The sequence below is a fragment of the Lagenorhynchus albirostris genome, chromosome 12 (assembly GCF_949774975.1).
Source record: "Lagenorhynchus albirostris chromosome 12, mLagAlb1.1, whole genome shotgun sequence".
Classification (NCBI taxonomy): Eukaryota; Metazoa; Chordata; class Mammalia; order Artiodactyla; family Delphinidae; genus Lagenorhynchus; species Lagenorhynchus albirostris.
In genome coordinates, this window is record NC_083106.1 from 76,706,390 (window position 1) to 76,835,183 (window position 128,794).

At 35.9% G+C, this 128,794-nt stretch overlaps 1 protein-coding gene, 1 non-coding gene and 1 pseudogene across 8 annotated transcripts; 1 reads left to right on the forward strand and 2 right to left on the reverse strand.

The window, feature by feature from the left end:
• Positions 1–17,203: 17,203 nt before the first annotated feature.
• Positions 17,204–120,017, reverse strand: SENP6 (SUMO specific peptidase 6). Of its 7 annotated transcripts, none has more exons than XM_060167419.1 (24): positions 119,948–120,017; positions 102,298–102,391; positions 99,882–99,942; positions 90,765–90,907; positions 89,675–89,770; positions 84,886–84,906; positions 75,119–75,189; positions 59,893–60,041; positions 55,502–55,886; positions 51,013–51,245; positions 47,513–47,683; positions 46,520–46,553; positions 45,916–46,110; positions 44,388–44,614; positions 42,937–43,043; positions 42,703–42,819; positions 36,654–36,776; positions 35,563–35,655; positions 31,771–32,201; positions 26,460–26,563; positions 24,567–24,655; positions 22,802–22,870; positions 22,549–22,699; positions 17,204–18,663 (listed from the first exon to the last, which is right to left on the reverse strand). In XM_060167419.1, the coding sequence occupies exons 1-24, from the start codon at positions 119,961–119,963 to the stop codon at positions 18,457–18,459; spliced, it is 3,387 nt and encodes a 1,128-aa protein (XP_060023402.1). In that variant the 5' UTR covers positions 119,964–120,017; the 3' UTR covers positions 17,204–18,456. The 7 variants fall into 7 exon arrangements, with proteins under 7 accessions (XP_060023402.1, XP_060023400.1, XP_060023399.1 ...); XM_060167417.1 differs by lacking the exon at positions 119,948–120,017 and adding an exon at positions 119,331–119,830 and having other exon boundaries at positions 84,886–84,903; XM_060167416.1 differs by lacking the exon at positions 119,948–120,017 and adding an exon at positions 119,331–119,829.
• On the reverse strand, positions 78,901–79,004 carry LOC132530961 (U6 spliceosomal RNA). Its single transcript, XR_009543967.1, has one exon. It is a non-coding gene; the product is annotated as a U6 spliceosomal RNA (small nuclear RNA).
• LOC132530899 (protein LSM14 homolog A-like) lies at positions 112,327–113,056 on the forward strand (annotated as a pseudogene).
• Positions 120,018–128,794: the final 8,777 nt, after the last annotated feature.

Genomic DNA, 128,794 nt, shown 5'->3' on the forward strand with positions numbered 1-128,794 from the left:
CGGGCAGAATTGGTTTTTCTTTTCCCTGTTTTCCAGAGCACCCACTCCATAGGTACCTATACAGTAGCACTTATTAACTGGTATTATAATTATGTTTTTATATTTGTTTCTCACTGAAACAGCTCTCCAGAATGTTGAGCTTTTTGATGAGAAATTGTGCCCTATTCCTTTTGTATCCCTGGAGATTAGCACATTGCCTGCCTCATTGGATTAATAATAATAATAATAATAATAATGCCGAAACTGATCGAGTGCCTCCTGCGTGGCAGCACTGTGCCACAGGTCATCCCGCTAAACCTTCACAGCCCTGTGAGGTCATTACGATGAACACCAGCTTTTTGCCTGCCTAATTTCTGACCTCCCATCCTATTTGTGGAGAATCCTTAATTTTGAGTCTTGGTGGGAACAGGGCCCACTTCACAGTTTGGCCAAAGTCCTCCTCCCCACTCTCTGGCAACTAGGGTGTAGTCATGGCATGGGACCCAGGTTAAGTCAATTGGATGTCCTCACCTGAAACTTGGAATCTGCATAAAGCGATGCAAGGATGCAGAGATAATCCCCAGTGGTGTGGATCATTGTGGCGACCAGGTTCTGGCTGTGACAGTGCCAACAGTGATAGTCCTGCCCATTTTACACACTGAGTTCACCATCCCTGGGGATTCTGTGAGCTACGTGATTTTCTTCCAGTACATTCTTTTTCTGGATAAGTTAGCCAGAGTTTATTTCTATTGCCTTCAACAAAGAACCCTAATTGATACAGAAAATTCTGTCATTATCCCCATCTTACAAAAGAGGAATGAGTAGGTGTTCAAGTGTTTATTTAATGAATAAATGAGATATCTACATTATAGCTTCTAAAAGAAGTTTTGATCATTTCTTTAGTTATTAGCAAGTTTGCACTAATGGTAATCATCTGGAATTTATAGGGAAATAAAGTACAGAGAATAAGCAGGTCTCTGATAAGATAGTCTTTTGATTTTTTTCCTTAGGGTATATTTTAGCCCATCCTAAGACACTGCCAACATCCGTATCTCCCATACTTTATCAGGAAAAACTAATGCTTAATGTAATCACTATCAAAGCATAGACCATTTGTTTAAAAAAATTAAATGATGTTTTAAACATCATTCCTGAACTTACTCTCTAGAAAGAAAGTAGGCTAATATATTTTAGAAATATTTTCTATATAAAGGGCAAAAAGTAAAGCTGAAATGTCATCTATTAATAGATGCTTTAAAAAAAAGTTCCTTAACCAGATCAACACACATTTCATCGTTCTAGCTCCCAGAAATTTCTGTAACTATAGTTTTTCTCTCATTGAAACTTCCAGCTAGTTTTTCCTGAATTGTCATAGTGGCATTATAATTAAAACTGAAACCATAGCGCAAGTCTAACCAAAGATCATCACCTCAAACACTTTAATGAACTGTCAAACGTCTTAAAAATAATATGTCATCTAATTTCCCATATCCTGTGATCTCCAGCTCGAGTCGGGTAATTTGAAGAAAGGCAGAGGAGAGTCGATTATTTTTTTTTTCCAGACTTCATTGGGTCAAATGTAACCTAACCAACTTGTAGAAATTTTTTTTTTTAATGAGTGAAGGCCATTCTGGAGGTGCAGTTTTATATTAAAACTTACTTAACACGAGGTGAATAACGTGAAGAGGAGCCAGGGTCCAGGCCTGTGACCTGTAAAGACAGTTAATCTTACTGAGACTCAATTTACTCATCAATAAAATAGCAATGATAATGATACCTCCTCCTCAGGGAAAGGACTAAATAAGATAATACAAAAATGAAAGCATTTTGCAAACTAAAAGGTTTGCAAACAGCATAATACCAATCCAAAGTATAGATCATGTAAACAATAATAAATGTAAGAATACATTCCCATATAATCTTGAACTTGTTACATGCTAGAAAAGTTTGAAATATATTTGAGCAAGAAAAACGTAAATCTTTAAAAATAAAACAAATGCTAAAATTTATTTGAAATTAGCTTTGTATTAAATTTAGAAATTAGTATAAGTCAGTTATGGAATTTCTTTTAGGTACAGTTTTGCTGAAATCTGAATGTTAAAAAAATCCATAAAAATGTATATAAAACAGATAACTTCTAAAAATTTTCCCATTCTAGGGAAGTCTCCCTGCTATAGCTATACAACTTCCAGGAATATAATGAGAAAAGTAGTTGATTTATCTATTTTTGTTGCATATTATGAATAAATGATTACAGTTGGATTTATGGATATTATTTAATTATAAAAACAAAATGTACAGATTAAAGAAGGTGTGAGAAAATATAAAAACAAGCTTGAATTAAATTTTCCAAAAGGAAACCGTAAATATACATTTGTTAAAGTATTCAGTGACACAATTCAGAAAGGTCAATTCTCCACAGCCTACATAAATAGTCCAAAAAAATACACCAAAAAATTAATGTAGTTTAAAATCTTCAAGATTGTATTTTTACATATTAATCCCAATTTGATTACAAGTTAATCATTTTCAGTGCCTTATTGATCCTTATTTAGATGTTAATATCATAAATATGTTTCAGCCCTCAGGTTGAATTTAATGTCCACTGGAATATCCTGTGCGGGTCTCCACATTAGCACACTTCCTAATAATATAGGATGTTTTATTTACAAGTCTGTGAGATCACAGAGCTCCTACCTGTCTTTGGACATCTAGAGCTGGCTGGGACATAAGAGGCATGCACTGAGGAAATGTTTGTGGAATGGAACTGAGCTGAATGCCCTTGAACTTTTGTCCATAGTCTTGACAGTAGAAATCCTTCAGAAATTAATATTTTAAAAACATTTTAGAACTGTGTTATAGAAGAGAAACGTTACAGTACTTGAAACTTAAAGCACTATTCCACACATAATTCAATATTTATTGAGTTGTAACAATACTTATTTTTATTTTTACCAACTCTCCTTCAAATTCAGATGGTTAAACATCGTGTTGCTGCTATCTTACAAAAAAAATATAAAAATGAAAATAAATTGTATCTTCTTTCAAGGTTACAAATAAAATATTCAAAGTTGATACTATGTAATACAAAAATTGCTATGTATATAATATTTTTTAAAAAGACTGGGTGTGGGAGTGCTATTTAGACAAATCAGTGATACACGGTATTATTTGGAAAACAATGTTTGTTTTAAATGAAAGCTTCTTTATTTATTTATTTTTGGCTGTGTTGCGTCTTCGTTTCTGTGCGAGGGCTTTTTCTAGTTGCGGCGAGCGGGGACCACTCTTCATCGCTGTGCGCGGGCCTCTCACTATCACGGCCTCTCTTGTTGCGGAGCACAAGCTCCAGACGCGCAGGCTCAGTAGTTGTGGCTCACGGGCCTAGTTACTCCGCGGCATGTGGGATCCTCCCAGACCAGGGCTCGAACCCGTGTCCCCTGCATTGGCTGGCCGATTCTCTTCACTGAGCCACTAGGGAAGCCCACAATGTTTGTTAAACAAATGAAAAGATTGGTAGTGGCTGGTTTTCTTGCCTTAAAAATAGTAGTATCTTGAAACAGATCAAAGAAGTATCAAGTAATCTCTGACCAGGAAGTATCTAATTAAATATCTGTCAGAGTTAAATATTATCCTACAGTTAATAATAAACGTACGTTTGAAGTGAACACAGCCTTAAATGGATTCACAGAGTAATAACCTGTGTTCATTCACTTATGCTTTTTTGAGTTTAACAAATGATTATTATATCAGTCAGCCTTTGCTGTGTAACCAATAAAATCCTAATGGCATATAACAAAAAGCATTCATTTTTCTCTCTGGCAAGTATGTAGGTCCCCTGGGACAATTCTAATTCAGGCTGCTAGTATATTCAGGTCTGTTCTATGTGTCTCACTCTGGGGGGTCAAGATGAAAGGACAGTGGCTACCTGGAGGGACGTTCTCCTTGTGTCAGAAGTCAGAAACCTGCTATATTTCCTAAAGCCTAGGTTCAGAATTGGCACACTGCTACTTCTGCCCCCGTTCCATTAGATGAAGAAGATCAGATGACCAAGTTTAGCATCAGTGGGGTAGGATGAATGGTCTTAACATGGATGTGTAGGTAGTGAATGTTTGCTGAACAATAATCTAATAATCTAAATAACCTAATCTATTGTACTTATTAGTTATTCAAAATGATACATTAAAAAGGGTTGGTAGTTTAAGAAGAGGCGTGTGGAATGCTTCTGCAATGCTGGTAATGTTCTGTTTTTTACCTGGGTGGGTGGTGGTTGCACAGGTGGGTTCACTGGGTGATAATTCTTTGAGTTATACATTCATTCATTCATTCATTCATTCATGATCTGTGTACTTTTTCTGTCAGTTTGTAATATTTAAAATAGAGCTTATATCTTTTAAAAAAGAAAAAAATACTCTGAGACATTTTCAGTATTATTTTAGTTTTCTGAATTTTTACTTTCTCTTAGAAGAGTCAGATTGAAACAAATGGCATGATTCTTGAATAGGAGTCTTTTTTAAAAAATTGCTGTGAGAAAACTTATGTCTTTCCAAAGAAATAATATGTATTCCTGAGATGAAATATATATTATATTTGCGTATTTATTAATAATGTGAAGATAACCAGGCTAAGTTAATTAATTCAAGCAAATTCATGAAAAATGTCTAAGGTCGTTTCTGGGTACAATCAAAATTTTAAATTTTGCTTTCAGATATTTTAAAATAAACATCTGTACCTTGTGTATCCCTCTGCAATCACAACTTCCACTTTTCCCCCAAGAGGCTTCTACTAACCTGGATTTCTAGTTTAGTGTTTTCTGACTTCTGTGATTTTTTATGTTTTCATATGGATGCATCCCTACACAATATAATTTTTAGCTTGAATGTTCTTGAACATGAACTCAATAGTATCTTACACTATAAATTCTTCTGATACTTGTTTTCAGCTCACAATATTGTTTTCAAGATTCACCCATGTTACATGTGGATGGAATTCATTTTCATGTGGATGGAAATGATTGGAATGGAATGATGGAATTCATTTTCACTGTTGTGTAAAATAACTTTGTATGAATGAACCATAATTTATTTATCCATTCCACTCTCAATGGACATTTGGGCTTTTCCCTGTCTATGCTATTATGAATATTGCTGTTACAAATATTGTTTACATGTTTCCAAGTCCATTTTTATATAAAATTTTTTCTAGAGTGTAAATCTGGGAGCAGAATTGCTGCTTCCTAGATTACATAAATATTCAGGTTTCCTAGAAAATGCAAAATTGTTTACCCAAGTGGTTGTTTTAATATATACTCATACAAGAAAGACATAAGGATTCCTTTTTTCTGTATTACTGCCAGAAATATGTCAGACTGATCTGCCAATACCATTGTGGTTTAAATTTGTATTCTCTGATTACTAATAAGGTTGAAAATCTTTTCATGTTTGTCATTCACATTTTTTTTTAAAGATTCATTTATTTATTTGTTTGTTTATTTATTTTGGCTGCGTTGGGTTTTCCTTGCTGCACGCGGGCTTTCTCTAGTTGTGGTGAGCGGGGGCTACTCTTCATTGCAGTGTGAGGACTTCTCACTGCAGTGGCTTCTCTTGTTGTGGAGCACGGGCTCTAGGCACATGGGCTTCAGTAGTTGCAGCACACGGGCTCAGTAGTTGTGGCGCACAGGCTTAGTTGCTCTGCGGCATGTGGGATCAAACCCGTGTCCCCTGCATTGACAGGCGGACTCCTAACCACTGCACCACCAGAGAAGTCCCTGTCATTTACATTTTATTAAATTCCTTGCATATTTTGCCCATTCAAAAAATAAAAAGTCTGTAGAGAAATGTATTGGTCATACGAAAATAATATGATCATGCCAATAACAATTATAATAAAAAGAATTAGAAAACAGTCTGCCTCAATATATACCCCCCAAATTCCAAAGTTCAATTTCATCTTCAAATAAGTGATACATTTTTTAAACCAAAATTTGAGAATTTAAAATTAGTTTTCATAATTTATGCAATGAGGATATATCTAGTTGTCACTAGACAAAATGTTACTCTTGTGTATTTAAATCTTTTGAAGCACATAAGGTTAAAACCTTGGTGTTATTCAAACTGTTGATGATACTATCAATGTAGTGGCTTTTAAGGAGCATTTTTTAAAAGAATAAAACAGAAAATATCAGAATGCATCTCTTTACAAAGTATAAGAATTGTTTCTAGGACTTTCCTGGTGGCGCAGTGGTTAAGAATCTGCCTGCCAATGCAGGGCACACGGGTTTGATCCCTGGTCCGGGAAGATCCCACATGCCGCGGAGCAACTAAGCCCGTGCACCACAACTGCTGAGCCTTCTCTCTAGAGCCTGCGAGCCACAGCTACTGAGCCCACGTGCCTGGAGCCTGTGCTCCATAATAAGGGAAGCCACCGCAATGAGAAGCCCGTGCACCACAACTAGAGAAAGCCCGCGCATAGCAACGAAGACCCAACGCAGCCAAAAATAAATAAATAAATAAAAAGAAAGAATGATTTCCTCCTGAAACTTTTCAGTTGTGTATGTGTGAGAAAGGCAGGCGGCAGGCAAAGGGGAGAGCAGAGGGAGTGTATACGGAACTGGGCAAAATCTAGAATACATTTATCAGTGACGTCACTGCACTGTCAAAAAGCCTGGCAAAGAAAGGAAAAGTCTGACAGCCGTTGCCTGTCCCATAAGGGGTGGAGTCTCTAGTTCATGAATCTAGTCTTACCCTGGGCTTTGTAGGTTACTTGGCAACTGGAAGAAATCATGAGTAGTGCTGTGTCTAGAGAACAATTTCTCCCAGGAGTCCTGTGGTTATCCTATTTATAGACAAGCCTCTATTGATTTAAGGGTAAAAACAACTAAAGGACTGTTATTATAATATGCTAATTAGCACTTCAAACACTGCTGATGACAGCAGCAGGCCACAACCTAAATGAACAGCAGGTGGAGGGGTGACAACAATGAACAATTGGATGACTGGCTCACTTCAGTATTTGCAACGTTCTTTTCACCCTTCGTGTATTGTTGGTGTTTCTCTCTTCTTTTTTTTTTTTTAACATTGTGTAAGTTTAAAGTGTACAAGGTGATGATTTGAAACACATATATGTATTTTTAAAATTTTTATTGGAGTATAGTTGATTTACAATGTTGTGTTACTTTCAGGTGGGTACAGCAAAGTGAATCAGTTATATTACATATACATAGGTCCACCTTCTCTTTAGATTCTTTTCCCATATAGACCATTACAGAGTATGGAGTAGAGTTCCCTGTGCTGTACAGTAGGCCCTTATTACTTACTTATTTTATATATTGCAGTGTGTATATGTCAATCCCAATCTCCCAATTTGTCCCTTCCCTCTTTCGCCACTGGTAACCATAAGTTTGTTTCCTATATCTGTGAGCCTATTTCTGTTTTACAGGTAAGTTCATTTGTACCGTTTTTTTAGATTCTACATATAAGCAATATCATAAGATATTTGTCTTTCTCTGTCTGACTTACTTCACTCAGTATGACAATCTGTTTTGCAGGTAGTCTCTTCTGTCTTCCTCTGCTTCAGTCTGTTTCTCTGAACACAACTCATTTTATTCTATCTTCCTCCCCAGATTCCATGTTAAATTTTTTTATAGTGATATTGTCATACATTCTGAAACCTCTTTTCCTGGCTTCTCTCAGGCATTTTTCTTTTTATATAAGCTTTGAGATTTTAAGTCTAAAACAACACTACTGGTATTATATAAAATTGAATTATAGTTATACACTATTAGGAGAGAACTGATTTTTACGGTATTATGCCTTCCCGTCTGAGAACATGATTATCTGTGTTTTCCATTCCTGCAGCTCTTATTCGATGGCCATTGATGGAATTGTGTAGTTTTCTCATTCAGGTCATATTCTTTTCTTCTTAAATTTATTCCTAAGTATTTTATAGTTCTTGGTCATAACTGTGAATAATTTTCCCCCAAATTTCTTTTCTAGGTTCTCATTGTGTATTTATCCAGGCAATGTACCAGATTTTCTTTTTTTAAATAGGTTTCCTAAATTTCCCAGTTATATAATCACCTACTCAACAAAAAATATTCGTCTCTTATTTCCAAGATTTATACCGTTTATTTCATTTTCTTGTCTTCGTATATCTGTTTTAAGTGCAAAAATAACGTTGAAAAGTATAAGAGCCTATCTAGGTCTCAATATCAATTTAATTGGTTTTAAGTGTTTCACCATTTAATATATCATTTGTTACTAGGAATTTATAGCCTATATTTTAACAGATTTCTCCATTCTCATGTAAAGATTGTGTTACGAATGACTGAATTTTTAATATAATCATATAAATTTCCCCCTTTAATCTTTGACATAACAATTAAGTTGGGGCTTCCCTGGTGGCGCAGTGGTTGGGAGTCCGCCTGCCGATGCAGGGGACACGGGTTCTTGCCTCGGTCCGGGAGGATCCCACGTGTCACGGAGCAGCTGGGCCCATGAGCCATGGCCGCTGAGCCTGCGCGTCCGGAGCCTGTGCTCCGCAATGGGAGAGGCCACAGCAGTGAGAGGCCCGCGTACCGCAAAAAAAAAAAAAAAAAAAAGATGTATTTTCTAATATTGAACATCCTTGAACTTGGTCACAGGGCATCGTTTGTTATTAATGGATTCTGATGACCAATATTTTATTCAGATTTTGTCAGCCTTGAACTACAAATTACATACTTCCTTAGTTTTCCTTTCTAACACTATCCTCACTAGAATTTTTTATTAAAGGTATGCTGGCTTCATAAATGAGTTGGGAGATTTTCACCCATTGTAATGGCCTGGAATAGTTTAAATAACCCAGGTTTACCTGTTTAAATGTTCAAATCCAAGAATTGATAAGGTATTTGTGCATTATAATGGTAGCTCTGTAATGCCTTGCCGATGTCTTCTATGTGTACATAATATAATCAAGTTGTCTATTTCTTTCTTTTTTTTTTTTATGGTACGCGGGCCTCTCACTGTTGTGGCCTCTCCCGTTGCGGAGCACAGGCTCCGGACGCGCAGGCTCAGCGGCCATGGCTCACGGGCCCAGCCGCTCTGCGGTACGTGAGATCCTCCCGGACCGGGGCACGAACCCGTGTCCCCTGCATCGGCAGGCGGACTCTCAACCACTGCGCCACGAGGGAAGCCCCAAGTTGTCTATTTCTTGAACCCGTTCTGATATCTTCTAACTCTTTAAGATTTCACCCGTTTCCTTCAAGCTTTCAAATTGTGGTCATAGAATTACACGTTAAAGTCTCTTTCTGTATCTGCGACATAGCTCCTTTTTCCTTTTTATTTTTCCTTTTTTCATTTTCTCCTTTTACCTTGATCAGGCTCAGAGTTTACCTAATTTATTATCTTTTCAAAAAACCCAGATCCGTGTGCCAGGGTACAGTAGTGTGATGGAGGAAGTTCTAGTTCATTAATTTTCATTTTCCTTAATTTCCTCTTCCTTAGTTTTTTGAAAAAATGTTATTTTATTGTTCGGTTCCTAATTTCTAACATGTTTTAATATCCTTATTTTTCATTGTTTGTTTCATAATGAAAGTGTTTAAGTCTATAAACTTTCTTTGGGTACAGCTTTCACTGTGTCTTATAGTTATTAGGTATTAATGAAGTAATGAGACCACTTAAAGAAAAGAATTGAAATTTCAGAAATAAATATTAGTGTTATAGCAATTTAATATATGACAAAGATGGAAATTCATTTTAATGCCAAAAAAGATTAATAAATGATGTTGGCACAAATGGCTATTTTGAAGAATATGAATTTAAGAATATAACATTCATATCTTTTGCCATACACAGAAATAAGTTTCACAGTTTCATTACTTAAATTTTCAAAAAATCTTGCGAGAAACATGTGACTGTATGTACTATCATGAGTCGAGAAGGAGCTTCTTAACCAAGATTGAAAACTCAGAAAATACATACAAATGTTGATATGAAAAATATGTAAGCAAGGTCTACAAATAATAGATTATGAAAAGATACACTTATAACACAGATGACAATGTAATATGCAGAAGGTTTAAACATTAATAGAAAAAAAGACAACTACTAATCCAATGGAAAAATGGACAAATGATAAGCACAGCTTTCATGAAAATAAATGCTCACATTTAAACTAGAGCTCAGGGAAATGCAAATCAAAGTAATAATGAAAGCAGATTTATATGCACAAGACTTGCAAAATTAAAAAGAGCGATAATACCTATTGCTGCTGGGGATGCAGGAAAAAAATTGTATTTTAATAAATTGCTGGAGGAAATATAAGTTCTTACATTCTTTTAGGAAATAAGTAGATAATATTTATAAAAATACCTGAGCTCTTTGATCCAGCAATCCCTGGGAATCTATTCCAAAGAGCTAAAACTACCAGTGTATTAAAAAGAAAAACAGGGAAATATATTACATGCTCATGGTTGCATGCTCATGGAAACAAAGGGAATGCCCATTAGTAGTGTGGTAGTCACATAAGCTGCTAAAAATATTCCTTTCTAGAAATATGGTTAAGAGTGAACTTTGTTCCTATTGAAACTAGAAGTGTCACCTAGCTAGTCTGAGCCAGGGCACTGTGAGTGGAAGTGATGTGCCCCTTCTTGGTGGAAGCTTTGGGTCCACGTGCTGCTCACCAGGCTTCCTTCCTACCCTGTAGCGCCTGTGGAAGTTTGTATCAACCTAGAGCTTTATCAGTCTGGCTAGCTGAGTAACTGGGGAACAGAACTCACTTGCCCTCCTCTTTTGGACATGTAGCATAACCAAAGAAAGAAAACTTTTGGAGAGGGTAAGCCACTGAGATTTTGTAACTGTTACTACAGCATAACCAAGCCTGTCAGGACTCCTAGAGTAAGGCGATGGCTAAATTATGGTCCATCATATAATTAACCTTGATTCTACCAGGTGACTTGGGTTGATTTTCACAAGATATTGCTGAAAGACAAAAGAAAGATGCTTAGAAACATTTATATTATCCCAGTTTTTATAAGAAAAACGATTAATACATCTTTATACATATATTACTATATAGAGAGATTATATGAATACGGAGAATAATATGAAGAAATACAAAGTTGTTCAACGAGGCTATAAAGGAAAGATAAATCTAGACTGTAACAGTTTAAAAAAAGCGCTAAGATGTGTGGTGTGATCACATGCCTCAGAGTTATTCATATTTAATTGTAAGTACAAATAAAGTATTATTGAGCTGGTATCATCAAATAATTTCATACAGTATTTCATTGAATCTAGGATGCTTTATGCTTGGTGCTCTCTTGGTCTTACCTGCATCAGGTTTTCACGTACCTGGCTGGAAATGCTACTAAGAAATACATCAGGGCTTCTCAAGGTGTGCTGTTGCCTGCGTTGTTAGAAATGAAAATTTGCAGGCCCCACTGAAGACAATCCAGCATCAGGAATTGGGAGTGGGGCCCAGTAATATGTGTCTTATCAACCCTTGCACGTGATTCCAATGCAAACTCGTTCTTAATAAGATGTAGCCTTAATTTAGAGGTCAAAATGTGATTTAAAAAAAGTCCGCCTTAGAAATAAGGTAACTTTTTAGACTGTCATTTTAACACACTGTTCTCTGTGCTATTTCGATTTGCAAATTTTTTCTTACTTACAATATAAATTCCCAATGACTGGATTTGATTGGCTTTATTTTGTTTGTTTTTTATCTTCTAGGTCACATCACTACAAATAAACATCCTTGAGATCAGGTGTTGACCCTAAATCCAATTAGCTGTGACCGAAGTGAGACTGGGATAAGAGAGCAAGTGGTACAAAACGTAACTAGCTGTTACAGGTGCTTTGGGCAGTTTTCCAACGAAGTGTGTTTGGAAATGTCAGGCAATTGACCTACTATAATTGTTTTAATTTTATGTTGATAAAGTATTTCTCCTGTGAAGACAATGGAATGTTGATATTTTATGCTAATTTTATACTTTGTTTTTATTATGTTTATATTTTTAAAAGACAACACTTTGAAAAATTTTTAATGCTTTTCCTTTGGTAGTTTCACATGCTTTATAAATAATTCTTTTTAAAATCAATTTTCTGTCAACAATATCTTCAGTTAATCATCTTCTGTTCGTTTTTCAGCTGTATGTTTCATTTATATTTAAGTATCTTTTTTTTTGCGGTACGCGGGCCTCTCACTGCTGTGGCCTCTCCCGTTGCGGAGCACAGGCTCCGGACGCGCAGGCTCAGCGGCCATGGCTCACGGGCCCAGCCGCTCCGCGGCATGTAGGGATCTTCCCGGACCGGGGCACGAACCCGCGTCTCCTGCATCGGCAGGCGGACTCTCAACCACTGCGCCACCAGGGAAGTCCTATATTTAAGTATCTTTGATAACCATTTGTTCGTAGAGAAAAAAGCAATGCTCTGACTGGGACAAAGGAACTCTCTTTCCTCCTGTTTTTGTTGCCTGTTTCTAAGAAGGACACTTCAAATGAAATATGCAAATTATGTCTTATTATTTTGGCATTCCTGTGATCACAGGTATAACTGTTATGCTTTACCCTAGCTATGGTAATTCATCATTAGTTACTTATAGCACAGGCTTGCACTCATTCTTGCCCCCCTCTAATGCTTTCATTACTGCCATCGTGATCTTTTCAACATTCATAGTGCATCATGTTCTTCCTCTGTTTGAAATGCTTCAGTAACGTTTTAGGATAATGACCAAAATCTTGAACATGGCTTCAAGGCCCTGCATGATCAGGTCCCAGCCTACCTTTCCATCTTACTCTGAGCTCCAGTTACACAGGCCTACTATAATTTTGTATTTTAAATTATGAAAATGTTTAAACATACTAAAAGATAACATAGTTCAAAAAAACCCCTATACAACCAGTTTCCATGATAACCAAGACTTAGCCACATTGCATCTCTAAAAAAATATGGACATTGATTAATTTTCGTCCTCTTTTTTCTAGCCAGGTTGACCTAGCTTATAGGGTAAGACGGTGCCCAGCTTTGCTGGGGAAACTATTTCTTTGGACCTCAGTTCTATAAATTGGGAGTACATATCTCATAAAGTCATTATAAATAAATGAATTCATACATTTTAGAATTTTAGAACATGTTTGGCATATAGTACACAGTTAATAAATGAGGCCATTACCATTTAGGACAGGTTACACATCCCCCTACCACAGGGCCTTTGCACAGTCTACAAGCACTATTCTTCTTTTGCCCTCTCAGACTTTGTCTACCAATAGTTCAAATGTCACATCTTTAGGGAAGATGTCCCCAACCTCCCTAGATTAGCCTATATTTTCTTCATACATTTTATGCTTTCCTGCATGGCACTTATTTAAAATTATTAATCTGTGAGGCTGTAACAGTTGTCTTTCCATTATAAGGAAGCTCCATGAGCGGAGAAGATGGTATGTTTGGCTCCCTGTTTTAAATCCCTAATACCTAGCACAAAGTAGGTACTCAGAACATCTATTCAATATTTAAGGATCAATTTCTTTTCAACTAATTTGTTTTGGATCAAATCCTCTGCTGTCAACATGTATAAAGCTAATTATAATAAATGTAGTAAGTCTTATAACAGGCTTAAACAACTAATTTTCAGTTATTTGAGGGATTAAACATATTGAAAGCATATTAAGTTAATAAAGAGTACTTCTTTGCACAGGAGGAAAAAAATGCTTCTAGGTATAAAGTTTGTGTGTGTCAACTGAACTCTAAAGTAAAAGGCTGATGGAGTGGAAGTCAGGGGAGGTTTAAGCTAGCAGTTAAGTGGTTCAGATATAAACAGAAGGAAGAGCCTCTAGATAATCTTTCAGCTGACTTTCATATTTATACACAATTTCTACCTGTGTATGAGTTTAGGGCATTTGATTACCTTACAAATATTAGTATCATCAAATCTGTTTTCCTCCTAGAAGAATCCACTTGTATATAAGAATTAGGTTTGTAATTTTTTCATTACAATAATTATAAAAGAATGATTCTCATGAAACTTCATTTCCCCAAGACACTAGTCATTTATTTTCAAGTTTCCAAATCATATACCCAACTATTAATAAAAAAAAATGTAAAAAAATAACTGACCTCAGGTAAGTTTCAAAAGCACCTTCTCATAAAGTTCAGTTCACAAACACCCCAAATAGTTGACTCTGTCCTCTGATAGCTAGTATTTATAAGGTAGTTTAGAGAATCAGTGCAGGAGAGGAGAAGGATATGGCCAAATTCTGTATTTAGGATACTGTGTTCTGTATTTTCCTCTTGTTTAATCATTCTGCATATTAGTTCCAAGCAACCTGCTTAATTTGTTCTAAATTTTCCCCAACTTATTTGACACAGAACTTATAACTATCTCTCAAAACTAGAGTTAGCAAACATACTTTGAGAACTGCTAGTCTGGCTGCACTCTACAGATTGACAGGTTCAGAATCCTAGTGAAAATATAAAACCACCTTGGTTATAGTGATCCCATAACTCCTGGTGACCATTAAGAGTTCACAAATCATCCATTTATTAATCCATTTTAGAATCTCATCAAGAGTTGATGTTCTATCTTACAATTTGCAGAATCTACTTTTTGCCTTTTGATTAACAAGGTATCTGCCAGTCTCTAACCTTTGAGTACCTTAATAATTTCTTTATAATTCTGCAAGGCTTAGTAACAGCAATTTATTAAGTTTACCCATCAAGTTCTTAATGAGAATTTGGGAGTTGGGGGTAAAGGGCTATCTTACAGCATTTGAGAGAAGAAAATGCAGACAAGCCTCATTACCTTTGGGACCAGCAACTTGAAAGTTGTCAGGGACAAATATTGATCCTTTTACATCAGTGGGAGGTGCATAATAGAATTACTTGAGGAATTATTTGAAAATTCATGGCATCACTGGGGTTAAGACCCTAGGTATGCATGCATATTCTGAAAAGGTCCCCAGGTGATTCTGATAAACATTTCTAGAAAATCCTTGTTTTGGATAATATGTTCCTCACTGTAATCTTTTACAATAAGCACAACGTAACTGTTATTTGTGATAAAGACAGTGAAGACCTCCAAGCTTTTTAGCTGTTTTCATTCTGTTTCAGGCCATAGGTCTGTGGTATTTTCCTCTGAGTACACTGCACTCTGATTTCCTGAATAGCACTTTAGGGCTCTCTACCATTATTCCTCGATCTGGCTTATCAGAATTAAGATGGGAGGTCTATTTCCCCCCAAGGTACACATTTCTTCCACTTGATCAACCAATACTTCCTCTGTGGTTAAATTTAAGTTTCAAAGAGAAGTTCTCTTAACTTTTTTTCTTCTTCTCGGGACTAGGGAAACAACAAATGCACCAGAAAGTCTTGCTGGAGTATTTTAGGACATTCTTCAGTAGATTACATTTCCTAATAGGGTCTGGTGTTGGCCTCTGTGAGTTCGGTTGCCTTATTGGTTGCCTTAAACTATCCATTGATAGTCCCCTGGCTAGACAGGCTGTAGTATCCTCCCCCAAATATCTCTCCCTTCTCCTTCTGTCCTCAGAGCAATCTACTACAGAGCCACCTCGTTGTCTGTACCTCTTCTAGATATGCAGCACTACACTACCTCATCTCTTACAGATTTTGTTTCTTCTAACTATATTATCCTTTCTGTCACTATATCCCAGTAGCTTTTTTCCCACCAACCCTTGATCATATATATTAAAATACATTCTTTATTATTCCTCTTCAGTGAATTTTCTGAGACTTTAAGTATAATTTTTAATCTCTGGGAAATTAAAAGCGTTATTTTGTTTTTGTTTCTTGCGGTACGCGGGCCTCTCACTGTTGTGGCCTCTCCCGTTGCGGAGCACAGGCTCTGGACGCGCAGGCTCAGCGGCCATGGCTCACGGGCCCAGCCGCTCCGCGGCACGCGGGATCTTCCCGGACCGGGGCACGAACCCGCGTCTCCTGCATCGGCAGGCGGACTCTCAACCACTGCGCCACCAGGGAAGCCCTGTTATTCTTTTTATATCTTACAGTTTTCGGAGATCATAGTTTTTTAAAGAAAAAAATACAGAATTCATTTTGGTGACTTAAAGCAAGATATAATTTAGATTAATTATTTTATCCTTTCAAATAAGACCTCCTACATTTAATTGACTAATAGTTTAAGCACAGGTTACTATGCTTAACTTATTTAGGTTTATGTGAATCTGAAATAATACCATTAAGTTTTCAGCTGTCTTAGCAACATCAAAGGAAAAGGACTAGTTAAATGCCACCTTTGCTCCTAAACTACCAAGAGCTAAGACACATACAAATTTTATGGCAAGTAATCTAAAACTCTTCTAAAAATGATTAACTGTTATTCTATCCAACAAGAAAACAAATACAACAAATCTATCTAATTAGTTAAGACACCAGATACTCGTCATGCAGTTTCAGCATCTAGTAACAAACCTCTAAGCTTTAAAACTGTTTCACAACTTCTAAGCACTAATAATACATTTTAAAAGGTTGATACCCACTTTAAACCACATATAGAAGTACCAGAGTACACAATTAACAAGTAAATGCGCATAAACAACGAAGAAAGAGTCTCAAGTCTAATTCTGGAGCTCAACCTGGCAGTCTCCAAAGATTTATCTCCAAAGCAAAGCCATTAGCATAACTTTTAAAAAATAGAATTTTTCATGTGTCAAAACGTGATTGACTGAATTGGCCCAAGGAACAGGTTATCTTTTTATCTTTTCAAAAATAAGAGCGCAAAATGTAACCATTAGAAATTGAAACAAAAACAAGCATTTCAGAATAGTTCTTTCAGTACCTTCAAATTCTGACAAAATACAGGACAGTAAAAAAATTAAATATGGCAATTTTGCTTACTGCTATCAGGTTTTAAAAAATTTCCATTTTTTGGTCCATATTCAGTAAATAATAAAATTAAACTTTTCATATCTGAGTTAAGAGCTCTAGGGTATTCCTTAAAAAGAAATAATGTAATAATAAATAAAAATGTTAAGACAGTTCAAAGTAACAAATCCATAATCAATACCACTAATGGTGATGTTCCTTAAACTTACATTTTAATGTTTCCCTTAATGAGTGTGTCTAAATATAAATATATACATATTTTTTGGTTGTTGTTAACAATACTCACAATCCGCCCCAAACACATCCATGGACTTTATTAAATCCAAGTAAGTAGCCTAAAATGTTGGTTTCAATGCCAGAAATGGCCAGATTAAAAATAAAGTGATTGCTGATGAAAAACGGTCTTCCTTTTATTCTCAACTATGTTTGTTATATGTGCTTTTTAAATTATTTAACAAGAAAATGACCTTTAAAATATATAATTTCACATCTCAAAGTTAATTCAAAAGAACTGTGTAACATTTCATTTGAAAATAACAGTTTCAGCAGATATATGCAAGATTCCTACATGAGTTGTAAATCTGTCATCAAAACCATCACATTTTAGTATTTTTAAAGGGGAATTCAATATAGGAGATTTTTTCTGCATTATGCAACTGATTAAAGACAGCACTTTTACATGTAAAAATAATTTACACTAAAAAACTCAGGTGCAAAAAGTCTGATACTCTGTTTATCAAAATAACAAGAACAAAATGAGCAATGATAAAATAGCAAAAGTCATTACAAAAAATAGTAAATTCCTATTTAAATTCCTGTGTTCACAGGTTAAAAATGTTTATCAATTAACTATATCACAGATCGTAGATACTTTAAGCTATAATATAGAAAGGTAACATGAGATATTTGAAATTCAAGTTGTACTTACCAAAATAGTTTTAACCTGAGTCTCTGACATCTTCAGAAATGTACTTGACAATAATGTATGATAAAGTATAGTTAATATTTAGTAGTATAATTCAAAGTTATTTTTCTTTGACGTGCTCTAAATACTGCTGCTTCTTAAATGTTTGAGTAAAACTATAAATATTTATTACACTTTTGGGGCCTAGTTCTCTAAACACAAGGGAGTGTCTGAATTAAAAGCTGTTACTTTTTCCTGCTATACAAACATATGAGGATGTCTTTCATGTTCAAAATGCCTTTGATTTAATCTTATTTTCACATTTCAAGTTATTTTAAAACAAATGCAAAGGTCAAAAGATTATCACAGATACACACCCACTGAAGAATTTAATACAATCTCACTAAAGGATATCAACTTAATCATCTCCTCCTATAAATATTTTCTTTTTATTTATTTTGTGTTTAGAAGTTGCAGTTTTAAGTACTATTAACAGAAAATACATAACAACAGCTTCCTAACAAGTGAAAAAAAATAATTATAAATGCTGGAAAAATTGGCCTCATTGACATATTTACAGACTTTTATTTCATACAGACTCCATTGGAAATTATATGACATTTATTATACAAGCATTAACATTTCCAAATCACTGCATAGTGAGCACTTCAGTTCTTTATTGTCTATACCCTTGAAAGTCACTCAGTTGCTGAAGGCAATACTGACAAGCATCAAAAATGGTCAAACTGAGATGCTACTGATATATCGTTCTGCTCCTTTGCCTAAAGATGTTTCTGTCGTGTCCTTATGCTTTTTTTCCTCCTTGCTCCTCTGATCCTCCTGCAACTTCAGAATGATGTTTCGGATTTCTTCTCTTTTTGTTCTCATTCTTGGGGGAGGAAACCAGTTTTCCAAATTCATAGGCAGTTCAAAATTGAGAATTGGATTCTGAAAATAAAAACATTAAATGCACCTTAGAAAACTATAATAAAAAGTATCTTGGTTTCAATCACAAAAGCATTCCAGAGAAGAAATGAAAAAAATCAGTACTTACTCATTATCTATTCCATGCAGGCACTGTGCTGGGCACTGGAGATGTAAGACAAGACAGTTTCTGCCTACAGATCTTATAGTCTAGATCAAGGGTCAGCAAACTACAGCTAGTGGGCCACATTCTGCCTATTGCCTGTTCTTGTAAATAAAGCCTTATTGGAACACACCCACAGTAACTCATCTACATGCTCCCTGTGGATGCTTTCTTTCATGCCGCAATAGCAGAACCGAGTGTAGAGACCGTATGGCCGCAGAGCCTGAAATATTTCCTACCTGACTACCTGGTGCCCTATGAAAGTGATTGCTAACTCCAGTCGAGATAGATAACTCAACAATTAAAACAATGAATATGACAAGTATTAAGGCAGGAGAAGCAGAAAGTCCTATGCGAATACATATCTAAGGGCTTAGCACAATTTCAAGAAGTGATGTTTATGCTAAGACCTGAAGAATGAGTAGGAGTTAGCCAAATAAGGAATGACGGAAGCAACAGGGAAGAGTATTCCAGGTAATGAAATATGTACCAACGCCTGGAGGCAAGAGACAATATGACACAACACGAGAGGCTGAATGACATCCAGGGGGATGGTGTGTAGAATGCTGGAGTGAGAATGGTAGAAATGAGGCTAGAAGCTTGAACAGGAGTTGGATGATGCAGGCCACTGAAGGATTCTGGTCTTTAACTCAAGAATAACAGGAAGCCATTATAAGATTTAAAGCAGAAAAGCAACACAATTAGATTTGGGTTTTGGGAAAACAACTGTGAAAAATACAAGGCAAGAGGCCACGTCAGAGGTTGGTGCAGCAGTTTGGAATAGTGAGGCTAATGAAATGGACTTAGTGGTAGCAGGGGTAAATAACTGAACATAAGTGACACTAAGTGACAGAATTCACAGGGCTTATTCTGTGGTGGTGGTGGATGAAGAAGAGGAAGAAGTCAAGATAACTGTAAAGAATATCCAAGAGAGCCCAGAGATAAACCCACACACATATGGTTACCTTATTTTGATAAAGGAGGCAAGAATATATAATGGAGAAAAGACAGCCTCTTCAATAAGTGGTGCTGGGAAAACTGGACAGCTACATGTAAAAGTATGAGATTAGAACACTCTCTAACACCATACACAAAAATAAACTCAAAATGGATTAAAGACCTAAATGTGGGCTTCCCTGGTGGCGCAGTGGTTGAGAGTCCACCTGCTGATGCAGGGGACATGGGTTCGTGCCCCGATCCAGGAAGATCCCACATGCCGCGGAGCGGCTGGGTCCGTAAGCCATGGCCGCTGAGCCTGCACGTCCAGAGCCTGTGCTCTGCAACGGGAGAGGCCACAACAGTGAGAGGCCCGCGTACCGCAACAAAAAAAAAAAAAAAAAAAAAAAAAAAAAAAGACCTAAATGTAAGGCCAGGCACTATCAAACTCTTAGAGGAAAACATAGTAAGAACACTCTTTGACATAAATCACAGCAAGATCTTTTTTGACCCACCTCCTAGAGTAATGGAAATAAAAACAAAAATAAACAAATGGGCTTAAAAGCTTTTGCACAGCAAAGGAAACCATAAACAAGACGAAAAGACAACCCTCAGAAGGGGAGAAAATATTTGCAAATGAAGCAACTGACAAAGGATTAATCTCCAAAATTTACAAGCAGCTCAATATCAAAAAAACAAACCCAATCCAAAAATGGGCAGGAGACCTAAATAGACATTTCTCCAAAGAAGATATACAGATTGCCAACAAACACATGAAAGGACACGCTCAACATCACTAATCATCAGAGAAATGCAAATCAAAACTACAATGAGGTATCACCTCACACCAGTTAGGATGGGCATCATCAGAAAATCTACAAACAATAAATGCTGGAGGGCTTCCCTGGTGGCGCAGTGGTTAAGAATCCGCCTGCCAATGCAGGGGACACGGGTTCGAACCCTGGTCTGGGAAGATCCCACATGCCGCGGAGCAACTAAGCCTGTGCGCCACAACTACTGAGCCTGCGCTCTAGAGCCTGCAAGCCACAGCTACTGAGCCTGCGTGCTACAAACTACTGAAGCCCGCGTGCCTAGAGCCTGTGCTCCACACAAGAGAAGTCACTGCAATGAGAAGCCCGCACACCGCAATGAAGAATAGCCCCTGCTCGCTGCAACCAGGGAAAGTCCGTACGCAGCAACGAAGACCCAATGCAGCCAAAAATAAATAAATTAAATAAATAAATTAAAAAAAAATGCTGGAGAGGGTGTGGAGAATAGGGAACCCTCTTGCACTGTTGGTGGTAATGTAAATTGATACAGCCACTATGGAGAAGAGTACGGAGGTTCCTTAAAAAACTAAAAGTAGAACTGCCATATGACCCAGCAATCCCACTGCTGGGCATATACCCTGAGAAAACTATAATTCAAAAAGTCATGTACCACAATGTTCACTGTAGCTCTATTTACAATAGCCAGGACATGGAAGCAATCTAAGTGTCCATCGACAGATGAATGGATAAAGAAGATGTGGCACATATATACAATGGAATATTACTCAGCCATAAAAAGAAATGAAATTGAGTTATTTGTAGTGAGGTGGATGGACCTAGCGTCTGTCATACAGAGTGAAGTAAGTTAGAAAGAGAAAAAAAAAATACTGTATGTTAACACATATATATGGAATCTAAAAAAAAAAAGGTTCTGCAGAACCTAGGGGCAAGGACAGGAATAAAGACGCAGACGCAGGGGCTTCCCTGGTGGCGCAGTGGTTGAGAGTCCGCCTGCCGATGCAGGGGACACGGGTTCGTGCCCCGGTCCGGGAGGACCCCACATGCCGCGGAGCGGCTGGGCCCGTGAGCCATGGCCGCTGAGCCTGCGCATCCGGAGCTCCGCAACGGGAGAGGCCACAACGGTGAGAGGCCCGCGTACCGCAAAATAAATAAATAAATAAATAAATTAAAAAAAAAAAAAAGACGCAGACGCAGAGAATGTACTTGAGGACACAAGGAGGGGGAAGGGTAAGCTGGGACGAAGTGAGAGAGTGGCATGGACATATATACACTACCAAACGTAAAATAGCTAGTGGGAAGCAGCCGCATAGCACAGGGAGATCAGCTCAGTGCTTTGTGACCACTTAGAGGGGTGGGAGGGAAATGCAAGAGGGAGGAGATATGGGGATATATGTATATGTATAGCTGATTCACCTTGTTATTAAGCAGAAACTAACACAACAATGTAAAGCAATTATACTCCAATAAAGATGTTAAAAAAAAAAAGAATATCCAAGGGAGGTGTGCATGGTATTGTACCTCTGAAGTCAAAGGAAGAACGTGTTATGTGGAAGGAATATAACAGTGTCAAATGGTGCTGCGAGGTCAGGAACAATTTCAATATAAGGGTGAGGGTCAAGCCGGATTATAGAGATTTGAGAAGCAAATAGGATTCGTGGAAATGAAGACAATGAATATACACACTTGTCCAGAAATATATCTGTGAAGGGGAGAAAAGAAGGTAAAAGATATAGCCCGAATCATGGGAGAGATTTCTTAAGGCAGAAAGAGCCAGTGGAGAAGAACTGATTAGTGATGAGTAATGAGGTCAACAAGCCTTGGATTTGATGGAGTACGGTCATTTTTATTTTATGCCTTAAAAATTCTCCAATTTAAGAGTCTTTGCTCCTTGGAATAATTTTTGAAACAACAGTTTTCAATCTCTTCAAAATATTTGCTTACTGTGTTTTTTACACTAACATGAGATCAAACACACCATTTTATTATTTATTAAATCAGATCCAACAAACTGAAACCCACCTCAAAAAAGCTCTCTACATACTGCAATACGTATACACCACAATCACTGAAGTTGTTTTGCTGGGGTACTTTTGGATTAGAGCCTTTCATAACATCTTTGGAAAAACTTCTTTTGCATCCTTTTTTAACTTCCCACTCCACTTCTAAATACCTGCAATGATGTGTATATAGTAAGAATATATACATACATATAAATATACATAATTCCTCATTCCCACCAGAATACAAAGTACAGGTAGAGTTTTGAACTTACTCTCTTAGAATTTTTACAACATTTGACCGAGAAGGCCCTCTGAGTGAGTCCATCAGTAGGATACAAGGTCTATACGGTAGAAATGACCAAATATTAATACTTTATAATGTTTAAAAGGCATAAAAAGATGTACATTAACAATAAAATTTCAAACCTTAAAAATTCACTTTGTATGACTCAGTAAAACTTGCTGGGGGGGGCGGATAACACCCTAATAATACTTAACTATCCATGGTTATATTAAATACTGAATTAAAGAGTAATAATTTAATCATATCTAAGTTATGAATATAGTTCACCAAAGTTCCTAAAAACACTTAAAAATTTAGTAGAAAGTCAAAACAATTCTGAAAATTTGAACATCTGCATATTACAAATTACCAAAAGTGAGACCATGCAAAAGTAGAAGAAAAATAATCCCATTTTTAACTAAAATCTATTTTAGATAAAAAAAGCAGGTAATCTTCACATAAAAGAATTAGTTTAGAATCCAGTGTTTTGGGCGAGGTTCCACTTCAGAACACTCAGTATAAATAATACTCAACTTTTAAAATTTTGTTGTTAAACCCAAGTAAGTGAGGAAGTCTAATGTAGTGCAAAAAGTCCTGAAATGATTAAAGATCTAGGTTCTTCCTGGCTAACACTTTATGGGATTTGGAAAAAATCTCTCAACTGCTCTAGGTCTCTCTGTTTTCCTTTATAAATGAAGTTTGCTTTTCAAATGCTATTAATGGAGTTTCAGACAAGATTTCCTACAAAAAGTCAAAAGAGATGAAGTCTAGAAATAGGTACTACTTCATCGCCTAAGAAGTCTGCAGACCCTGGCAAGATCTCAGAACATGTACTTCCGAGAACCAAAATAGACTCACTCTCAATTTGGGGTTTCCATCTGTTTCTTTTTTTGTTGTTTTTTTTTTGCTGCACCACGGCTTGCGGGATCTTAGTTCCCCAACCAGGGATTGAACCCACGCCCTCAGCAGTGAGAGCACAGAATCCTAACCACTGGACTGCCAGGGAATTCCCTGGGTTTCCCACCTGGAACATGTCCCTTAGGACTGCCTTAAGTCACTCCACAGCCTTCACACAGTAGCTATGGAACCAGTGTAAACTCCAATTCCCATGTTACTGATGTGAATTTGAATGACATTCTTTGTCCTTTCCTGCTCCAAATCACTATATATCCAAAAGGAGTAGTGGTTTTCTATGCACATGCACAGACATGGAAAATGGGCAAATGGAGAACTGAAATAATTTCCATTCTCCTCAACTCAAACCTTGGACATTGGGCAGGACCTAATTTTCCTCACTGACTCTGAAAGCTTCTGTGATTTTTGCTTAAATACCTGTTTTAATTAAAACAGTATGGTTAATGTTTTATTCTAACAGGGTACGTGAATAAAAATGATCATTTAGGGTCTTCCCTGGTGGCGCGGTGGTTTAAGAATCTGCCTGCCAATGCAGGGGACATGGGTTTAAGCCCTGGTCTGGGAAGATCCCACATGCCACGGAGCAACTAAGCCCGTGCGCCACAACTACTGAGCCCACACGTCTAGAGCCCATGCTCCGCAACAAGAGAAGCCACTGCAATGAGAAGCCTGCGAACCGCAACGAAGAGCAGCCCCTGCTCTCCGCAACTAAAGAAAGCACACACACAGCAATGAAGACCCAATGCAGCCAAAAATAAGTAAAATTAAAAAAAAAAAAAGAGTAACAGTTAAAAAAAAAAACTATCATGTAGTTTGCAAGATGTACGGTTAATGCTTACTGTTTACAGATAGTAGGCTTTAAATGCCACTGTCCTATTTCAGAATTGCAGTTGTCATCGGCAAGGAATCCATCATCACTGCTGTCATCCTGTAAAAGAGAGCCTACTGTTAGTATTGAAAATATACAATCTAAATGACTAATAATGTAACAAAATAGCACTATTGAGGATAAAAATCCTTGTAGCAAATATGTAAAAAAATATTTTTCTGTTTAGGTGATCAGACATTAGAAAATGTGTTACGTCACTCGATTCCAATGATGTAACACTACAACACAGGCATCTTAATGAAAGAAACCATCAATCAGAGGTCTAAGAAAACTTGTTACATCTATTTACTCAATCTAAATTTTTAAAGACGAAGTATACCATGACTGATTCTTCTCTAGTCAAACATTATGGCTCTGATTTTAGGTATTTTTACAAAAATTTAATTTGTTGGCTAAAACAACTGTTTTCACAATAGGACATGAATGACTGATATTTATCATCTTTTCACACAAAAATTTTTTTCATATCAGAAACATTTAAAGGGTTTTTGGAAACACTGTTTTACTTGACAAAACCCTTTACCCACTTCACGTGAGAGAAGACAGCTTTATGATAGTGTGTCTTATTCTACTTATTACCTTGAATGTAAAACAAACAAAGCTTTTTTTGTCCTGTGGGAAAGCTTCTGGCAACCTTTTGAATGAAACAGTCAACAGTAGGAATGATAACAGTAGTAATATACAGTTAGATTAACTAGTTCACGTAACTGCTATGACCAAAAAGGAGCATATGAAGTGCTCATTATAAACCTTGAATGTAATCCAGATATGTGTCTGTGTATATTAGAAAGAAAAACTGTATCTCATAGCCACGCACTGTAGACCAAGGGACATCACAAAAATGTTTTTTGTTCACAAGAGGATTGAGCAAAAAGGAAAAATGGTGCAGTACAAAGTTATCTTTACTACTAGATAAACTCAAAGTTTGTCTTAACAACTAAGGAAGAGGCAGAAAAAGGAAATGGAATAAGCTTTTCTCTCAGTAGAAAATGCCTGTTTAACTGAAGTTATAAAATATTTTCAAAAATATACTTTATTCTTGGTGTTAATAAAGCTTATTAGGGCAAACAAGACTCTAAGGAAATATGTTAATTTTAACTAAATATGATCTGCTCCTGCCATGATGCATATACAGCAGATTAGATGAAAGAAAAAATCATTAGACAGGTGGTAAAAATACTGTAATTCTGCTGTGTTCGTGCACCACACACCACATAATCGAAAATGTGAACACTTGCCTCCTGAGTGTTAAGTAAGACCGAAGGTTAAGCACGGCGCACAAATGCTTTAAAAGAGCAACGGAAAGGGGTGCGGTAGGGGTGGTGGGCGGTCGCTGGGTCGCGGCGGGAGGATCCATTTCACATGGAAACTTTCCACGGTGGGTGATATTAGTTTAGTCCTCAATGGCAAACTAAACAAACAAACAAAAACCCCAAAACAAAAAATGAAACAACGTTCATACATCTATCCCGGCAACTTCTGAACTGAAAACCAAATTTGTGTTGTGAGATGAGATCCAAGTACAGAAGGCATGAGTTAACCGTTTGAAGTAATCGCCTATAAAAATCTAAAGAAAAACTTTTTTTTTTTTTTTCCTGTACGCGGGCCTCTCACTTTTGTGGCCTCTCCCGTTGTGGAGCACAGGCTCCGGACGCGCAGGCTCAGCAGCCATGGCTCACGGGCCCAGCCGCTCCGCGGCATGTGGGATCTTCCCAGACCAGGGCACGAACCTGCGTCCCCTGCATCGGTAGGCAGACTCTCAACCACTGCGCCACCAGGGAAGCCCAGAGAAACTTTTAATTATATAAAATACTAGAACTTTTTGCCAAGCATTAGGTTTCACCTGGTTATCCTGATCTTCTGAGAAGTCGATGAGTTCATCTTCGAGCATTTTACTACCTTCAGCTGATTCATCGCTGTAGTTTAGTCTGATTTTGCTTAAGCCATCTGTATCAATAAGAAACATAACATAATTTTTAAAAAGAACACACACATAACTTATAGTACATGATGTTAAAATTAATGCTAGTAATTAATTGCATAGTAATTACGAATACAAAATCTGTCTTAGCATGTAAATATCACAAGTATAAAATAAGTTACTTTTAAGTAAAAAACCTGGATTATGTCATCTACAGAGTTGTTTCTACTACTCAGACCCTAAAATTTATTAAACTTTAAACACTAGGTATCAATTATGTTATTAAATATTTATGTATATTTAAATACATGTATATATATATATAAAGATTTTGTGCTAGGTATGCTAGGTATCTTTAATAACAGAAGCTACAATAGTTTGAAAACAACTCAATTGTTCAATAACAGGAATGGTTAGCAAACGTAGAACATAAAATGAAATACTGTGTACACTAGAGAAATTAAAATTATGAAAATATGGAAAATTATACAAGTTAAAAAAACATGATTAAAACAAAGTAAAACAGGCTTGCTTTTGCACAAATAATTTAAAAAAATACAAAAATGAAAATAATTATGCTAGGATAGTAGTTATGGATGAGTTCCTCAACTCTGTATATTTTTCCTTCATGTTTGGTTATATTCATAGACTTTTCAACAAAATAAAATGACACAAGCCAACGTAGGTGCTGGGCAGTATGAAAATAAATGACTCGTAGAAATATTTGAAATGAATTCTTTTAAAGGTCTGTTTCAAGAATCTAAATCCTTAAAAATCAATGATTTTCTTAAAGAAACAGAAGATTTACCAGAAAATAATGAAAACTGAGCAGGAACTTTGATGCCAAATATACAAATATTGTTTATTATAGAGCATACCATTTCCAAGTTTTTAAAAGCATGACTTCAAGGTATTTTAAACAGGATTTAACTTATTTTGGTACAAGTTATTAAAAGGGCAAAAGAATACTAATATAAGCAAGATAGGATGGGAAAACAGCAAGATAAAAGTGCTCCTGGAAAAATACACTTAACATATATAAAAGTCCAAACGTTGTGATCGAAAACATACTATTTGAAATAATGAGGCATGCAAAGAATAACCTTTTCAATTTATCTTTCAAAAGTCTGTATTTTTATGCTTTCTTGAAGCAAAAACACCTATATTTAAATAAAACTTGTCCAAATCCTCAGGCAGTTAAGAGCTAGTCACTACAATCAAGTTATTTTTGCAGCGAAGTATTCCTGTCTATACCTATCTATTACACAGAAATTGTGTCATATAAACATGAACCTTATACAAATGAAATACGTGTGCACTGCAAAAAAGGAGAAAAGTGATTTAAATAGTGTAGTCAATTTCTTCAACTATTTCGTTCAGTAAACAAATGCCCTAGTATAAATTGAGAGGCAATGACTCAATCAGCTGTTCTCCCAATCAGTCCCATTTCCTGAGCTTTTCTCACATAGTGAGATCACCTGAAGATGCCAAACCAAGCGTGATTCTAGAGTTTAAAAATACGCATTTTTCATGTACCATACAGAGCAAGACAACTACTTCAAATGGTGCCCAACTGAAAAAACACCAAATCAAAGTAGTGATAACAGACATTATTCTCCTACAGTTGACCTTAAAAACCTAATCCCCGTGGCAAGATACAACTCCACTTATTTACTGCAGCATGTCAACCGACATCAGTCAACACTCTGTACATGTTCAACGGTTAAAATTATGTTAAATGTTTTATTTAAGTCCTGTCAACGATACTCCCAGACCAAATAGAAACAGATCACTAAGATACTAATCATAATCACAAAAATTTTTACAAGCTCTCCTTATCCTCATTTCTGATACGTCATCATTTTATCTAGGATAGATGGCTTAGCCATCCTCTCCAAGGCAGTAAAGGCTCCTCTAGAGAGCACTCTAATTCAATGTACTTTTGGGTGAGTGATGCCTTGGAAGCATCTGATGAAAGATATGAGAGCTCGTTCCTGAAAAATACAGACCCATTCTAGAGAACCATTTTTCAAACTGTGGGACACTGTGGTCATTGGATTAAGATAAGCATTGAAAAAGAATAGAAAAATGCCAGTGTATCACACACAATAAAGGTAAATTAATTTCCTTTAAGGAAGATATAGTCGATAAAGTTACACACATACTAAAAACAAAACAAAACAAATGCACAAACTATAATTTTTAATAGAAGAATAAACAGATATTATAAAAGGGCAAACTACATACAACAGATATTCTTTACTTTGGTCTCCATTAGGATTTATGGGTATATTTACTCAAATTTAACAGGTTATTTCTCAACTAGAACATTAACTTGTAGAGAGAGCCACCAGGAATTTCTGGGGTTTGTGTATATGAAGGAAGTCCTAAGGCTTTGTTTGTCCCATTGCTCTAAGACATGCACTTTAATTCATTTTTTAAACTTGAATTCACATTAAACTGTATGAAATTATTGATCAAAAAGGAACTTAAAAAATGTTCTGTGGAGATATAATTCACATACAATTCACCCATTTAAAGTGTACATGTAAGTAGTTTTTGGTATATTTACAAATACTACGTGCAACCATCCCTGGAGTCAACTTTAAAACATTTTCAAAATGTTTTAAATCTCAAAAAACCCCACAAAAAACAAACAAACAAACAAAAACTCTGTACACTTCAGCTATCACTCCCTTCTCCCCATACTCCTGTCCCATACCCGCAACCAGCCCTAAGCAGCCATTAACCCACTCTACAGATTTTCCTGGGAGATTTCATACAAATGGAATCACATAATACGAGGTCTTCTATGACTACTTAGCATGCTTTCAAGTTTCATCTTCATGTAGCATGTATCACTCCTTCATTTCTTTTTATGGTCTAATAATATTCCATTGGATGTATCATGTTTTGATTATCTATTTGTCAGCTGATGAATATCTGGATTGTGTCTACCATTTGGCTATTATGAATAATGCTGCTATAAATGTTCATGCCCAAGTTTTTGTGCGGACATGTTTTTATTTCTCTTGGGTAATTATCTAGGCGTGGAACTGCTGGATCACATGATAACTCTATGTTTAACGTTTTGAGGAACAGTCAAAACTGTCTCCCAAAGCAAGCTGTACCATTTTACATTCCCACTAATGATATATGAAGGCCTCAATTTCCGCACATCCTCACCAACACCTGTTAGTATCTGACTTTCTGATTCTAGCCATGCTGTCATGGCTATGAAGAGGCATCTCTTTGTGGTTTTGACTTACATTTCCTTCATGACTAATGATGTCCAGCATCTTCTCATGTACTAACTGGCAGGATTTTGTTGTTTTCTTTTTTTATTTTTAATGGGGTATAATTGATTTACAATGTTGTGTTAGTTTCAGGTTTACAGCAAAGTGAATCTGTTATATAAATACATATATCCACTCTTTATTAGATTCTTTTCCCACATAGGCCATAACAGAGTATTGTGTAGAGTTCCCTGTGCTGTACAGTAGGTCCTTATTAGTTACCTATTTTATATATAGTAGTGTGTATGTGTCCCAAGTAAATCCCAATTTATCCCACCTCCAGGACTTTGTTTTAAAGGCAATGAGAAACAGTGCACACTGCCTTGAAGGCTTAATCTTCAGAGTGCCCATCTACACAATGCTTTCTGTTTAGCAAAATGGTAATTAATCTCTAACGTGGCTATTCACTGCCTTTTTTTTTCTATTCAAGTATTAAAATACTAAAACTGAAAAAATTAGTCAGAACTTCGTGATTACGTACTTCGCTTAATCTTCATTCCATTTCCTGCCTGCTGAAACAGACTTGAAAGTCAGCTAGAAAAGGAAGTGCAGTTGACCCTTGAACAACACAGGTTTGAACTGCACTGGCCCACCCACACGTGGATTTCTTTTCAATAAATACGTAGTACAGTACTACACAATCTGAGGTTGGTTGAATCCAGGGATGCGAATCTGTGGATGTGAAACTGTGGTATGACACAAATGGCTGACTATAAAGTTAGAGGTGGATTTTTGATTGTCAGAGGGTCAGCAACCCTAAACCCCATGTTGTTCAAGGGTCAACTGTATTTATCTGCTTGGCTTTTGATATACTTTTTTGCTTTATCTGCTAAATTTCCCCCTTCTGCCTTTTACCTTATACCCCCTAAAGGGCACAAAGACCAACACATATGGCTAATGTCAGCTTTATGCAGCTGAGTATGTCAGACAAAAAATATTTTTGTAAGAGCGCAGCCAACACCTTTCTGACTTCCTAAAATAATACAGGCTGGTAGAAGTACAGAGTATGTTGAGCATTCACAACTTTTTCTTGAACTTTTGAGTTCAACTTTTGAAAGTTGGGACTCAACTTTCTTACTGAGTTCACATAATTTCTTCTATGCCTCATACTGAGTTTTTTCCTCCCAAGAAAATGTGTTAGATATACTCATAGTTTAGTAAGTTTGCTATCCTATATATACAGCATATTATGGGTTTATGAAGTAGACTTTGGGGTTGAAGTGGAAATTATGCAGTTGACTTGATATATAATTTAAGTATTTGAAGAGAAACCTTAGATTTCTATAACAAGTGCTAGAAATATGGACCTGATTCAAGGAATAAAACAATTTATTAGAAGTGAAGGGAAATAAAAAAGCAGAGGTTGGACCAGTGCCCTTTCTCCCACTGAAAATCATAAAGGAGAGAGAGTGAGGAACAGAAACTAGCTTTTAATTTGAATGTCAACAGCTATTTGGAGGAGAAAGCTTTAATTTCTGCCTCTTGCCCCTTGATCTCAATTGCCCATCTGTAAACTGAGAAGATCGAACTAATTTGCCTTAACAGATCTAAAACTGTGCAACTACTGTTTATGCTGAATAATTTCCTACAAAATAAATATAAGTCCAAGTTCCTATAAATGGAAAATGCAGACCTTGTACTATAATTTTAAAACTTCATTCTCTGTAAGGGTGAGGGGAGGAGACTCACTATAAAGGGGGCACAAGGGAATTTTTTTGAGTAACGGAAAGGTTCTAAATCTTGATTGTTGTAGTGACTACATGACTATACATTTATCAAAGCTCACTGAGCTATACTTATGAGTGAACGTTACTGTAAGTAAATTATACCTCAATAAACCTGACTTAAAAAAAAGTGTGCCCTGAAATCTTAATCCTATTTCTAAAAATTCCAACTTATTCTAATTCTTTGATTTTTTAAAACATTTAGAAACATACCTGTATGGTGCATAGAACTTAAATATTCATTCTGTAGGTCACTCTCACTTTTAGTCCTATCAACAACTTTCTGGCATGCAGATTCTCCTTTATTCGATTCTTCATTTTCACTTGCAGTATGATTTATTTTTTTCAGACTACACTTCACACTGCTAAGGTTTCTCCGATAACGAGGGTCACTTTCTTCCTGTTCATTATTTGAATCAATTACAGCTACGCAATGCTTTCTGTTTAGCATCTTCTTAATTACAGGCTTGGCAGCAGAGTTTTGAGAATAACTGTCCATTTCACTGGCTGAAGGTGAAGAAATACAACTGTCCTCTACAGTTGAACATTTTTGCGTGACTGTATTTTCATGGTAATGAGGATTAGGTTCATACTTTGGTTTTTCCAAACCAGGGAAACAAACAACAGCCAAAAACCAGTGTGCACTGTAAAAAACAAATGAAACTACTGAATATATTATTAGAAAAATTTATTATATTTGGCAATAAATATTAAATCTTTTTTCTAAAGGTTTTATAAACAAATTTATTAAGAATGCCCAATTTTTTCAATTCTCAAATTAATCCACTTGTTTATAGGATCATTGATTCATTAACAGAATACAATGTCTATTCAAAAATAACATAATTTTTGTAATAACATAATTTTTGTCAGAATTACATAGCCTGCGTTCACTTTTGCAAACAATCCTTTGAACATTTTCTTGCTTTTGGAATGAAAACTTCATTGTTTTCCAGGCAATTTAACAAAATGTAAATTACATCACTGCAATTCATCATTCCCATTTACCTTTCCTTTGCCCTATTTATGCCAAGGACAAATACTATCTAGCCTCAAGATTAAAATGTCTTCAGAAGTCTAATTAGACTTTACAATTTTGAACATTTTCTAAATATTGTAAGTAATAGCTTTTAAAAAATTTTATGTCTGTGTCTTTCTTATTAATGAGGTAGGAACTTCTTAATATTGAAAACATTAAATAATTCTTGTCTCATGCTATACTAAAATAAAATACACTGAATTGAGATAATACATCTAATCTAATCATCATCACAGAATTCCAAGTATTAGTAGAATTCCAGCTATCAAGTGGGTACTCATGATAGAGCTGAATTCAGGTAATACAGGTCCCAGCAGTAGGATATAAGCCATGAGTAAGATGCTGTACAGCTAAAAGTGGGTAATATTCATTAATCTAATTAATTTTATTAAGGGCTTACAATTAGCTAGGCACAGTGTTATATGCTGAGATACAATGAACAGGCTATAGATGTCAGATAATTTATTAGCTGAGCTCAATATATGTCACAGAGTAGGGTGTTCAGTAGATATTTGCTGAATGAAAAATGAATGTTGACATAGATAAAAGTTATTCTATATTCTGTTTCTGTAAAATATTAAATTCCCCCAAGGTACTACTAAGCAACAGCACTGTCTGTCTCTTCATCAGACAGTATGAGTAGAAAAGGTCACAGATGCTGGATTCATTCTCAGTATTGAAAAGGCCAGATAGAGGAATGCCTCTCTCCTCTTCTTAATTATTAATCTTCAGGATCCCAAGGACTTAGGTCAGGTGAGGCTAGGAGAAGAGCAGCACACCATCTTTCTCACTTCATCAATTCTAAGACACAGCTGATTGTAAGTCACATCTCAACTTCATAAAGGTTATAATGTGAAAATATGTGTTTTGAAAATTGATTAAATATGGTGTAATACAGTGACTCTCAACCTATAGCTGAAACCTACATCTATCACAGTTTTAAACATTTTTCAGCTATGACAATATGGATAAGCCATAGTTTTTCTGTTGCCTCGCCTAAAAACTTGGAAAAAAATCTTCCTTCACCTAGCTGAAAAGAGAAAGCTGAATCAGATACATCTGAGGTCACTTTCAACCTCTAAGAGCCAGGGTTTTGCTTTTATGATCCCTTTTAATATCAGCTACCTTGACCTTAAGCCATCAGTGGGAGAAGAGGCTAAAACAGGTAATTTCGCTTATCTTAAGATGAATTAGATCCAAACATCTAATTTCTGCTCCTTGTCAATTGCTACAATTTTTAACAAACAGCTTATAAACTTTTAGCTTAAAGAAATTACCGCCACAAGGAAAATTAAAAATAAAATAGATGACAAATACATAGCAGCCTAACTAATCTAATTAGCTTTATCTCTTAAAAAAAAACCCCCATGATCTGGAAGCTATTCTTTCACCTACAAACAGCACAGTTCTCTTGGTGAACACTTTACTAATTCTGTACCTTTGTTCATCCTCTACCTTTCACCAAGACGACTAAAAGCACTGAACGTAGCTTCTATCCACATCAGATGCTGTGACTAAGAGGGATATGCCTCTATTGCTAAATTGTGTGTACCTAAAATTATACTTTTATTTTAAATTTTTATAATTAATTTCTGACAAATGGCTTCCTATGTATATCTTCCCTTTGGCCTAGTGGGCAGCTCACTTGCTACTTTATATGACAAATTAATGTCAAGAAACTTTACTTTGAGGAAAATGAAGAAATTAAAGATTAGTTTTAAACTTAGTTTTAAATTTTTTTATGATACTATGTTTGACTCAAATATATATCTTTGAAGAAGGTGGGCTTTACAGCTATAACCAATGTTTTAACCTAGCCTACCTATCTTTGGCCGGGCTAATTAGAGGGCACAGGTTTTATGATTAAAGCATGATTATAAATAAATAGGATTTGATTATACTATAGAGTGAATTTGTTTTTTATAGTGGGGAAAAAAGAGCACATTCAGAAAATAGCTTGGCACAAACAGGCTTATTAGAAATAATCTTACAGAATACCAACCTCAGATAAGGTTACTCTGCAACCATGATAAAATGAGACAAAGTAAGGCCATTTCATAATTTGTCTCAGCAGAGACAAATATAAGATCACAATGCAACCCCTCAAAATACCAAATATACTTTTTTTTGCTAAATGAGCGAATGCAACTTCTTTATCCAAACAAACCACTGCTTCCTTAGACCTTCCACCAAACCAAAGCCCAAATTCTTTTACGGCCTCTTTCAAACACACTTTTACTGAGAGGATCCATAGTCGCCCATGTTGTGTGTTCTCCCTTGAGGCAAGTACTAAACCCAAGTTGTCCAACTACAGGGGTATTCCTGGAGGTCTTTGGCTGGAGGACACAGGAAAATTAAAAAATGAAATACAAAAACTCTCAAGTTTAAGTTGTATAATAAGACTATCCTATACATCTATGCCTCTCTAGTCACTGGGGGAGAATAGACTATCCTATACATCTATGCCTCTCTAGTCACTGGGGGAGAAAAACACAAAATGTTTACCACCCCCATTTACTTAGAAAATAGCTTTAAGTGGTAAACATGGTTTTCAGTGAGCAAATGACATAAATCCAGCCACCTTTTCTTCTTTTCGATTAAGAGCCAAAGTGTATCTTAAACTAAAGATTCAAATTATTCTATGTGACCTAATCACCATTCTGTACATAGCAGTCTTTTCTATATAGGATGTCTGCTAGACCACAAGCACCATTTTTAAAAGATGACATTATTCTACACTGATGAATAAAATGAAATTAGAAAGATCTCTTATCTAGTGTCTGTAAAATTCAGTATCTTATATGATTCACTGGAAAAGTATATTAATTTCCATAAAGTAAAGAGTATAAGTGTCAATATATACAACAAATTTCAGAAAGAAGTTAAAAAATGGATGAATTATTCACCTCAAAAACACATCTGCTAAAAACTGCCATCATATTAACATAAAGGAAATTGTTACTCACGCTTCATTAAGGGGTACAAAAATAAAATCCTTTTCAAAAATATCTACATGCCGGGTCCATGTTTTTACTCTTCCATGTCGCTTCTGCTGTATTCTGTAAGACAAGAGAGAAACTATCAAGCTTTTGAAGTGTTTCTAGTGTTTCTGCCTCTATGCAGCAATTTATACATTACAAAGATTGAGATGTTAATAGATCAGTTGTATGATTTAACAAGTTGTGAGAAGAAAGCAGAACATCTGAGATGGAGCTGGGAAGATGGGAAACTGTCCGTCCCTGAATCTGGAAGAAAGAGATTATTTAATTCATGCTACTACTTACTAGGGTGGATCAGAGCTACTATTTTTATTGTTGCAGAACTGGTTTTAGCAATGATATCGAGAAGCATATCAGACCATGACGTATAAGAACTGAGGAGAAGAGAGCAGGAAAAGTGAGCACTATCTTACAGCTGGTGAAACAGGACAGAACCAGCACTGGTCAAAACCAACCACTACCATCAACTCTAAGAAGCAAAATCAGGGATCACTGGAATAGTAGAAAATATTATTAATATTATGCACAGCAGCCATCAATTCAAGACATTTAACAGCACTTGTGACAAAAAATGTTCCAACTCTTTGTGTGTATCTTGTGACCAATTGCCAGCAAGTATTAGAGCTGGATGCAGTCACTATATGGAGAGGCATTATAAATAACTCAGGCCTCATATGTAGAATGTTGTTTCCTTAACTTGTCTGAGAAGAATTATCCAAAGAACTTATTAAAATTACAGATTCACAGGTTCCTCTGTTAGCTATTATGGATGGAACATCTAGGGTAAAACAGAGCAATCGGTATTTAATAAGTATTCAAGTAATTTTTCTTTTTTAAACTATCAGATATATTTGGGAAATACTGATCTAGATATCAGACCTAAAACCTTTATGAATTCCAGGTATTCTTGGAGTTTTAGAACATTATAAATTATATTAATTTTGCTAATTGAGAATGGAAGTAAAAAATGTTGCTTTAATACAAATAAGCGATTTTTTCTAAGTTAAACTTAAGTGACTTACTACATCTGTTAAATATTTTCAAAAAGCTTGACTTACGACAGATTAGTTGTTTCATGAAGATTTCTCCTCTCTCTCTGATTAAGGCGTTTATAGAAGAAAGAACTGAATACATGAATTCGGTCAGCTTCTTCTTTCTTCAATTTTTCAAGCACCAAATACCTGTTTTATAAAAAGTAATTCCAAATAGAATGAATTTAACAGTGTATACTAAAAACAGTGATCAAATATCTATTTAGCCACCATCAATCTCTATTCCTTTAAACTGAAAAACTCATAAACAAAATTTATTTCATATTCTAGACAATGATTACTATCAGATTATATGTAGGTAATAAGTGGTGTTTGAGAGTAAAACTAGGATTTGAAAGATCTAATCTTCTATAACAAGGGCACATTTATGAACATTCATAGAAACATTATTTATCATACCCTAAAACTAGAAATGACAGAAATGCTCATCACCGATGAATGGAAAATGTGATATATCCATACAATGGAATATTATTTGGCAATAAAAAGAAATGAAGGACTTCCCTGGTGGCGCAGTGGTTAAGAATCCGCCTGCCAATGCAGGGGACACGGGTTTGAGCCCTGGTCTGGGAAGATCCCACACGTCACGGAGCAACTAAGCCCACGTGCCACAACTACTGAGCCTTTGCTTTAGAGCCTGCAAGCCACAGCTACTGAGCCTGCGTGCCACAACTACTGAGCCCACATGCCGCAACTACTGAAGCCCGTGCACCTAGAGCTTGTGCTCTGCAACAAGAGAAGCCACTGCAATGAGAAGCCCGTGCACCGCAACGAGGAGTGGCCCCCGTTCGCCGCAACTAGAGAAAGCCCACGTGCAGCAACGAAGACCCAATGCAGCAAAAAATATATTAAAAAAAATGAAGTTCTGATACATGCTGTAACGTAGAAGAACCGTGAAAACGTTATGCTAAGTGAAAGAAGCTAGTCACAAAAGTCCCCATATTGTATGATTCCATGTATATGAAATGTTCAGAGTATGCAAATCCAGAGATAGCAAGGAGACTGGTGGTTGCTTAGAGCTGGGGTGGGCTGGGGAAATGGGGAGCCACTGCTAATGGGTATTGAGGGTCTGTAGGGGGTGAAAATGTTCTAATATCGATGATGGTTGCACAACTGTCTGAACACACTAAAAACCACTGAATTATACACTTTAAATGGGTGAATTGTATGGTATGTGCTCTGTACGTCAATAAAGCTGCTATTTTTATGTTTTATGTTTATTTTGTTTTCAACAGTTAATAAACCATGACTAGCCATAAACTGCTTTTTATAAAAACAGAAAGAATCTGTACAGTGGTGAGGTTATAACAATGACTCTTTAAAGTAATCTTACATCAGTTCTAATTTTTCCTTGCCTTAGTTGTTTTTTTCTATAGGTCTATATCAAGACAAATAGAAATGGTTTATATTACACAGAGAAATTATGATATATTAAATTTAATTATTTATGCTCCAAACTCCCTCAAAGGAGCTATGCAAATTCAAGCTTATGAGCATATTCATCTTATTAAAATGAGGAGAGTATGAAAGCCTTGTGAAACCTTACACAGAAAGAGCCAAGTACCCAGAAGGCACATCTTTGAGACCTGTCACTTCTGTCATAATATTTGATAACTCTAAAGCTCAAGTTCTGATGAAAAGGACCTAACTCACAGATTGCTTGCTTTAGGGCAACTCAGTGTGCCCCGACAAAAGATATAAGACAGTGAATCACCTCATGACACAGTTTAAATGAATCGCTGAATTCTACATCTATATTCAAAACAGAGAATGTAGTGAACTGGACTTGAATTTAGGGACTACACCATAATGGGTGAACCATGCTGCTTTTACCATTACAAACTACAATAGCTATTTTGTAAACTGAATTGAATAAAAAAAGGGATAGTTCAACTTAAAAAAGAAAGTTATTGGTGATTTAAGAAAATGGGCTCTACTTCATATATAAATAAATCCACGCTTTATTTTTGTAAATGAAAGAAATAAATTTATTTGAAGATAAAAGGATTTTCATACAGAAAACTTAAAAAGATCTACAGACATACTAGAAATAAAAGAGTTTTAGCAAGATGTCTGGCTATACGGGCAAAATATATTTCTTGTTGAAATCCTCAAAAATGTTACGTATCAGTTGTCTCCAAATTGCATAAATTTCGCGGAGGGTTCCTCAAGCTAGCGCCGCTGACATTTTAAGCCAGATAATGCTTTGCTGTGGGGGGGGTGTCCTGTGCAGCACAGAGTGCTTGGCCTTACCTCTGGCCTCTACCCACAGATGGTATCGGCACGCATCCCTTCCTTTTGTGAGGACCAAAATGCCCAAAGTGCCCCCAGTGCAGAATCACTGATCCTGTGCAATTACAATCAAAATCTCAAAAGGACTTTAAAAATGGAATCTGGGACTTCCCTGGTGGCGCAGTGGTTGAGAGTCCGCCTGCCGATGCAGGGGACACGGGTTCGTGCCCTGGTCCGGGAAGATCCCACAATGACGCAGAGTGGCTGGGCCCATGGGCCATGGCCGCTGAGTCTGCGCGTCCGGAGCCTGTGCTCCGCAACGGGAGAGGCCACAGCAGTGAGAGGCCTGCGTACCACAAAAAAAAAAAAAAAAAAAAAAAAGGAATCTGATGGGCTTATTCCAAAGTTTATCTGAAAGAATCAAAAGGTCAAGCATATCCAAAACATTTGTGAAGAAGAATATGGCGGAGAGCTTGCCTTTCTATTACAGATAACAAGAATAAAGTAACACTAATCATGGCAGTGTGGTACTGATGCAGGAATAGGTGCACGGCCAACGGAACAAATTATACAGCCCCGAAAACAGACCTGTGCAACTATGTTATCTTAGCGTAACAAATCCTAGAGGAATTAAGGACTTAAAAGTGAAAAAACAAAACTTCAAAAAGCCTTTTAATTTAAAAAAACTAGTTTTGTCTTTCTAATATAGATCCATAAGCATTTCTGTGACTATATATAGTTCTGGGTCTTTTTATGTACATTAGAATTATTAATTTTAATTAAAACAACTAAGTCTCTTATTTTAGAATTAAAGGGAAAATCCAAGTTTATTACAAAAAAACTTTTGGGAATTTCTTTCATTTTGGGATTTCTTTCCATTTCTTTCATTTGTTTTTTTTCTTTCTGTATAAATCATTTAAATATTGGATGTCATGGTGAAGCTGTTCACCTGCTATTTTATAAAGCAGACAATCTAACAATTCAATCATGACATTTAGTTACAGGATGAAGTTAAAAGATGATTTTAAGGTTTTGAAAATAATTTTTATTAAAATTATTCTTTTTCCCTGCATTTTATTAACATTCTCTAGATGCAATGCCTTTCTACTTTTTATAATTCTGGCAAACTGTTTAAAGGTTTGTTTCTAACTTGTAGAGTTAGAAATGGAAAAGAATGAGCAGCTCTGGTAGCAACTGAATTACTTATTTTTAATAGTGAAGTTTTAAAAAGTTTCCTCTTTTCGGGACTTCCCTGGTGGCCCAGTGGTAAAGAATCTGCCTTACAATGCAGGGGACACGGGTTCGATCCCTGGTCAGGGAACTAAGATCCCACATGCCGCAGGGCAACTAAGACTGTGTGCCACAACTACTGAGCTTGTGCACCTCAACTAGAGAGCCCGTGTGCCGCAAACTACAGAGCCCACGTGCTCTGGAGCCTGCACGTCACAACTAGAAAGAGAAAACCCACAAGCCACAACTAGAGAGAAACCCGTGAGCCGCAATGAAAAGCCTGCATGCTGTAACGAAAGATCCTGCATGCCTTGATGAAGATCCCATGTGCCGCAACTAAGACCTGACACAACCAAAAATAAATAATAAATCTTTAAAAAGAAGTTTCCTCTTTTTAATTCACTTCTAAGGAATGTCATGAGATGAATATAAACAAAGATTTTTTAAAAATCATGGATTTTGGGCTTCCCTGGTGGCGCAGTGGTTGAGAGTCCGCCTGCCGATGCAGGGGACATGGGTTCGTGCCCCGGTCCGGGAAGATCCCACATACCGCGGAGCGGCTGGGCCCGTGAGCCACGGCCGCTGAGCCTGCGCGTCCGGAGCCTGTGCTCCGCAACGGGAGACACCACAGCAGTGAGAGGCCAGCGAGCCGCAAAAAAAAAAAAAAAAAAAAAAATCATGGATTTTGTTAGATTTTCTATCTTATTTGGAATAGATCTGCATCAGAAAGGCAGAACCTGTAGATAATGTAAGTTTACTGTATAAAATTTGCTCTAAAGTTTAACTATATGATGTCAAGGGGCCTCCTGAAAATTTATAAAGAATTTCAAAAGAATAAAAAAAGACTATAAAATCTCTATTGTAATGTAAAAAATACAGATTTAAGTATGAAATAGAATAAACTAAAATATAAACAAAACACAGGAGTTCAATTTATTTTTTAGATCCAACTATGTGCTTTCAAAAACAAAAAGACATTTTAAACATAAAGACTTAAACAGGTTAAAAGTAAAAGGGTGAAGAAACATACATCATGCATCAGCAAACACAAACCAAAAGAAAGCTGGAGTAGCTATATTAATTTTGAACAAAGGATTAAAAACAAGGAGATTATCAAGAATAAACAGGAACATTATGTAATGATAAAGGGGTTGATTCTCCAAGAAGACATAAACATGTATGTACCTAACAAGAGAGCTTCAAAATACATAAGGAGAAATAGACAAATCAATAACTGTAGTTGGAGATCAACGACTTTCTCAATAATTACAGAACAAAGTAGGTGGAACATCAGTAAGGACAAAGACCATTTGAATAGCACTAGCACAACATGACCTAGCTGACATTCACAGAACACCACTTTATCCAATAACAGCAGCACTGTTCTACACAATCACTTAAGATTTTTCAGTAGCTTGGTTTGTTAAGGTAGTATACATTAGGATTAAGAGAACACATCTTTTTTTAATTAATTTTTGGCTGCATTGGGTCTTCGTTGCTGCACGTGGGCTTTCTCTAGTTACGGTGCGAGGGCTTCTCGTTGCGGTGGCTTCTCTTGCTGTGGAGCACAGGCTCTAGGCACCCGGGCTTCAGTAGTTGTGGCACACAGGCTCAGTAGCTGTGGTTCGTGGGCTCTAGACCACAGGCCCAGTAGTTGTGGTGCATGCGCTTAGTTGCTCCATGCCATGTGGGATCTTCCCGGACCAGGGCTTGAACCCGTGTCCCCTGCACTGGCAGGTGGATTCTTAACCACTGCGCCACCAGGGGAGTCCCTCCAGCAGCTTTTAACAAACAGTTTTTTAAAAAAAATATTGTCTTCTGATATACATTTGAATAAACTAGAAAATACGGGAGAGCACTAAACACACTGATAGTTAAGTTCTGTTTTGTTTCATACACACATCCATCTTATATCACAAAGCAGTAAACACATACAAATTTATACATGTATAAACACATTACACATACATGTATTCATGTATATGTATATGTTATGTGTATTCTGGGTCATGACATAAGCCCTTCTAGGAGAGCTTCTTGATTCCTCATATTTCCCAACCCCCAGAGAGAATGAAGCTTTCTTTTTCTGCTATGTTTGTACCATGTTAATGCTTCTGCCAATACTTTAATCCCACATTCGTGTTCCCTATAAAATCATAAACTTTTAACACAGTACCTGCCACAAAGTTGGCACTTGGTGAACATTTATTGAAGGAAACGAGTGAAATCATACTTTTGTCCTTGCTCAACAAATTATTACCTAACCTAGGGTAGTAACAATTTTAGACGCTTTAAATACTACAACACTGATAATATAATAAGCTATCATTTATGATCACTTTGCATGTACCAGGTATTTTTCCTAGCACTTGAAATGTATATCTTATTTAATTCTCATGATCCTTTTAGATATTATTTTTCCCATTTTTAAAATGAAGAAACATTCACAGAGACATTAAATAACTTTTCAGATGTCATACAGTAAGTGGCAGTGATGGAATTCAAAATCCAAACAATTCTGACTCTAGAAAATACATGTATACATTATAAAATGTTAAAAATTTGCTAAAGGTCTAGGAGAAAATTAACTTACTTCAAATAAAAGTCTATAATAACATCATTTAAAAATTCTCCTTCACTTAGACAATGCAGGTCCTCATTAGTAACGGAGATGCCTCCCTTAGCTGGAGGTGGTGGATATACTATCAATCTGTAACAAAATTTTAAAAAATAAGCCAACAAATAAAAATAGGTATGCATATAACCAAAATGTAATAAAACAGAGAAGAAACTTAAGAGTGTTGCAAATGTAAAGGAATCCTCTCACTTTTCTACAGGGCCCATGAAGATGGTGTGGCTCTCTCCAGTTTCCTCATCATCAAAAAACTGGAATTCATGTTTGTTTTTAAGTTGTATTTTAGATTCAAGGGACACCTGGTAAAGAAAATTAAATTATCAATTCACAAAATCAATCTGAAACATTTTCAATAAAAAAAGTACAAGGCAAGAATGCTTTTCAATTTAAAAAGATTAAAAATAAGAAACAGGCAAAACTAGGGTCAACTTTCTTTTTATCTGTAGCTTCCAGAACAGTGATACTCTTCCAATTTTTGTAACTGGTTTTCCAGTATCCTAAGATCTCAACCATCCATATTAAATTAGATTATGTTAGTAAAATCCAAAGAACAGATAGTGTTTTTTTCTTCTAGGAGTGTAGGCCTACCTAAGCTCAGGCAATCCATGGAATATGGGAGCAGAGGCTCAGGGAACAGAGTCTACTGAGCTTCAGTTCTCCAGAATCAAGGAATCCTTAAAGAAAGAGCCTTCCATTGAAATATGAGTCCATCACAGCTGCCTTAGGGCTCCAGCTGCTCTTTTCTTCCTCTGGCATTATCTCCTGTAGCCAATTCTGCAAAGGAAGGGGAATGGTTCCCCTTCCTCCCTCTATTCTTTTCTTCAACCCACTAACTGTGTGAATAGCTCTTTTCTGGTGAAGCCTTGCTCAACTTTACCAATAATATGCCTTGGATAGCCAGCCCTATTTCCAAATTTGTAGGCAGATGAAAGATTTAATATGTCTAATAAATTGTCAGCATTTCTAATAAATTGTCAGCAAACTTCAGTTGCTGTGATAGGTAAGTCATATTGATTAACATTATGTGTTATAGTAGTACTTCAGCCTTCGATTCAGGTAGCTTCAGAGTCACCTACTACATAATCCGTTATTCTAGAATTAGTTGAGAGTCAGAATCAAACGGTATACATTCTTCCTTTCCAAGTTTTCAACCATGTAGGCACACGTTACACATAAATGGACAATACATCAGGGACCAAAATTCCTTTATTTGTACTGAAGCCAATGTCACCACTGGGAACCAACAGCAAATTTAAGAAACAGAGTAACAATCGATTTGAATGTAGCACTGTACGTATATGTATGTTGAGAGTGAGGGAAAAAGAAAACAGGATGAGAGAAAAAAAGGAGACAAAAAGTAAAGATAAGAACAGAATGTGGAAAGGAACTAAAATAAAAATGCTCCTGAGACTTGTACCGATAAAATGCTCCTGAGACTTGTACCAATTACAATTTGTGTCACAAATAATCCACCACCATTAATATTTCGACACAAGGTAGTTTACAAATCACATATAAAAGCAAATAATTCTGAAATGGAATTAAAAGGATCTAACTCCAAATGAGCAATATGATAATGAACCACATTTCCCTTTAAAGGTACCATTTAAAATTACATTAAAAACATTAAAAAATATAATTACATTTTTAATTTTGTTTTCTTTCTGCACACAACTTCCTTTGCTGCTCTCTTCACACGTTCTTGTACAGGCAACAAGTCTGCTATTGGCTTCATCAAAGGGAATTTTCGCAAAAAAATTTGACACATTATTCTTTATACCAATGTCAGTAATGATATTTTCAAATACCATATTTGTCTGAGGATCAAGGCCATTTTGAAAAATTAGAATTATGTATTGTTCTTCCAAATCTGAAAAGAAATCAATATAACTGTAAGTATAAAGGAAAAAAAATAAGTAAACAGATACCAGAAAAAAAGTAACAACTAGTTATTTCCAAGAGTATCACCAGAAATCCTGGTATAAATGTTCAAAACACTGTTTGGCATACAGTGGATATACAATACTAGAATAAAGACCAATGACAGTGTCACCTAACAATGTCACCTAAGTTATTAGAAGAAAGGAACCAGAACACATTACTCTAGCAGCAGCTCAAGAACAAATCTATCCATAGACGTAACTAACTTATTTCATCTAATAGAATCCAAATATATTAGTTTTAAATATATAATCAGTTAACATTTTTGTGAAACACAAATAAGAAATTGCCAAGTGAATTGGTATCTCTAGATTTAACTGTAAAAACTGCTATTCAGGGCTTCCCTGGTGGCGCAGTGGTTGAGAATCTGCCTGCCAATGCAGGGGACACAGGTTTGAGCCCTGGTCTGGGAAGATCCCACATGCCGCGGAGCAACTAGTCCCGTGAGCCACAATTACTGAGCCTGCGAGTCTGGAGCCTGTGCTCCGCAACAAGAGAGGCCGCGATAGTGAGAGGTCAGTGCACCGCGATGAAGAGTGGCCCCCGCTTGCCGCAACTAGAGAAAGCCCTCGCACAGAAACGAAGAACCAACACGGCCATAAATAAATAAATAAAATTTAAAAAAAAAACAAAAAAAAACTGCTATTCACTAATGTGCCAACTCTTGCAACTTTAATAGTAGCTATCACTTACTCATCATTAAGCTGAAGCAGCAATTACTGAGGAAAAATATTTTACAACTAATCATGCTATAACCACAAACGTTAGAGGGGAAGGGAAACAAAATGGAGAACCACACTGATTTATTGTAGAGGATTGAAGACCTGTTCGATGAACGTTCAAACTTCCTAATCAGGCTAAGTTTCAAGGTTTCCAGATTGATCGCTGATTTACTGTTAGAACTCCTATCAGTACATTTAAACAAAACAAAACAAACAAACAAAAAACTCATTTTATTCAGATCATACAGTGTTAAAATAAAGAGTATACATCTTTTGAATTTTAACCCATTTTGAAAACTTTCTACATGGGTAAACCCGGGTTTTATCTTCAGAACTTCCACTTTCTGTGGACTTTTCCTCACCTATAAAATGAGAGAAGTAATATCTATCTTACAAGGTCACTGTAAGGATTGTAATTAAGATACATCTAAGGTATCTATCAAAGTCGACTCACGTTCTGCTAAACAATGTATTGTATGTATTACTATATTTGCTCTACATAACTTACTTGTTAACTTATTTATTCCTTTACAGTCATTCCGAACTTTATCCTCCATGTTCATCTGCAGTTGCATGCTCAGTTTCTGATAAACTGCTGCAGTCGTCTGAAGAAATACTACTGGTAATTTTCGGACATTACACCACTCACATTTTGTTAGATCAGAGGTATTTAAAGTAATCCCTACAGGTTCCTTTTCTGGTTCTGGAGAAAAACAAATGGAAATGGAAAATAAATCAATTCTTAAGAGGGCAAAATCATGAATGGAGGAAACTGTAAAGAAGTACAATTTTAAAGTTAAGTACATATTTATTATACTCTGTAAACAGTAACTCTAGTGGGAAATGAAGGAAAATCTTTGATCTTAAAGAAGATCTACATTTTTTCCCAGATGGAAAGAGGATTCTAATGAAGCATACTTGAAAAATTAAACATAGCTTTTGTGATGTTACAGCATGAAATTACACCATTAAGGTATAATGCCTTTTGTTAAGATGTATGTAATAACTAACCATCTTAATGAATTCTAAGAATATCATTTAATTTTTTATTCCATTGAAGTGTTTTAGTGTAAACAAAGCTTTAGTGAGCAGTAGGATATAAAATAGCTTACCTTCTAGCTGTATCTTGATAAAATCTAAACAAAACTAAAAAATAAGATACGTTAGTAACAATCATAGATTTCTGAAGATTTTGCTACAAACACCCTAAATGACATGTTATTTGGGACTTAGCCCACATAAGGCAGAAAAACTGATCCATGTACTGCATTCCTCTATCTGGCCTTTACAATACTGAGAATGAAGTCAGCCTTTGTTGAAAACATAGTTGGAAATAGACAGTTAGGGACACCAAGTTAAGACATTTAAAATAAAGGCTTTTACAAAATAAGTACAGTGCTGTAGGAAGATTAACCTACCAACAATGTATAGGATACATTAGAAAGAAGAAAAATTATGACTTAGAAGGCAGGTTAAGGAGATTATGTTAAAATTTTAATAGAAAATATACATTTGAATTGGATTGGTGGTAGTAGAGTAATAAGGAGACAGGTATGACAGGTAAGATAAAGGGACTATAGAAAGTCCTTTGGGCTTTATGGACACTGAACTAGTTCAAAACCACAATGCCTCTTGAGTGGCCACTGTAGTCCACTAATCTATTTCTAGGAGTTGCTATGTTACAAGACATTTTTCTGCAGACCACAAAGCTTTTGGATTCTTCTTTCTCTCATACAGTTCTTTAAAATACTCTTTTCATGCATCGAGCTAGCATGAGAATAAAATGATAACACACTGGAGGGTAATTCTAACTCAGTGAGAACAAGCATCTTCCTATGATGAATACGTACTACCTTGAATATTACATCATGATTAAAAAAAATTTTTTATTGGAGTATATATAATAAATTTTTTACCCAGTAATTTTTATGGTGAGTAGCAATTTACAATTGTTTATATATTCCTAAGCAATTTGAAATCTTGAAATAATTTTAATATTCTATTAAATATTTTAACTTATAAATTTTAAAATATTACATATTAGCCTCAGCCATGAAATTTTGAATCTTATAATTGGTACAGTAAAGAGCTTAGAAGGTACTTACAATTACAGGCTCTATTAATAGTCGGCAGAGTGTTCCTACTCGTATACTTCGACAGTTTAAAATTACGCTATCAAAGGAACTTTGGCAGCTTAAAGATACAGGATCAACTAAAGTTTCTTGAGAAATCACTTTGCGACGTTTTAGAGGTATGTTGATAATAGAATTACCAAACTGAAAAAGGAAAAAAAATTTTCACTTAATAAGTTACTAAAACAAAGCTGCAAACTAAGTAGACATATGCAAAGAAGACCCAACATAAGAAATATAATTATTGGGACTTCCCTGGTGGCACAGTGGTTAAGAATCCTCCTGCCAATGCAGGGGACATGGGTTCAAACCCTGGTCCGGGAATATCCCACATGCTGCAGAGCAACTAAGCCAATGCGTCACAAGTACTGAGCCTGCGCTCTAGAGCCCACGAGGCACAACTACTGAGCCTGTGTGCTGCAACTACTGAAGCCTGTGCGCCTAGAGCCCATGCTCCACAACAAGAGAAGCCAGTGCAATGAGACGCCCACACACTCTAACAAAGGGTAGCCCACACTCGCTGCAACTAGAGAAAGCCCACGCACAGCAACAAAGACCCAACACAGACAAAAATAAACAAATATTTTTTTAAAAAGAAATATAATTATCAAGACAGAAGACTGATTTTATTTCAACAGTGTTAGATGAAGTAAATATTTATTGATTCTATAACAATAACAGTAAACCCTTCTATTTTATCTTGCTATATTTTATCTGGCTATTAATTGAAATGCCAGTAATAGCACAGCAGTGAGAAATGGTACTCTGGGAATCAGACAGCCTGGGTTCAAAGCACAACTATGCTACCTTTTAATGATCTGATCTTGTAAAACGTAATAACTCCTACTAAAGTTTTGGTTTCCTAAGCTAAAATGTAAGAGTATTTACTCGAATTAATGCATATAAGCAGCTTAGCACTGTGCTTCATGCACAGTAAAATGCTGGATAAAAGTTAGCTAGTAATAGTGGTAGTGGTTGTAGTATTTGGATTAAATTAGCAGCTCTTTAGAAAACATATAATTTAGGAAAATGGTTATTTATTATAAAATGATGCTTCTTTATATATTAAAAAGTGTTAAATGACTTGATCTGTTAAGATTTCACAGTCACTCTCAAATGCAAATTAATCATAATATAAAAATGTATTTTATATAAATATACTTTAAATTAAATGTAATTAAAAGTAATTATGTTAAAAACCTTATTATCATCACAAGAATAAAACATGATCTTGATTAAAAACCAAGAGGAAAAAAAAATGTCCACTGCACAAAATAGTCACTACTCCCATTATCCCTCTAGAGACATTTCTGTCATCTATGTCACAGGAAAAAATATGTATTAAAACAAAATGTGATACACACACACATATTTATTTCGGTAAATTGCTTTCTCAGGCTTATTAACAGATTTATCATGAATATTTTCCCAGGTTATTAACAGAAACCTATTAGAGCAGTTTAAAAACTTTTTTTAGCTTTAGAATTATTTCTTCAAATGAGACGTTATTTAGCTCAATAATAAGTTAGATAATTTAAGAGCTGCTCCAGCTGAATCCATAGTGGAGAGACTGAGTCTAGAACCTGGGCGGTCCACATCCTCCCAAGGGGCCTGTAAACTGGCACAGAGGAACCCGTACTATTCAGTGTGTCAGTGTAAAAACTGCTCACAAATTCATGGATATCCACGTTTATTTAACTGAGCCCTCCTATGCTGGACATCTGAGTTCTTTCTGACCTTTCCCCATGACACAATATTCTCTGGCAAGCATTTTTGCAGCTAAATCCTCGAATATACAATTATCACCAAATTGCACACCAGCATAATTATACCAATTTACACAGCCAATATTCCATTCCTCCAAACACTAGCCAAGAAGAACTACTACTATAGTTTAAATTTTTTAGCCATCTAACACTTAAAATATTTTACTTTAATTTCTTTTTTAGTACTTTACTTAAAAAAAAAAACCTCTATTCATACCCTTTACTCATTTTTCTATGGTTTGCTTCTATTTCTTGATTTTTAAGAAATTAAAAATATATAAAGGACCAACTCATACTTTGTCACATACTTCACTATTTTTTCTCATTTGCATTACCTATCAAATTCTGTGGATGGTGTTTTGGTTCACTGTTCTGTATCTTCCATTTAATCAAATATATTCATTTCTTCATTTATTATTCTTGCTTGTACTGAAATGTTTGGAAAGGTATTCCCCAAGATTATATTAAAAATATCAATCTATATTTTTTCTATAATTTTAACTATATTTTATTATAGCTATTTTGTTTTTCATTTCTTACAGTTCCTATCTTCATCAAACATGTATGGTTCCATATTTTTATCTATAACTTCTAGAATTCCTGACATATGTACATACACATATAACTTTTTAACATACAAGTTTTTTAAAGTTCTTTTTACAAAAATAAGAAAATATGCGTATTTCTGCATCTTGGTATTCTCACTAAGCAGGGCCATGTAGAAATCCTAAAAGTCATTGATATAGCTCTGATTTTTATTGTCAGTGGCTGCATAACAGTCCATGGTATAGATATAGTTTCTTCAGCCATTTCTATATTAATGGGCAATGATTATGTTTGCTAATAATCATATTTATACATACAGTCTAAGCACTGGAGATAGAGGATTCCTTTGAGATTGAGTCTAGGGAATGAATTACTTGGTCATTCAGTATACCTTTTAAATATTTTAGTAGATGTTTTACATTGCTTTCCCAAAAGGCCATAACAACTTAATTTTTTTTTCATCAGCATATAAGGAAAGTACCCTTTGCCTTGGATTGTTGCCAGTAGTACATATTAATCGATTTTGCATTAATTTTGAAAGTCTGTTAAGTACATGGTTATATTTCATTTTCTTTAATATGTACTTTTTCTATAAAAGTTTATTACCTGAATTTTCTCTTCTTATCTATTCCTATCTTCTTTTATTTTTTTTCCTCTAATTTTTAAAAGAGGACTAAATTCTGTCCCTTGGTCTATTATAGATATTAGTGTATGTTATCTGCATTATTACAAATATCCCTTTCTAGATCTATTGTCTATAGACATAATTTCTGTTATCCTTTGCCATCTGAGTATTTTAAAAATTTTATACAGTAAAATATAAAATATAGTAAAACCACAATATTATGGTAAAATACACCCAAGTTAAAATGACCTTTTCCTGCCCACTAGATTATACAAGTATATTTACACTTACATTTCACTTACTATAAGGTTATTGTTGTTTCTTGCTGAACTTTTTACACTTTAAGCCTTTAATTTAAATTTATTTTTGTATGTGTTTTAATGTTCTTTCAAATAATCTTCCAAGTGTTATTTTAAGTCCTACTTCATGACTAATTCATTCTTCTCCTAAGATACTGCCAAATTGTCCTCCCCCCCAAATATTTACATACCAAAGGAGACTTAATCTGAATAAATGTCAATAAATATGAAAAGTACCTGGTCTTTCATTCTTGCTTTTCTTGGCAAGGTAACTGTATTTAATTCTGAATCTGCTGGAATGCTTCTTAGTTCATGCTCTACTCTACAGGTGTTTTCATTTAGTGCTGCTTCTACTTTTCCCGTGGATGGTGCTGGGGATGAACATGCTGAATCAGCAGGTTGAGGAGAGATGCTTTCTCTTCTGTTAGTCCTATCACTGTCATCATCATCATCATCACTGGACAAAATGACTACAAAGAAAATGTTAAATACTTCAGATATTTCATTCCTGTCAGTTAAAAATGTAAACACATGAACAAAGTGGGAAATATATTTGCTTTCAATCTCCTCCAGATCTGAGATTAATAAAAATTAAGATATAATTCATTCTATCTGATGAAAAGTTAAATTTGGAGAACAATTAGAACTGACATTTTTTTAAACAACATACAAATGTAAAATTGATTCTACAGTCCACCACAATCACCCACACAGAAACATACACAAGTTACAGCAAAAATTAAATGTTTATCAGTAGGTTTATTTCAGAGTTCCAGAAAGTCTTAGGTATGAAGATAATCTGCATATCAATTATTCACAAAATAGCACGCATTTTAAATGTGTGTAAAATTGCATGTGACCAAATAATTTTATCTCACACAAGGAATCACTAACATCACAACTGGTCTTTGGGAGAACTTGGACCAGTGCTTAATGCTTAATAAATCTTGTTTAGTAAATGAACGTGGGCAAGACATTATATTAAGGTAATTTGCTCTTCTACCACGTACTCATTATTGAATCTTATCAAACTCATCTCTATATTGTAATTGCACAGAGCCAGCATACTGCACTTGAGTCAAATACTAACTCCTTACCCTGGTTCATAAATTTACGTAATCTGGCCCCACTCTACTTTCTCATACTACTCCATTTTTCCCTCTTTATGTTCCAGGTATACCAGCTTTTTTCTGTTCCTGTAACACCACCACCAGGTATACCGGCATTTTTTCCAGGTATACTGGCATTTTTTTCTGTTCCTGTCTGACTGTAATTCCCCTAACACTTTTTTGCATTTTGGTCATCAAATATTAGCTTAAATACCACTTTTTGATTGACCACCCAATCTAAAGTAGCACACAGGTACTTATTCACATCAACTAATTTAAATTTCTGTTGTCTTTTGTTGTGGATGTTTACTTGCTCATTTGTCTCTCCCCACTAATATAAACTGTAAAAGAGCAAAAATACTGCCTTGCTTACTGCTATATTCCCAGCATCTAAAACTGCTTGGCAAAGAAAGTCATGTATTGAACAATGTATAAACTTGTACGAGCAATTTTCTTTTTCCGTATCATACACATAAATGCTTAGTTAATATTTTTTGAGTCATATACAAGTCCCAGAGAGGCATCACCCCTAGCATCACACCATTCATCTTTTTTATTTTGCTATCCAGTCTCAGGAGCAAATGCTAAAGTTGATCTTTTACAGAACTGGTATTTTATTAACAAAATCTAACAGGCCAGAGTAGAAGGTCCAAGCTGATTTACACACACTTGAAAATTAGGGTCTTGCCACTTACTAGCTATTTGCCTCAGTTCTCCTCTGGATACTGGGGACAATAAAGTCCTATTTCAAAGGACTGTCTTAAGAACAAATGAGTTAATATGTAAAAGGTTTATAGCATAGTGTCTGTCATACATAAGCTTTAAAAAAGTCCATGAACTGCTTATGTTGTTTATGAAAAGCTAAGCAGAAATACATATTAAATGGTAAGCCTAGTGTTCAACCTACCGTAATTTTTATTGTGCTTCAGAAACATTAAAACTTCTATAGCTACTCTATCAAAAACTTATTTTAACTAGAGCATGGACTTGAGGATATGGGGAGGGGGAGGGGTAAACTGTGACAAAGTGAGAGAGTGGCATGGACATATATACACTACCAAACGTAAAACAGAGAGCTAGTGGGAAGCAGCCGCATAGCACAGGGAGATGAGCTCAGTGCTTTGTGACCACCGAGAGGGGTGGGATAGGGAGGGTGGGAGGGAGGGAGACGCAGAGGGAGGAGATGTGGGGATATATGTATACGAATAGCTGATTCACTTTGTTATAAAGCAGAAACTAACACACCATTGTAAAGCAATTATACGCCAATAAAGATGTTAAATAAAAAAAAACACTTATTTTAAAGCCCCAATACTGCAACAGATAGAATTGTACTACACAGCTCTTGTTTTATTAACTTAAAATAGAGGTTGTGCTCAATGGCACCATAACTGTAAAGTAAATGGGGAGAGAGTATGCAAAGATGACGACAGTTAAAGAGCTGTTTTCATAGCTGCTTTGATTCTATATAAAACATGGAATATATTCTATATGAATATACGTAAGATTCTGTATCAGGGTCTGCTATGGACTAAATTCTGTCCCTTCAAAATTCATATGTTGAAGCCCTAATCCCCAATGCAACTACATTTGGAGACAGGGCCTATAAAGAGGTAATAAAGGTTAAATGAGCTCATAAAGGTGAGGCCTTAATTTGAAAGGACTGGTGAAATAGGAAAAAGAGATGACAGAAATCTCCCTCTCCCTCTCTGCGCAAGCACAAAAGAAAGGCCATGTAAATACACAGAAAGAAGGTGGCTATCTGCAAGCCTGGAAGAGAGGCCTCACCTGATGGCACCTTAATCTTGGAGTTGCAGCATCCAGAACTGTGAGACAATAAATCTCTGTTGTTTAAGCCCACTCAGTCTATAGTATTCTGTTATGGCAACCCAAGCTGACTAATATATGGTCTTTGCATTTACATTACAAACTTGTTCCATAGAAATCAGCCTATCTTCCTCCTCACTTCATTCTAGGCAATGTTCAAAAGTTACTCTATCAAGTAACTTTTTCACCTACCTATCTCAAATTCCACCACTTATCTAAAATTGCAAGCTTCTTCACTGTGACACTTGTCACTCTCTATTTCCTGGACCTGCTTCACTTTTCCACATAGAGTTTATCACTACTTGAGACATTGTACATTTTATTATTTGACCACCAAGGACAGAATAAAAGCTTCATAATAATAAAATATTTTAATAGGAATACAAATTTAAGAATGATAAAGTATATAGAGACTTTGCAACTAGAAAAATCTGTTTTTTTAAAATCTACACTTTGGGGCTTCCCTGGTGGCCCAGTGGTTGAGAGTCCGCCTGCCGATGCAGGGGACACGGGTTCGTGCCCTGGTCCAGGAAGATCCCACATGCCGCGGAGCGGCTGGGCCCGTGAGCCATGGCCGCTGGGCCTGTGCGTCCGGAGCCTGTGCTCCACAATGGGAGAGACCACAGCAGTGAGAGGCCCGCGTACCGCAAAAAAAAAAAAAAAAAAAAAAAAGCAATAGTAATATTATTAATAATAATGTTACTGAATACAGTCAGGATTTCTTTGGAGTTCTGTTTGAACATCAGGGATGTATAGCCACAATATTAATTTAATGTAAATTAATTTGAAATAATTCTGTGTGTTCAAGACACCAACTAGATACATAATTAAGTTCATTGGTTTCATTTTGTTTTTGATTTTATTGTTGTTTTAAATCTCCGACTTAATTTTGTTTTATAATCATGTAAAACATTTACATGGTTCCAAAGTCAAATCTATAAAACAAGGTATATTTGGAGAAATCTAGCATCTATCCCTAACTCCTACACTGTTTCCTACACTTCCAACTAACTTCTTTTTAAAATTAGCTTTTGATATATCTTTTCATTAAAAAAAAAAACCTATATCCTCCCACCCTTCATAAATAAAGAGTAGCATACTATAAGCTCTGATCTGCACCTTGCTTTATTTACTTGATTACAGATCTTGGAAATCACTCTACACAATATTAAATAAGATCTTTCTTCCCCCCTGTACAGCTACGTACACTATAGTTGATTCAACCAGTTCATGACTGTTTCCAATCTTGTGCCATTTGTTACAAAAAGGACTGCATTTCATATACATGCATATATGTACATGTGACTAAAGATAGGAAAAAAGATTTAGGAGATGAACAAAAGTAGTACGGGAACGAATTTTCAGCTCTACTGAGCTATGCTAGGCACTTCATGTTATTTTTAAATTTACTCCCTCAAGAACCCTATCAGGAAGGAAATATATCCACTTATAGATCAGAGAGATTAAATTAACCGGGTCAAAGTTACAAAATGGAGCATAACTGGCACTTGACCTAAGACTAGGGCCAAGGTCTGTGCCTTTCTTTTTTTTTTTAACTATTTAAGATGGATGGAATAAGAACAAAGTCAGTCATATTTTCCAACTACATGGACAGTTTTAATAATCTACCTCAAAACCATGTCACATAATTGACACAAGAAGATACCTTTTAAAATTACAGTTCTGAAATATGCTCATGCTCACATTAAAAATATATGTGAAAAAAAAAAATATATATGTGAAAAATAACGGATTGATATCAGCAATACTAAAGGGAGTAAAATACTTACTTGGATCATTTAGGTCTGACAGGCTTGTTTTCCTCTCTTTCAGGCTTGTGATTTTGGCTACTTTTGCCCTAGGTAAAATGACTTTCCCATTAGTCTGTAAATTATTCTGTCCACTATCATCACAACTCACAATAATATCAACTGGAACCTTTCCCACACTGTTGCCATAAAACTTCTTGGCTGGTAATGTTGTGTTTTGTGACTTCTGTCCTCCAGAATTCTGATGAATTGATGTTCTTAATAATCCAGTAGATTCATTCAAAGTTACAGCTTGTCTGCAATTTCTTTGCAAATCCTTAGGAAAAGGAATACCACAACTTTGGCATTTGGTCTGGTTTTCTTTTTCTCTTCCACATTTTGGACAATATCCACACTGTTTAGAAGCCTTAAATTCCAAAAAATAAAAAATAAGGAAAGAAACAAAAGACTTTGGCATTTTATTTCAACATCATGGAACAACAACAACAGTAATCTCAAAATTAAATCTCCTACTTCCCATCATCATCACTATGGCTACCACAAAACCCTGAATGTTATTTGAGATTTAGCATCAGAATGCTGGAAGGAATGTTCAAACCATCTAGTCCAGCAGTCTTCAAATTGGACTATGTATATTCCTCAAGGGTTACATAAAGATTTTCTAAGGCATACAGGACATATATAATCTCAAGGGAATCAACATCTAGATCCTCAATTCACACATGTAACCTTTCCAAAAACTGATTTGATTATGCTTCTCATGTCAAAGCACCACCTGCCACAATTGTTCTTCTCATACTTAAAAGCAAAAAAAAAAAAAAAGAACACTAAACCCATCTTCCATTTGAAATATTACAAGGGTGCACCGCCTTGCGGTATAAAAATCACCAAACCAAGCAGGATAATTTTAAATGTTGGAAAAATGAATCAATTCTAAGTTCTGATTAACAAAAACTTTTACAAGATATTTATTTCTAAGACAGTACTTCAAAAATATTTTAAGGAAGGCCTAATCTAGGCCTCTTACAATTGTTATATCATTAAAAAATGTTTTTTGACAGTAGAGTGTCATGTAATTTTGAAGCATATAACATAGAAGGAGTTCAAGGTACTTGGTGATATTATTGTAATAAAACTCTTTCCATACTCATGTACCTATTTGTGAACAAGGTTCTGTAGCACTTATGTCTATAAGAAGGAAAATAAATATACAAATAATGCAAATGGTTGACCACGTCCTACTGTACCAGAAAGGGAAACCCATAAACAACAGAGCAGTCCCTATCTACATACTACACTCTAATCCTCTAAAAAATTATCTAAACCCCATTATTTTCATGATGAGCATAGACATATTTCCACCTCTAGCTAGGTTTAAAAAATATCATGGTACACTCAAAAAAGTTTAAATACGTTCATTTATGTGGGAGCTAGACCCCCATTTGCCACAGTGGGGATCAGCTATGTTTGAGCTAACTCTGCCTTTTAAGAATCGAGGATATGATCAAGCTGGGTTCAGCCTGTCTCCAATACTTTATTGTCTATAATAAAGGACATATTTCAGTAAAAAGAACCCCATGGAAAAGCAATACTTTCACATATTTTCTTTTATAAAATTGATACAGAAACAGAAAAAACACTTCTCTACTATTAAAATTTTTAATATTAAAATATAGAAGGAAATATATCATGAGCTATTATCATATGCCTTCCATCAGCTAAGAAACATGTATCTTAGAACTGTTTGCAACAATTAGGAGTAAAATGCAGATCAGCTGAACCAAACATGATATTAAATTTTTCATGATAAAAACTAGAGATTAAGAATTTTATCAACCTAGTGACCTAAAAACTAGAATCTCAATAATGCTCAATTACTTTTAGTAAAGTAGTAAATTTTCCTAACAATTGTATGTTAAGTATAATTTCTTTTGGGAAACAAAGATTAATTAAAGTGTCATTTCCTCCTTTTTGGTCAGTGGAAGACTTACAAAATAAAATAAATCCAAATTACATATCACATAGTTATCTGCCAGTCTCTACACAATAATAACCAACTATACTTAATAAGAAAGAGCCTGCCTTTGATGAGACACCACTGAGATAATGTCATACTGTGTAAATATTCTGAACTTTTTATAGTCTCATTAAATACCAAAGACCTTGTTTTCTTACAAGCAGTACATAGTGTGAAATTTCACAGACTACACATGGAAAGAAAAACCACTAATCTTATTCAAGAATTTAAAGTTACGTACAGGATGGCACCAATCTATTCTTTATCTCCACTAAGAAAAGCATAAGTAGCATGGGAGTAAACATAAAAAGGAAGAAAATATATATTAGATGTTAAAAAAAAAATTCTGAGGTTTTTAGCTTGCATGCCTAATGGAGAAAGGATGATGTGTCTGGGAAGGAGCTTTCTTCCTCTCTCCTCCTTTCCCTGGGTCAAGCAGTGGGCCAAGCACTGTGGGGAAGGCCAGTATGTCCCAAGCCGACCTTAGGCTGGCATGTCAGAGGACTGGGCACGTAAAAAGCACCGGAGCAGATAAGTAAATACACTGGAGACGATGGGAGACAGGTTTCTCACTGTCAGAGAAGGCAGTCACAAACATGCAACATACAAAAGGCTAAAGTAAACACTGTGGTGTTGGACTAGAAATGGAATTGTCAATGTAAACTCGTAGATTTTAATAAGTACTGAATATTAACACATACGCACACAAATATTTCCTAGTTCAGTCGCTGAGAGGGCCTATAAATGTGACACCCAGTAGCAATGAGCACAACTATTGCCCAAATATCTTCCCTCCACTTATAGAAACAATGGCTCCTTGGGAGAAATGCATGACTAGGGCTGATGCAGAGAAAATACAAAGAAGTCTAGACCATCTGGTTATACCATAAAGTAAGTACTCAAATAATGATGGCAATATGTCAAAAAGAAACAGTAGCCAGCTTGAAGAACTTTCCATGGGCCAAGTCTGGGACAGTTTGAGCATCAAAATGAAAAATGATAGTTATGGAGTATAACCGTTTTGTGTAAAATAAGAATCTATGTGTCTAAGCTGATAAAAACAGAAAAATATATAAGTAAACGTGGGATAAGAAAAAACTCTTATTAATAAATGAGTATAGGGACTTTCCTGGTGGCGCAGTGGTTAAGAATCTGCCTGCCAATGCAGGAGACCCAGGTTCAAGCTCTGGTCTGGGAAGATCCCACATGCCGTGGAGCAACTAAGCCCGTGTACCACAACTACTGAGCCCATGATCTAGAGCTGGCAAGCCACAACTACTGAGCCTGTGCTGCAACTACTGAAGCCCACATGCTGCAACTACTGAAGCCCGTGTGCCTAGAGCCCGTGCTCCACAACAGGAGAAGCCACGGTAATGAGAAGCCCACTCGCCACAACTAGAGAAAGCCCATCCACAGCAACAAAGTCCCAACGCAGCCAAAAATAAATAAGTAAAATAAATAAATGAGTATAGAAATATCTATTAAAAATATCTACTAAAATACCGGGAAAAATCTAGAAGAGTACATCTTAAAAGTGAGTAATGTGAAAATCAACATTATATACTTCCCGATATGATGCAATAAGATCATAGCATCACTTCTGAGGATTCTTGAAAAATGTATAAATCATGATGAACCATTAGACAAACCCAACTTGAGGTACAAAGAGGCCTATATTCCTTACAAATATCAAGGTTATTAACGAGAAGGGAATATCAAGGAATTATTCCAGATTAAAGACGACTGAAGATCATGACAACTAAATGTACATGATCCTGAACTGGATCCTGTTCCCATAAAGGACACTGGTTAGGGAAAATCTGAGTGAAGTTTGTGGATTAGATGATAATTTTGGATCCATGTTAATTAAAAATATTTGACAGTTGTACTCTGGTTATATAGGAGAATTTTTTTTTTTTTAAGGAAACACACACTAAAGTATTATATAGTAAATGGGCATTCTGCCTTACTTATACTCAAATGGTACAGAAAAATACACACACACACACACACACACACACACACACACAAAGGAAGGCAGAGTGAGGGAGAACAATAAAGCAAATGTGGAAAACTGGGGAATTAAATGGAATAATATGTGGATACTTATCATTTTTTCTATAAATTTAAACTTATTTCTAAAAACTTCTGATTGAGAGCAATCATTTGAAGTATGCTGCAGGGAGGTACTTACAAATTCTTTTCAGAAAGATATACATTCTGGATTTTTGATAATTGAAAAATGATCTAGTGAAGGCAGAAAAGTTTGCCTACATAACTTTTCTAGTTCTCTTCCAGTCCTATTCAAAAGGTCACCTAGAATTTAATAAATACTAAAAATAATATTAATAAAAATACCAATTGATTAGCAACAAAGAATAATTTCTCTACCCACCTCTAAATCAGTTAAACATTTTTTGGAAGCAGGAGACAGAGAATGTGGGGTAGACTGACATGTACTACTGTGACGTTTCTGTGCAACTTTCCTTTTAATTTCAGAATCCAGGTGTGATTCAGACTCTTCTGTTTTTTTCATTATACGATCTAAAGGAGGGGAAAAAAAAGTACTGCAATTAAACTTTATAAATTCCTCATGATCTTTTGCTATGAAAAAATACTAACTTATATTATCAAATTATGTTTTAGTTAAAATAAACTAATGTTTCAATATGTACAATAAAGAAAAACAGAACTTTAGGTCAGAGCCAGTGGCCATCTCCTGGTTGCTCCTGCCTTTTCTTTACCAGGATCTCTCTGCCAGCCCCCAAACTGTGGACCATTTTCATCAAGTGTACCAATATTCTCTTCAGCTTATTCTGTGTAACTAAGGCAGAAGAGCACTTCCTGCACTGAATCTCTCTCTCTTTCTCTCTCTCTCTCTCACACACACATACACACACATTTTTTTCTCCCCTAAGTTGGTTACTCTTCTTAGATTGGTAATGAGAAAAATTTGAATTCAAACATTGGGTACAACTGTTTAGATAAAGGAAACTAAACTAATTCTCGATTTAATGGTTTTTTAAATTTAAGACACACAAAAGAGAATTTTCTTCATTATTTTTCAATGTAAATTCAATCATTTTCATTTCTAATTAATTCATAATTCGAATTTTTAAATGATTTAATGAACGCCAAACAGAACAATTTAAAATTTATTACAATCTGACTTCATCAGCAAAGAAAACTGAACACGTTTCTAAAACAAAAGTTAATGAATCTACAAACTAAAATACTCTACCTGCAAAATTCCAAGTTTGTTAAATACTTCCGTTTTCCTATCTTTTACATCCTCTTATCTTCTGATTTTTTTTAAATAAGGAGATCATCTACACATAAAAATTAGCATTATCTTTCTGAGCTTGGTATACAATACTATCTTAAGAAACCCATGCAATTACTCTGGTTTAGTGCAATCACAGAGTCCCACTGAGTGACTCCACCTTCCCATCCATTGTCCAGTCTGAACACCTTTATTTTCCTGGACACCAAAGCTAGAAATCTGAGTAAGCGTTGACTTGTCCTTGTGTCTCCTTTCTCACAGTCAAGTGAATTCTAACAGCTCTAACTAACAGCTAACTAACTAACTTCTAACTAACAGCTCTTGAACTCATTCCTTCCTCTCCAACTCCACTGCCACTATATTTCAGATGCTTAACTCCTACCTAAAATGATCTCCCTCACTCCAATTTTGCTTGCTTCAAATCCTTCTCCCCTACTGCCAAGGTCATCTTTCAAATATGATTCTACCATTCTAATGCTTAAAATCTTTCAATGATTCCATTAGCTAAGGAAAAAAGTCTAAACTCCGTATCCTGCCAAGCAGAAGGCTGCACTGATGTTCCAGTCTTAATTCCAAAAATACTATACCTCAAATACGTGCATTTCTCCAGGATGTTTTCTTTCACCCTCTTATATATATGCTGTTCTCTTCACAAGCAAAGCCCTCCCTACTTATCTAGTAAATTCAAACTATTCTTTGTTACGAAGCTACCTCTATCCCACACGAAGCATGATGAAGCAAATACTCAGAGCTTCCACAGCACTTTATCCATACTGCTGTTAGTACTCATTTTATTTTAAGCTAATTATTTGCACTGATCTGTTTCCTCTCATTATACTGTCAGCTCTGGAAGAGCAGAAATCATGTTTTAGTCACCTGTTTTCTCAGAGTTTAGAAACTGTACAAGGCAGGGGCTGAAAAAGTGTTTACTGGATTAATGAATCACATCAGAAAAGACTATATGACACATTCAAAAAAGATGAAATCACATGGTTGAAAGGAAGGGATGTTAGTACTATGTCACCTCGGAAAATGTCTTAACTCTGTCACACAGAGAAACTGATACAGTCGCAGATCTAGAAACATAAGGATTCAGCTAGGGAGAGGAAAGGAAAGCTGCTCCCAAGAATACCTGAGGTTACAGACCAGCTGCTCCAGTCAAAGCACCTAGCTGTTAGCTATATTCCTATGAAGGCTAACTTACTTTGTTAGATGGACTGGATATAAAAAGCAGTTTCCATACAAATGAGTATTAAAGAACTAGAATGTGGCACTAAGTAAAAAAGGAGGCAGACAAGATTTGGAATTCAGAAAATACACATTGGTTGTGTGTGGAATACACAACCAATTATTGGCATAATTTAATTTACAGAGACAGCTGTCTTAAAACATGGGTTTTTTTTTTTCTCCTCCAACTTTTCTTGGTCTTGCTAATTAAATTTTTGTACGTACACAAGAGAGCTTTTTCCTTTTAAACGTATTTTAGGAATCTTTGTAATCCCCACAATATCACTGCAAATCATTTTGCTCAAGTATGTCTCTATATCATTTTCCTGCCAGGCCCTACTCAGAGACTGACATTTTAAAAACTATTATCATTTCAATCCTGATCATATACTCACACTCTTCTCTCCACTACAGCTATCTCATCATGTCTATGTCACATTTTTCTCTATCTCTTAACACAATTAACAAGGCGGGAAACAAGGGGTCCAAGCCCTGAGAGAAACTGAAAATTTTTATTGATAATAGAGAAAAACATTGTTTATATGTACCACATCTTCTTTATCTATTCCTCTCTCAATGGACATTTAGGTTGCTTCCACGTCCTGGCTATTGTAAATAGCGCTGCAATGAACATTAGGGTACACGTATCTTTTCGAATTGTGGTTTTCTGAGGGTATATGCCCAGGAGTGGGATTGCTGGATCACGTGGTAGCTCTGTTTTTAGTTTTTTAAGGAATCTCCATACTGTTCTCCACAGTGGCTATACTAATTTACATTCCCACCAACAGTGTAGAAAGGTTTCTTTTTCTTCACACCCTCTGCAGCATTTATTGTTCGTAGATTTTTTTTGATGATGGCCACCTCATTGTACTTCTCTAATAATTAGTGATGTTAGCATCTTTTCATGTGCTTTTTGGCCATCTGTATGTTTTGGTCTTCTTTGGAGAAATGTCTATTTAGATATTCTGCCCATTTTCTGATTGGGTTGTTTGTTTTTTTGTTACTGAGCTTCATGAGCTGTTTGTATATTTTGGAGATTAATCCCTTGTCGGTCGCTTCATTGGCAAATATTTTCTCCCATTCTGTGGGTTGTTTTTTCGTTTTGTTTATTGTTTCCTTTGCTGTGCAAAAGCTTTTAAGTTTAATTAGGTCCCATTTGTTTTTGTTTTTGTTTTCATTACTTTAGGAGGTGGATCGAAAAAGATCTTGCTGCGATTTATGTCAAAGAATGTTCTCCCTATGTTTTCCTCAAAGAGTCTTATAGTACTGAGCCTTACATTTAGGTCTTTAATGCATTTTGAGTTTATTTTTGTGTATGGTGTTAAAGAATGTTCCAATTTCATTTTTTTACATGTAGCTGTCCAGTTTTCCTAGCACCATTTATTGAAAGAGACTTGTCTTTCCTCCATTGTATAGTCTTGCCTCCTTTGTTGTAGATTAATTGACTGTAGGTGCGTGGGTTTATCTCTGGGCTTTCTATCCTGTTCCATTGATCTATATATCTGTTTTTGTGCCAGTACGATACTGCTTTGATGACTGCAGCTTTGTAGTATAGTCTGAAGTCAAGGAGCCTGATTCCTCCAGCTCCATTTTTCTTTCTCAAGATTGCTTTGACCATTCAGGGTCTTTTGTGTTTCCATACAAATTTTAAGATTTTTTTGTTCTAGTTTTGTGAAAAATGCCACTGGTAATTTGACAGGGATTGCATGAATCTGTAGTTTGCCTTGGGTAGTATAGTCTTTTTTTTTTTTTTTGCGGTACGTGGGCCTCTCACTGTTGTGGCCTCTCCTGTTGCGGAGCACAGGCTCCGGACACACAGGCTCAGCGGCCATGGCTCACGGGCCTAGCCGCTCCGTGGCATGTGGGACCTTCCCAGACCGGGGCACGAACCCGTGTCCCCTGCATCGGGCAGGTGGACTCTCAACGACTGCGCCACCAGGGAAGCCCATGTATAGTCATTTTTGACAACAATGATTCTTCCAATCCAAGAACATGGTATATCTTTCCATCTGTTTGTGTCATCTTCGATTTCTTTCATCAACGTCTTATAGTTTTTGGAGTACAGGCCTTTTGTCTCCTTAGGCAGGTTTATTCCTAGGTGTTTTATTCTTTTTGTTGCAATGGTAAATGAGATTGTTTCTTTACTTTCTCTTTCTTATATTTCATTGTTAGTGTACAGAAATGCAACAGATTTCTGTGTGTTAATTTTGTATCCTGCAACTTAACCAAATTCATTAATGAGCTCTAGTAGTTTTTTGTAGCATCTTTACGATTTTCTATGTATAGATACATGCACTTCAATGTGGATAGCAGCACTATTTACAATAGCCAAGACATGGAAGCAACCTAAGTGTCTACTGACAGATGAACGGATAAAGGAGATGTGGTACATATATACAATGGAATATTACTCAGCCATAAAAAGGAATGAAATAATGTTATTTGCAGCAACACGGATGGACCTAGAGATTGTCATATTGAATGAAGTAAGTCAGACACAGAAAGACAAATATCATATAATAACGCTTATATGTGGAATCTAAAAAGATGGTACAGATGAAATTATTTACAAAACAGAAATAGAGTCACAGATATAGAAAACAATCTTATGGTTACTAGAGGGGCAGGGGGAGGGTTAAATTGGGAGATTGGGACTGACAAATATACCCTACTATACACAAAATAGATAACAAAAAACAAACAAAAAACCAAAAAAACCACAGAACCAATATATAAAGTACCCAAAGAGCTAATGTTAAATAAGCTAATACTATGAATTGGCTCACTAATTACTTCGAGAAAATTAATTTTGGAGAAATTAATTTTGAGAAATCAGGTAAAAAGGAAATTGCTTTCCCAACTTAAAGGTTTATACCCCCTAAGATGGCATTTTAAATATTGCCTTCAACGTTGTACTTAATCCTCATTTACGGTCTAAAAATCCCAACCCTGTAATCATTTCGTGGGCTCAATTAAATAATGTTCTAGCAATCAGTAATCTCAGATTTCTGCACCTGCACCTCACCTGAAAATATAAAATGTTCATACTGAACACCTAATGTTCATATGTTCCCCCAAAGCTTATTTTACAACAGTTTATATATACCAGTATACCCTTCTTCATTGAATTTACATCTGTAATATGGAAGCTCTTCTGTATCACTGTGTTATTACAAAATGATTTTAAGAGGTTTTTAGATTTTTAAGAAAATAAATTTTGGCACCAAAAACGGGGAAAAAAAAAAGATAATAGAGAAAAACGATTTTAAAATCTTGACCTCCTAAATCAAGATTATCTATAAGGAACTAAAGGAAAGAGACAAAAAATGCAAAGAATATTATAAGCATGCACAGAGTGAGTAAACAGGAGGTCAATCTGTAGAGAGGAGAGGATAACCAAAGAGAAACAAAAGATTTTTCTCCTGTATGGACTCTCTGATGAATGAGAAGATGTGAATGCTGACTGAAGCCCTTCCCACACTGTTCACATTTATAGGGTTTCTCTGCAGTATGTACTCTTTGGTGAGTGTGAAGTTTGGAACTCTTGCTGAAGCCCTTCCCACATTCATGACAAGTATAGGGCTCCCCCCCCGCCCCCGTATGGACCCTCTGATGAATGCGAAGATCTGAGCTGTGACTAAAGTCCTTCCCACAGTCGTCACATTTGTAAGGCTTCTCTCCTGTGTGCACCCTCTAACGGATTTGAAGATTTGAGTGCTGGGTAAAGCCCTTACCACAGTCATCACATTTATAGGACTTTTCTTCCGTGTGGACTAACTGATGAATTCGAAGATCTGAACTCTGACTGAAGCCCTTACCACACTCATCACACTTACATGGTTCTTCTCCTGTGTGGACTCTCTGATGAACGTTAAGTACTGAACTCCGACTAAAACTCTTACCACGCTGATCACACTTAAAAGGCTTCCCTCCTATATGAAGCCTCTGGTGAATGTGAAGTAATGAATTTCTACTGAGGTCCTTATCAAAAAAAGAAAATGCAAAGAATGACATTAATTAGACGTTTTAAGATGAAACTTCTGAAACCAACGTGATGTGGAAGTATGGCAAATGACTGACAGTGTATGGGAAACTAGAGTAGATCTACAAAGAGACAATAAGCATAAATAAGTTAATGTCAATGTCAGGATTAAGAAATTCCTTTGGGATTCTATCTTCCATGGAAAGAGAAAAACACTTGAGAAGATTATGACAATTCATGTGAAAATTAACTAGCTTCAAATTATAGCCAGAAACATAATATGGCAAAAGATTTAAAACCTGACTGGTCCAGGAATGGCAAATGCCTAACAACAAGAGGCTCATGGAAGTTTTAGCAGCTAACTGATCATGGAAGTCATTTTTGCTAAACTGTGCCAAACCCTCAACAAAGTACTCCAGGGAGGTACTTGAGATGAAACCTATGTGACACTCTTGCTTTCACTGAATGCCCCCTTCTGGGGATGAGAAGGTGAATACTGAGTGTTTACCCAAGACCACACAAAACAAACACCAAGATTAACACGAGACACCATAAAGCTCCTGGCAGAGAACACAGGCAAAGCATTCTCCGACATAAATAGTACCAATGTTTTCTTAGGTCAGTCTCCCAAGGCAATAGAAGTAAAAGCAAAAAGAAACAAATGGGACCTAATCAAACTTATAAGCTTTTGCACAGCAAAGGAAACCATCAACAAAACAAAAAGACAACCTATGGACGGGGAGAAAATATTTTCAAATGATGCAACCAACAAGGGCTTAATTTCCAAAATATACAAACAGCACATATGACTCAATAACGAAAAAAACCAAACAATCCAATCAAAAACCAGGCAGAGGACAAAGACATTTCTCCAAAGAAGTTATACAGATGGCCAATAGGCACATGAAAAGATGCTCAACATCACGAATTATCAGAGAAATGCAAATCAAAACTACAATGAGGAATCACTGTACACCAGTCAGAATGGCCATCATTAAGAAGTCCACAAACAAGAAATGATGGAGAGGGTGTGGAGAAAAGGGAACCCTCCTTCACTGTTGGTGGAAATATAAATTGGTGCAGCCACTATGGAGAACAGTATGGAGGTTCCTTAAAAAACTAAAAATAGAATTACCATATGACCCAGCAATCCCATTCCTGGGCATATATCCAGAGGAAACTCTCATTCAAAAAGATACATGCACCCCAATGTTCACAGCACCACTATTTACAACAGCCAAGACACGGAAGCAACCTAAATGTCCATCAACAGATGAATGTATAAAGAAGATTGATATGTGTATACACACACACACACACACACACACACACACACACACACACACACACACACACACACACTGGAATACTACTTCCCCATAAAAAAAGAATGAAATAACCTCATTTGCAGTAACATGGATGGACCTAGAGATTATCATACTAAGACAAAACAAATATCATATGATATCACATATATGTGGAATCTAAAATATAATACAAATGCACTTATTAAAAAAACAAAACAAAAAACAGAAACAGATTCACAGACAGAGAAAACAGATTTATGGTTACCAAAGAGGAAAGTGGGGAAGGGATAAATTAGGAGTTTGGGATTAGCAGATACAAAGTACTATATATAAAATAGATAAACAACAAGACAAGGCCCTATTACAGGGCACAGAGAACTATATTCAATATCTTATAATAACTTATAATGGAAAAAATATGAAAAAGAATATATATTTATAACTGAATCACTTTGCTGTACACCAGACACTAACACAACAGTTGTAAATCAACTATATACGTCAATGAAAAAAAAAAAAAGATTGGGATATTTTGCTGGATTTTCTAGCTTAATGTCTTTTTAATATACCACACTATTTCCAGATACACAGCAAAGGTAAGAATATGGAAGATATTATGAGACAAGTAAAAGTGATTAATAGGTTGGATCTTTAGAATAAATTTTAAAACCTAAACTTAAAAAAAAATGTCCTCCATAAAAAGAACATTTATAGTAGCTTTACTCATAATCTTAAAACAAACAAACAAACAAAAAACCCCTGGATGGGCTTCCCTGGTGGCGCAGTGGTTGAGAGTCCGCCTGCCGATGCAGGGGACACGGGTTTGTGTCCCGGTCCGGGAAGACCCCACATGCCGCGGAGCGGCTGGGCCCGTGAGCCATGGCCGCTGAGCCTGCGCGTCCGGAGCCTGTGCTCCGCAACGGGAGAGGCCACAGCAGTGAGAGGCCCCCGTACTGCAAAAACAAAAAAACCCTGGAAACAACTCAGGTGTCCATCATCAGGAGAATGATAAGCAAACTGATACAGCCATACAATGGAACACTAAAGTAACAAATTACTAATGCATGCAACAACATGGGTGAATCTCAAAAAAACTATCCAGAGTGAAAAGACTTACAACAAAGAGTACACATTGTATTATTCCACTTATATGAAAATAGTTACCTTTGAAGGGGCAGGGATGAGGAGTAACTGAAAGGAACATGAGGGAACTTTCTGCAGTGATGATATCATTTGTACTATGTCTTCCCAGGGCTTTGGGTTAGTAAGGTATGTGTACTTGTCAAAATGTACTTAACTGTACACTTACGACTTGTGCATTTCATTGTATGTAAATTTTATTTCAAAAAAGAAAAAGAAAACTAAAACATATATTGAACTCTAGATAATGATATGCCTGCTGAAGTGTTTAGGAGTAAACTGTACTGGTGTCTGTAACTTACTTAAAATACACTGGAAAAAAATAAGATGTTTATATATAAATGGATGATTAGATACACGGATATGTGATAAAGTTAAGTATAGAAAAGTGTTAACTGTAGAATCTATGTAGTAGATATATGTGTATTCACTGTGAAAGTCTTTCAACTTTTTGGTATCTTTGAAAATTTTCATAATAGAAGTCGGAGGTGGGGTGGGGCAAGGACAGCCCTTAACTTTTTTGTTTGAAAATTTAGTCGTGATATTACTAATCTGCCGGAAACTATATACCTCAAGGATAGTTAGAACACAAACAACTATCTTTATTATGGTTATTTATTTGCTTTTAAGTTATTTCTATCATCTGTCAAAAGAGAAAGACTAATTAGAAAAACAGCTGGTTTTCTCCATCGTGTAGCTGTTACTATGACTGGTTTTCAGTATAGAATAAAATGGCAGTCATATATCACATTCTCATTACAACCTCCTTAAAAATCACTTTTGTCTATGCGAAATATGTGATAAACAGGCAAAGGAGACAACAGGCAGACATGAATAAAAGAAGAAATCCAAATGGCCACTGAACACATAAAATGCTTCGTCAGTAATGAGGAAATTTTTAAAAAACCAAATACTACCTCCCTATCAGCCTGGCAAAGCCTGAAGGATAGTAATATCTACTGTCGCTGAGGAGCATGTGAGAAAACAGGCATACTCAGATCCTGCTTGCTGGGAGCTGACACCCTTTACAGAAAGCATTTTGGCAGTAATATATCAGAAGTCTTTAAAATGTGCATAAACTTTGTCCTTATAATTTTATTTCTAGGGATTTGACCTAAGTAAATAATAGATAAAATACATAATATGAGCTAAATTATTAATAATAAATATCAAAACATTAAAAAACTAAATTATGGTACAGAAATATAGTGGGTCACTATGCATTCATGAAAAAAATGACCACAGAGACTTGGCTACATTAACTTGTCAAGTCCACTATATATAAATTCATCTATTTGATTCTTAAACTTCCCTTAATTGTGTTTTTCATTCTGGTTTTCTTCTGATATTCCAATATCTTTTAATGAGAGTATAGAAACCGGATAATAATGTAACAAAGTAAGAAGCAAGTTACAGAACAGTAAACATAGTATAAACGCATTTAAAAAAAAAAAAGGGTATATATGCATAGAAGTCTAGCAAGTTATATGTTAAAGTACCAGGAGAAGATACCCTGACTGGTTAAGAGTGAGCGGATATTTTTCTTCTGCACGAGTTAAATAGTGCTAAGTCAGGTGATTTAGGTTGAAATCATAATGTAATTACATTAAGAATATAATTAAATGTTCACTCAGAGACAGTATATAACGTCTATTAATTCTCTGACAAGAACACAAAGAACAGACTGGAAAACAAAAAGGAAGTTTAAGAAACGAATGAATAGAGAAAAAAATAAGAGATCTTAATTTATAGTTATATGTTGTTATTTTACATACTTAGAAAAAATATAAGAACACCAAACAAAAAAGCAATAGGATATCTGATCTATCCAAAAATTATACTTAATAGTTTACAAGCTTTAATTTAATCCTAGAGAACTGCTTATCAATGCTCGTTAGCTTAGTGCTAATAAATGGCTATAATTCATATTAAGCGCTTCTTAAATGCAAAATAAAGGAGAAAAACAATAATAAAGGAAGTTACTTTAAGTGTTAAGAACTATAAAAAGACAGTGATTTCTTTTTAGGAGAAAATTATTCCAGGTGCTATGCCAGTAACTATTGATCCTGGGGTTTGAAATCTCACCATTTTAAAAACTAACTCCGGGCTTCCCTGGTGGTGCAGTGGTTGAGAATCTGCCTGCCGATGCAGGGGACACGGGTTTGAGCCCTGGTCTGGGAAGATCCCACATGCCGCGGAGCAACTGGGCCCGTGAGCCACAGCTACTGAGCCCGAGTGTCTGGAGCTTGTGCTCCGCAGCAAGAGAGGCCGCCACAGTGAGAGGCCCGCGCACCGCGATTAACAGTGGCCCCCGCTCGCCACAACTAGAGAAAGCCCTCGCACAGAAACGAAGACCCAACACAGCCAAAAATAAATAAATTTATTTAAAAAAAAAATAACTATCTCCAAAGGAAATCCTAAAATAAAATGCAATCTTTATGCAACAATATATGCAATATTGTTATAGCACTGTCATTCATACTATACCCAAGTATACATGTACCTACCTAACACAAAGCAGCTGTAGTTTACAAGCTAAATATACCAATATCCCTTTCCCAAAGTTTACAAATATTACCTGTCCACATGATTGTGTGTGTGTGTATATATATATATTTGGGGCTGGCCAAAAAGTTCATTCGTTTTTTCCATAGGATGCCTCTAGTAGCTTAGTTGTCTTTAAATTCATTTGAAACAATATTGTTAGACTGTGTTGTGACAGCTGTCATATCAGTGTGCATTTAAAAAAAACTTATCAAAATTGGTGAATTTTTGTGTGGCCATTTTAATATTGAAGATGGAAGAAAAATGCAACATTTTTGGCACATTATGCTTTATTATTTCAAGAAAGGTTAAAAACGCAAATGAAACGAAAAAAAGATTTGTGCAATGTATGGGGAAGGTGCTGCGATTGAGCGAATGTGTCAAAAGTGGTTTGTGAAGTTTCGTGCTGGAGATTTCTTGCTGGACAATGCTCCACAGTCAGGTAGACCACTTGAGGTTGATAGCAATCAAATCGAGACATTAATTGAGATCAATCAACATTATACTACGCGAGAGATAGCCAACATACTCAAAATATCCACATCAAGAGTTGAAAATCATTGGCACCAGCCTGGTTATGTTAATTGCTTTGATGTTTGGGATCCACAGAAGTTAAGCGGAAGAAACCTTGAGCGTATTTCTCCATATGATTCTTGTAACGAAAACGTTCCATTTTTAAAACAAATCGTGACGGGCTATGAAAAGTGGGTACTGTACACTAATGTGGAATGGAAGAGATCATGGGGCAAGTGAAATGACGCACCACCAACCACACCAAAGGCAAGTCTTCATCCAAAGAAGGTGATGTTCTGTATATGGCGGGATTGGAAGGGAGTCCCCTATTATGGGCTCCTTCTGGAAAACCAAACGATTAATTCTAACAAGTACTGCTCCCAATTAGACCAACTGAAAGCAGCACTCAACGACAAGCATCCGGAATTAGTCAACAGAAAACGCATGATCTTCCATCAGGATAACGCAAGACCGCATGTTCCTCTGATGACCAGGCAAAAGCTGTTACAGCTTGGCTGGGAAGTTCTGATTCATCCGCCGCATTCACCAGACATTGCACCTTTGTATTTACATTTATTTTGGCCTTTACAAAATTCTCTTAATGGAAAAAATTTCCATTCTCCGGAAGACTGTAAAAGGCAACTGGTACAGTTCTTTGTTCGAAAAGATAAAAAGTTTTGGGAACATGGAATTATGAAGTTGCCTGAAAAATGGCAGAAGGTAGTGGAACAAAAGGGTGAATACATTGTTCAATAAAGTTCTTGGTGAAAATGAAAAATGTGTCTTTTATTTTTGCTTAAAAACCAAAGAAACTTTTTGGCCAACCCTATATATATATATAGATATAGATACAGATAGATAGATACACATATATACACACACACACACACATATATAACATATATATGTTATATATATATGTATATGTGTATATATATATGTATGTGTGTATATATATATGTATGTAAGTATGTATTTACACACACACTTTATTATGAGTCCACAGGCATAAACTGAATAGGTAAGTAAAGGAGACGGTACAGCTCTTTCCTACAAAAGAATTTCAATTAATAAATGTAAAAGAAATGAAGAAAACAGAAAATTACCATTAGATAAACACCAAGTAATAATTGTTGCCAGCAAGATCCACCAATAGATGCAAAATCAGTGGGTGCAATTTTGAGGAAAAAGAGGGTATCTGCATAGTGTCAGAGTATCTCTCCCAAGATCTTTATTAAGTACAAAGGGAAAAAAAATAATTCTACAGTGGAGAAACCCAGCAGAAACCACCTAACCAAGGTATCATGTTTAACATCACCAGCAGTAAGACAAATCAACATCATACAACCCCTGATATAATGTGTAGAAAAAGACACAACATCACTTTCATGAAAGTCTTGCCAAAAATGCATAGCCTCAATCTAATCATAAGATAACATCATATAAACTTCCAAACAGAAAGGCATTCTATGAAGTAACTGTCCATTACTCTTCAAAATTGTCAAGGAAACTTAGGAGATGTGACAAACAAATGCAATGTAAGATCCCAAACTAGATCTTAGAACAGAAAAAAGTTACCAGTGAAAAACTGGTGAAATGAGACCAAGGTCTGTTGCTTAGTTAAGAATGTTATACCAATGCCAATTTCTTAGTTTTGTAAATGTACCATGATTGTAACATGTTAACATTAGGAGCAGCTGGGTAAAGGGTAAATGAGTCCTATTTTAATAACTTTTCAGTAGTCTAAAATGATTTCAAAATAAAAAGTTTTTCTTAAAAAAAGGTTATTCTTATCTACTTAATGAATATTATTGAATAAACAAAAAATTTTTCAAAAAAGTCTGGGGCTGATTGGTATCTAAAACCATATAATGGGCCAAATCACTTAACTTACTGAAATGCATCTGTGTAAAGGGAATGATAATAGTACTTATTGTGCAGTTCTTCCCTGAGGATTAGGAGTAAGTTTCTTTCTGATCTAAGGAGAAAATAGTAAAGCACAGTAGTTAAGAGAATGCATGGCCTTTAGCATTAAATAGACCTGGATTCCAATACTAGTCTGTGTCCTTGAGCAAGTTGTGTAATCCCTCCGAGCCTCAATTTCCTCCTCTGTACAAAATGTAGGTAAAGTTGAATTTAGCTTATTGAGATCTTGGGTAGGGAGCCACGATAAAAACAAATAATGAATGTAAAGCAACTGACTCAGCATCTAGGGCAGATTAAGAATTCAATAAAGGTTTAAGGTATGAATGTTAAAGAGGCTAATCATTATTACTACACTTAATAAACTTAGTGAACAGAACTATGCATTGTGAAGTATAATAATTCACATTCATAACTGCAAAGTTGTTAAGAAAGGATGAAGCTAAGTTTGGAATATACTCTTTATAAAATAGGATATGTTCAATATATGCATAAAAGAGTTTCACCCAAACTAAAAGAAAAATATAGGTGCTTCAAAAAAAAAAAAAAAAAAAAAACCAGAAACAACAAACTGCTGGCAGTCAGGAAAACCTAGCTGCTATCTATTTATGCTGCGCCGGGTCTTAGTTGCAGCATGCAGGATCTTTAGTTGTGGCATGCAGACTTCTTAGTTGCGGCACGTGGACTCTTAGTTGCGGCATGTGAGCTCTTTAGTTGTGGCATGCATGCGGGATCTAGTTCCCCAACCAGGGATTGAACCCGGGCCCCTGCACTGGGAGCACGGAGTCTTACCCACTGGAGCTGCTTAAAATCACTAGACTTTGGATAATAAGAGCCCCTAGTCCTATTTAAATAAGCAAAGTCCTATGGGATTAAGAGATACAAACTACTATTCGTAAAATATACAAGCAACAAGGATATATTCCATAGCACAGGGAATTACAGCCATTATCTTGTAATAACTTAATAAAGAATAACCTGTAAAAATACTGAATCACAATGCTGTACATCTGAAACTAATATAATATTGTAAATCAACTATAATATTTTTAAAAAGTCAAAAAATAAATAAATAAACAAGCAAAGGTCTGGGACAAACAAGATGGACACACAGATTAAGAATCTGTATTCTAGATAATGAACATCAATTTGATGGTGAAACATTTTTCATAAATGCTATCTGCTCTTATTTTTGCTTAATATATCACTGTATTAAAAATTATTTCAATGCAAATATAAACTTCTACTTACAATAATTTTCCAACATCTACTATTAGCACAGTTTTATCAGGTATGGGCTCTTTTTAATTCAATGCCTAATGTATTCTAAATTTTAGGATCAAAACCATTTTAATCAAGAAAATCACATAATGTAAGATTATAACAAAGAGCAACAAAACACAATTTTGAAGCTATAACCCATCTAGAGTTAATATTTGGATCCTGAGTTTAACAACAATGCTAATATAATCAAAAAGATTTCCAACTATAATCACCTGAATGTGCACTCCTTGAATCATTCCCCAATGATTTCAGGTCACAATTATAATAAATAAATTCTCAAATCAATTATAAAAAAATGGGTCTATATATTCCTATTATACCTGGGAATATTCTAAAACTGGTACCATATTCCTATTCTACCTTCCTTACAACTACTCAAAACCCTTCACAGGTGTAACAAAAAAAACTGCACACTTACCAACACCTTGGGGCCGACTTAACCTTACAGGATTACTTTCAAATTTTTGGACATGAGGTGGATATTCTTTCCTAGAAAAGGAAATTTATATAGTTTCAGTCTAAAAGAAAAATATATTTTTAAAATGAAAAAGTAGAGGGAATACTTAAAATATGTTTACCAAAAGCAAATCATAGCTTGTCATATAAAAAGTGGTACTATAAAATAGTAACACTGTATTACCCAAATATAGTAAACCTTAATGCACTATAAGATCCTTAAGGGCAGTGACTATATTTTATTTAAACTGCCAATCTATGAAAGCTGACAGCAGGCAGTCTTTCAAACAAATATTTAATAAATAAATACAAGTATTTGTCCTTTCAAAGTAGTCACTTTGGAAAGTTATATATTTATTCCCCCAATACACAAAACTTTAGAATTTTTCTTTTGGAACTGCCTTCATAATCTGTTTAAAAAAACTTAAAAAAAAACTCCTAATATTTCATTGTCACATGCATTTTTGGAATAAAAAAAGTTAGTCAGCTTATAATAAATACTCAACTTGCCCAATTTTGCTGTAAATGTTTCTAGTTTAAAGATCAATGAATAAAGAATAAAGAGTGAATAAGATCTTGTCCTTGAGGATAATTCCAAAAGCAGTACAAAAAATGTTGTGTACAAAACTAGAAATCATGAAATAAATATTTTAGTCTTATAATATGACTACATTATGGGGGTATAATTATACTTTAAAAAATATATTACATTGTCAGACTTCACACCTAACCAATTTTCAGAATTCTGAACAGGAATCCTTAGTAAATAAGGATCCTAAAATAGTATAGAAGTCCAAATATACAATAGTTTGGGAGAAAAGCAAGAATCCTATAGCTAATTGTGGGATAAAAGCATTAAAGGAGGAGGTTTGCAAAAAATGCAATAAACCAGGGAGCTACAATAGCTACCTTCCCATCCTAAACAAAAGCTTCTAAAAATATTTCCATTTTATTTAACGGGGGAATTAAAGGAGGTTATTCTGTTATTTGTAAATGCATTCACCCGAGTGATCAATACTTATCACAGGGCAATATAATTAATTAATTAAACAAAAATCCTAAAGGAATTTTCCTGTAAGGATTTCATATTCTTATATTGTAAAAGTCAGAGCACCTAAATTGAAAACAAAATATGAAAATGACACAAGAAGAAAATAATAAGAGTAGTGATAGTAGTGTATATGTGACAGTAGTTAGCAAATAGTGAGCATCATGTGCCAGGTACTGTTCTAAGTGCTTTGTATCTAATAATTACTTTAATCTTCACAATAACCTTATAAAGTATATACTATTGTTAGTACTTTACAGATGAGGAAACTGAGGCACAATGAGGTTAATTAACTTGCCCATGGTCACACAACTATTAAATACCAACATCAGAATCTGAATCTTGGCAAACTGCACCAATATTGATGAGTAATGGTGTTTTCACCATTTCAATTATTATTACTGAGCAGCATTTGGTACAACTGGGTAATTTCCACACTGTCAAAATTTTAAGATTCGTGAGGATACGAGTTGTGAAGATGAGAATTTGCCTTAGAGATAGTGGTACTAGTGTTATTAAAAATAAGGTAGGTTTTCAGCTCCTAACTACATTTAGCTTTGAATAAAATGCATGTTTTTATATACTACACATGCTCACACTAAAAATGATATGAGTCTTATCTTTAAAACAAACAATTTTTTAATCTCTAATTTTTATAACTCTACACTGGAAAAGTAAAGATACCAACTATAAAAGGCAACCGAGTCAATAAATCTGAAGCAAAATACGATGATACAATTATATTAAACTACAAAACCTCTATGCATTATATATATTTAAAACAGTGGACAACAGAAACAGTAGGTATTCTTAAATACTAAGGATTATCAACAAGCAAAATAATTTGACAGAGTGGTCACAAAATCTGAAATACATGTTTTGGATTTTTGTCTGCTTAATTACTTATTCTGGGGTATGCTATAAACACAGGTTTATTCAGTAATAACTGGCATAAATCACTGGAGGCAACATATCATAGATGTGCAGGGATTTCTGAAAATGCTGCACTAATTCACACTGCTCTTTGCTGTTTGACACAGTGCACTGAACCATGCACTGCTGATGAGGAACAAACAATGCAGTGAATATATCATGTAACATCCATGACCTATCATTATCGTAATGTAATGCTAAAAATTATGCATATTTGCCAACATTTCCAAACCTTATGGCCATTCTGTATCTAATATTTACTACATCTTTCCCTATACAGACAGAGCAGATTGTTTTAAAAAATGTATTATAATGAGTAAATTACAGAAATAAAAGCATACCTTAAGTTTAATACAAGAATACAAGAATTTCAGAATAAAAGTAGTATTTGTTTAATAAGGGAATTAAAAGAACTTTCTAGCTATAATCTTGTGTTCTTTAAAACTTAGTTTTTAAAAGAAACTTTGTTAGGTAATCAAAAATGAAATTTCATGTTAATTTCTTAATTTGAGAGTTCCATCACTCTACAGACACTAAAATTTCAAACTCCAAACTACTATGATGCTTAAGGCTAGAATTTAATTTCCTGGTGGATTTTCTTTCCTACCTCAAACCAAGCAGAAACAGAGAAGTGTCCCTATCTTCTGTCTTCTACCAAGCGGGAGCATTTTTTTTGCTTCTGAGGGCTTGTGTTCTGCATAGAAGTTTTAGAGAAAACCTCACTTCATGGACCCAACGTTTTTACAAGCTGCATAAAGTGAACTGGCGAGTTTTTTCCTTCTGTGCAGAACTCTTTAAATAACATGAGACTCCTTATTAAAGGTTAGACAGGCTTCAGACCTTTTTTTTTAATAAACTTTATTTTAGAATAATTTGATTTGCTGAAGACTTGAAAAGACAATTCAGAATTCTCTTATATCCCTTATCCAGTTTTTCTTAACGTTAACACCTTCATTACCCTCATACATATGTCAAAAAAAGAAATCAACATTTGTACACTGCTATTAACTAAATGCCAGGCTTTATTTGAACTTCGCCAGCTATTCCACTAATATCCTTTGTTTGTTCCAGAATCCAATCTAGGATCCACCGCATTTAGTCATCATGTCTCCTTAGTCTCTTTTTTGTTTCCCAGACTGTTTTGTTTCCCACTGTTTTTCATGACCTTGACACTTTGGAAGAGACTGGTTAGTTATTTTGTAGAATGCCCCACAATGTGGGTTTGTCTGATGTTTTTCTCATGATTATACTGAAGTTGTAGGTTTGGTGGACAGTACCCATCTCATCACATCATATCAGGGGTTACATGGTATCGATGATTTACATCACTAGTGAGGTTATCCTTGATCATCTGGCTAAAGTAGTGTTTGCCAGGTTTCTCCACTCCAAAGTTATTTTCCCTTTCGACATTCTATTTGGAAGCAAGTCCAATCAGTCCAGCCCACAAAAGGGGCAGGGGTAGTTAAATTCTACTTCCTGAAGAGGAAACTATCTACACATATTATTTGGAATTCTTCTGTATAAACACCTGTTTCCCCCAATTCATTTTATGCAGCTTATAAAAACCCCAGGATAGTTCAATAAATAAATCACTTATTCAATCATTTATACCAGTATGACTCATGAATATTTTATACTTTAGGTTATAATCCAATTGTTTCAGTTTTGGCCCTTGGGAGCTCTTTCAGTTGGCTCCTGTGTTCCTTTCATGTGACCTCATTCTTTTTTTTTTTTAATTCTGATAAAACATACATAAAATTTACAGAAATATGGAATGCTTTGCCAATCTGCATGTCGTCCTCATACAAGGGCCATAAAAATCTCTGTATCGTTCCAATTTTAGTATATGTGCTGCTGAAGCGAGTACCCCTTTGTTTTTTGAATGCCTGTTTGGATTCTGACACTACAAGATACTCTATGATCATTCTGTGTTTTCCCTAACCCATCCCTAGAATCAGCCGTTTCTCCATGTTCCTTTTATTAGAGTGGTATTAGAAACCAGGATCTGAGTGCTGCTTTTTTTTTTTAAGTTGGTTTTGAAACTCATTTTATAAATCGTTCCATTGCTCGAACTGATCTCAAAAGATGTAAATTCCTATAAAATTAAATGTGTTCATTTTTCATGAAAATGCATTATCCAAATTCATGTTTAAACTGTAATCTAATTTTTGAAGAGATGTATTAAAATCTCCCGAAGTTGTACTCTAACCAAGAACGCCTTGCATTTTAGATATTTTAGGGGAGCTTTACACAGCTCGTTGTTACTTACACTCTCACGAGTGTCTCCATTATAAAATGTGCTCCGTTATACTATTTAGTGCTTCTAATCCTTAATTCTATTTCATTTGTTGCTAAAATTCTACTCATGCTTTCCTTTTGTTCGCATTTCTTTTGAGTCTAAGACTCAAGAGACCCCTTTACTTACAAATTGTTATTTTATAAGTATCTGATTCTGGTAAGCAACATGATATAGCTGGGTTTAATTCAACCAGTTTTCTCTTATTAAATATATTCGACCTGCTCACAATCATTATTGCATCTGATAAACTTCATGTTTTCCTTTCATCTTACTGTATTAGTTGTTTCTTATATTTGTTTATTGTCACTCTTTTCCCCTATTTTTACTGATTTGCACAATTACCTTTCATTTGTTTTTCCTCCCCTGGTTAATTTAACAAATAGTTACCTTCCCTCTCTCAACCCTTATTCCAACTGCATATTTTGTTCATCAACATGTTCTCAAGATTCCAACTATTTCCTCAAACAAGATATTCTACTGCATCATCTCTAAGGGGATAAGATCTTTAAAATCCTTTTACTTCCCCATCCTACCCCATTCAGTCCCCCTTCCAAAAAAAAAAAGGCCTTAAGATACCTTTTACTTCTGCCCTTCTACCTCTCCAATTCCTAGATTTTGCTGAGATAGTTTTGAATAGTCAAAGATTATTACTGATTTTCTTTTGTAGCGTATCTCTATTTGGTAAGTAAATCACGCTTAGCCTTAACTGAATGCCACTGACTTAGGTTTTTAATTGTGCCAAATTATAAATCATATACAAAAGATTATTTTTTTAAATCTCAAAGATTTATCAGGTAATAATAACACTTCCCTACCTAAAATGACCTGAAAGCTTCTAGTGAGTGCACCACATAAAACCCAAACTCTTCAGATCATCTTACAGAAAGCCTTTTATGATCTAGGGGCCCTAGCTGACCTTAACCAAACCCACCCCGCAGTCCTTCTTTCTGTTCTTTGAACATGCCAAACTCACTCCAGCATTAATATCTTAGCACCACCTCTTCCCTATGTGGAAAAGCCATCTCTATGATCACTGTATGGCTGACTGCTGCTCATTCAGTCCTTGCTTAAATGTTAGCTTCATAGTTGAGTGTCTCTCTGAACATCTAAAGAAACCATACTGTCATTCTATACCACATCATCCAATTATACTTTTTTACACAGAACTTATTTTTTGGTGTTTTACTTGTTCATTATCAGTTTTTGCCCATCAAAATGTAAACTACACGAGAGCAGAGATCTTGTTTGTTTTGTTCATCACTGTATCCTTATACCTATAACACAGCAGGCACTTGATAAATATTTGGAAGTAATAAATGTGTATAACTAAGAGGCAGTACGTAAGTAGAAGTGTATTTATCAGGTCAAATAATTGTACAATCATGCTGAACAAGGGTGGTAATGTCAAAACTGAACCACTGGTCACCATGCAGAGCCACCATAAAGTAATTCAAAATATTAGCCTATGTGCAAATACCATAATTCAGGCACTGTAAACTAAACATTTATTGATTAGACAGGGTAGCTGGAAACTGAATATACTTGGAATCTCTAGTCTGTTTACTGCTCTACTTTCTAGGCTTTTTTCCAATGTTTCCATATCCAATCACTGTTTTCTTCACAGTATGCTTTATTATGTGGTAAGACATGTCATTCTTCTCTTCCCCCACTTATTCTTCTTTCTATAAAGTAAGTCTCATCTCTTACTCTTCTCAAATATTTACTCTCCTAAATAAACTTTAGAATCAATTGGCCAAATTTCCTAAAATAACAAAGTCAGCAAGATTTCTGACTAAAATTGCATTAAGTTTATTTTAAGGAGCACTGATATCAAATAACCAACCAGGAACCTAATATATGCCTCAGATCAGGTTCTTTAGATATATTTATAAAGGATCTACACATCATTAATTTTATTACTGAATATTTAATTTTAGTTGCTACTGTGAAGGAAATTTTGGTCTTTCCAATATATACCACAATTGATCAGAGTGAATAAAAAATTATTAACATTATTAGTCTTGTACTCTATCATCTTGCTATACTCTTATTATATCTAAGGTTTCAGATGACTCTCATAATTCTAAGGAAGGCAGTACCATCTGAATATAATTTTATTTTCAGGTACCTTGAGACACCAATTTATAATGCTAATATAAATTGGTACCACCTGTCTGCAAAACAATTTCGCAATACCTATCAAGAGCATTAAAAACATCTGTAACCTAGCCCAAAGAATCCTTTCCCAGAGATTTATCTTAGGAGATGCACTTAGAGATTTACATGCAGAGTTGTTCATCAATGTGTCATATACCAGGGGTCCCCAAGCCCCGGGCCTCGGCTGGTCCGCGGCCTGTTAGGAACCGGGCCGCACAGCAGGAGGGGAGAGGTGGGTGAGAGAGCAAGGCTTCGTCTGCCGCTGCCCATCGTGCTCGCATTACTGCCTGAACCATCCGCTGCCCCCGCTTCCATGGAAAAATTGTCTTCCATGAAACCGGTCCCTGGTACCAAAAAGGTTGGGGACCGCTGTCATATACAACAGTGAAAAACAACAAGAAATGGACTAATGGGTAAATAAATTATGTATATCTGCCGGACAAGCTATTACGTAATCATTACAAATCATTTTTAGAAGCCAACTTAACAGGCAAAAAGGCTAGGACATACTGTTAGGTGAAAACTCAAAATATGCAGCTGTACTTTTATTATGACTGCATGTATTAGGTATATTTAAAAGTACACAGGAAAAAGAAAATTGGAAAGAAATGCATGAAGATACTAATGATGTAATTTTCGATGAGCTTTTTAAAAATTATAAAATCTTTCATTGTAATACTTGTCTTTTCAATACCCCCTTTTAAGTTAAATTTCTAGTGTTTCATATATGTCTTTTATTGTATTCTTTTCCCTTTGTATCTTTTTGTTTCAAAATTCTCTATGATACGCACATATTTATAATAAAAATATTAAAAAAATTTTTAATTTGAAAATTAGTATGTGCTTCAGTTTCATAATAGTTCAACTGTCTTTATCTAAGGAGAAAAAAAAAGTTCTAATACCAGATTAAATATTCTAGGTTGCTGGTGCTACCACGTACACTATATTCACAAGCCAACTGTCCAAGAGTCAAAAAAGAATTCAAGTCATTCAAGTTGTCAAAGTCACCCACAACAAAGAAAAATGGCAGCAAATTTTTTAAGTTTGCAAGCTCTGGACCTTAATATCGTTTGTTTAATTTTTATTCCAGCTTGGTTTTAAACCTAAAATATACCTCATTGTGCCCAGTATACAGTACAAAGGGAAAAAACCTGGAAAAGATTAACCTTCCACAACTACCTAACTTTTGTTTATTAGATAAACCATCCTCTTTTAAAGAAATCATTTAGTTCAGAGATTTACAGTCCTTCATGTGTTAAGGGATAAAGATAAAAGATTTTCTATTACTTTTCAAAGGTCAGAAAAAAAGATGTGGCTTTGTTCATAAGGGAGGAAAAATGGCTTACGTAAAAAAAATTTACAAAGTAAAATCTACTGACACAAAAGTTCTTCTCAGTTTATCTCTGACAAAGATAAAATAATTTTAGGTGAGATTCCAAAGGATTAATGGGCTAAATTGAACCTAACAGTAACTAAGCTGCTGAATAAAGCACTCCAGTGTATTCATCATAACATATTTTATAAATAGATGCTGCTTCACGCCTAGCCCCTGGCGGTAATGTTGGTACAAAAAGACAAAGAATTTCAGCACCTTTTATTACAGAAATTTCAAACTTTACAGTGTATATGTCAGTTTCAAATAATTATCTCATAACAGAACGAATCTCTGTTCTTCACAAATCTCCTTTAAAACTGGACAAATATCATTATTCCCATTTTAGAGTAAGTTATGTGCCTACTGGTAATGCTGGTTACTTAATTCTACATCTCTGACTTCTATTCCAGTATTATTCCAACAGGAATATAAGCTCCAAGAGAGTAGGGATTTTTGTCTGCTCCTAGAAGAGTGCCTGGCACATAGAGTCATTGAAATATTTGCTGAATGTATCAATGAATAAATTTCCACAACAGAAATATGCATAAGAAGCCAAAACAGTAGGAAAAAAATCAGTATAAACCCACCAAGGCTATTATAAGAGAATATTCTAAGATCTTTATACTATTCTGATAAATATAACAGTACCTATATTTTATCTACTATAACATAAAGGAAATAATTTGTTTATTTCTATAAAACAACAGTCTGGTTCATGTGTGACTGTATAGTTACTTAAAAACATCTTATTAATGATCTTCTCCCCAAAATATAGTCACTTATGAATTAAAAATTCGAAAGATATAAAATGACTCATCTATGTCTGACAAGAAATAATAATTTACTCAGAGAGAAAAACAGACACAATAGAAAAATAATTTTTCTTTCCCAGGAGGAAGGTAGTAAAATACTTGCACAACGCATTCATTTAAACCATGTAAGAACTGTGAAGTATTTCAGAATTATAAAATATGCCTAAATCTTTTGCTGACAGGATCATCTTTAGTTCAGAAACCTGGTGTTCATGAAGTAAGATGGAATATATAGCATTCTATAAAATATTGCAAGTTGTCCTCTTTGCCTCCTCTATACCTTTAAACAAAATTATAGAGTCAAAGTTACATAATTAAATAAAATTATAGAATGTCCCTTCTTTTGACCATCACCAATGATATTAAAGTATTGGTTTAAAACAAGGGCTGTTTACCTGTTTTGGGAGGGGAGAATTCATAAAAGGTTCTTGAAACTCATGGAAGCAAGAAAAAAAGATACACACATGCACAAAAATTTCCACATACATACATTGAGGAGAGGAGCTATTATTACGGGCATTTGATTTAGAAAACTACAATCATTTCACTATTCTCAGAAATGTGTGTTCTTAAAAACTTATTTCCATGTTATTTACATTATTCAACATTTCTGCTAAAGGATGATGTGTTTGCCAGTGTTATTACAAAGGGAACAAAGAGTGATCATAAAATTCTGTCACAAATTTTTGATGTTTAGAGTTTTAACTCCAAGCTTAAGGTATTCTACTTCTATTTTTCCCCTCACTCTACTAAAGTATAAACCAAAAATATTACCACTGAAATACAAGAAATATTTAAATTAAGTAACTGAAAACAATTTTACTACTAAGATCCTGAAATATTCTATTTTTAAAACAAAAGTAGTTACATATCAGTGTAAATATATAATAATCATTCATGGAAAATATATATATATATTGAGAATTATGGTGAAATATTACCCACATAAGTCAAATATCATGTTGTGCTATTAGTTTCCTTTTTATTAAAATAATTAATAAACTTAATGATGAACTCTAATTCAATGGACATTTTTCAAAGCATATAAATAATCTGGTATTTTACTGCTGTATCCATGCTCTAATTTCATCAATATTGAGCTTACCTTTCCTTTTGGTCCAGACTGCTTAAAACATGAAAAAGAAAAAAAATGTAAGAGGCAAGACCTCATTTTTGATATATCATTGTAGTTTTAGTAACTGCAGTCAATAAGGCAAAACTCTGTGATTAATTTGTTTTAAACACATTATATATATGTTATATACTAGTGTTTTGAATCTTGTCAGATATGTAAATTGGCTTTCAATTTTTGTCAGTACAGAAAATAATTTATATCTAAACATATTTAAAGAATAAAAAAGTATGTACAAAGATTGAAAAATTCTTGAAAGAGCTTTATTTAACCATCCAACACTTGAGGATATATGTTATTTTAGAGTGGTTAAAGAAATTGTCTTCAAGGAACAATACAACTTCCTAAAAGTTATAAAATTTTTAGAGGTCCCAATCCCACTATCAGGCGTGATTAAAGTCATCCCTCGGTTATCTGCACAGGATTGGTTCTAGGACCCAAGGCAGATAACAAAATAGTGGGTGCTCAAGTCCCTTATATAAAAGGGTATAGTATTTGCATATAACCTAAGCACATCCTCCCATATACTGCAAATCATCTCTAGACTACTTATAATACCTAATACAATGTAAATGCTATGTAAACAGTTGTTGAGTACCAGAAAATTCAAGTTTTGCTTTGTGGAACTTTCTGGAATTTTTCCCTTGGATTTTTTTTTTTTTTAATTTGTGCTTGGTTGAATCCACAGATGTGGAACCCCCAGATACAGAAGTCCAACTGTATTTGCTTCTGAGTAAGAAAAAAAAATTTTTTTAAGGCTGAAACTTTTGCACAAAAGCCTTAGATTAAATACAAATACAGTACACGGTTTGGGACACAAGAAAAGTCCTGGGACTTAAAATCATGGCCTCTAACCAAAAGTCCAATGTATAAAATGTCCACCCTTCTCCACAATTCATGGAAAATCTAAAAAGCTATCAATATCAAGTACTCAAGGGTAAAATTATAAAACCCTCAATTTAGAATAAGATTCACATCCTAGAATTATTCCTATTACAAAAGAAACTAAATATTCAGAACTGTAAGCAAAACATAGGTCACAAAAATCCCTGAGTCCCCATATTAACTCTTATATTCCCATCATGTGAAGCACACAGTAAAATATCAATTTAATCCTAGCAAATTAAGAAAAAATAATAAGGGTAAGTTGGTTTTACATAAACAACATTGAAAAGAAACACATTTTTAAAAAAAGTTTTAATAGTAAGGAAAAGAATTATTATAAACTTACACAAATACCACATTTGAACTTTTACTTCTGCTATTTAGAAAATGGGATAATCTGTATAAAATAAATTTATGTTGGACAAATGACAGGAAAATGAAGGAAAATTATCAGGCCCCTATTAAAGTGAAACAAAATACAAACATAAAAGTTTAAATATAGTCTGTCTACTCTTATATACTTATTTCTTATGGTGTAATATTTCCAGGAAAAGTAAAATAAAAACGAAAAGTTAGACGTTAATACCTAATCTAGCCATTTCCAACCCTACACTGTTGTGCTCAAGAAGTGAGAAGAGTTTAGTACTCTCTTGCTTTTATTCTTTAAACTCACCTGTTGAGAGTAAAAGAGGTAGAAGACAGAGTAAAAGTAGAAGAAATAGGTTTGGTTCTTTCCAATAAACCAAGGGAGTTAGGAAGAAAACAAAACCAAAAAATATATACACCATCCTCATTTCTCTTATCCTTGAGAAAAATGCACTTACTGTATCTAATTTATACATTATGGTAATTCTCCAAAACTCCTCAATATGTGTTTATTACCAAAGCCCTGCCCTAGAAGAGTTTATATATATTAAAAAAAAAAAAGAAGAAGAAGAAAGAAAAAAGCTTTTAAAAAATGAGACGGGAAGCCATTATCAGTAACATAGGGCTTTGTAAAAATGTCGACGTACATTCTTTTTGGACTATTTCTGCTCTTAAAATTTAAAAAAAGGAAAGAAAAAAGACAGACTGATTGATTCTGGTATCCATGACCTGATTTTGGACTTCAAAAATTCTTTCAAAGTGGTGCTTTTCATTAATAATTAAATCTTGCTTATTCCAGGAGCCCATTTTCCCATTTATGGATTATATATGCTTTTGTAGACATTCATTTCCCCCTATGGTCCTTTTTAAGGCTTTCTACCTATCCTTAATAAAAAACAAAACAAAACAGTGAAAATGTAAATAAAACATAAACCAGTAAATGTGCTCTTTTTCCAAGTGTGGTTAAAGTTAGGAGTGGAGATGGTATAGTTATAAAGATTTTTAATTTTCTGCATTTCATTTCTTCCATACTAATACTATCCTCCTCCATCACTGCTAGTATATAAACAATCTATCTTTTAAATATGAATTAAATTAACATTTGGAATAGCAGTAAGAAAACTGACTGCAATCATAATATTCTCCAAATAGCAGCTAATCTGATCTGATACTTTAACAATCTTCATTCATTTCTTTTAGACTAAAAACGTGTGCTATACCTGTTCCCATATCTTACAAATTATTCAAAATGCAGGTCTGATTTACTTAAAAGACAAGTTATACCACTCACCCCAGGAGTAATGGATTATGTGTGTGAATTACCAACTGATGGCATTTCCTTTAATAATTTCAAATTAAGAGTTGAGAAAATAAGAAAAGTTAGGAGAAACTGTAAAAGCCAGTGTGCTCATCCTCATCTGAGGCCTGACAATTGTGCCAACACTACACTAATTAAAACCAAAAGTTTGGTAGCAATCGTTTCAGGTGAAGGCTTTTTTTCATGCCTTTGAAGATGTGGTTCCTAATGCATGGAGTGTTCTCTTTTAGCTAAAACACTCAAAAGCTTCTTTAATACTTCCTTTGTGAACTCCTCACTGCTCCCTTCTCTGTAAACAGTACTACACATACTTTGTATATCTCTACACTGCACTCACCAGGTAATCATCTGTTTACTTGTCTTTCTGTCGTTTACCCTAACCACACTTGAGCTTCAAGGCAAATACTGTCATATTCATCTTTGACTACTTTGTACCTATACCTGGTATGTAGCATAAAATCACTCAATATTTTTGAAGGAAGAAAACTGGAAAAACTCTCCATGACTGGTATTTGAACTTCAAAATCTTTTTAACAACAGTCACACTGCAGTAGGACTAAGAAATGTTTATTTTGTGAGACAAACATAAGTAGAATCTGTTTTCCTTAATGGATTGTTTCTTTAAATACAAATTAAATTAGGGTGTGTGTGTGTGTGTGTGTGTGTGTGTGTGTGTGTGTGTGTGTGTGTGTGTGTGTGTGTGTGTGTGTGTGTGTGTGTGTGAGTGAAACAGTATTTTACTAGTAAATACCACTTCCTATTAACAGAATCTAATCTTTTATACAGATGAGCAATGATATACATGGCAAGGTATAAGATGTGCCAGGACCTAGAACAAAACAAAACACATACCAATTCCCAAACTGGAATCAATTTTTTAACATTACCAATGAAGAAAGGAGGGATGGGGAGAATAAGGCATAGTGTAAATAATTCTAAACTGGTAGATAACTTCTAAACCAATAATAATTTTGGTTGTAGAATATATCACTTGATTATAAATCAGTACTTCAACTTAGACCACATTTCAGAATAGCAAGTAGACAGATCTTTCTTAGCGATGAATTCTATCAATGTGATCAGTGTGTGAGAAACAGTGTGTCTATCCTTCTTCCCTCCCGCTAATTACTCTCTTTTTATTGTCTGTTCTCATATTTGTGCCACATGTAGGCCAGAAAGCTTGATTTGTAAGGCAAGCCAATTTTGTGGTATGTATAGTAATTTCTCCATCTTTTTAGTTGATTTTCTGAAATATCTTATGTCAAAACTACGAAAAATAATGTATTTAAGCAAAGGAAAGGTTTTCTTATTGTCCTAAAGTATGAGAATGATATAAGGTATTTAAGTTGAAAATCTCTGTTATAGCAAATCTACATAAATAGCAAATACAGCAAGGGTAAGAGTCAGGACACATTTTCTGAATGAGTAGCAGTCTAGATCAACATTTTAAAAAATGAAGAACAACATCTAGCATATATTAAAAAAAATCTTTAAATTTTACTACTTATAAAAATTTTATGCAACTATTCAAAATGCAAGAAATAAAGAGATAAATTATTTTTCTAATTGTTGGAGCCTAAGAATTTCTTGGTCAACTGAAACTGACGAAGAACTGAAATTCAACTGAAATTTCATAACCATCCAAAAATGGTTATGAAAAACCTCAAAAGCATTTAAAAACACCAAGCATTACACTGTTACGTTCATTATTTCAAGATTCAAGTAATACTTTCATGATCAATGAGAACACTCAAATTTATGAAAACACAAAAATTTCTCAAACATTTAAAACTAATAATGTAATTTACTTTGATGCTATGAAATCTTATAAACCTTACAAAGAAAGGTAATAACTGTAGTTTTACTCATCAGAACTAAACTACCAGCTGAAGATTTCTCTGTCAAATGTTGTAAAAATCAGCTTAATTTAACAGAAACATAATGCAATAGAATAGCTTTTACTTAAAATGTCTCTATTTACAGAATATGATTTACTCAAAAGCAGATATAAAATAAAAAAATTCTAGGACATGAATTATTTCAGAAACATGAATATCTCTTTAGAGACAATGGAAACATAATAAAGTTCCACAAATTAAGGAAAAAAAAGGTTTAAAAAAAAAAAGGCAGTGAAAAACTCCTATTAAAGAGGATGGTATATATATACTAAACAAAGGCAATCAGAATCCTTACCTTTGGGCTGCTGTTTTTACTATTGCTATCTGTGCATTAGTATGAGGAAAACGTCTTACAGTTCCAGAACATAATGATGCATTTTGTGTATTTGCACTGCGGAGTCAAGAAACAAAGAATAATTTAAACAGGGAAAAATTATGCACTTATGCAAAATAAACCCTTTAAAATCTAAGCATACACACACACAAACCTGTAACACTTAAAGAAAATTTTTTATACATAAACCCATTGACCATGTTAAACTGTCCATTAGTTTTCCACTTTCTGAATTTGTCTCTGAAATGTTTCCAATCCAGTTCGCGAAAGAAGGTAAAGAGTAGAACACTAGAACAGAAATCAGGAATCCTAAATGAATGTTTCATACTGTAAGAATTCCTGTACATTAATCCCGATATATTTCTTCTTCTTATTCTCTATTTAAGACTATCTATGTACTATGAGTATACGAACTATGTACTATGAGTATACAAAAGTTTTCTTATATGCCAAAATAATACTAAATGTTAATTATAAAAAAAAATTAAAAGTGCTAAATTCTACTTTCGATTCTACCACTGACTTGAAAATTATTTAGCCTTTATGTACCTCAATTGTCTATAAACTGACAAAGTAGAAATAAAATAGTGACTTCAACCCTATTTCTGGGATATGTAACAGTCCAATTGTATCAGTAATAGTGGTTCACTATGACAACCACTAGGAAAGATGAGTTATATCTAGAAGAGAAGGGGAATTAAGAAATCTTAAAAAAAAAAGAGTCCCTCATTGAGATAATCCTGGTAAGTATCCCCTAAAGGAGACGTGACCTACCTCTAATATCATAACCAAGATTTTGCTAACTTCATAAAAGCAAGCTCATCTTATGAAATATTAGTCTACTGAAATTTTTCTTTCAATATTTTAACTCCAAACCAAGAAATCACTGCAATCAAGCCTATTCCCAAGATTCAAAGCAAAGATGCCCAGTGTGTAGGATTAGATCTACTGACAAAGTGAAAAGAAAAGGTGTTAAGTTGGAGTAGCCAATTAGTTTTTGGTGTCAAACTCTTTATCTTTTCTGTAGGAATGTGTGGTGAAGTGCCTATACCTCAATTTCTTAGTGCTGCTCAACATGTTAAGTCCAAGTGGGTTGCCTTTCAAAGGTTTTAAGCTTTCAGTCCTGTTTCGTTTTGTACATGTCTTCCAGGGATCACCAGAACTAGTAGCAACAATTTCAGATTGACGATTTAACTGTAAAAACCATAAATGTTAAAGTCAATAAACAACATAATAAGATAACTTATCAACAATTATTTGAAAACCCATTTATTAAAAAAGCAATAAAAATGTACCAGATATTGGGGATGGGGGAGAAGGATGGCAGCGGCACAGATCTAAGAGTAATTCAACTGTAATACTTTTTTTTTTCCCTTAAGGACAACATAAATATGTAGGAACATGGGAGTTTATCATATTATTTCCTTTTCATTTCAATATCACCCAAGATATTTGAGAAAATTAAAAGAGAAAAACAGAAGGGATAAGGTAGAGGATCTTAAGATAGCTCTTTCCCGAAAGCAAAAAATAAACATTTCCCCTGCTTAACAGGCCTTGATGCTACCCATAGGACAGTACAACCAAATATGGCAGTAAATTGTCATTGTACAAGTACTTGGGCTTTAGCATCAAAATTTCTATATAAACACAGAAACCGAGATAATGTCTTCATATTTTCATACTTGAAAATAATAATACAAACATATCAATAACAACCACTTTGCAGAGATTACAGTATGACAACAGGATGGCTCATTCCTTGGGAAGCTCTTCTCAACAAAGAAACCTAGCTTTATTACATTCTTTGCACAAGACATTTAAAAGCTGTTTTCAGACTCTTTAAGACAAAAGTCCTCAGTTCTTAGTGGTAATTTACCCAAAACAACATTTTAAAAATCATTCTTACCTACTTTTAGTTTTGAAACAGCAGTCTAATATTTTATTTTTTACTCTTTTACAAGAAAATGTAGTCATAAGAAGATAACAACTTGGCTTTTAGCCCCACCAATTATCTCCACAGAAACCTAACAGTTCCCTAAAAACACATATCTCCCACAAAAACTGTCTTCTGGAGAAGAGCTCACTGTGCCAGCACCATTCTTGTTTTGAGGCATGTCTGTATCCCCAAACTCCAAAAAGCTGTATTTTGAAAACACTGCTTATCATTTTGAGACATTTTTTTACTTCTAAATCTTTTACAGCCATGTACTTCGGACTCCTTCATTTATGGTGATGGCAGATTAGATAATGCAGCTCAATCTTCCCTCTACTCTCTGAAAACCAGAAAAGCTGGACAAAATAGAAATTTTCTTAAAAAAAGAAAATCTGTTTGAAGCACTACCAAGGCAGTGAAGAATTAAGAATTAAGATCAGGGACAAGAAACTCAGAGATCTGAGCCCAGATTCATATTTTTCTCTGAGACACCTGTTGTCTCCAGAAGATGCAACTTCTGGAGTTGCAGAAGATGAGAGGCTGAGAAGCTAAGCTGAACTCCCAGAAGACGCAGAGAACTGGGGAGACAAAAGCAGAGTTCAACATCCACCAAGTTTGGACTGCCTCATAAACACCTCAAAATCTGAATGAGGATATAGCCTATGAATAAGGGTGAATTACAACTATAAATCCAGCTTCCATTCATCTCAACCTCCAACTCAATTAAGTCAGTTCTCCAATTTTAGAGTAAATCCAGAATTACCTGGATGGTTTGTTAAAACAAATTGCTGTGTCCAACCCTTACAGTTTACTCTGATTGAGGAGGTTTGGGATGAGCCTGAGAATATGCATTTCTAACAGGTCCCTGGGTGATGCAGATACTGCTAAAAAGGGGAACTACGTTTGGAGAGCCACTGGATCGAGGTGATATGAGACTGCTAAGGCTCCTCCTGGTCACTAGCCAAAAGTAAACGTGTATCCCTACAGGAAGGGAATATTATCCTAGGCCTCAAATTATCTCTGTGATTTTTCATATGCAATATCTACCAATCATAAGCAAGCTCATAAAGATGACAATGATCAAAACCAAGAGAAACAACTGATAACAGGAACAGAACTATAGGGGATAAAGATAAGAGGGGTTATCACACTATTTCATTTCCATTAGAAAAAGAGAATACAATCACTTCTGCATTTGGTGACCCTGTTTCACAGAAACATAGTGCTATTGTAGAAAGATAACTCAGGAATCAAATAGAATTGTCTCCTAGCCAGGTAACTTTCCTTATAATCACGAGGTTATTTTATGCATCAACAAAGCTATATACAAACTGCCTAGCTCTGGAACAGACAAATAGGTAGGAATTCAGTAATTATTAATTCCCACCCAAGTAGAAACACAGATATCCTCAATTAGAAAGTCCATAAATTATTTTATCATAAACAATTGGTCATTAAGCTACATTCATCTGAAATTTCAGGACATCCAGTCACTGTGACTTTGGCCTATTCCTTTGTTATTTTGCAAAAATGCCCTAAGTCAATGGTTCTCAAGATCAGCATTACCTAGAACACTTTAAAATGCAAATTATCAGGTCCCACTCCAGAACTCCTAAATCAGAGACTGTGGGAGTAAGGTCCAGCAATCTGTTTTATCAAACCTTCCAGGTGATTCTGATGTACACTAACACTGGAAAGCCAGTGCTGCACGTGATTTTGATACATGTCCTGTTAAGAATCTGGGAAGCGGGACTTCCCTGGTGGCTGCAGTGGTTAGGAATCCATCTGCCAATGCAGGGGACATGGGGTTCGAGCCCTGGTCCGGGAAGATCCCACATGCCGCGGAGCAACTAGGCCCGTGCGCCATAACTACTGAGCCTGAGCTCTAGAGCCCGAGCCACAACTACTGAAGTCTGCGCGCCTAGAGCCCATGCTCTGCAACAAGAGAAGCCACCGCAATGAGAAGCCCACGCTCCACAACAAAGACCCAACGTGGCCAAAAATAAATAAATTTTTTAAAAAGAAGAATCTGGGAAGCAAAAGTTTCCATTAAAGACTAACCATATAATTTCATTCCTCCGTATATAGATAATTACAACTAATATTTGAGTGCTTACTACGGATAGGCATTATGCTAACTACTTTATATTCAATATCTCATTTAATCTCCATATTTTATACATTTCAGCAGTTCTTCAGATTGGGATTCAGAAACTGCACCTAAAGTATCAGGTCAATTACTTGATGCTACTGAGTGATAGGATTAACATGCTCAAATTTCCCACTTTAAGTCTCTTTCTCCAACAAAATCTCTCCACCATATACCGCCTTAAACTTTACTGAAACTCTACCCCTATGCTATTAGATCCTTGAGCTTAAAAAGCAAAGTAACTTGTCTGAACTAGTTAAAAGGATTTGAACAAAGTACTGACCTGACTCCAAAGCCTATGCTTTCCCATACTACACTGTATAAGGAATTTTTATAGTATTATTTGTAGACATATAAATTCTTAACAAGAGGCAAAACCAAACTATGTTATTCCAGATAACACTCAAAATCATTAGGATACAGAAAATCTCAAAATCAAAGGAACTGCACTAAAAATTCCTTTATATAAATGTAGAAAGCTAATCCTTCCTCTTAAGAACTGGTTAAGCCAAAATTATCTCACCCAATATATAGGCATATAATTCAGCTAATTCAACATATTTTTGATCAAGTGCTTAAACATTTCCAAATTTTCTTTTTAAGAAAGCATTTAGGCATAGCAATAGACAACCCAAAGTCCATCAATAGAGCAAGATTTGCATAAGGCAAATTCTTAAATTTCCCAATTCTGCTGCCCTAAGGTACTATCAAAAGCTACACGCACTTCAGTCAGCAATAAGACAACCAGTACTTCTGGTTTTGCAGATATCTCATGAAAACCTTTTCCTGTATTGTCAAATTCCCTTAGGAAAGGTTCCTTACTATTTGTTATACTTAGAAAGTAGCTGGGGTGGTGGGGGAGGATATCACTCCACAGGAGAATCACAGGATGTACATTTGTAAAAGATTCTCCTCTCACACAGTCATAAACCTATAGGACATAATTCCAGGTGCAAGAAAATTTAGAGATACCTGTTGAATTAAAATACAACATATAAATTATATTAGATGTGTGGCACATCTACATCTCTTTACGTAATTAATAATTTTTATTTTCTCTCATTTTATTTGTGCTCTTGGTAATCTACATCAAATTATTGGGAGAAATAAGGTGTAAACAAGTAAAAATTGAACGCTTTATGGCTAAATCACAGATTAGAGCACTACTACTACTAAAGAGAAGATGATATATTCAGTCTAAAGGCCCCTGAAAAACTTTAATTCTCCTTCCCCTCCAACCCCTTATTTAGCAGCCTAACAGAGCTTTCTAGCTAATGCAAGCACAACATCAGGAGAACTCCTGTGGACAAATGGATTAGCACAAAAAAATCACATGATTATAAAACTACAAACATGGGCCGTAACTGATGTCAGAAAAGCAACTATAAACACATCGTTATTTGAAAAGGAAAACCAGCTTACAAAGGTTCAATAACACTGCTATTTATGGAAGATTTGCTAGTGCCAAGTACTAGGTGGATTACATGTTCTCATAATTCTCACAACCATCCTATAGAGTAGATAGTTGCAAGCAGACCTAAAATCTGATATTCTGCCTAACTACTCTAATATACCAGCCATCCAAAAAAGCTATGTTGCCCTCAACTGGATATCAATCTGTACAGAAAATATTTACACAGTATAAACAATGATACAGGGGTCAGCAAACTTTCTCTGTAAAGGGTCAGACAGCAAATATTTTAGTCTTTGAGGGTCACACAGTCTCTGCTGAAACAAATCTGTTCTTATAGTACAAAAGCAGTCACAGACAATACATGAACAAATAAGCACAGTTGTTTTCTGATAAATATTTATGGATACAGATTTGAACTTCATATAATCTTCACATGTCACAAAACAGTATTCTTTTGATTTTTTTCAACCATTTAAAAAATGTAAAAACTATTCTAGTTCATAGACCATAGGTTGTGGGCCAGATTTGGCCTGTGAGCGTTGGTTTGCCAACCCTTATGTTTTAACATTAATCATTAATAACTAATAAATAACTAATAAACAGCCAGTTACCAAAATATAAGCTCCATAGGAATAAGAAACTTGTCTGTTTTGCTCTCTATCATCTAGAACACTGTGCTCAATACATATTTGCTGTATGAATGTGTATCTCATTGGGACTGCTAAATGTGCAAAAGTTATCAACATGTGGTACCTTCCACCCAAACTTATCACACATGACGAAGCCAATTTAACTAAAACAAAAAAGTAGTCAGGAAATTTAGCACCTAAAATAAGAAAATAAGATAACCTAAAAGAATCTATTAAATGATTAGACACATTAAAAACATATATTAAAGGCACTGAAATTCTTAAAAACAAAATGGAAACTGAAACAGTACAGAAAGAACTAGACACTATGAAAAACAAAATTTTGAAAGAGAACCAACAGAAGTTCTACAAATGATGTCACTGAAATTTAAAAAAGAAAGAATGGATAGATTAAATTGCATATTAGATATAGCTGAAGATAAGTTAGTGAACTGGAAGACAAAGCTGAGGAAACCATGTAGGATATGGTACAGGGATGATTTCTTTCTTTGCCCTTTATCCTTTCTTTTTTTTCTTTTTCATATAAAATATATGTAGGACATGGAAAAAAATGATGGCCTTATCATATCTAATAAAAGTTAGTTCCAGAAAAAATGAGGAAAGGCAATATTCAGAGATAATAACTAAAATTTTTTCAGAATTAATAAAAGATACGCATCCTTTATATAAAGAGGTATAATGAAACTGCAGAAATCCAAAGGCAAAGAGATTATTCTGTGGAAGAGAAAGGGAACACTAAGACACTCTGAACCAAAATAAAGGCTTTCTCCTAATTCCATGCTCATTTTTGAATGCAAAAAAGGGACTATATTAGTTTAAACCAATGTTCCATATGGACCTACATATTACTCACAAGCCATTAAAAATCCAGGGATACTTAAAACCCTGGGATACACAAAGACTTTCTAAAGGACAACTGGGCATGGATAATTTTAAGAAAATCAACTCCTAAATCCTCAATCTCCACTTTAACACTTTCTTAAATTGATTTACTTTAAAACCCATCTGTAGGAAAGGTACATATAATATCTCCTTTCCTATCCCCACTTTCACACCAAACCTTTTTCCACTTTACAAAAGACATAATTCTCATTTATTGTACTAGAGTCTAAAATACTCCTGAAAGGAACAATTTGACATAATAGTATCTGGAATCTCTTTTGGCACATGAAACAGTAGTAGGGCTTCGTATCTTTCCCCGTTTTATATATATTTCTGTTAAAAGTGAACCACAGGTTAGAAACTGGGTGTTCTGGACCAAATTAAGATTTTCTTAATACAACAATAATGCAAAATGGAAAAGCAAAAGTAATAAAAATTTGCATTCAATGACTTTGTATCTTCTACTCCAGTTATTATCAAGAAAAGCACTGCCCCAAGGAACAAATCACGTGAAAACAACTCAAAGAAAGCATTAAAAAAACAAAAACAAAACCAACAAACCCTTAAATTTGCATGCCTTTATTACAACCACGTAAAAAAACTTAGGTCAAAACCAAGGCTGCAGGGCTTCCCTGGTGGCGCAGTGGTTGAGAGTCTGCCTGCCGATGCAGGGGATGCGGGTTTGTGCCCCGGTCCAGGAAGATCCCACATGCCGCGGAGCGGCTGGGCCCCGTGAGCCATGGCCGCTGAGCCTGTGCGTCTGGAGCCTGTGCTCCACAACGGGAGAGGCCACAACAGTGAGAGGCCCGCGTACCGCAAAAAAAAAAAAAAACAAAAAAAACCCCAAAAAAACCAAAAAACCAAGGCTACATTTTTCTGCCTAGAATTCTAAAGTGAAATGTCATCATGAAGATGCAGATTAACATGTATATATGAAATGAAAACAGAAAAAAAACACTATTTATTATAGATAAATAATACATTTGATTTAATTGACTGGCTGTACTATGAATTGGCCTTGACAAGTAAGTTATATGTAGACATTTTCCATAGATCAAGAGAGTTAAATATGCAGTTCTTTTAAAGAAAAAACCCACAATTTTTACGAAAAAAATTGGCAAAAGCCAATTAGAAATTAACAAGATTTCAATTTTTCCAATTATTTCTGAGATTATCTGGTTAAAAAATAGGAATCTAAAAGGAATTTAAAAGTAACAAGTGTAACTACTAGCCAATCATTAAGTCTTGATAAAGCCTTTTTAGTATATTTCCCCCAAATTCAGAAAGACAATAAATCCAGAGGCTGGATTACAAATTATTTTTAACTTTTAAACTTTTATTACATTGCTAGGTGATTTTCCTGCCATTTAATTCAAAAGGAAAGAACTGAATGATAATGCTATAGCAAAACTCTTTCTATATCCATCTATTTATTATATGACCAAGATGTCTCAGCACTTATATCTAAAAAAAGTTTAAAAAGAAAATCACTGTTGAAAGTTTTATTAGACCAATAAATAACATTTATTTATGGACACATGAACTAAATGAATAAGGAAGGAAAACATCAACACCATCACTTTAAGAAATACATTTCCAATATAATTCTATACAATAGGTTTAATAATTATAAATTACATGTTTATTAGTAATTATAAAGATAACTCAATCCAGCAAAAAAAATTAATACTTGCAACTTTTAGTGAAAAGATCATTTAATATTAAATTTCAGTGAATGTATATCTTTTTATTCAGTGAATATATATCTATACAGTATGATAGAGTAATTAAAAGATTTTCAATTGCATAAAAATACATCATGTGAAGTTAAAATACACATATAATGTTAAAATTTTGTGGGAAAACTGAACAGAAATATGAATTTAAGGAGAAGGAAAAATATAAATTTCCACCTGTTAAAGAGGAAATGGTACCTGTATTTCTTTAAGTTTTTTTATGGAAATATAGTTGATTTACAATGTTGTTGTACATGTACTGTTAAGACAGATGATGCTGAGTATCAATTCTGAATTATCTTTAGAGATCACAGGATACATAAGTGTCATATAAGTTTTATTTTACTTTAAAAGTATCAACATTAAAAAAAAAAAGGGCATCTGCAAGCAACCCCCCCTCAAGTTAAAGACCAATGTCACAGAAGATCATGATGAAAAACACCTTTTATTTTTACCTACAAAGCTCACTATATTTGTGTCCACCTGAAGAACACCTAAATAGCCCCACTCTAAGGAATCAAAATGTTAAAATAAAAGCTAGAGAAAACTGCAATGTAAAAAACCTTATAGTTTTTCAGTGTGAGTAGCCTTATAGAGAAAAACTTTAAATTCTATAAACTCCCGAAATTATGTCAAAATAGAGATGTGGGGAAAAAAAACCCCACAAAGACAGGGAGAAAAAAGTAACTTTAAAAGTCTCTAAAATACTATTCAACTGTAAGTACAGGAAATATGTAAAGAGGGTACTATGTCAGATTGGCAAAAATTCAAGTTTGACCACATACTTCCAAAAGTTAGAAGAGAAACTCTCATACAGTGCTAGCAGTTATGGCTAATGCTAATTCCTATGAATGAGGCATTTGGCAATATTTAGCAAAATAACATGTAAATCTACCTCCTGAAATAGCAACTGCAATTTTAGAAATCTATCCTACAAATACACTGTAAAGATGTGAAAAGGTATAAGCACAAGGCTTTATTAAAGCACTTCTTGGGCTTCCCTGGCAGCGCAATGGTTGAGAGTCCGCCTGCCGTTGCAGGGGACACGGGTTCGTGCCCCAGTCCGCGAAGATCTCACATGCCGCGGAGCGGCTAGGCCCGTGAGCCATGGCCGCTGAGCCTGCGCGTCCGGAGCCTGTGCTCCGCAACGGGAGAGGCCACAACAGTGAGAGGCCCGCGTACTGCAAAAACAAACAAACAAAAAAGGTGGGGCGAGAATATATATTTTCTTTGTGATAAATAAAATACTTCTGATGGGATAAACAAGAAACTGGGAATACCATTTGCCTTTGGGGTAGGAAAGTGGGTGGTTGGGACTTACAATCAAAAATACAAATCTTCTTTTGAAGCTTTAGTTTTTAGTATATAACCTAAAAAAATAAATAAATAGAAAGTAACACTTGCCTTTTTTCCTTTTGAGGTTTCAGAATCCTCATCTTCATCTACACTGAGTAGATTTGCCTCACTACACAGAAAATAAAGGGGAAAAAGCCTTAAGTGACAATTACAACCCATACATTAAATTCAGAAGTTTTAGCCTCTGTGCTCACCTAATATAGAGATCAGCAAACTTTTTCTGTAAAGGGCCAGAGAGTAAATATTTTAGACTTTGCAGGCCATACAGTCTTGGCAGCAACTACTCCGCTTTGCTTTGCCACTGTAGTATGAGAGTAGCCACAGACTATCTGTGTGGCTGTGTTCCAACAAAACTATAACAAAAATCCAGGGGTGGGCCAGCCTGGGCCCATGAGCCACTGTTTCCTGACCTCTGCCATTAATGAACACATAATTTTGCTTTTCTTAACTATGGATTTCATAAATAGTCACTCATTTTTCCTTTCTGTCTTGGATTTTAAATTAGGGGAAAGGGGCTGAAAAACAAAGTAGAGGGAAAGAAACATACTGGTAAGAAAACTTTAGTTAATGAAAAGAAAGTAACTGCAATGGTATTAACCCAATAAAATAGTTATACCTCTACCATTGTGGGAAATACCAACCCTTTACTGAGAATCATTGACCTGATTCTAAAAAACCGATATATCTATTAACAGTTCATGTTAATCTGAACATAGTGATAAACCAAAGAGTAAAATTCATAAGTGAAACATACAGGACAGGTAGCACCTTAAAAGACACATTTTTTTTTATATAATCATGACAAATCTTCTAACAAAGTCAAAATACACCCTTCTGAAGACAATTCTGCTAAGCTATTTTTAGTAAAATCTTAGCTATTTATAACAAAAATGTAAAATGTTTGTTTCATTATTGTTTGTATACATCCCAACTTTTTTAATGCTAAAAATTCTCTCCTGCAAACATTTTACAAAAATGCTTAAAAGGTGGGATACTGGGCTTCCCTGGTGGCGCAGTGGTTGAGAGTCCGCCTGCCGATGCAGGGGACATGGGTTCGTGCCCCGGTTCGGGAGGATCCCGCATGCCACGGAGCGGCTGGGCCCGTGAGCCATGGCCGCTGAGCCTGCGCGTCCGGAGCCTGTGCTCCTCACGGGAGAGGCCACAACAGTGAGAGGCCCGCATACCGCAAAAAAAAAAAAAGGTGGGATACTTTTTAACGTTTACAAGTGGTCTACTCAATTTCAGATTTAATTCCAATTTTTCAAAACTACATAAATAACAAATGTCTGTTATAAAATATAATCAGAAATAAAAAGAAATGAAAGAAAGAAAACCATAAAATACAAATTTTGAGTGAGAAACATACCAGTTCAAAGCTCTCCCTCAAATAAAACTTCACTTCAGTTCAACATCTCATAGGTGAAGGCACATAAAGCGGTAATGATGAACGGAGCTGTTGCCCAGACAGAAGTGAAGCACCTACAATATTTAGCCAATATACTCTGAATGACTTCTTGTGTAAAATTTCTAAAAAATATTTGCAGTTTTGGTAGAACTTTAGTGTATATATTTGTGTGTCTCTTAATTTGCTGTTTGTTCTGGCCAGTGGAAAACCAGATCAGTAAACTAAGAAACTAATAGCCATACTAAATTTGTAATACAAATCTCATAACATGCAAAAGGCTCTATTAAAACTATTTAAAAAGTTACAGCAGTCATTCCAAGTACATTAACAAAGTGTAATGAACGCTTTGCTTAATGTCTGTCTGGGTCAACACCTGTGTTTATCATTTACAGGGTTTCTGCTTTCTCTGTTAGCAATCTAAGATGAATGTGGTGGGGGGCAGGGTGAGTCACAACTGGAAAGAAAGACACTAAACTTTCTTACAAATTTCAGGAATCGTAATGTGGGTTCATTTACTCCTGATAAATGGTGGCTTCTCAAATCACTACGTGAACAGAATGCCGTATTTTTTTATTTTTTATTTTTAAAGAACAATTTCTTTAATAGGAATCCTGTAGTATGGTCGCCTTTTTTTTTTTTCTTTACTGTACGCGGGTCTCTCACTGTTGTGGTCTCTCCCGTTGCGGAGCACGGGCTCCGGACGCGCAGGCTCAGCGGCATGTGGGATCTTCCCGGACCGGGGCACGAATCCGTGTCCCCTGCATCGGCAGGCGGACTCTCAACCACTGCACCACCAGGGAAGCCCAGGTCAACTTTTAATTATAAGGTTACATGTACTATATGCACATATTTATACATTTCAAAAGATGAAGAAATATAACCACAAAATTATATACCAATAAAAGAACTGCTTTTTCTTTCCTTAATGCTACTGTAAAAGAGTTCAATGTTTTCTTAAGAATACCATACTCTTAAAAATATTTCCATGGAATAAAATTGTTTATCTAATGAAAAGTTTCATTCTTATAAAACATCTGAGGGGGAAAAAAACATTCTTACTCTTTATCTGTATCTCCTTCACTTTCTTCTCCATGATCAAAGCTCCAATTCCTTTTAAAACCTCTATCTCTTTTAGATTCTGATCTAGCCAACGCTGAAATAAAAACAAACTCAGATAAGTATTCATTAATAGAGCCATTCAATACAAAATAAAATTGAGCATTTCCCAAACTCTTTGCTTAGTCAGGATTTTCTTTTAATTTGCTTGCCTTTTGATTATTTCCTCTAAAGAGAAAAAGAACACATTAAAATCTGTTTTTGCTAATTTACACTCATCCATATGTGTGAGCTTGCTACAGAAAAAAAGCTCAAATCAGTAAAATATAATAAAAATGTGGATGGGGATACATGAATATGAAATACATAAAAATCAACCCTGCATCTCCACCGTATTTGATCACTGGTTCTAGAAACTAGTACCTGTTAATTTGCTTGCCTTATTTATGAGAACTAAATCCAGACCACCAGCCTTTTCTTTACCTCAGCCAATCATCTCTGCCTTTTAGCAGAAAAGAGACACACCAAGGTTTTCTGTGTTAGCATCAGGGTGAACTCAATGTTAGAAATAACTCTCCAGATCAGAACACCAAACACGCTCACGATGAGTTTAAGAAAAATTTTAAGTGCATGCCTGAAATACCCCGAAGCCATAAACAGCTATGAAGTGGGAACCTGAGAAATAAATGAAGTTCTGAAGCTGGCATTTGTTTTTGAGCCATATGACAAAAACCTGAGGCCCAGAGGCTGGGAAGACCAGGTTTGGAGCCTCAGTAAAATGAAAGGTCAGATCATAGACCAGAAGACCTGAAGGGTGACAATCCAATTGGGTGAACTGGGTTGGGGGGGGGGCGGGGGGGAGAAAAAAGAATCTCACTGAAGAAAGAGACAGTAGGGATAATTATGACATCTTGCCGTTGGCTCTGGGTTTGGGGGTGAACTAATAATGACAAATAAAGTGTATCTCTCCACCCCATGTTTAGGGAATTCCTAAACATCAGCTCACAATCACTCAGGTTTGGTACCAGAATCTTCATAACCTATGTGGCCCAGAAAAGTCCATAATTAAAAGAGTCTCATGGAAATGATGCCCAATATCACCAGATGTTAAGGAAATGCAAAGCAAAACTATAATGAGATACTATTTCACACCCGTCAGGATGGCTGTTTTTTTTAATGGAAAATAACAAGTGTTGGTGAGGATGAGGAGAAATCGGAACTCTTACGCATTGCTTGTGGGAATATAAAATGGTGCAGCCACTGTGGAAAATGTTTGGCAGCTCCTCAAAAAGTTAAACACAGAATTACCCTATGACCCAGTGATCCTAGTTCTAGATATATACCCCAAAATAACTGAGAGCATGGACTCTGACACTTGTACACCAATGTTCACAGCAGCATTATTCACAAGAGCCAGAAGGTGAAACCACCCAAATATCCATCAACAGATGAATGGATAAACAAAATGTGCTGTGTTCACACACACATACAGAGGAGTGTTATTTAGCCATAAAGAAATGAAACTCTGACACATGCTACAATATGGATGAACTCTGAAAACATTACAGTGAGTGCAATAGTGGCACAGAAGGACAAATATTGTATGATTCCACTTATATGAGGTAACTAGAATAGGGAAATGCAGAGAGCAAGCAGAACAGAGGTCACCAGGGACTGGAGGGAGAGGAGAATGTAGAGTTACTTTTTAATGGGTACAGAGCTTTTGTCTGGGATGATGAAAAAGTTCTGGAAATGGATAGTGGTGATGGCTGCACAACATTATGGATGTATTTAATGCCAATCTACGCTTGTACATTTATAAACAGTTAAAACAATAAATCTTACGTTACGTATATTCTTCCACAGTAAAAAACTGTTTGTAAAGGCAAAAAAACAATCACCAAAACCTCTAAATGACTAGCAGAATCAAATATAAATCTTCTCTAAAAAAAATAAAATTTCAATGCCTCAAAAAGTTTCCCAAAAAAATGAGTTCACAACCCAAAATATCATGAAACAGGAGGAAACAAGTCATCATGAGTAAATCTGAAACTTCTTTACATGTATAATGTAAATATAAGTAAGTAAATAGTAGATAACAGGAGCAAGGTGTCTCCCTTTCAGAAAAAGAAGTTATGAAAAAAAGAGAGGAAAGCTAGAATGAACTGTTCGTTCTAGTGGTGCTAGATTAGAGGAAGAGATATCAGTACCAACTTTTATTTGATACACATATAGATTAATAGATACAGACACGAATATAGATATGCTGTTCCATGGGTTAGTATACAGAGCTAAGGGTCTGTTCTCAGAAGGTGTAGAAGCAGTGATACCCCAGTAGCAACAAGCACACCTACAACCAGATCTTATTTTCTAAATACCATTCTCCAATACAAGGAGCCAGAGCTCCTAGGAAAAATGACTGATTCTAGAGATGACGCAGGAAAAATACAAGATAAGCCTGGAGTATTATGTAGGGCCAGAAAGGAAGTAGGCGTTTTTTTAAAAAAAATGATGATATGAATTATAATTCTCCTTAATAAAATAAATATTCATGAATCCACATGGATATAAATAATTGAATAAATAAATAAATGGTGAGAAGGGACACATCTTCCTTACAGAATTCCAAATGATACATGTACAAACTCTCCTCTAAGAGATGGAACTGAATTCCCTTTCCCTTCAGTATATGCTGAACTTTGTAACTCACTTCCAAAGAGTCAACTATAGAAAAAGGAAAAAAGTAAACTGACAGAAACCTACCAATCACTATCTCAGCTAAGTGATCATCAAAGTTAACATGAGAAGTGATGTCTTATTCATAGCATACTTAACATGATGTGATGAAAATGCGACTTCAGCTCTGTGGCTTCTTCCCAAAAGCCCACAATGCCAGTTTAGTCAAAAGAACACATCAGATAAACCCAAATTGAGGAACATTTTACAAAATTCCTGACCAGAACTCTTTAAAACTGTCAAGGTTATGAAAAATAAGGGAAGATAAAGAAACTGTCATGATCAGAGGGGACTAAGGAGACATAACAACCAAATGCAATGTGGTGTCCTGGACTGGACTGTGCAAAAGGAAAAGGACATTAATGAAATAACTAGTGAAATCCAAGTCAAGTCTGTAATTTAGGCTATAGTGTTATGCCCATGTTAATCTCCTAGTTTTTGACAAACATACTACAATTATCTAAGTTGGGAACTTTAGGGGAAGATGGGTAAATGGTATACAGAAACTCTCTCTAACATCTTTGAAACTTCTCTATAAATCTAAAATTATCCCCCACTCCAATTTTCAAAAATCAAATGTAAAATGAACCTGTTTTAAAAAAAGAAAGGGTTAAGTTTAAGTTATGCTACCAACACAGAAAAGGTAATAAACTATGATGATTACTAGTCTATAAAGACTCTATCCATCACTGAGAGTCAGGCAAGTTAACAAAAAAGGCCACTAAGCAGTGAAAAGTCAAGAGATTTTATATTGTGTACGCTCTAAAGAAGCAAGGTTCCGTACATACAGTTCTAACAAGTGTAATCACAGGATTTCCTAATTGACAGATTAGAAGCTATAAATTAACAGATAAAAGAAAAATAACCTCATGAAAGTGATAACTGCCAATGAGAAAAAATAAATTACAAAAAGCAAGCAAATTCTAAAAACATAAATTTTAGGGCAACTTGCACTAGGGACAAAAGCTCTGAACCCTCAAAAGTCCTTGAGAGTATCAACACACTTCAATATCCTGTTATGGTTGACACTCGTAAGAATCAGAATGGAAAATTATGTCCACTATACTGTACTTACAAAATTGAAAGTTAATACAAAGGTTAAAGAGAGATCCCAGTTAAGCATCGTAAATTAAATATATGCATTTTTCTCCATACCCCTCCAGTAAAATGACAGTAATGGAAAGAGGGGTAAAAAGCAGAAACCCGTAAGAACAAAATGAACCCAGAAAGAAGATAATAGCAGATGAGAGATGTAACTAAACTGATGAAAGGTGAAAATTTGATGGATGGGTAGGAACTGACTTAGTTGACTAGAGAAAGCAAACTTAAACACCTATGAGGGCACAGATATTACCAAATTGACACAAGAAAAAAAATTTTTGAACACTGCTGTCAATAAAAGAAACTGAATTATTATAAATCTTTCTGTAAAGAGAAACTCAGACCCAGAAGGCTTCTCCCATAATTTCTTTCAAACTTGTAAAATACAGCAACAAATTTACGTAAACTTTCCCAGAAAATAAAAAAAAAGGAACACTTTGCAGCTCATTTTATGAAGTCAGTATACCTGATCCTAAACCTGATAACGACATTTAAGGAAGGAAATTACCAAGCACTCTCTCATAAAGACAGATATAAAACCCTTAATATCAGTAAATCAAATCCAGTGATAGACAAAGAATAATATTACAATCAAGTAGGGTTTATTCTAAAAGCAAGAGTTAACATTTGAAAATTATGAATATAATTCACAAAACAAAACCGTTATAATAAAAAATGATTCAGGGATGCATCATCAAGGAATGCTGAAACTAATAAATAAATGGAAAGAAGCTAAAACTAATGGATGAAATCTGAAGAGAAATATGTCATTTATATTGCTTCAAAGTAGTTTCCCACAAAATGTTTATTAATTACAAAGAGGAGAATGATAGTACCTTTCAGTGGAGAAATCTGGCAAACACTAAATGATCAAAGTTAATTTCACCAGTAATAGGACAAAAGATCACTACCAAGGCATTCCTTATAAAAACTCATAACCTAAATCTAATCATGAGGAAACATCAGACAAACCCAAACTACAAAATAACTGTCCAGTATACTTTAAACATGTCAAGGTAAAGAAAGACAAAGAAAGACTGAAATACTATGATCGTCTAGGTAGAAAATCCGAAAGAATCACTCAAAAAAACCCTACTGGAACTAGTAAGCAATTATAGTAAGGCTGCAGGATACAAGGTTAATACAAAACAATTAAATGCTTTCCTATATACCAGTAATGAGCAAGGTAAATGTGAAATTAAAAACACAGTAACACATTAGCACCCCCAAGAATGAAATACTTAGCTATAAAGCTAACAGAATATGTACAAAATCTTTATGATGGAACCTACAAAACTGATAAATGAAAGAAAAACTAAAAAAATGGAGAGATATTTCATGTTCATGAATGGGAAGACTCAATACTGTCCAGATGTCAGTTCTTTCCAACTTTGTCAATAAATTCAGTGCAATCGCAATCAAAATCTTAGCAAGTTATTTAATTCAAAATGGATCACAGACCTAAATGTAAAATACAAAACTATATAACTCCTAGAAGATAACATAGGAGAAAATCTAGATGACTCTTAGGTATGGTGATGACTCTTTAGATGAAACACCAAAGGTATAATCCATGAAAGAAAGAACTGATAAACTGGACTTCATTAAAATTAAAACCTTTTGCTCTGCCAAGAAAATTAGAAAAGCCAAAGATCAGGAGAAAATATTTGCAAAAAAAACACATCTGATAAAGGACTTTATCCAAAATATACCAAGACCTCACTTAGTAATAGCCATGGAAAAAAAAAAAAATCCACGGAAGAACCTTAAATGCCTATTACTAAGTGAAAGAAACCAACCTGAAAAGGCGATCTACTATATGATTTCAACTAGATGACATTCTGGGCAAGGCAAAACTATGGAGATAGTAAAAAGATCAGTAGTTGCCAAGGTGAGGTGAGGGTGGAGGGGCTGAGGGATGAATAGGTAGAACAATGAAGATTTTTATGGCAATGAAAATACTCCGTATGACATGATAATGATGGATACATGTCATTACACACTTATCCAAACCCACAGACTATACCACACAATGAGTGAGCCAAAACGTAAACTACGGGCTATGATTTGTCGGTGGAGGGTTATCAGTTGTACCACTCTGGTGGGAGATGTTGATACTGGTGAAGGCTATGCAGATGTGGGGGTGAGAGGTGTATGGCAAATCTCTGTACCTTCCGCTTTGCTGTGAAACTAAAACTGCTCTTAAAAAATAATAAGTAATTCTTTTGCATGGCTAGAAAAAAGAAAAATAAAAAACAAAAACAAGTCTTCCCTGCCCAGTTTTACTGATATATAACTGAGCAGCACTGTATAAGTTCAAGGTGTACAACATAATCACTTCACTTACATATATTGTGAAATGATTACCATAATATGTTCAGTTATCTATCATCTCATATAGATGAAAGAAAGAAAGAAAGAAAGAAAGAAAGAAAGAAAGAAAAGAAGGAAGGAGAAAGAGAAAGAGGGAAAGAGAGAGAAAAAGCAAGCTAGGGAAAGAAATAAAGAAAAGGGAAGAGAGGGAAGGGAAGGAAGGAAATGAAGGCAGAAAGTTTCTTTCCTTGTGATGAGAACTCTTAGGATTTACTCTAACACCTTCCAAATAAGCCCTATAGGAGTATTAACTATAGCCACCCATCATTTTATACATTACAACCCCAGTACTTATTTATCCTGTAACTGGAAGTTTGTACCTTCTGACCCCTTTCATCCAAGTCCCCTACCTCCCGTGCCCTGCCTCTGGTAACCACAAATCTGTTCTCTTTTTCTATGAGCTTGGGATTTTTTTTTTTTTTAAGATTCCACACATAAGTGGGATCACACAGCATTCTTATTTCACTTAGCATAATGCTCTCAGGGTCCACCCGTGTTGTCACAAATGGCAGGATTTCTCTCCCTTTTATGTCTGAATAATAGTCCATTGTATATACACACAACATCTTTATCCGTTCTTCCACTCATGGACAGTTAGACTGTATCCATGTCTCGGCTACAGAACAGGGGGGCACAGATATCTCTTCAACATAGTGTTTTTGTTTCCTTCAGATATAGTCACATAAGTAGAATTGCTGGATCATATGGTAGTTCTACTTTTAATCTCCTGAGGAACCTCCATACTGTTTTCCATAGTGGCTGCACCAATCTACACTCCCACCAACAGCGCATGGTCACCATGGTTTCATAATAACCATTGTAACAGGCATGAGGTTATATCTCATGGTAGTTTTGATTGGCATTTCCCTAATAATTAGTGATGCTGAGCACCTTTTCAGGTATCTGTTGGCCATCTGTAGGTCGTCTTTGGAAAAAATGTCTATTCAAGTCCTTTGCCTATTTTTAATTGGATTATTTGGGTTTTTTGCTATTGAGTTATATGAGTTCTTTATATATTTTGGATATTAACCCCTTATCAGATATATGGTTTGCAAGTATTTAATAAAGTCTTTTTTTTTTCCTTGGCCATGCTGCGCAGCATGCGGGATCTTAAGTTTCCTGACCAGGGACCGAGCCCGTGCCCCCTGCAGTGGAAGAGCAGAGTCTTAACCACTGGACCGCCAAGGAAGTCCCATTAATAGTCTTTTTAAAAAACTTTTTTAAATGTAAAGAAAACATAAGAAGTAGATACACTACAAATAGATTTTCAGATTCTGTTACCCCAACCTGAACAGCCGACTGTCACTCTCCTGCTATCGTAAAAACTAAAGAAATGAACAGTGATTAGTAAAACCAAAAAAAGTAAAGTTATAAGGGACCAATAAGATCAAAGAATTTCTTCTATCACAAAAAGCACAAGACATTAAGAAAAAAACAATAAATGACTACATTTAAAAAATTTGCTCATAAAATTATTCCATGAGTTTAAAAATAAGACAAGTAATAATTCTGTAAGATGTATGTTCAATACACGTAATTCAACCAAGGTTTCCTATCCAGACTATATAAAGAACCCCAACATTCCAACAGAACAAAATGTGCAGAAAACATGAGCAACTAAGAACTGAGGAAACACACAAAATAACCCAAAAAACAAAAAGAAACTCATAGAGTATTTTGTTTAGTTTACTCACGCACCACAGGCACATAGAATAGGGGTTACCTCTAGGTTGGCACTCAATATTTTTTGAATATTCAATGAACAATGAACAATTTTTAAAAACACAGTAATAAAGATACTCAACCTCACTATAAACCAGAGTATTACAAATTCAAACCACCATCTGATAACCACATCAGACTGGCAAAAACTAAAACATCAGACATTATTAAGTAGGTAATGATGTGTATAAACAGAAAACTTAAAAAGTGCTAGTGAAAGCACTTTGGAGATCAATTTGGCAATACTTAGGTGAAGCTGAAATTGCACATGACCCGATAATTCCATTGCTAAGAAATACCCTAGATCAGATGTTAGTAAAGTATGGCCCAGCCAAATCTGGCCTGCTGCTTGATTTTATAAGGCCCACAAGCTAAGAATACTTTTACATTTTTAAATGGCTAGGGGGGAAAACAAAAAATCAAACAAGACTAATGTTTCATGTTACAAGAAAATTATATAAAATTCAAATTTCAGTGTTCAAAAAGGTTTACTGGCACACAGCCACACTCATTTGCTTATCTATGATCTGTAACTGCCTTCTTGCTAAACTGGCAGCACTGAGTAATTGTGACAGACTGTTTGGAATGCAAAGGGTAAGATATTCACTAGCCCTTTACAGAAAAAGTTTGCTGACCCCTGCTCTAGAGAAACACACACATGTGCACAAGGAAATGTACTTTAAAAAAAAGTTCACAGTAGCAATATGAGACATACTAAAATATTCATAGTAGCAATGTATGCAATAGTAAAAAATTAGATACAACCTAATTCCCACAAAAAAGGAAATGCATAAATAAAAGGTAGTATATTCATACTATGACAAAGCACTAGACCTATTCTTATCAACATAATTTAATTTCTCAAACAATGCTGCAAGAATGAAAAGCAAATTACAGAAGAATACAGTATGACATGATTTATAAAATATTCTAAACATTCAAAACAATTTGTACACATACACAGGTTCAGAGATAAGAACATAAAGTACAAAGAAATGTATGGGAATGATAACTACCAAATTAACGATGGTGGTTACCCCTGGAAAGCAGGCAGAAAGATGCAAAAAAGAAAGGGTTCGGGACTTCCCTTGTGGCGCAGTGGTTAAGAATCTGCCTGCCAATGCAGGGGACACGGGTTCAAGCCCTGGTCCAGGAAGATTCACGTGCTGTGGAGCAACTAAGCCCGTGCGCCACAACTACTGAGCCTGCACTCTAGAGCCCGGGAGCCACAACTACTGAAGCCCGCACACGTAGAGCCCGTGCTCCGCAACAAGAGAAGCACCACAATGAGAAGCCCGCGCACCACAATGAAGAGTAGCCCCCGCTCGCCGCAACTAGAGAAAGCCCACGTGCAGCAACGAAGACCCAACGCAGCCAAAAATAAATAAATTTCTTTAAAAAATTTTTTTACAGTAAAAAAAAAAGAAAGGGTTCAGCCCAGCTTCAACTGTATTAGTAATGTTTTCTTCAGGCTAGGAAGTAGAACATGAGCTTTTGCTATATTATGCTTTATATTCCACAGATACGAAATATTTCCTAATAATTTTTTATTGATAAGGTTTTACAATAATAAAAAACAGAATTTTTTAAAAAGGATCACGGAGACAGAAGTTAACTTCTACAACTTAGAAATATAAAAGCAGTAAAAGAAAACATAAAGAGCGAATTAAATGCAAACGTCAGGAAATCTCAATAAAGCAATTTTAGGTGGCTCTGTAGTGCTTTAGCCCCAGTCTTTCTCAAGAACCTGTCAAGATTCTCCACAGGCAGTCTCGTGGAGCCCTAAGCCACCATGTTACAAGTACGGGTATCCCACTGCAGAGACCACATGAAGAGGCCTTTCGACCACATGGAGAAGGAAGGGCCCAACTTTCCATACCGGCCAGAGTCAGACATTTGAATAAAGCTGTCTTGGAGCCTCCAGGCCAGCCAAGCTACCACTGAATAACCCCCACAGGCGCTTCATGAAGCAGAAAAATCACCCAGCTGAGGTGAGTTTTCTTAAATTCCTAATCTATACAACCTTTATTTTTTGATACAGGAGACAGACCAATAGACTGTCCAATACTATCTGAAGATGAAGTCTGAATATATTATATCCTTGGGAATAATATTAGACTTCTCTGTGAACCACCAAAAGCACAATATTCTTTGCCTCAGGATCCAGCTATTGTTCAGTGTTCCCTCAGTTTATCTACCTCTTCATTCCATTCAGTGGGTTTCTATGGATCTTTCGGCAGGATGCTGGCATAAGTTAGTTCTGTCCAAGGCCAACATCAGGCAGCAGTTTGATGCTGTTGGTGTTGCTGGAAGCATCTTGATCTTCTATGGAATGGAAATACCAAGCAGTGGGTACCTTGCCCCAAAGTAATGCAGTTGGTTCTATCTTCACACACAATACACAATCTCTAAAATATAGTTATCACAAGCACACAAAGTTCCAAAGAGAGAAAACGAATAACCTAAGAAATGATCGCGAGAGACAAGTGGCTCCAAATGCTCCTTCTGCTCCAAGAAAAGGGGAGAACACCATCAAGATGGCAGGGGAACAGTATTCAATGAGATGGACCAATGAAACACTTTAATTCTGAAAGTGCAAATGCATCATTCAACAAGGAGAAAATTGACAGTGTCATAATAAACTTAAATTAAAAGAAGATAAACTTGAAAAACAGGTAAAACCTATGAACGGTGAAGACAAGGAGACTCAGGAGTTGGTACTCAAACTTGGAAACGCTGATGAAGATTTGCAGACTTAATTGCTATACTGACAAAATTAAAGCAGTGTTTTTTTATTTCCTGTGATAATAGAGAATGGAGACAAACCTGAACTGAAGAAATAAGTTTAAAAGCCAAAATATGGAATCCCTCCTCATCCAAACAGCGGCATAGGAATTTCAGAGGCAGAGAAGATATTGGTTTCCATGAAGATAGAGTCACCAGAGGTCATGGTGGTAAAAGGCAGTATTTTCACCATGTCTCCAAGATTTAGTGGCAGATTCATACACAGGAGGTTGTGGAGGCAGAAAGTTTGCAGATTTTTTTTTTAATATAGGAAAGACAACAAAGTTATTACATAGTATACAAACAAGTCTTGGGAAATTTCTAGCTCTTAATGTCCTTAAAAATGGCTTCAGTCTTTGCAAAAAAGAAAAAAGTACATTTGTTATACACTGTACACCAGCACTGTTTGGTTTTTTTCTCCCTGCTATATTTCATAGATTGTAACGCAGTTAATGTGGGAGAAAAAAACCCTCATATTCAAAACCAAGCATGAAATGTATTTGAAATAACAAAAAAAAAACTCTCTGAGGGCTTCCCTGGTGGCACAGTGGTTGAGAGTCCCGCCTGCCGATGCAGCAGACATGGGTTCGTGCCCTGGTCCGGGAGGATCCCACATGCCGCAGAGCGGCTGGGCCCGTGAGCCATGGCCGCTGAGCCTGCGCGTCCGGAGCCTGTGCTCCGCAACGGGAAAGGCCACAACAGTGAGAGGCCCGCGTACTGCAAAAAAAAACAAAAAAAACCAAAACTCTCCCAAAACAAGGTCAGAATATGGCTTGCTGTCTTACTTTTCAAGCCTATAGTTTCAGACAGCCTCAAAGTAGTTGCTGTTAACGTGGGACAAGGCAGAGTGTCCACATGTCCCAATTTGCCTAGGACTGTTCCAATTTTAGCCAGGAGACAAGAGGTCCTAATTGCTGGTGATGGATGCAGAAGGCTCTGAGAAGTACAAGACCCTAAGTTTTTTTAAGGTAGCCCAAAAAACGGGCTAAAAGTAACACTGTTTTTAGGGTCAAATGGATACTACATATCTACTTTCTGTTTTTTAGGTGATGTAGGCAACCATAATTTGCAGCTCACAATAATGCATCATCCATTGTTGCATCACTGCAAGTAATGTGATCTAAGTGTACAAATGAAGTTGGTTGTAATTGGGATCAACAGTCTGCCTCTGACTTTATGGATTAACTGTTGTGTTTTGTATCAAGATAACGTTTAATTTTTAATACTGTAAATAGTGGTGACGATGTTTCTAAGAGTTTAGGTAATGAAAATGAGAAAGATAACAATAACAACTCCACCATGACCCAGACATCACTGAATGAAAGAAAAAAAGGAAGGAAAAGTTCCTAACATTCTTCCTCTTTTCTTCTTACTTATGCTTGCTTGGTTTCAGAAATTCTTGAATCAGTCCCTAATCAAAGGAAAGTTAACCAATGACTGTTTATGTTGCTATTTATACCTTTGAAACAAATTACAAATGTGTGGTCTACTTTGTTCTCTTCCTTTAGCTTCCTAAACTGTCCAGAAATTAGAAATTTTGGGATCTCAAAAGAACTGTCATTTTCAAGTTTAAGAAATACTATGACTTTGTTGAAAGTATTAAAAAAAACAAACAAACCCCAAAACAGGGAGGTTTGGGAGAGGAAAGATGGCTGCATGGATTAAAGATGGCTGCAAATTCTTTCCCACTATTCCTGCCGAGTGATGGTTCTCCTTCCCCTTCTCTTGAATCTGGGCTGGCTCTGTGGCCTTCTGGCCAATCGAATGTGACAGAAGTGACACTGTATAACTTCTGAAGTTGGGCCTTAAGAGACCTGTGGCTTCAGCTTTTGCCCTCTTAGAGCGCTGCTTCATCAGTAAATGGTAACTCCCCATAACTCTGTTATTTTCCCGTCTCTTGTCCACTCCCACCCCCAAGGTTAAACAGGTAAGAAGAATGGGAAAGCAAAGGGATAAGGAAGGGAAGGAGGGAGGAAAGAAGGAAGGAAATGCTGAAGGAGGTTAAGGCTATAGGACAGGTCTCAAGCTCCAGTTCTGACTGCCCCACTTACTTGCTCTAGGTCATATAACCCCTCTACACCACTTGATTTCAAACAGTCAACATACTTTTGTGATGGCAACAGGAACAATTAACTTACAGAAGTCTAGACATATGGAATACATAACTTCATTCTCTGTTACCTCTCTCACTACACTAGTCAATCTAGAATATCAAAACAATCAGCTAATACCTAGAAAAAGAAAGGTAGTAAGTGAAAGACAACAATAAAAACTAGAATTCAAATAAGAGAGAAGGCAAGCATTAAAAGAACAAAAACAAAGTAGGAAATACACACACCCACACATACATACATATGAAAGGGAAAGCAGAAAAAATGGGAGAAAATATTGGTGAAGCAATTAGTTGGTAGAAGAAAAAAGGTAAAGAAAGCTAGAATGAACAAGAACAGTATAATAAAGAAAAAGAAATGAGAGAGGAGGTAGACTTGCCAGAGGAGAAAAGAAGGGGGAGAATATCAAAAGAAAGGTTACAAGAACAAGCTAACTACGGTCACCTTTGCCCTATACTACAAGTCTCCTAACTGATCTCGACAACAATCTTCTGCCCCTCTCTAGAGCTATTTCCGTGTGGGAGCCAATGACCTTTTCTGAAACAAAGCTGATGATGTTAACCTCCGGTCTTATCTTGTACCACTCTCCTTACTAGCACCACACTGTCCTTTCAGTTCCCTAAACGTGCCATGCTTCCTCTATTGTATTCCCCCTGGCTGGAAAGCTCTCTCTCTCCACCTTTCCCTCTCCTATTCACCCTTCAAACTGCCCTGATTAGATCAAATTCTCATTATTACAAATAATCCCCTTTGGTTGCACTTGACAGTTGAAATTTTACACTTACAAGTACGCTTATTTGATTACTGACTCCCTTCACTGGACTGGAAACTCCAAGGGGAAACCGCCTTCCCTCCCCCACTGTGACTCTCAGCACAGTACCTACAATGTTACAGTTGCTCAATAAATATCCTTTGAATGAATAAACAAAAGAGAAATCTGCCAAACTAGCTATCACAAGTGGAAAAGGGGCAGAAGACAACCTTAAGTGAATAGAAGAGAAAGAAACAAATCAAAGAGGGGAAAGAAAAAATTCAATACAAGCTGTAGCCTAATTAAATTCACACAATTTCAGTGTGATACTATACCAACAAAATAAAGTACAATAGTAACCAATAGGTCTCTTTTCCCTAAAGAAGCCAGAAAAGGAAATGGAATTAGTATTTTACTTAATATTTTATAAGAATGTAAAACATAATTTAGAAAATGGACAACAAGCACCTCAAACTTAAAGAGACCAAAGCAGAGCTATTAACTTACTTCTCATTCCTCTGCCAGTCTACTCCATCTCAGTGAATGGAATCCCGCGCCCCCCTGCAACACCTCAAACCAAAACCCTAGGAGTCATCTTTGATTCCTCCCTTACTCTGATCCTCAATATGCAATGCATCGGGAAGTCCTGTAAGTTCTACATCCAAACGGATCTTCGATCTATCCACTCCTCTTCCCCAATTGCCACTGCTACCATCCTAATCCAAGCCCATCTATTTTTCAGACTGCTACAATACTCTCCTAACTAATACCCCTGCTTTTACTCTTGCTCTCCTCTCACTCACTCCAGGAGCAAAGCAGTTTTTTTTAAAACAAAGATAAACCGTATCATTACACTCCTTTGTCCCAAACTCTTCAATGACTTCCTACTTCTCAGAATCAAATAAAAATTCATGATCTTGCATGATCTGCTACCTCTCTTTCATATCACTGACTTCTTTGCTTGCTATGTTTCAGCCATAATGACCTCCTTTTTTTAAACAAATGGAATCCTATATCATCTTGGAACCTTTAGAGACATCATGCCCTCTGTCATACTCTAGTCCCACAGTTAAGGTATGACCTTAATACATGTGTGACCTCAGTAAGGCCTTTCTTGACTTTAACACTGTAAAATGACTTTCTCATTCATCCACTGCTCTGTATTTTTCTTCCATAGCCTTTATCACACTATTATCACCCTGTTTATTTCACTAACAACAAATAAATATGCTCCACATGCAAGAAATATGATGGTGAAAAGAGAAAGCCATTGCTTTCACGGAGCTTATATTTTAATAGGACTAAAAAACATGAAGACATAAATTTATCATGTGAAAAGTGCTACCATGAAAAATAAAACAGTTAAAGGGAATACCATGTGTTTGTACATGTGTGGCAGCATGACACTGTAAGTAGGTTGTCAGGTCTGAGCAGATCTAAATAAAGTGAAGAAGGAAACTATGTGGAAAAAATGGGGTAAGAGTGTTTTAAATGGATTAACTTTTACTTATTTATAAAAAGTCCCTCCCACTAAAATGTAAGTCCCATAAAGGCAAGGACCCTGTCTTATGCACTGCTGTATTCACCTTGGTAAAGTGCCTAGTACAGAGTAGGCCACCATAAATATTTGATGAATGAATATCTGGCAAGCTATATTGGAGTATTTTATCATTAAAAGTGTAAAGAACCAAAAGAATTAAATACAAAATATTAAACACAAAAAATACAAGTAGTACTAAATACCCTTCCATTTATTTCAAAAGATTCAGTACAGTACATGAAAAACTGAAATGCCTGCTCTCCCTTATGCTCATATTCTAAACAAGGTACCATTCACTTGCTTTCTGAGAATGCTGAAGGAGACATGGGGAAACTCAAGTTTAACCCCTAGAGCAATTCACAGACCCTTAAGTTAGAATAAACTAAAAGCAACAGTTTTAAATTTCACATTGGCCCTGTATCTGTTGGCCTTATTTATGCTCTTTCTATTCTCCCTATGTTCATCACATAGCACCACCTGTAACACAAGCTGCACCACTCTCAGCCCCTGACAGGTAACCATTCTGCCCAAATGAGAATGGAGAGAATAAAAGAAATACGAAGTGAACCCAGAAAAACTTGCAAGTTTTCCACACCTTCTTACCACAAATCTCATATAAAACTCTCATCACTTTTAAATAAAGGCTGGTTTGCACACAAGGTAAAATTTTGTTTTTGGCTCTGCTACACTACACTCCAAGGAAGATTAAGAAAATTAAGGTTTCTTTTCCCACTCAGCTCCATTAGTACCCATTTGTTCATTAGCGTAATACTGAGTACCTACTGTGTTCCAGGCCCTGTTCCAGGTGCAGTTAATAAAACTGTAAACTCGGCATACCCACCCTTCCACACCCTCTTAGAGGACCTTGTACCACAGTGAAGTTGTACTTTCTTAATTCAGAAATGTTTCCAACTAGTTATCTTTAAAGTACTCCTTTTACCCCATATGAAATTCATCTTTGCAACATTATCCGAAGAGGAGTTAAATCTTTTTTTAGGTCACCGCACAGCAGATAGACCCACACTCATAAACCCGCTCTCCCAAACATATTTATAAACCTAATTACCGTCACGAACGGTGAATCCACAGTCGAATTACGCAATAAAGGTTGAGAGTTCCAGGTCCACAACGACAACGAATTTAGCCGTATTTTAGGGATCCTTATATGTGGGCCAAGAGCCAATACTGTTACCCATTATCCCCAACAATAATAGATGGCTTTTCTTACTTACGACTAGCTTAGTCCGCCTGCAGCAAATGTTTAACTTTCCCTCACAAATGAATTAAAACGTAACCACTCAAACTTCGTCTATCAGCTTGGGTGACTGTCCCAAAACTGACACTGTGAATCTCGTTCTCTTTTTTTCCGATAAATTGTTTTCTAAAATATCGTTAACAAAACACATTTCGTAAGATTACCTGACAGAGCCAGGCCTAATCTGAATGCTGGCTGCAAGAGGAAGCCTGAAGCTCCGCGAAAAAAGAAAGACGGGGACGGGCGTATAAAACAAGCTCAGGAAACTACCTCTCCCCTCCCTACGTGGACTGGCCCCCGATTTCACCCAACCTTAGCGATTTGAAACTTTCCATAAACACCAAACGAGACCCGAGCGTAATCTGCTCTCATCCTTAGGCCACCACGGAGAAACCAAAAAAAGAAAAAACATGTCAAAGACGCGCGTACACTCTCAAAGGACACGCATCAACTCCGGCTCCCGGCCGGTCCACCGACGCCCCCTCGGCCTCCCGGCTCCCGGCCGAGCCCCTAGCTCACACGGACTCGGACCCAGCGCACCCGCCAGCGCCCCGGAGCCCCCCAAACCCAGCCGGCGCCCACACCTGAAGAGCCGGGAATCAGGGGCCCACATTTTCCTGTAGTTCCCCACCCCCAGCCCCTCGAGGGCAGAAATTGATGTACCTTCTAGAAAAGTAATCTCCCCGGCGCTGCCGTCGCTCTTGCCAGCCGCCATCTTCCTCCTCCCACGCCGCCGCCTCCCTAATCCATGGCCCACACCGCCGCCGCGTTCGCCGGGATGAGGGGCCGCGCCGCAGGAGGTTAGCCGCCGCAGGGTTGCGGGCCTAAGACTCGGCCGTCAGGCGGGCGGCGCTCCCCCGTCCGGACGGGCCTACACAAAAGCAGGCCGGCTCCCGGGCCTATCCGCGGGCGGGCGGCGAGACCCGCGGCCTGGGCTCCTCAGGCTCCGCCGGGCAAACGCGAGCGGCGACGACGGCGACGGCGCTTCCCGGGCCCGGTGCCTCTCGGCCCGCGACTCCCCATCCACCGCCCGCCCAGGCCGCCCGAGAAGCTTCCCCTAGCGGCGGGCCCGCAGGAAGAGAGTCTGAGGGCGAGCACACAAACACGCCTCCCTCAGTCCCGGGCCGTAAAATGGCCGCACCCCCCGCCCCGGGTTTGTGAGGTCTCCGCGACCGTCAGGCGCCCCCGGGCCCTCCGCTCCTTTCAGCAGCCGCAGCCACAGCCGCCGCCGCTAAGGCCGTCCGCCCACCCCGCCCAGACGCGAATGTATCAGCCGAGACCTCTGCGACTGTCCATGTGGACAGTGGTGGGTCTCCTCCGCCACCGTCTCGCGTCCGTCGCCACAGCAGCGCCAGCCGCCGCTCCTCCCCCACGGTTGCCGCTGACGCCACAACGCGCTCGCCCCCCCCCGCCCCCACCCCGCCGCCGACCCTGTCGCCCCCAGCGCGGCTCGCCCTCAGGAGCCCGGGCTCGCTCGCGGGCGGAGCGGACTGCGGCGCCCGCCGCCTGGCCCTCTGTAGCACCGGCCCAGCACGGTGCCGGCTCGGCCCGCACACGTTTGGTCCGACCTCGGGAGCGCCCGCCGAGGTCCCCATGGCAGACCTGGGCTTCCGGGCTGGGCCGGCGATGCATTCGGCTTCTGTGGCACCACGATGGCCTGAGAAATGTTCCGAGTTCATATTCCTCTGAGGAGGCCTTCGGTTTAAACCGTGGCCAATTGAAGAGAAAAGGTAGAGTGAGGTAGCGCGATCACATGTGGGGAAAATGATTGTGGTCTTCATTCATTTTTAAAGAAGTTTTCAAAATAATTCATCAGGGAGGATTCTACAGTACCCTTTGGATGACAGTGTAAAAAAAAAAATCCTGGCCTTTAATGTGCCTGAGACTTCAAAGCCCGTCCCCCGTCTTACAAGTCAGGCCTTGTAATTGCAGGTGACTATGTCATGTACGTTTTTCTTTTCCTTCTTTGCTTTTCTTTTTACTTTCTTTTTTCCTTTTAATTACAAAGATGACACGTTCATTAATGAAAATTTGGAAAATACAGAAAAGGAAAGAGGTCTTGCATGGTCCCACCACGAAACTCAACTCCTTCCTGTGTAGTCCTCTAATTAAATACTTTTCTTAAATCCCTCACTATCCCTCCTTAAAAAACAAAAATTTATGCTCCATACCCATGAAAATTCAACAGCAATTAAAATGATACAGATAAACTATGATTTAGTGCAATCTTTGAGGAATGAACTAACTAGTTTAATTGTCTTGTTAACCAAGGCGTAAGTTGAAAACGTTTTTGTTTAAAACTTATTTTAAAATCTTTTCCTAAAATGAACTAATAACCTTTACTGATTTAGTAAGAGTAATATAATGAATATAATTTATCATTTGCTATTTTTGTTGCTTGAGGATATTGAGTGATACTGTTTCACTTTTTTTTTTTTTTTTTTTTTTTGCGGTACGCGGGCCTCTCACTGCTGTGGCCTCTCCCGTTGCGGAGCACAGGCTCCGGACGCGCAGGCTCAGCGGCCATGGCTCACGGGCGCAGCCTCTCCGCCGCATGTGGGCTCAAACCCGCATCCCCTGCATCGGCAGGCGGACTCTCAACCACTGCGCCACCAGGGAAGCCCGTGTTTCGCTTTTAAGTGAAAAACAAACTAATATTTTTTTAAGTTTTAAATTAATATACCCTCAAAATAACAAATTTCTTATAATAGTCAATTTCTACCAGGCACCTTCAGTGTCAACATTTATAAATTAACGGTCAAGTTTTCAGGTGACCAGGGTTGGATTTTTACTTTCCTGGGTCTTAGGCACTTTTGTCTTCATAGGCGCTTCCTCTGTAAGAAATATATTAAAAAAATTTTTTTCACAGCCATCAATATTTATTTTTTTATAAGTTCACATTCATAACCATGTTTCCCACTATGAAATTAACCAAAAAAAGATAATACTTAAAGTTGGCGAGGATGCTGTGAGGTGAACATTATCATTCACTGATGCTATTAATTTAAAGGAGAACCAACTACCTGGAAAGCAATTTGGCAAAAATGTATCAAGTGTTTAAAAGTCCTATTCCATTGGTCTCTATTATATATGCATTTATAAGCAGAGCAAAAAGACAGTCTCCCAGCCCCACCTCACCCCCAAAAAGCCAAAGTGTTAACGGTGGTTATATCTTGCGGATAATAGGTAGTTTTAAATTTGGAATTATGTATATTTTTTATTTAATTTTTTAAATTGAGGTGTAGTTGATTTATAATATTAGTTCACAACACAGTGATGCAAAATTTTTGTCGGTTATACTGTTTAAAGGTATTATAAAATATTGGCTATATTCCCTGTGCTGTACAATATATCCTTGTAGCTTATTTATTTTATACATAGAAGTTTTTATCTCTTGATTCCCAGACCTTATCTTGCCCCTCCTCCTTCCCTCTCCCTACTGGTAAACATTAGTTTGTTCTCTATATCAGGGGTCCCCAACCCCCTGGCCGTGGACCAGTACTGGTTCGTGGCCTGTTAGGAACCGGGCCTCACAGCAGGAGGTGAGCGGCAGGTGAGCGAGTGAAGCTTCATCTGCCGCTCCCCATTGCTCCCCATCGCTTGGATTACCACCTGAACCTTGCCCCTCACCTCCCCGTCCATGGAAATATTGTCCTCCACGAAACAGGTCCCTAGTGCCCAAAAGGTTGGGGACCGCTGCTCTGTATCTGTGAATCTGTTTCTATTTTGTAATATTCATTCGTTACATTTTTTAGATTCTACATATAAGTGATACAATATTTCTCTTTCATTGTCTGACTTATTTCACTAAGCATAATGCCCTCCAAGTCCATCTGTGTTGTTGCAAATGGCAAAATTTCATTCTTTTTATGGCTGAGTAGTATTCCATTGTGTGTACATATATATACACACATACAATGAAACACTATATATATGATATATATGTAGTATATGTATAGATGTCCATGTCCATTCATCTTCTTTATCCATTCATCTGTTGAATCTGTTGATGGACACTTAGGTTGCTTCCATATTGTGGCTATTGTAGATAATGCTGCTATGAACATTGTGGTGCATGTATCTTTTTGAGTTAGTGTTTTTATTTTCTTCAGATGTACACCCAGGAGTGGAATTGCTGGATCATGTGGTAGTTTTATTTTTAGTTTCTTTGAGAAACCTCCATACTGTTTTCCATAGTGACTGCACCAATTTACATTCTCACCAATAATGTACAAAGATCACCTTTTCTCAGCATCCTTGCCAACATTTATTTGTGATCTTTTTGATGATAGCCATTCTGACTGGTATGAGGTGATATTGTGGTTTTGATTTGCATTTCTCTAAAATAGTGATTATTGAGCATGTTTTCATGTGCTTATTAGCCATCTGTATGTCATCTTTGGAAAAATGTCTATCAGGTCTTCTGCCCATTTTTTGATTGGATTGTTTGTTTTTTTGATATTGAGTTGTATGAGCTGTTCATATATTTTGGATATTAACCCCTTATTGGTCATATCATTTGCATATATGTTCACCCATTCAATAGGCTGTCTTTTCATTTTATTGATGGTTTCCTTTGCTGTGCAAAAGCTTTTAAGTTTAATTAGGTCCATTTGTTTATTTTTGCTTTGGGTTCCTTTGCCTTAGCAGAGATAGAACCAAAAAAAGATTGCTACAATTTATATCAAAGAGTATTCTGCCTGTGTTTTCTTCCAGGTGTTTTATGGTTTCCAGTCTTACATTTCAGTCTTTAATCCATTTTGAGGTTTTTGGTTTTTGTATATGGTATGGATAATGTTCTAATTTCATTCTTTTACATTTAGCTGTTCAGTTTTCCCAGCACCACTTATTGAAGAGACTGTCTTTTCCACATTGTATATTCTTGCATCCTTCGTTGTCCATTAATTGACCATAAGTGCATGTGTTTATTTCTGGATTCTAGCCTGTTCCATTGATCTATGTGTCTGTTTTTGTATCAGTACATACTGTTTTTGATTACTGTAGCTTTGTAGTATAGTCTGAAGACAGGGAGCATGATACCTCCAGCTTTGTTCTTTCTCAAGATTGCTTTGGCTCAAGTTAATTAATTTTAAAACTGCTTTGGTATAAAGATACAATCCAGTCTGGATTCACAATTATATATTTATTATTGTCACTATGTTAATGTTTTTCTGACTTTAGGAGGAATAATATTAAAACATTTTTCATGAGTCTATATTTTTTCCTTATTTTGAGGAATTAGGATTTACTCTCTTAACTTTCATATATAACATACAGCAGTGTTAATTATATTTATCATGTTGTACATCCCTAATACTTATTTATCTTATAACTGGAATTTTCATAAGCCTTTAAAAGTATCACAGGCCTAAGACACTGTTCCTCCTGTGCCTGATGGATAACAGCCCTGTAGGTGATTGCTGGATCCCTTAATGTTCATTAATGGAAATGATCACATAAAAGTCATGTCTAGCTTAACTCTAAGGCAAGCGCATAAGAATCATCTGGAGAGCTTATGAAAAAGTTTCCTGGGCCCCATCTCAGGCCATCTAATTCAGTAGGTTTAGGTAGGGCCCATGAATTTGCATTTCTAATAAGCTCAAAGGTGATGCTGCTGCTACTGATTTGAGAACCAGTGCTTGGAGTAATTAAGTGTTTCATTCATGCCAAGGCATTGCTCCCTGTATGATTTTCGAGGTATATTATCAAGATCTCATAACCAACATTTACTGAACATCTACTGTTATGTTTATTTTATAAGTAGAAACTGAGACCCAATACACTAAATAACTTTTTGAGGTGACTCAGCTAGAAAAGTTTAGAGCTGAGATTTGAGCCCAGGTCCATCTAGACTCCAGAGTTCATACTCTCTTATCATTATCCTGTGGTAATGATCCCAGAGGTGGAATATAATCAGTGGTCTTAGAAGCAAACTTTGAAACATGAAATAATGCATAAAAATGGTAAAGAAATGTATTTCCTAGATCATCATTGTTGTATTTCCCCTGTTTATTGGAGTTTGCTTCTTTCTGGCTCTTTATGCCTCAGTTCTTACTTCCAGTTAATAATGGGCAAAACACTGTAGTAATGGCTTGCAACATAATTTCCTGAGAGTACTGTTCTGTAATGCTGACTCCCAACTAAAGCTGATTAGGGTTTTGCATTTTTCATTAACTTCACTTTGCAATTTGAACTACTTCATCTCTTCTGCAGGCCAACAAATTTAATCTTTACAGCACAAAGCAAGTATGGGTTAACTTGCACTCAGAGTTTCGGACTCTAAACATCTTCACCTTTTGAGGTTAAAAGTCTCATTTTATAACTAGCTTTCTCATCCATTTTTCTTAATATTGGCTCATTATAAATATAAACACACAAGATAATTACTTCCTCTTTCTCCATCCGTGTGCGTGTATATATGTGTATGTGTGTTTCTTATTCCATTTCTTTCTCTGAATCTTTTTTTCCTCAAGAACATAGTCTAATACAAGTGTAAGCTATTTTCTAAAGTTGTGTTTTTCAAGAAGATGCTTTGGTGACCTCAAAGTTTACCAAATCTTTTCCCCCACCCCAGTGTAAAGGGACCACAGTGTTTACACCAATCACACAGACATAATAAAATATGTACCAAAAGGTATATTACAAGGATAGAGAAATGATCAAAAACATTATGCAGCATCCATGTAATGAAATGCTTTGCAGCTATTTAAACCAGTGAAGTAGATCTATTTGTACTGATTAGGAAAGTATCCATGATTAATTGAAAAGAAAAAGCAAATTCCAGGCCAGTTTGATTTCATTTTTAAAAAGTAAATTTATAAGTCTGTATAGCTAATCTGTGTAGCATAGGCTCTTCTGGAGGAAAGAGATCAGAGGGTTGATATGGAGGACTTTGTCTTCTTTTTTATGGAATTTTAAATAGTTTTTGGATTGTAGGTAACTTGTTTTCTTCCTAGTGTTTTTCAGTATTTTCAAATAATTTTAAGCTAACAAATAAAGCTATATTTTTAAGGCATTTTCCTCAAAACTCGAAAGTTTAACAGTATTATCTTACCGTTTTCATAAAAATACATGTTTTCTAGAAATAAAAATATGGTCATTGTAGACTTGCCCAGTTTGTATATTTTTCTTCATGGGCAACATCCTTGAAGTTTTAAAATTTTAGGTGTGAAAACAAAAGAGTTCTATAATCTTGGAAGTGGGAAAACTATTTTATATATCAGTCAGAATTGAATTCTGGACAACTGCAGTTGATTCCTCTATTTTCTATTTCTTTATTATTATGAACATGAAAAAACCATTTATTAAAGGTGTAGAACTTATATGGTGACTATTAAGCCTATAATACAGGCATGTACTACAACCTTGCTTTTGATTATTAGAAAAAAAATAGGACTTCCCTGGTGGCGCAGTGGTTAAGAATCTGCCAGCCAATGCAGGGGATGTGGGTTCGATCCCTGGTCCGGGAAGATCCCATGTGCCACAGAGCAGCTAAGCCCATGCGCCACAATTACTGAGCCCACACGCCACAACTACTGAAGCCCACGTGCTCTAGGGCCCATGTGCCGCAACTACTGAGCCTGCGTGCTGCAACTACTGAAGCCCACGTACCTAGAGCCTGTGCTCTGCAACAAGAGAAGCCACCACAATGAGAAGCCCACACACCACAACAAAGAGTAGCCCCCGCTCGCCACAACTAGAGAAAGCCTGCGTGCAGCAACAAAGACCCAATGCAGCCAAAAAAAAAAAAGCAAATAGTATAATATTATTAAGAATAGATACCAGCCATTAGCCATAATGTGACAAATTGGAGATTACATTCTTATGAAATCATTTCATTTGGTTAGGAGGTTATGTCAGGCCTTTAATGAGGAATTACTTAAAGAATGTTTATGATTATCTCCTCTTGGGAAAAACTCATAATTTAGTTTGGAAAGGAATGCATTATATAGTAAATTAGAGAACATTTTATACCAGTCAGCACCTCATGTCCACGAAAGTATTTTATTTTCTACATATTACTGAACTTTGTAATCCTAAGCAAGATAGTTAGGTTTGGTTCTGTGAATGGGTCTTCACTATGCAAAGGCCCTTGCCTCTTATGTAACAAAGATGGCAGAGTAGGACAAGTTCCTGCTTCTGATGGACAGGAACAGGCTAGGATGCATTATGTAAACTCTGGACTATAGCTATAAACACCAGTGCTGAGACCCTACATTGCCTCTCTAGCCCCTTTCCCCAGAGAGGGCTTTGTGGATGACTTATGGACAAGGCATGGTCCTGAAGGAGCCATTAACACCATGGAAGTAGCCATTTCTGTCTACCCTGGGGTGACTGTGTGGACTGGGAAAGATGTCTACCCAGAGGCGGGGCATGAAAGAACAGCAGAACAGGAAGTTGGTGCCACTTCCTTCATACCTGCTGTTGTCACTAAATCAGCTCACCTGAGAAAAATATAAGTCCCTGATCTATTTCTTTTAAGTCATGTGGATAGGATAGTCTGCCTTTGGTGTCTTTAATAGATTTAGAATCTGTCTGGAATATGTGGGTTTTAGAAATGAACTAGAAATATGTGGGCCCATATCCCTAAGAAATTTTAAAAATTGCTATAATTATGTAAAATCTTCTGCAGTAATACCATAATGAGAGAAAAAGAATACTGGCCCACAGTTCAACCTGCTACTTGATAAAACAGTTACTCTAGTATTATTGAGATAGTTGACCCATTTCTATAAAACATCATAGGAATCTCTACCTTCCCTCAAAATGGCAGAAAAATTGAACCTAATATAAAACTAGATACAACATTTAATAGGTATTCAATAAATATTTGCTGAATTATCTTATAATTTGTCTCTTCATTTTCTGGAGTCTGGACCTATTATAGGTTTGGTAGGTTGTAGCCAAGCTTACTGGACTGGAATTTCAGTAGGCTTAGTGGTGCACTAGGAGGTGAACATTTTTTCTCATACGGTAATAGGATCAGTCCTTGAGCACTGACTTGGCCTCTCCTTTGTGGCAGAACTTAGGACATACCTCTGTGAGGAAAAAGAGAAGAATCAGGGAGCCCCATCCACTCATTTGTACCATTATATCTTGTTTAATCTTTGCATTTCTTTTTACTCTTTTAATAGTAAAATAAAGTGAAATCAAACTTAGTGAAGTCTAGGTCATCAGTCTCAGCAGTCTTCCAACCTAAGTGGCTTTGTGGGCATACACAAAACCTAGTATTCTTCTGAATACCTGCTATAATCATCAGGAGATTTCTCTAACCTAATAATAGATTTAAAACACTAGATTATAGGGAATTCCCTGGTGGTCCAGTGGTTAAGACTATGTGCTTCCACTGCAGGGGGCGTGGGTTCGATCCTTGGTCTGGGAAATAAGATCCCGCATGCCACACGAGGTGGCCAAACATAAAAACGAAGAAAAAGAAGAAGAAGAAAAAAAAAACCCACTAGAGTGTAATATGAAATAATTTTATCAACTAAATAATTTTCTATTAAGTTTATAGAACTTTTCCTAATCCTGTATAGCTAAATATACTCACTTTATCCTCACAATTCCAGGCAAGTCATGTATTTTGTTTTGTTTTTCTAAATTAAAAATCAAATAAGTTGTGTCTTCTTCAAATTTGTGTCAATGTCACAAATAGATTTTAGGGTCCTAGACCCTGAGGGTGCCTCAACAAGGTCCATTTCCACCTTGTCTCAATGGCTTTGGGGATGACCCCCTCCAAGGTGTGCTTGATTTGTGTAACTCAGGCTAATTCCACTCACCCTAGCATAGTGATTACTTCAGATAAACCTATCTAGTTCTGAAAATACACGTTGATAAAGGTGAGAAGTTCTCTTTCATAATTAAGAAAAGGATCCAAAGACCATTAACATAATCTTGACAAGTTGGCTAACTTTAGCAGTTCATATTTATTATATTAGCCTGTTTCAGAGTGTGAACTTTGTAATATAGTCCTCTTTAAACACCGTGTAGAATAAGTGTATTGATTAAGGTTGGAGACAACAAAGTAGAAGTACAGAAAGAGTGAAAAGTTTTGGAGAAGAAAGATCATATAAATGATTGTTTTAGCTGCAAGCAACTGGTAGCGGTCATTTTCTTCTGAGAAGAGT

Coding starts and splice junctions, on each gene's coding strand:
- SENP6 (XM_060167416.1), bottom strand. CDS start 119,382: ATGGCGGCTGGCAAGAGCGACGGCAGCGCCGGGGAGATTACTTTTCTA. Junction 47,684..51,012: donor AAGCAAGAATGAAAGACCAG/GTACTTTTCATA, acceptor TTCCTTTTTCAG/TTTGGTAATTCTATTATCAA. Junction 43,044..44,387: donor AAGAAAACAAAATTAAAAAT/GTAATTATATTT, acceptor TTTCTTTACCAG/GTGTCCCTTGAATCTAAAAT.